Raw genomic sequence first — 144179 nt, forward strand, 5'->3', positions numbered from 1 at the left:
TAATTAAATAAATCTTTATAACTAATGATTGATTAAGTTAAAATGTTATTTGTCATTTTATCATATGACATTAATATGACATGCTAATATATTATAATTGAAGAGGATATGAAATGCTAACAAATTATAATTGATTACGACGTGACATTTTTACACAATGATATCACATTGATATGATGTTAAAATATAATCATGTGCATTTTACCTATATATCGATGCTATGTTAGTCACATGTAGATAATAAATAATAAATGATATTTTGATTAATAATAATTAGTTAATCATTAGTAATAAAGATTTATTTGACTCAAAATAAAAATATAGATCATTGATTAAACATAATAAGAAAATAAGAGTTTATTTAATTTTTTTTAATATTTTATGAGCTTTTTGAACATTATGCCAATATTATTTTATTGTTTAGATTAAATTATCCATATTTTAATAAAATCTAATATATATGGAAAATCATGTATAGGAAATTTTGCAAAATTCAAATAAAAAATATATTTACTTTTAGTGGCATCGTACCAACCTCTAGTAAGTAGTACGTAAAAATTACTTTTTTTTACTTAATAACAAGCTTGGAAATGCTAGTGTTTTTCCGTAGTTTCTAGAACCTATAAAATTTGCACCCGACAGGAAATGTTTCTCCTGTTCAATCCTCGCTCGTCGGTCTTCACTTAAAACCCTCCAACAAAAACCCTCTTCGCCATTCCAAATAAACCATGGCGGCCCAACCCAGGCGAGGCGGAGTTTCCCTACCCGAGAGGCGATCCGCCCCCAAGTCCGACTCCAACATCCTCGCGAGGATCACGTCCTCCCCCATCGTTTCCCGTGGCAAGCAAGCCGCGTGCGACGCCGCTTTCGTCTCCAAGAAACTCCTCCGCAGCACGGGCAAAGCCGCCTGGATCGCCGGAACAACCTTCTTGATCTTAGTTGTCCCTTTGATCATCGAGATGGACCGCGAGCAGCAGTTCAATGAGCTCGAGCTCCAGCAAGCTAGTCTCCTTGGTGCCCCGCCTACTGGCCCGGCCCTTAAGTGATCGGGCTAGGTAATCTCAGGTTAGACCTTGCCGGTTATCAAATTCGTAGCCTTTTTTAGGCCATTGTCATCTGGTTGTTGTAATACAACCTTTTTGAAGTAGTTTTAGGATCTTTTTTCCATAAAAATTTTAAATAAGATTTTACATTTTGGTTTTATTAGTTTTAATTGCGTGTGAGAATGTTGTTACTGGACTTGCTGTTATCTATTTTATGCGTATGGATTTTAAGTGAAATTGGACAGTGTTTAATATTGTTGTGATGAAGTAATTGTTAGTTTGAGAGTGTTCATTTGAGGTACTTGTAAATGAAATTGAATGGTTTTGAAATGATTTTTTAATGTTTGATTGCATATAATGTTCTGGGTAGTCATTGGGGTAGCACGATGAAGATGTACCAAAGATGTACTCAAGTGCATTTACTTGGTTGATTTGCCATAAATCGGTATTTGTGGATTGCAGTGCAGCATTTGAGTGTACTTGGTCTACAGAGATGTGTGAAGAGTTCTTGCTTCTCTCTAGGAAGTCTTATGTTTCAGTATTGTTCCTCTTTGTGATGAAGTTCATTCTCATGTTTAGCACTATCATTGGTGATAAATAGTTGGGAGTAGGGCTAGGGTTGAGAATTATTGTAAGTTGCACTTCCTTGATTTGGTAGTTCCCCTGAAGGTTCTAATATACTTCCACTAGAACCTAGAATGTCAAGGACCTTGAACTACTGGGATATGGGAGTTAGGTCCACCAAAGTAGTTGCAAATTGGGATTTTAATTTTGGTATGGCTATGTCCGATGTGTGATAGCATGAAAACTAAAAGACGTCAGTTCTTTTACTTTCAATTTTGAGGGTGAAGCTTCATGATATATCATATAGCAAACGGGGAGATAATAATATTTTGAGGGATTTTAGTTGTTTGATTCATGGTTGAGCTAATTATCTTAGGAGGCTTTGAGGCTGTTTCTTTTCCAGTTGCTTTGGTTGTTAAATCTATTAGATATTTAGATGAGAAAGCTAGGTGCTGTGGCAAGGATGAGAAGAATGTCGTCTGACAGAAAGCTAGGCACTGTAGGCAATGATGAGAAAAATGTATTCGGTATTGAATTTAAGCTCTCTGATACCTTTTTCCTTAAAACTTTTTGTTTAAAAGGTTGAGGTGTGGGAAAGAGGGTAGTATAAGATTTTTGAGAGGATACTCTTGCACTAAAACCACACTGTTCAACCTTTGCTCCCTAGAGATCCAGAACAAGAGATAGATTTTTCTAGGGCCACAGAAAATATTTTGTTGTTTAATAAGCTAAAATTTATTTGCCAGGGATGCTGGTATTGTAGCACTGCTTTATGTTTTCATATTTTTAACTTTGGCATCTATATACTCAATGGAGGGAAATATTTGGTGATGAATGAACTACATATAGCTTTCAACGTTCTTTTGTATTTCACTTTTCACAATTTGGAAACGCAATTTTGGGATCAAATGGTCAAGGAAAGAGGTGAAAATGTTGAAAAGTACTTTTTCTCCCTGGTGAGGGATGTTAGTCTTCTAGAAGTGTTTTTTTTTTAGGATAAAATACTCTGACCTTCTTAAATTTTAATCGAAATTACACAGAGGTCTATTAGTTTTTAAAATGAACACTCTGTCTCAAAAAATATTTTTTACTGGACATGTAGGTCTAGTCATTAGTCAATTGTTAATATTTGTGTTAACTTGCTGATGTGGCAAAGGTAAAAAGATAATTTTACCTTTGATTAATTTTTATAATAATAATTATTTTTTTATTAATTTTAAACAAAAGAGCTCCCCATTAGGGAGCACCAAAGCTCCCCTGGAGACCCTGATCGGGGCTCTTAGGGGAGCACCTGGTGCTCTCGAAATGAAGAGCCCGATGCTCCCTCAAGGCTCCCTAAGGGGAGCATCGATTGGTGCTCTTTTTTTTTTTAAAATAATAATTAGTTTTATAAATTAATAAGGAAAGAAAAGGCATTTTAGTCTTTTCATAATTTTTGGTAACTGTGTTTGTGCTTTTGGGATAGAATGTTTATTTCGAAAACTAATGAACTTCTATGTAATTTCGATCAAAATTTAAAAAAGTCAAGGTATTTTATCCTTTTTTTTAACAGCATAACAAAATTGATTATTTATATCATTAGTTGACAACAGCTTTATAGTGGAAGCCTTACACTAACCTTCCTAGTCGAAGCTTATACCATATTCATCACCGCAAAGAGGCTGGGAAAAAAAACTTTTAAAGGTCTTGATGCTCGGCTACTTATCTTGCCAAGGCATCTGCAACTTGATTAGCTATCTTGTAACAAGATGTAAGGTGCATGAAGTGAAGTTAGGCAATAGACAGCAGTTGGAGGAGCTGCTGAAGTTGGGGATGGTAATGGGTACTAAGCAACATGTGATGAGGCTGGATGGTCCAAATCTTGCAAATTACAAGGGGTAAAGAAAACAAGGAAAGAATCAATTGGACCTGGATTTTAGGAACTAGTATTTTCTTTGTATACGTGGCCATAACGTAGAAATGAGGTAATATGATCTCATAGGTGACCCGCCAACTTATGTTAATCATCCTGGTTGATAGAGATTTAGAGAGGTCGGGCCCTAAAGAAGACTAGTGAAGTTGATTTCTCTGCTTTTAAGATTGGTGGGGAGAAAGTGTTGGATATTGTCGAACTTGAAGGCATTGATGGGACCAGGGAGGAAAAAACACTTGGCAGTTACCACCCGGGTGCAGTAGATGACGCTTTCAATGATTGGTGGAATAGGTGTAGCCTTTGAGAGCAGAAAATCAGAAAAGAATGGGTACTGGTGCTGATATTTCTCTGGGAATTTGATTAACACAGTTATTTTATGAAAAACAAAGATACAACAGCTAATTGGCACTGGGCATGTCAATCAGCGAAAGAGCTGTTGCCTTAGCAACGAAGATAGAGTCAACATTTGTTTGGGGTACGTGTCCCTGTGCCTGTGTATGCCATGTTTTTTCTATGATTGCGACTCAAATGGAGCTAGAATTTCAGCCACGTAATTCAGTTGATTAACTTGTTAAAACCCTCTAAAGAAAAAGTCTATAAGTACTTACGCAATGGACTGTAGCAAACGAAAGGCAAATCACAGAAAGAATTGGACGGTGGAGTTTTTGCAAGATGATTTGCAAGATTAGCTTTTTATTAATTAATGGTGAGTACCTAGAAAAGCAGTTGTATATTGGAATGTTTACTTTTTGCAATCATTTTCAGAATGAGATTGTAAAGTGTATTAACCAAGTTGAGCATTTGCTTAAAAGATGTTCAACAGATGCCATTTTCTCTAATGACACCGGAAGATTGAATAAACAAATGAACCTTGATTGCAAAAGGACTTGAAACACCGATACTATTGGACTCTTTTGGTAATTTGTAGCCAACGGAAATCTAAATTTGCTGCAAAGCTTTGGCTGACAAACTTTGTATATGGTTGGGTAAACATTCTTGTCCATCAGCATTATAGAACAAAATTCGTTTAGTCACTATTAGCCTCTATAGTTGGATATACATGTTTGTTTAACACATATAAAACAACCAGGTCAGCATTCGAGTATCTGTGGGGACTCTTCGCATTTCCCATTGAAATTCTCTCCCCCAACTTCGGTTATCTTCTTTTCTCGTCTCAAAAGCTCCGTCTTTTTCTAGCATTTTAGACCCACCCATCATCAGGATGCTCATCCTCTCAGTAGCCTGCACGTAATCATGTTCAATGATACTTTATAGTTTTCAAATGGTGACAATTTGTAAGGCCTGTTTACTAAAATTTTGGAGTTGTATTCGAACCTTCATGTTTACTAGCACTTCGTTTCTTCAACACTGCTTTCAGAAACATCAAACAAACAACTACAAACCCCAAAGCTGCTACTCCTCCAACCGCGATTGCCACTGTCTTCTGTGTGTGTTGCCTTGTCCCTGTCCCTACAACAATCACCAAATTTAAAATTTAATTGCGAGGAGATTGCCTTAGCAGGTAAAGAGAGAGAGAGAGAGAAAAATGGAACCACTAACATAATTAAGGAGAATTAATAGAAAAGTGGCCTCTACACGCCTTCAGCCCCAGGGACTAAAAACTTTTTGACTAGACTCAAAAAACCAAGGGAAAGCCACCTGTCTTCTTCACACAAAGAGAGCAATCTCTCTTTCTCTCTCCACAATCCACATCCTTCATTATTCTAAGTCATTTATTTTATCTTTAGAGAAACAAAACAAAAATCGGGAGGTCCAGGTCCAGGTCCGGGTAGAGACTTTACCTTGCAATGAAATTTGAAAATGATCCACAGGCTTTCTACAAGTGATAGCAAATATAAAAATAATGGACATATTGGAGCAAGAAACCAAATTCGCAATATATTAATGTGAAAGGTGATATCTTTTCCTTTCCTTTCTCTCCATCTCTTACCTGAAGATGAAGATACGGTCGGAACTCCATTGGGGTAGTAGCTATAACTAATGTAGCACTTGTGCAGATAAACCTGTGCTGAAATTGAGTCACCACAATCATCTTTTGCTGTCTCAAAAGCACTCTTCACACAATCCCCACAGTCACTGTTCGCCAAATCACCCTCACACTGACCCAAAACGTAAACAGACTGATAATCTCCAGTGTAAAACAAACGTTTACCACTTTTCACACCATCTTCTGTCATGTTGAAGGCCGTCTCTCTTCTGCCCTCGAAGTCAGTGCCACTTGCCTGAGCTGACCCACAAACCTTGTACAAAAACTCAGTTTCTGGAACCTGTTTGAACCCAACAATCTCGTACCTTAGATAACAGCCACTCAGCTGAACCCTAGCGGCTACAGCTTTGCCACAAAGTTTATCACTAATTTCTGGGAGCTTGCTTACACAGCTGTAACACTGGCTTGTTGTTAGGTCTCCTCTGCATTGGTAAAGGCCCATGATTGCATTAGGGTCCTGACCAGAGGTGGTAGTGGAGAAAGTTTTCTGTGATGATTGTGAAACCAAAGTTGACATGAGGTTTTTGAGGTTTTGTAAATAAACTCCAGATGGGTCTTGAAATTTCTGGTCTGCACAGCCCTTAAAGACCACGGTAGTATAATCTGCACCTGTTGCAACAAAAGAAAAGGACCCCAAAAAAATTGTGACTGAAAACCAAGAAACAGATAGAATACAGAGGGATTTTCTGGGCAAACCCATTTGAGAACTGGATGGTTTGCTTTCAGTAGTTCTTGTTTGTCACAACATAAAAGGATGTTTTGAGGAGGGTTTCTATGGGAGCTACTGGATATGGGTTTGAGCTTGAAACAAGAGGCTTGTTGCTATATATGGCCTGAAGTCTGAACTGTCCTTAAAGGGCCTTGAACCTTTATTCTATGGGGTTGCTTTTCTGGGTGTAATTTTCTTTGCTTTCTCTTTTTGCTTCTTCAAATTCAAGTGCTTAGCTTTAAAGTTAGAAGACGATTAATAATTGTTTGACAGAGACAGATGAAATTGGTTTTTGCTGATCTTACTCTTCATAAACACAGCAATGAATATCCAATCAAAATCAGCAGATTAAATATTTTTCTGGGGATGGCCTGATGCAGTGAAAGCGAATATAATCAGATTTTATTCTGTTGTAGAGTTTAGAGTTGGAGTATTTGTCCAACATCTCTTTGTTATGGTTTGACTACAATGAAACAAGAAATATGCTTTCACATGAAATTTGTGTGTCTGTGCACTGTGTATTGTTCAGAGAGACATATAGCATTCAAGCTTGTTTGGAAAGCACATGGGCTTTAGAGAACATAGGGCAATTCAAAAAAAAAATTGCATGTATAGCCTTGGATTGGGTACAGCTTGTAAGAAAATGAACTTTTGCAAGCACTTGTTCTGGCGAAAAAAGCAAGTCGGGGCTTTAGCATATAGTGGAGCAAAGCAAACGATCATTTCTCCAACGTGCATTTTTGTTTTCTGCTTTGTTATATTACAAAATTTGTGCTGAAACAACTAAACAAAGTAGTAATAATAAAAAAGTAAAGTATACAATTTTTTTTTTGCTTTTTGCTTTTTTTTTTCTTTTTTTACAAAGTGCATAATTTCCTTGGTTGGTTAGGTTTCACTTAGCTTAATTTCTTAATAAGGATCCCGAAAGGATTATTCGCTTATGTCAACAATATGCAAAGTGTGATAAGCTGCTTTACGCAGCTTTTCCGACCATACTTAAAGATGGGTTAACTATTTTGTAATCGGATAGTCTACAATGTCCGATCTGATTAAGTAGGATTAAAGTATTTTATAATTGAGTTCGGATAATAGTTTTAAGATAATTATTATTCAAACTCGATTATATATAATGATTTTTAGTATTAAATTTCAGTTTTATATTTATTATTAATAATTTTTTTATAATTAATTTAGTACTTACAAAAATTCATTAATTTGTTTTAATTATGATTTTAAATTTTATTGTTTTATTAACTAATTTTCATTTATAATTTAATTTTTATTAATTATATACATAAAAATATATTTTAATAGGATATTTAATGGATATGGGTATTTAACGGGGTAGTGTATACAACATTCAGGTATGAGTTCGAGTAACAATTAAAAAAATTAATCGAATATTCATAGAGTTTGTATACCCTATCAAATAAAAGAGTTTGGGTTTGGATAATTCAAAAACAACAAATATCCAACCAATGATATCCCTAACAGTACTAAATCTTGTGCAACAATTTCAAATTAACATTTTTATTCTTACTTTTATCCCAAAACCACTTTATATATATATATATATATATAAAGGTGAAAGGTAAGAAAATATCATTGATTAAAAATGAAAGGACATGGAAATAAAATGTAACACTAACTCTAATGTATTTCGTCTATATAAAAGTTTTATTTATTTCTATAGAAGACCTTTTCCTATCTAAATGTGCTGTATATTATCCTACCCAGAGACAAATTGGTCATTGCCTAATTAGACCTGCAAGATATAAACTGCGGCAGCAGAAGGAAAGTTCTTGACCGAGCACAGTCACTCTTTCACTGCATATTACTTTTATTAACTTTTTTCATTTTGTTTCTTTGCATTTCAACGCCACTATGTACATTGATTTCTTTTCAAATTTATTTTTACACTTGAGCATTTGACTAAATGATTGATGCATAATTTTTTTTAAAAAATATGGTTTGAATCTTCTTTTTTCAAATATATATATATATATATATAAACAAACTCATCCTTAATCTAATGATAATTAATTTACATATTCAGTTATGTTGTTGATATTCTTAATTAGCTTCCCTTCTCTTTGATTATGATGTGAACTTGGCATTTAAATGTATTATCAAAAGCAACTAGTACAAGTTGAAGAGGCCACTCAGTTTCATCATATACTCATTTCATATCTTTTATGTGGGCGACATTTTGGTTTTTTATTTGTTAAGATAATTATACAAATTATTTAGTTAAAGTTATAATATAATATTATTAACTAGTTAGACTACAATATATAGTTAGATATATATTACAGTACTCTTAGCTAGTTAAACTTTGACTATAGTAACTCAAGGTGGCCTTGTAAATGTCAACTTGAGTCTAGAAACTAACTCTTGAAATCGACTAAGAAGATGAGTCTTGGTAAAGATATAGGCAACTTGATTTAAAAAGGTCACAAAAATGAGAAAAAGAGTCCCTTAAGTCACATAATGATGAACAAAATGAAAATTAATCTCAATATGCTTTGTATACTCATGAAATACATCATTGTGAGCAATTTGGATAACATTGCAATTATGACAATTAAAGACAATGGCAAAGATTGGACAATGTCCATATCCTTTAATAATAAATGAAGTCCAAGTAACTCTAAAGTAGCATATGCAAAAACATGATATTTAGACTTAGTGCTAGAACAAACAATTACAATTTGTTTTTTGCTTCACCAAGAAATTAGAGAATTACTAAAAGGAAAAAAATGATAACCAATGATTAATGACAATTTGAGAGATCGTTTGTATAGTCAACATCAAAATACCCAAATAATATCAAAGAAGAGTGTGCAGAGAAATGAAGTTCATGAAAGAGTTTGCCTTTAATATAATGTAAAATACAAAATAGTTGAAAAATAAGATAAATTGGAGTAGCCACAAATTGGTTGACTAAATCAATATTATAAGCAATATCAAGTTGAGTCACTATGAGATAGATCAATCTCCCAATCAGTTAGCGATATAAAGTAGGATCAGTAAGAGGAATACTAAATAAGTTTAACATTATGTTACAAAGGAATGGAGGCAGTTTTGCTATTAGTAATAACAGTGTGAGAAAGTATATTAGATGCATACTTAGCTTGAGAGAGAAAATAATTGTAAAAAGAGGAGGAGACTTCAAACCTCAAGAAATAACTAAGAGGTTTTAAGATCCTTCATTTTAAAATGCTAACTAAGATGTTGTAATACAAGTTTTATTATCACCAATTGTAATCATATGATATACATAGAGAAGAAGAAGAACCATGTCATGGTCAATGTGTCAAATAAATAATACAAAACTAGAAGTATAACCAAGCTAAGCAGTAGTGAAATTGAATTTTGCAAACCAAGCTCTTAGTGCTTGTTTCAAACCATATTTTGCAAACTTTATGTGAAATCTTACCTTCAACTAAAGGATAGGAGTGTAACTTAACTTGGTAAGCTAAGAATTTAAAGTTTTTGTGAATGATTTATAAACACTTTTGGCTTAAAAAAATCTTCCAAATGATTTTAAATGAGTTTTGGGAAAGTTGAGATTCAAATGGGGCCAAAAGACTTGATTTTTCACTTTGAAATAATACTATTGTCACGACCCAATTCTCGAGCCATGACTGACGCATGGGCCCAATAGACATAGCCCACTAAGCCCAAGCAAGCCTATCTATGTGACTCAATTCATCGATTTCATGATTTGTTCTTACCATTGTATTTCGAAGTTCTTACTAAAAAATATGTCAAAACTTTTCTATCGAAACCATATATTCATATTTATATGATCCAAAATAATATCATTCGTGCCATTACATAGTGGCACCATTAAACAATATAAACATCTATTGCTTAAGACATATACACATCTTAACAATTTACATCAGAGCACGTGTATTCAACAAAAAGGCTCTAGACTTCTAGTAGAGCAACCATAGCGAAAATGCAGCTACTGAATGCCATTGATACCTACCAAAAGATAAATACAAGTCTACGAGGACACCTCGTCCTAGTTACTGACTACCTCTTGATCTGAAAATATGAAGTTGAAAACAGTGAGTATAAACTCAGTGAGTGAACATAAGAAGGGAACAAGCAAACGAGAAGGAAGAATTTGGAAATGATGATGCATTTGTTTCAAAAACAATGCAATTGATTCAGTTTCTTACTAAAAACCACTCATTTCAAACTTTGATTAATAAGCTCATAGTGTTGCAAAAACCCAAGAATAATCCATAAAGTTAAATGGGTGAAAAATATGTCAAAATCAAGCAAGGTAGCAAGCATGACAGCAAGTTTCTCACTAAAGCGAAGTTCATTCTCGCTGCAGCAAGATTCAGGAGGCCAAAACAGAAAATTTCTATCATATCTCTGGCTACAGAGTCCAATTGATCTTATTTTTTAACCATTATAAAGATAAGAGACAAGGTTACAACTTTGATGTTTACCACTTTTCCCAGTTCGGACGGGAAGGTGGTCAAAATCCTCATCGAAGTGAAAGAACTGCATCAAAACCTGAGAGTTTCTCGCTGTAGCGAGTTGTTGGCTACCAAAACAGAATGTTTCTCGCTGCAGCAAGAAGCAGGGCACCTAAGTGTAAAAAGGACCTCCTTTACACTAAAAATCCATTTGATGTTGCAATAAAAATCAATTTACAAGAAAATGGGAAATTCTCAAGATTCATCATGCCAAATTTAACATGCATTACAACCATAAACCATATTCATGAGCTTTCTATAACACACACAATTACATATACATATATCGTCATCATGTGTGCATTCCTTACTCGCACACTCCATCATCATCATTGTGCACTCCTTATTCGCACACTTCAACATCACCACCCAACATCATTCATCAATACACAACACATATTCATAAGATATATACACACCTACCAACATAATGTAAAGCATACAGATTCATCTTTATACACATATCACATTTCACAATATCAAAAACATTTAATCAAGGCTTGTTCCCTAGCACACATTTGCAAAGAAAAGTTGGATAAAATCATTCAAATATCTTGTGCAAACACATTCGCATTCCCAAAACAAGTTTGAAATGCAAGTCCACTCACCGATATTTCATTGAACCTTTAGTTGATTCTAACTTCCCTAATGGTCCAAATGAGACGGTGGGGCTTCGTTGGAACCTGTCATCACATTAATATCACAATTAACTCAATTCTCATAATTACAAGTTCTACAAGCTATCACTTACTAGTTTCCAAGTGCCATTAAATGGCTATCCATTTTCACTATCCTAATCACTCCAAAGTGAATTTCTAACCTCAACTACCAAAACACCCACAAGTTTAAACACTAATAATTTTCAACACTAAAAATCAATTCTAGTTCACTACTCAACTTAGTAGCTTTATGCTTGAAATTCTTTCCAAAAAACTTTCAAGCTATTAATAAAGCTTCCTCTTTCTCTCTCTAAAACACCTAACTAGTGAGAGAGAGTATGAAAATAAGATTTTTCAAGGGTTTTAAAGAGAGAGAGTGGAAGAGCACAAGGATTTATGAAAGGGTGCACCAAAAGCATGAAAAATAAAGCTATTTTGAAGGAGGTTATGGAGGTTCATATCAAGCTTCCATGGAGGTTGGAAGCAACGTGAAAGAGAAGAAGGAAGAAGACGAAGAAGTTGCTGAAAAATGAGAGAAGAAGCTGCTGGAAGAAAGAGATATTTATAGCAGAAGCTTATCCACTCCATTTGAATTTCCAAAATGCCTTCACAAGTCAATTTGTTCTCCTCCAATCCTTTATGCAATCTTTTACTCCTTTGACATTGGGAAATGGTCCATAATGGTCTAGAAATGTTCAGGTTCATGAAAACTTAAAAATTTTGACCCGAGGTAAAAAATGACCATTTTGCCCCTACCGTGGAAATCATCATCATTTTTATTTTCTTCATCATTTTACCCTTATTTAATCATCCATTTATGCCTTAGGCCTACTTAGGCCATAGTATTGTTTAAAATCTTACTTTTACAGCACGTTTTGTATGGGGAATAGCTATGTTATTCCCCTTGTATTCCCGATCATTTCCTACACTTTCATTTGGTAACAAATTGGGACACGAAATTGTTATTCCACAGGAATAAAAATTCCATAAAGCTGGCTTTTAGCCAGCTTTATCTATTCCCTCTCCCCCCCTCATAATATCTATTCCATGAGACATGGAATAGCTGTCAAATATGTAATGACTAAAATGCCCTTACCAAATTTACAAAATTATAATTTGATCCATATAAAAGAATTTTTTTTCTCTTTCTTCCTCCTTTCTCTTTTTCTCTCAGCCGCTCTTCCCCTCTTTCTCTCCGTCGCTCTTCCACTGTTTTGGTTCTAGCAATAGCACCGCTTTTCTCCTCCAACTTTTGAGTTACGTTAGTCTCTTCCATAGTCCAAGTATTTGCTTATTGTGCTTTTGTTTTCTGTTGATTGGTTGTGATTTGGTTTTGCTGTGAAACTATTTTGGGTTTACGTGTTTTCCTGTAAGTGTTTGGGGTTAAAATCCTTGTTGCTGTTGGGTCTGGCTTTCTGGGTGGATGCTGGGTTAGGGGTGTGAGTCAACAAGACAATGTTCTACTGGTTTGCTGCGAATTGAATTACAGGGATTTGGGTGTGAGTAGCTGTTTGGTGGTGTTGACACCTGAGGTTTCACTCTAGAATTATAATAGATGTTAAATTCATTCCATAATTCTTACAAGAAATATTGTTCCCTGAATAAAAATAACAGAGCAAGAATATACTTTAAATCACTTGAAAGCAACAAATAACAACTTGAATAATAATAATAATAATAATAATAATAAGAATAATAATATAAGACATTGTATACATTTTTTTAAATGACCTGTAATAGTTATTATTTTTATCCGTTAATAACCTGTAATAGTTTAGTAAAAATGCTTCTACTTGTTGATCATCTGGGTGTTTTTCATTTTTTTTTCTTTTGTGTTAAAAGCTTTCTGTATCTGCATGCTGATCATATGAGTATTTTTTATTTTGGTTTGTGAAATTCTTTCTCTTTGCCTTAAGTTTATTTGGTTTTTCCTCCTGTGTTGGTTGTGAATAATACATGTTTCTCCTTGTCTTGGGCAATGACGGCTTCATGTTTGTTGTTTTGTCATTATTTTTGGGGTTCAATTTGGAAGTCATGACGGTCAACTTTGAGATTGGTACTGGAAATTTTTAACAAATTTCGTTTGCATTGCAACTTTATAAAATTTTGATCAGTTGGGTTCAGTCTTGAGTTATTAACATCTTTGAAGCAGTTCTTCTGTATTTGAATGTTGAATAGACCTTTACACATTTAAGAAACTTAATTTCGAAATAAAGAATTATTGCGTGCAAAAATGGACTAGTTTTGTCAGTTAAAATGCAAATTTGTAATTATTCCTTATCCTTTATCTTAAATTCTGTTTTCTTATATCAACTTCAAAAATTTCGTAAGTCTTTTATCATTTTCCTGACTCAGTTCTAGATACTGGGACATGAAGCAGCAAATAATTGGTATAGTGCTTTAGCAGAATGTTAGCCTCAAAAATCTAAAGAACCTATCAATGAACTACACTGTCGGTTCATTGTTCACACTAAGATGATTAATGACAAACCAAATGTTTTCCTTAGCTCATACTTAGTGTGTATGCATATGTATGCATGTGAAAACATTGAATCTTTGATAGGAAAAATTAGTTGGAAGCCTTCTTTTTTTTTCCAACATCACATGGAATGGTACTATTGCATTTGCATATCTTTTTGTGAGAAAAACTTTCTGTTTAAGCTGGCCTTGTTGATGAGTTGGGTTTGGGGACTTTGGGTGAGACTTGCTTTTTAAGCTTTTACCTTATTTCTTATAGCTGTGGGGAGGAAGATTTTGCTTTGGCTTTTTATGGAAACATGTTATTAAGACTTTGCTTTATGCAGTTTACTCTTTTCGGATCTATCTATGGGTTAAGAATCTCACTTTCCCTATTTTATTTATCTATTTTTTTCTTACCAACACCACTTATTGTTTTTTGGAAAGATAAACACCTACTTATTATTAAGATGAACAATTTCATCAATTAATCAATATGTTGTTGATTAAATGTTGAATTTTGATCTTCCAATAATTTCTTTAGAATGTATAAATTAATAAAATGGGTGTACGAATTGAATATGAAAGATACATATATACATTTCTATTCCTTTTAAATAAATTTTGTTCCTTTATACTTATTTGCTGCTTGAAAAGGCATTCTAAGTCAATATTTTCCATTTAAAAGCTTCACAATGAAGGGCTTTCAGAATATGACAGGCTGATAGCATGTATCCATATATACACATCATATGAAATTTTAATAAGTTAAAATAATTAAAATACATTATTTTATTTGAAAAAAAAAATTTATTTTAATAAAATAAATCCCCATTCACATTTAATTCCCATTCACATTTCACAACTAAATTTGAATAAAATAATTTTATTTTATTTGAAAAATAAAATAAACTTAATTTCAAATAAAATAATTTCTTAGTGCTATTCTTTAGAAGACTTAATTGCAAACTTTTTCAAACAAAGGAAAAAATATGTCTACACAATTATAATTTTATTAGGCTTTTGAGGGGTGTAAGTGTTTTAATGCCCGCATAAAAATTATTTTATTAGGCTTATTTTATGTGGTATGTACATTGTTAATGGTAAATGAGATGTGTAGGAAGCTTAAAACTCAATTATAAGTTCAAGTCCATGTTTGACGAAATTAACTAGATTTTTCAACCCATATATTGTATACAATCTAAAGTTAAATTCATTCCGTAATACAGCTATAAAAACAAAGCAAGCAAGGTTCAACACCCATATTTTTAATTTTCCTTCTAATAAAAGTTCAATATATAGATAGCATTAAATCATTGAATTTTACCTTCTTCTTCTTTACTCACCCATATAAAAGACAAAATCAAAAGTCAAAATAAGGGTGTGTTTGGTGTTAATTTTGTTTTAAATTTTTGTTTTTGTTTTCACTTTTCTTAGAACTAATTTCTTTACCGTTACAGGGTGGTGAATAGTACTTTCACACTTCATCAGTGTCAATCTTTTAATTTTACACGTTTTTATTGCCATATGGCTTTAATATTTTTTGTACATAATAAAATAGATTAGAATATTTATTTTTTGCAGTTATGGTTCATTTGTGTTTGATAAGAGATGCTGAACGACGAAAAAGGCTACTAGCTATGTTTAAATTTTATATGGCGATTTTTGTGCTGTTAGTTCATTCTTGACTTTATTGTCGGCAGCGTCGACTTTATGTACTTATAGGCCAAGAGTAAGATCTTATGCATTAGATTTTGCTGCAAATCTAGAGTATGTGAGGCGACTTGTGTATGATAATGATATTTCATGTATTTCACAAATTAAGATGAATAGGGAAACCTTTTTTCAATTATGTGAAATGTTAGAAAGTATTAGAGGGTTGAAGTCAACAAATAACATGCTTGTAGATGAGCAAGTAGCAATATTCTTACATATTATTGCTCATCATATTAAGAATCGAGTAACTGGTTTAAATTTTAGAAAGTCGGGTGAGTCAATTAGTCAACACTTTCATAATGTTTTAAATGCAGTCCTGAAATTGCAATAATATTTGTTTAGAAAACCTGAGCCCATTCCAACAAACTCAATAGACAATCGATGGAAGTGGTTTAAGGTAGATTATTGATCTTATAACTTTTTGTAACTATATATATACAAGACATTAATAGGTTTACTTATTAGTAATTCATTGCATCCGATTTGTAGAATTGTTTAGGTGCTCTAGATGGGACATACATCAGAGTTAAAGTGCCAAGTGCAAATAAACCTAGATATCGCACTCGTAAAGGGGATATTGCAACAAATATGTTAGGTGTATGTACACTTGACATGCAATTTGTCTTTGTTCTTTCTGGTTGGGAAAGGTCTGTAGCTGATGGCAGAGTTCTTTGAGATGTACTAAGGAGAAGAAATGGACTTAAAGTACCTCATAGTAAGCTTTCCTATGATAATGGGAAGGTATTTCAAATTATGTACTATATGATTATTCAACTTAAATAAGTAAATAACTTATTTAGTTTGTTTTATATAGGTTGTTACTATCTAGTTGATGCGGGCTATACAAATTGTGAGGGTTTTCTTACACCTTTTAGGGGTCAACGATACCATTTGAATGAATGGTATCAAGGCCATGAACCAAGCGGTCCTGAAGAATTTTTTAATATGAAACATGCTGCTGCTCGCAATGTTATAGAAAGATATTTTGGGTTATTGAAAATGAAGTGGGGTATCCTTAGGAGTCCATCATTTTATCCGATTAGGATACATAATCGGATTATTATAGCTTGTTGTTTGCTTCATAATTTTATTAGGAGGGAGATGAGTTTTGACCCTATTGAAGTGGATTTAAGGGAATATGTTGAAACCAACACAGTAGTTGATGAGGATTTTATAAGTACTATTGATCCTACTGATGTTTGGGGTAATTTCAGAATGGAATTAGCAAATTAGATGTTCAAGGAATGGCAAGCATCTAGGCAAAATGATGATTGACATTTGTTAGCCATATTGATATTGAAGGACTGTTGCTAGGTTTCTTTCCTCAATTAAATTCAAGTTGTACTTTTTTTTAATTTGTTCTTAATGTCTTATTGTTTTGTCAATTGTTGTTGTTAATTGTGTTGTTTATATTGTACTTTTTATTATGTGAATAAATTTTGACCAGTTTTAATATATTATTGGATATATGTCTTTATCATTAATTTTTTTGCATTCTAATAATATTTTTAATAATTAAATATTTGTTGTATGGTAGAAAACAATGTCTACATCTTCAGCACTAGCTTCTGAAAGCGCAAAGGGAACCGAAAGAAAATGGAATTTTCATGAAGATGTTGCATTTGTTACAGCTTTGATTGATTTGCACAATATAGAAAAATACAATGCAGACACTGGGTTTAGAGGGGGTTATTTAATAGAAATTGAAAATATGCTTGCAACAAAATTACCAGATGCAAACTTGAAGGCAAAGCCCCATATAGAGTCTAGAATAAAGACTTTGAAAAAAGAATGGGCTATTATATATGATATGGTGCAAGGGACACATACTAGTGGATTTGGGCGGGATGATCAAAGGAATATGGTTGTTGCTGATGATCCTATATGAGAATCTTACATATAGGTACGTTTTTAGGTTTGGGTTATTTAATTATTTTCATATTAGTTTCTTACTAATAATATAGCTAATAATCTTTTTTTTTTTGTTATTAGAGTCACAAGGAGGCTGCCCTTTTTAGAAGAAAGAGTTTTCCCTTTTTCAATGAGCTGAGTATTATTTATGGAAGAGATCGTGCAACAGGGAAAGATGCACAAACTGTAGCAGATATCCTTAAAGAAATGCAGGACTATAATGATACAATCAATGAGGAAATTGAAGGTGAAAACCTAGCTGGATATAATTTTGAGGATGAGGATTTCTCTAATATTCAACCTCAAACATCAGTTCTTAGAAGTGACACAACTTCAACAAGGAAGATGAAAAGGCTAAATGAGACGGGTGATCCCATCACATCTGAATCAATTATTGCTGCTGCAACGATATTGGGTGAAAACATAAAAGAGGTTGGAATTGAGTTTAGCAAAAGTGTTGGGGCAAAGGTGAACATCCAACAAAAGGGTCAAGAGTTGGATGGGATTTTAAGTCAAATAGAGGGATTGACAACGAGGGAAAGGGTTCTAGCTTCAATTAAACTTTCGAAATCTCCAACTCTTATGTTTGTGTTTTTTAGTATTGATCCTGACCGAAGACTTGAATGGCTGAGGGCATTTCTTGTTGACCGTTGAGCTTGGATAGATCTAAAACTTTTTGTAAAGATAAGTTCCTAATATTGTAACTTTTGGGCACTTGTGCTTGATGTTGATACTAATTATGAGGTTCATTAACAAGTCTAAACCCTTTTGAGTTAACAGTTATGTTGGTGGTTCTACAAGGGTGATGTTATTGTAACGACTTTATTCGTTTTATGCATGTTGTAAATTAGTGTAATATGATGAATATTCATCCATTACTTTCAAGGTCAGTGTATTTTTGTAAACTAGACGTGATTTATAGATTATATGTACTAATATTTTCATCGAAAATGCATTTAGTATTACAAGGCCCTTTTAATATTTATAGCATCTCCATGCTAATATTCTTTAGTTATGCTTGTAAATTGTCATTTTCTTCTCAGATATGGAATGATTGTCTAAATTGAAAGACACGTTATTTCTCTCTTTGCCATTTATGTTTCCTCAGCACCAAATGTTGGGTTCAAATAAATGATTTTCTTCTTTTTTTAAAAGGTAATATGAATTTGAATTTAATCTATCAAAAGACATAATTTACATTTTTTTTGGAAAAAAATTGAAGGCCATCATTTAATTTTAACTAGATATGATTTTATATTTCATATATCAAAAGACATAATTTTTTTTTTTAGAAAAAAATAGAAGACTATCTTTTTAATTTCAAAGATATGATTTTCTATTTAATATATCAAAAAACATGATTTTCTATTTCTACTAGTATTTTCATTTTTTGCCCAAATATTTCTTCTCCAATTTTTTTTCTAAATAATATTTTGAAAATGATTCATAATATATGAAGAATTGGCTAAAAAAAAAAACATCTATACACAAATTTAATTGATTATAATGGATAAAATATAATATAATTAAATTATATTTTTAAATAATTATCTATTTATAAAAATATGTGACTAAATTATAATTATTTTTAGTAATTGGGAGAAAATATAATTATGATGGATAATTGTCTTTTGGGATAAATGTGTATTTAAATGATAATATGGATAATTTTATTTTTTTATGAAAATAAATGTTAATATGGTTAAGGGTATTTTTGTCTTTTTATCACCTATTCCTTTCTTATTTCAATCTTATTTCTACCAACCAAACACTGCAATAAGTCATAATAGCAATTCCTGCTCTATTCCATTCATAATACCAAACAAAGTAATAACTATTCTATTCTATTCTATTCCCACTTTATTCAATTCTCACATAATAACAATTATATTCCATTCTTATCTATTTCGCTAACCAAACGTGCAATTAGGGGCTTACTAATGAAATGACGAAATTACCCCTGATAAGGGATATCACATCTACTTCTATCTATGAGTCTATAAAGGTCAAAATCTCACAATTATGAAGTGAAGGTATCGAGACATGGCTTGGAGGTATCGATACATGCTTGCAAAGAATGAAGTCTTGAAACTTCACTCATAGGTCTTGAGATTTGCTACCTAGAGCATAGGTATTGAGGCTTCCACAAGAAGTCTTAAGACTTTCAAGCTAAAACCCAAAAATAAAACCATTATGCTTTGACGGTATTGAGATCTAGGTCCAAGGTTGTTGTTGGATTTATCACATAAGTCACATATCGTTAACAAGTATTATAATGGTAAATATAGTGTCGAATCCCATAGAGAATTACACCAACTTTTGCTAAATATTAAAATTATCACAACATAATCTTATTCAAAGTACTGAAATAAAGTGATTATCTAAAAGCAAAACTAAAACTAAACAATAGCTAAACTTAACTAGAAAAATTAATCAATAAACAAGCCTAAGATTATAATATTCCTCAATTCTTCATCTGAATTTTGTCTCCCTTTTTTGACTTACTAAATGAATTGACTTACTAACCTACAGTTCTCAAATTATTTATAAGTCTCTTTCGATATACTTATAAAAATATTTATCTTAACCAATTCACTATATTCTTATGAGAATTTAATTAAAGAAAAACTCATTGAGCTCAGGCTTTAATCTTGGCTCCATAAGACATATAGGTATATTCTTATCTTATAAGCAAATCAAATTACCCAATCAACTAACTGAATTTAAACTTATGTTATTCCATCCATGGTCTACACTAAACTCTCTTTTCTAAGTTGCATTTAGGTTTTAAGATCAATCTAATTGGTGATCAGGAAATTAGAAGCATTAAACATAAGATTGGAATAAACAACTCGCATTCCATTATTCATAAGGAAGAGAAAAAATTAAAAATCCAAACTGCATGTTGAGTTCAATTGCAATCTTAGATAAAAAAAATTAGTTCATGATTAATAATAAAAACATAATCCAAAGAAATTTAACTATAAATAACAATTCAATAAAATCAAAGAAGAAACAGAGAAGAAAAGAAAATTAAAGATTGTCAAGTCTTCAATCTTCAATCTTCCAAGTTTTTCTTCGCTTTCTTGAGTGCTTGATGGTTTTTTTTCTTTAGAGAAATCCTAATTTAATTATGCCTTTCAATTGCCTCAAAACTGCTTTTAAATAGCCTCCAAAAAATCTAATTTTTATAAAGTTCGAAAAAGCTTTTCCTGAGATATCATCATGGTGCGTCGACCTTAACTTTTTGGTGCCGAACACCACACCTGTTGTCTCCACTATGCAATTTGCTATACTCAATGTACTTGTGATGCGAGTTTCTACTTGATCTGGGATGAATTGGACAAACTGGTAAACATGAAAGTTGTAGTCCTGTCTCTTAGCTTTCTAATGACTCAAGAATCATGTCAATTGAACATTTAGAATGAGAATTATACTCAAAATACTGAAACATGTATGAGAGAAGCACTAGCCATTCATGTACTTTTTTCACCAATTGAAGCCTTTTCATTTGTACACCTACAAACGCATAAAACTAAATCAATACTAAACTAAAATAAAGCAATTTAACATAAAACTAAAATAAAACAACTTAAATTAAAATAACTCAACATGATTTAAACTAAATTAAGAAAAAAATCTAAAAACACCTAATCCTGAACCTAAATCTCAAGAACTTAGCTAATTTAATATTCAAAATGTAACAAAATAATTCTATGAAATAAAGTTATCAAAGGTCTCAATACCTCAGCGTAAAATTTTAGAAAATAAAGAGTAAATTTATCTTTTCACCTCTTAAACTATAAATAAGGTTTAAATTTCGAGACCTAGCAATCTTCTCATTTTTCCAACCACCAGACACCTCTGTTTTCGATTTCTCAACTTTCTCAACTCACCTTTAAGCTTCAAATCCATTTTCCTTCAAGAGCAACTTGATTTTCAGCCATTAGACTTGGTTTTCAACATTTTTAGAGGTAAGGAAATGATTTTCGAACATCAAAGGTTATGGATTTTCTTCTTAAGGTTTTGTCCATTTCTAAAGTTTCAATTTTTACCTTAAATGATAGGTTTCAAGTGTTTTCCAGCATAATGGCTCACCAAGGTAATGTTACCATGAACTAAAACAAGTTTTGAGAATAAGTTATGCATAGAAATATAGTTGTGGTTAGAAATATAGACCATCAAATTAAAGAAAGATTAAACTAAGTTTGGTTGAAGATTTGCGCACAAGAAATGGTTAAAATACGATTTACAATGCTAAAAACCTTATTAATATTTGTTTAAATGTTGCTAGGCACAATAGAAAAAGTTAGTATTTTTAGGGACGTTGAGTACTCGTCGTAAGCCAAGGAAATGTTTGAAACATTCCAAAAGTGAGTAAATGCACTGCTTTCAAACTATTGTAACATGTAAAGCAAAAAAACAAGACTTGTTGAGTTACTTGAATGATATGATTTTTATTGCTATTTTATAAAAGAAAAACGTGTTTGTGATTGATCCCAAGTTTTGAAAGAGTTTATGAACTTATATATTAGCTTTCAACAAGGGGAGACAAGTCCTTTCAATGGTTTTAAACCAAATCACCACTTCAATGAGATATATATGGATTGTTTGTATGCTATTTGATGTTAAGGTGGAGAAAGATATTCCCACCCATGAGCTTAAGAGATGATAGTGAATTACACGATATGAAAATGAGCACATGATGTATGTTGATTTGTGATTTTGTATGTGATGATGTGTCAAGCCCAGCTCCATAATATACCTGCCATGTCATTCATGTACTTGATAGCATGTCTGCATACTTGGATGCTTCGAAAAATCATTAAAAGCCGATATTGTACTTAGTGGTACAATTAAGTTGATTAAAATCTCGAACTAATTTAAATAGAGATTTTAGGATGTATTTGAGAGTTATTGAACCTTAGAATGTTTTAATATGATGAATCTTGTTATATCTCATGTTATTTAGCTCATATTTGATGAATTGTGGTGCCGGATATTAGAAACGGTTATGGAAACGTATAGTTCCTTTAGTAAACAATTTGAACAACAATGAGAAAATCAAGTTCATTGAGGTACTTACGTGTATTTAAAATTTTGGAAGTGAAATGAATTTATTTCAAGTTGAATTGGATGTTTTGATTAATTCAACAATATATAGTTCGAGTTAGGTCGAATACAAATTTAGTTCGATCATAATTGAACCCACGTAGAACACCATCTTTAAATGATTATTCGGACAATTCTCATTCAATTTCATGCATTCATATAGAGCCTGAAATAGTTTTATAATAGTTTGGCACAAATATATTGAATTACGTGTTGTGTATTAAGTATAGATGGTGAGCCCTCTGATAAGGGTAAATATATTGTACCCGAGGACCAATAATATGAGTACTCCAAACTCTCGCTATTGTGAGTAACAGACTTTCATCTTAACTATCTAAAGTTGATTCTACTCATTTTTATGTTTTAAAGAATAATGAGCTTAAATGGTAAATTATTATGTTTTAAAATTGAAGTATTGGTTAAATGAAATGAGTTTTATAACTTGTTTTGAAATTGAATACTGGTTTTGAAAATTGAGTAAGTGGAGACTATATACTCGTGTTTTGATATATGGTTTGAATTGGTGGCTTATGACAATATGATGGCAAGAATAGCTAGATTTGTGATTTGCGTGGAATATATAAACTGTTTTGTTTTGCCGTGACACAGGTTGGGTAATATCATATTAGCCATGTCATATTGCTGAAATTTTTATTGATTTGGTGGGATAATTGATTAGCTTACTGTAGTGGACGGGTTTTTATGGACCAACCTATTAGAGGGGCATGGTAAACGCCGTTATATTTTATTTTAGTATGAGAGGCGTAGAGGGTATCTCCTAAGGGATATTTAGAATTCACTCACGCCGAACCACTACGTGAGGGTGAAACTCAGCCAACGCCAAGGAACGGCTATGTTTTTAAACGTAAAAACATGTTTTATGTGTATATATCGTTTTAACAGCCTTGGCGGACTCGGTTGGATGCCCGGGTCAAGGTGTCTTCGAGTACAAGTTTTGGCACGAGCTAAGTTTTAAGAGAGTCATAAGCCTTACTGATTGCTCTTGATGAAATGTAATTGTTCTATATGAATTGAAATGAGTTTTGAATGTTATGAATTATATTATGATGGGATGATTTAACTGTCTCAATTTACTCGGCTTTAGATGTTATAGATGAATTTTGCTTACTCACTAGGTTTATAAAAACTCACCCCTTTTTTTCACCCATTTCAAGCTCAGAACAGTCTATAGACAGCCAATTTTGTCGAGGATTGCTTTTGGATCTGCATCCTTAGAAATCGAAGGTCTACAATCTTGCCTATTTTCGATTATATCGGGGCCCACATGTCATTGTAGAATATTTTGTATACCTGGCTGGGTGTGCCACTGCATTTATGAATTTATTTTGCTTTTACGCTATAAAAATTATTTACGCAGAGTTCTATAAATATTATTTTATAAGAAAATAGAATATTTTATTTAATATTTTTATTTAGTTTGATTAGCCATAATTTCATTTTAAATGGATGATTTAGATTACTAAAATTATTTTTAGATCAAAAATGTATATTTTCGGTCATATACTGTATTTTTACCAGGTTTTAAATTTTTTGGGTAAAAATGACCAAAATACCCCTGTGTGATAGAAATTATTATTTTTTTAATTTAAAAATAGTTATATTCCTTTAAAACATGATATTTAGTAACTATTGCTCACAAGGGAGATGTAAAACTGATGCAAGAGCCTTGCGAGATTTCGGTTGACATTCCGAGTAATGAATGTCTATCGAGACATCGCGGCGGATGTCACGAACTTGAAGGGAGTACCGGGTCATGACATTTTGATTGGTATCAAAGCTTTTGGTTTTAAAGTTATTTTAAAAACTACAGTGTCAATGAGGCCCCAAGTTAGATTAGATTAAGTTGAATGCGTACAATTGCATATAGAACCTAAAGTTGTCTAAATTCGTTTAGTCTCTTCTTGTAGATCATTATGCCTCCTCGACGTGGACGCCCACCTCTCTCTAGATCAGTCGGGAGGGGAAGAGGCCATTCTCAACATCGTTAGCCAGATCTTGTAGAGGGGGAATCGACTGCGTCTACTTTTTGGGCAACACCTACTGCCAAACAGACTGAGACTCCTTCACATCCTCCACCTCCTCCACTACCTACTGGTATTTCTGCCATGTCTCCTAAGGCAGTTCAGACATTGATAGCTTTCCTCACTGCTATTACTGGCCAGGCTTAGGCAGGTCAAGCTCCTCCTGCTGTTCCTCCGGTCGGTCCTTCAGTGCCACCACCACCACCTCTTGTTCCACCACACGTACCTGATGTATCCATTTCTAAGAAACTTAAGGAGGCTAGGCAACTCTGTTGCATTTCTTTTACGAGTGATCTGGACGCAACTGCAGCTAAGGATTGGATCATTCAGGTATCGGAGAAACTTAATAATATGAGACTAGAGGATGATATAAAATTGATGGTGGCCATTAGATTGCTTGAGAAGAGGGCCCGTACTTGGTGGAACTCAATTAAGTCTCGTTTTACTATTCTCCGACCTGGTCAGATTTTCTGCGAGAGTTCAATGATCAGTATTATACTCATTTTCATCAAAAGGAAACAAAAGAGAGAATTCTTGAGTCTGAAACAAGGGAGTTTCATAATAGAGAAGTATGAGGCTCGTTTTAACGAGCTAATGTCTTATGTGCCCGATCTGGTGAAGACTGAGCAGGATCAGGTTAATTACTTTGAGGAAGGGCTCCAAAATGAAATCAAAGATCATATGACAATAACGGGTAAGGAACCGTATAAAAAGGTTGTGCAGATGGCTTTACGGGCTGAGAAGCTCGCGATTGAGAATATGAAGATTCGAGCTGAGTTTGCTAAAAGGAGAAACCCGAATATATCTTCCAATCAGCCCCCAAAAAAGGGTAAAAATTTATCTGCTTCAGGGAGTGCTACCACTACTTCAGTAGCATCTACCCGACCCCCATCTCAACAGTCACAGCAGAAGTCTTCTAGACTCAGTGGATCAGTGACGAGTGCTTCTGGGAAGAGTTTTGAGAGTTTTGACGGATGCCAAAATTATGGAAGATTTCATATCGAGCAGTGTAGGGAGCCCATACGGTATTTTCTGTGTGATCAGCAAGGTCACATGAGGAGTGCTTGTCCGCAGTTAGGACGAGCTACTGCAGCTGTTTCATCTCCCCAGGCTCGCATAGATATTCAGAGGAGAGATTCTTCTGGGTCACGACCGAGACAGGGTGTAAAGATATGGTCCGATGTGGGGAGTAATACCCCGACGTGTCCACCCTCTAGACCACAGTCTCATACTCCGATAAGAGTTTTTGCTATGACAGAGAAAGAGGCATGGGTTCAACCCAGTGCAGTGACAGGTACCATATTTTTATTTGATAGAGATGTTTATGTCTTAATTGATTCTAGTTCGGATAGATCTTATGTGAGCACGACATTTGCATCCTTTTCTGATAGGAACCTATTACCTTTCGAGGAGAAAATTGTAGTTCATACCCCTCTAGGAGAGCAGTTGGTTAGAAACACTTGTTATAGAGATTGTGGAATAAGGGTTGGTGAGGAAGAATTCAGGGCTGATTTAATTCCCTTAGAAATCCGAGATTTTGGTTTGATATTGGGTATAGATTAATTGACTACACATTGGGCGAAAGTGGATTATTTTAGGAAGGAAGTTGTACCTCAAAATTCTGAGGGAGTAGAGGTTGTATTTATAGGGGAACATCGAGTATTACCATCCTGTGTAATCTCAGCTATCAAAGCTTTAAAACTAGTGCAAAAAGGGTATCCAACTTATCTAGCAGATGTGATTAATACCTCAAAGGGGGAACCTAAATTAGAGCCTGTCCCAATAGTAGATGAGTTCTCTGATTTATTTTTGGATGAATTACTGGGACTACCTCCTGATCTAGAGCTGGAATTCTCTATTGATTTAATTTCGAGTATGGCACCTATTTCCATTCCTCCATATCAGATGGCTCCGGTTGAGTTAAAGGAGTTGAAAGTCCAACTGCAAGAATTAGTAGATAAGGGTTTTATTCGCCTTAGTACTTCTCCCTATGGTGCTAAATGAAATTGAATACTGTTTTTGGAAATTGAGTAAGTGGAGACTATATACTCATGTTTTGATATATGGTTTGAATTGGTGGCTTATGATAATGTGATGGCATGAATGGCTAGATTTGTGATTTGTGTGGAATATATAAACTGTTTTATTTTTCCGTGACACAGGCTGCGTAATATCATATTAGCCATGTCATATTGTCGAAATTTTTATTGATTTGGTGGGATAATTGATTAGCTTGCTGCAGTGGGCGGATTTCTGTGGACCAACCTATTAGAGGGGCACGGTAAACGCCGTTATATTTTACCTTAGTATGAGAGGCACGGAGGGTATCTCCTAAGGTATATTTAGAGTTCACTTCACGCCGAACCACCATGTGAAGGTGAAACTCAGCCAACGCCAAGGAACGACTACGTTTTTAAACGTAAAAACATGTTTTATGTATATATCATTTTAACAGCCTTGACGAACTCGGTTGGATGCCCGGGCCAAGGTGTCTCCGAGTACTAGTTTTGGCAGGAGCCAAGTTTTAAGAAAGTCATAAGCCTTACTGATTGTTCTTGATGAAATGTAATTGTTTTATATGAATTGAAATGAGTTTTGAATGTTATGAATTATATTATGATGGGATGATTTTACTGTCTCCATTTACTCGGCTTTGGATGTTATAGATGAATTTTGCTTACTCACTGGGTTTATAAAAACTCACCCATTCTTTTCACCTATTTCAGGCTTAGGATAGTCTGTAAATAGTCGATTTTGTCGAGGATTACTTTTGGATCTGCATTCTTAGAAATCGAAGGTCTATAATCTTGCATATTTTCGATTATATCGGGGCTCACATGTCATTGTAGAATATTTTGTATACTTGGCTGTGTGTGCCACTGTATGTATGAATTTATTTTACTTTTACGCTACAAAAATTATTTGCGCAGAGTTCTATAAATATTATTTTATAAGAAAATAGAATATTTTATTTAATATTTTTATTTAGTTTGATTATCCATAATTTCATTTTAAATGGATGATTTAGATTACTAAAATTATTTTTAGATAAGAAATGTATATTTTTTATCGTATACTGTATTTTTACCAAGTTTCAAATTTTTCGGGTAAAAATGATCAAAATACCCCTGTGTGACAGAAATTATTTTTTTATTTATTTTGATTTAAAAATAGTTATATTCCCTTAAAACATGATATTTAGTAACTATGGCTCACAGGGGAGACGTAAAACTAAGGTGAGAGCCTTGCGAGGTTTCGGTTGACATTCCGGGTAATGAATGTCTATCGAGACATCGCAGCGGATGTCACGGGCTTGAAGAGAGTACCGAGTCGTCACATGATGTTTCCACATGCGACATGAGATAAGTATGAGTACATGTTTATGATGTTATATACATGATAATGTTGAATGGTTATGAAGAATTGAAAATGAACATGACTATGAATTGTTAGACATATAGAATTTTGCTAAATGTGACCTAAGGTAATGGGGGCTATACCATTACCAATAGTTTATGTAAATAGGAGAGCGGTGGTGATTCCATTCCTACATGCACCGAAGTTGACCTAAGGTAATGGTGTAAATATATGCCCTAGAGCCATTTGGTTAAGTAAGGGATACATATCAAAAAATGCATAAAACCTCAATAGGTTTCACTTCATCAAATAAGTTTTATGGATAATAAGTTATCATAAAACTAATTTTGATGAAGCCCTTGGATATTTGGCGCTTTTCATAAAAATTGTAAAGAATTACAATTATAAGATTCTAATGCATTAAAGCTCGCATTCTAAATGTTCCTAGCTAATGTATTACTGAGACAGGGCATCAATAAAGTTTAAAGGCCAACTTATGTTATGTTCTTTATTATGAGTGGGCAATTGATCTCATATGATTGATAAGATAGGGAGACTTAAAACAAACAAGCGAGTGCTTATTCAAGTAAGAACAAGTTCACTAAACTCGACCCGTCATGAGAATTTTATTTGGTATTTCACTCATGTGTCTATGGATTAAATTCTTTTGTGTTAGTTGTGTAAGTAATCCTTAGACTTGAGACATCAACGTTGTCTTATATAAAGAGTGTTATGCTTTGATTCCATTTGTATGAATCCTAACCATGGATGCCAAAAAAGGATGTCGTTGGATATAACATGAATCATATGGAGGTATATGAATTCTTAAGAAAGAAATTATCACTCCAAGTGAAGACTGTTAAAGGGAAAGTATCTTACTTATTGGTTAAGCTTGTATGGACTTGATAAAGTCTTTAGCCCAAGCAGGATGAAAGGAAAAGAGTTTCCTTAAGGTATCATCCAAAGTCGACATCAAGGCTTAATAGCAAATATAAAAGGCATTAAGAGTAGACACTATATCATGCTCTTTACCTATTCCGGATACATGATGATGGGGATCGAATTACTCTAGTAAGACTAGACACAAAAGTTTAAGTCAAACCATATGACTCTTCTTTCATTTGGGCGGCCATGATACTTTGTTAGAAGTCAATCTTAGTCTATAAGTATGATTGGCCAATTAGGGAATTAGTGATGAGGTCAAATTTGATTTGATTAATCTAGTTCCTTATGAGGTTTGAAATTCCAATTCATGCTTATTGCCAATATGATTAGAAGCCTAATAGGTCACACACATAAGGTGATTATCAAGAATTAATTTGGAAATCAATCAAATAGGATTTAATTGATGAAGTTGAAAGACTTCATAGAGAGAAAATTAAAAAGGTCAATTAATGAGTTCTTGAGGCTATTGTAAGAAGTTCAAATAAAGGATTTTATTTGAATGTAATTAATAAACTAAGTCTTAGAGCATTACATGGTGATGTAATAACTGGCTTAAGCTCACACAAAAGATGCCATAAAGCTTGGATAAGATTCAAGCTATCCTGGGATATGCACATATGATGTGCGATTTCTCTAAGAGGACTTAAGAGATGTTGACTTGTTTAGGACACTTGGAAAGCTTGTCAAAATCATTAGGAAAGTCATTGGGCTTGTCAAATTTCATTATGAATGCTCAATTGGATCATACTTGCAATACTACTTAAATTGGACTTTGCTACAAGTTGCATGGTATTCTCCAACATGTCTGTCGATTTTTTAAGGGTAAATAGACCTTGCTTTATTTAATTAAGTTAAATAATTAATGGACTAATCAGCTACTAATGGCCCAAGAAGACTTACAGTCCAATGTAATCCAATGGATTAGGAAAATTCTAATTTGATTAGGAGTTAATCTAAGAGTTAGATTACAAGTTTTCTACCTCTTTATTTAAAAGATCATTAGCCGCCCTTTGTGCAAAGTTTTAAGAGGGAACTTTTTGAAATCCTTAAAAGAGATTTCTAGTTTCTTATATGTTGAGATTAGGATGTTAAACACTTAGGAAAAACAAGTAGAGAGTCTATTAATGGGGATTCAGTTTTTTATCTTTCTTATCTCAGAGAAGATATTCTATTAGTTGCTATGTGGATCACTATTAGAGGTAGGACATTTGTGCTATTTAAGGTTTGACACAACTATTTGTTGCTAAAGCAAGAAGGATCGAAAAGTAAGGATACCTAGCAATTTTGACTTTAAGCTTTTGAGGTAAATTGAAAATTCCTTGTTACTATGCTTAGATTGTTTATAATTAAAGAGATCTATGGTATAGGGTTATAGAAAAATTTTTAATTCCACTATATACTCTGATCAAGAATATCTTAAGAACCTTAACAAATTGGGAGTTATACTCTTAACAATCGTATGACCCAAGGTAATAGGGGCTATACCATTGCTAACCTTATATCCCAAGGTAATGGGGGTTATACTATTATCAATAATGTGTACAAGTAGGAAAAGGATTATACCAGTGTCACTAGTTAGGCTTTAATTTATTGTTGAATTGATTGATGCGTGAGTTTTTAAGATTAAACATATGTGTATTATGTTAGAGCAGCTTAAAAATGAGGCTTTTTAGCCATATATGAAGGTAAGGTAAGTCTTAAGATAAATGTTAAGTTTAGAAGATGAAATGAGAATGAAATGAGCTGCAAATAGCTTAATTTCTAGGTTTTTATCAATGAAGTATCGAGACTTGATGAGGAAGTCTCGATACCTATGAAATAGAATGCTAAGACAACATTCTATATAAGAAGTTTAGATACTCTTAGAGGAAGTATCAAGACATCACCCAGAAGTCTTTTTATGTCCCTTAAAAGTGTCGAGACCTTAAATGCAAAATAAGAATTTTAGCCTTTTTGATGTGTTCTACATGGTTTACACTTAACTTGTTTCCAAAGGTTTATATGATTCCAAATGGCATTGAAAAGTTTTGTAAGGTTCGTTTTAACATTATGTACAATGAATTAAAGATTTAGTATTGAACTCAGAGGTTTTAAAGTGCATTAAAAGGTTTGACTTACTTCCATTCACAAGATTTGATGAATGAGTATTTGAAGTTCATACATGCATGATTATTTAAAGATTATATTTATACAAAAGCTTTAACTCCTTGACTTGTCTCCTTCCTGTATCCACTCACAGAGCTAAATATGTTGTGGATTTGTAGCATTTCATGCCACTATGTACATTTTAATGGCATATGTTTTTATATGGCCAAAGGCCAAGTTGGTGACCAAGGTGCAACCTCACGTTTAAATAGATGATTTCTAAACTATGTTTTCCAATGTTATGATATATGCATGTAAGAGTTTCCACTTGTTATGAGGCTGCATTCCATAATGATGTGATGGCGCATCAGATAGTTTATATGGTCTATGAAATGAATGTTTGTTGCTTTGCACGATTGTACGGTTTATGTGTGAATGTAAAAAGCTTGCTTAGGTTTAGCGGGCTATACCCGTCTAGGTCCTTATGTCGATCGTAAACCTTAGAAATGGATCATGACACTTTATGAGGAGAATGAGAGTAATAAAGTGAAGGTAATATGTACACTTTTTCTTATAAAATATCATTGAGAAATGCATTATTAACATTCATTTGAAGAAATGTTGAACGTTTGAAAACAACAAGGGCTAAACAACTGCGTACATAGGTTATATGGGCAGCAGAAGCAAAGGTTTGTTCATAATCTATTCCAAACTCTTGGGTATAACCTTTGACCACTGAGCAAGCTTTATAATGTTCAACAAAGCCATCTGAGCTGGTTTTGATTTTATAAACCATCTATAACCAATAGATCTTACTTTGAGTGAGATTGACTTAATCCCAAATATGGTTTTTCTCTAAAGCTTCCAGTTGGTCTTCCATAACTTGTAGCTAATGACGGTTAGTACTAGCCTTATGATAAGATAAAGGCACATGCAAGGCTACAATAACAGAAAAATAATAATAGTCACTAAGATGATAATGAGTTTTTCTTACCGAAGTAAAATGATGATGGTTAGGAGTAGATACAGAATCAATAGTAGGAGTAGATTCTATAAGAGTAAGAACAAAGGTAGGAATATAAGGAAACCTATTAAAAGTCTTTGGAATGGAAAAATAACTCAAGATGGGTCCGTATAAACTGATAAAAACTACAAAAGGAAGATTGAAATTTTGATAAAGAATAAAATACTTAGTCTTCCCAAAATGTGACATATTTAAAGATACATAACTTATTTGAAATAGGATCCCAACAATGATGACTTTTGTGTTCGATCCTATAACCAAAGAACAACAAAGTTAGGCATGTGGTTGCAATTTAATATGTTCGTGTGGTTAGAGCATAACAAAAAATAGACACATAAAAAAGGTTTAAGAATAGAATAATCAAGAATCTTAACAAATAGATATCCAAAAGGACAAAGGTTATTAAAGGTTAAAGTAGGAGTATGATTTATTATATATATGCCAATTAATGTAACTTCACCTTAAAACATTTTGAGACATGAGGAATAAAGGAGTAGGGCACAAACCGTATCAAGAACATGACAATATTTATATTCAACTCTACCATTTTGCTGAGATGTACTAGGATAAGAACGATGAAAGATAATGCCCTATTGATCAAAGAATTGAAAAAGTGAAAAATCTTGGTATTACATTACATTATCAATTTGAAGGATTTTAAATGTGTGAGAAAATTAAGTTTTGATCATCGTGGCATACTTAATATAAATTTAAGATTACTCAGATCTTTGTTTAAAAAAATAAATTCAAGTAAAATGAGAATAATTATCAATAAAAATAAAAAAAATATTGATAATGATTCATAAAAGAAACAAGAAAAATGCCTTAAAGTCAGAGTGAACAAGCCTAAAAAGGGAATTAGACATGGAAGTACTATTATTAGACAACAAAGCTAGTTGTTTAGCAAGTTGACAGTGCTTTGAAACCCCGCTTTTCACTTAAGGTTGAAATGTATCATAACCTGGTGAGTTGGTAATTTAACACTTTTGAACATGATTTATGAGCCCTAATAACTTAGAAAATGTCTGCTTTGATGGCCAAATAAGATACTTGAAAGTTTGGACCATTAGAGGGTCAAAAGAATTGGTTTTAATCTTAAAAGCTGCATTTTGGAGCAAAGGTATCGATACTTGTTTATGAAGTATAGATACTTGAAACCCAAAAATGCCTCTTGATGAACATGTATTGATACTTGTTTCTAGAATATCGATGTCATTAACCAGAAACCAAAAGAATTAATACTTATCCAAAAGTATCAATACCTACGTTGCAGATTTGAAAAAAATAAAGGTATACTTTTCCCCATTTGGCTAAAAACATTTATTCTTCAAAACCAAACTACCTTTTCCTCTTTTTTCTCTTTAAACACACTTTCATCCTTGCAAATCATTTCAAAGCTTCAAGTTTTAGATTTGAAGTCAAATTTTAATTCTAAGTTCATCTAGAGGCAACATTTAACCATTTCCAAATAACTAATCTTGGTTTATGATTTCTAAAAATTTTGGTTTATTAAAAAAAAATTTTTCCTTAAAAATCTAGGTTTTGGATTTGTTTTGGTACATTAAAGCTCACCAAGGTAAAGTTATTCTAAACCTTTTTAATTTGAAGTTTAATATCCTAGTTAGGGTTAGATTTTGGTGTTAATTTTGGATTGAAGATTAGGTTAAGAAGTTTATGAAAGGATAATTGGTTATTGTTAAGGATAGAGTTAGGGAACAAGTTATTAACAATGGAAATTGGATGTTAGGTGTTGATGAAGAAGTTGGCATTTTTGGAGAAGTCGAGCTTTCGATGAAAGATGCTAAGAGGAAAGGCATGCTTCAACGAGGTGGGTAAATACGATGTTTTTAAAGTATTTTGACATAATTAAGCATGTCTATTCTACAATCTCACATAAAAATGTATTTTTGACAAAACATGAGTTCTATAAAGGTTGTGTTATGGACTATGGTTTTCTATGTATGTTTTGATGAAAGCTATATATACTATTTGCCTATTATGTATTTATTTTTGTGCATGGGGAACAAACACCTTTAATGTTTTGATACCTTAAAGCCTTGATTATTTGTCTATGGATTGATTGGTTGTGTTACTTCAATATTCAAAATGAAAAATAAAATTTCTTTGAATGGACCATAGCATTGGGTCATTTTGTCTTTGAGATATTTGGTTATGAAAAATAGAATATTCTTGTCACGACTTCTTTGGTTTTGTTAGTGAATGAATTCACTCTTTTGTTTTCCAATGAACTTTGGTTAATCTTTAAACTTAGAAAACATTTTAGTGGAGCCTATTAAATTAAGGACTTATAGTTAGTGATAGTAGATGTTCGCCATTGTGCTTAAGGCTTTGTATCCTTTGCGATCGGTGACAATAGGTACCAAACCACCCTAGTGCTATGCCACAACTTTGTCTTGGTAGTTGATGCAATCTTACCCACTTTGTTATTAGTCGATGGTTATATGCTCGGGACTCACTTTATTATTAGTTCTTCTTATTAGTGCTCCAAAACTTAATTTAATTTGATTTTGATATGTGAATTTTGATGGCTTTGAATAGAAATGATTATTGGTCTTATTTGAGAACTTAGAACTATGTTTTATGTGGGAAATTTTGATTATGTGAAGAAAGTATTGAGACTTCAAGGTGACGTATCAATACTTTCTCCTTGAAAATTCTCAAAATTGCATTATGTTTGAAAAATATCGATAATTTGTAAATTTAAGAGTTATTTGGGCATAATTTTGATATTATTTTAGCTTAATTCTTGCAGTAATACATAGAAATTAGTAAGTTTTAGTTAAATTATTTTAAATTAATTAATTTAGGTGAGTCAATCTAATCTTATTTAATTTTATACTTCATTTGGTGTTAATGTGATTAAGATAAGTTGTTTTTTATTTATTCATGCTTTTGTAGGTGTTTAATGAAGGAAGAATTTTAATGGAAGAAGGGAAGCAGTTTCAAGGTGTAGACCTCCATTACATATGTTTTTGTATTTCAACCATAACTCTCTCTAGAGATCTCCAAATGAGATTATTCTTAGACCATTAGAAATTTAAGAGCAAAATCAACAACTTTCATGTTTAGCACTTCACTTAGTTCACTCGGGAAGTTGGTCAAAAATCTTGTCGAAGATGAAACACTATAGTAGTCCTAGAGCATTTACAATTTTTGCTAATTAATAAGTTAAGGCGATGGCTCACGTAGTCTAATGAGAAAATTCTGATTGAAATTGAATTCTTTCTTCACCCAACTTGTCCTAACTTCAAAACCCTATAAAAACAACCTTTTAAATGACTTTTAATGGAAGAAAAAGAAAAACACCAAATTGACAACTGAGAATTAAGCCACAAAGTCATTGAAGCTAAGAAGACTTTGTAGTATTGAAGAAGAAGATTTTGAAGATCAAGATTATCATTCTTGAGTTTTATCTTTTTATTGTTCTTTTATTTTTCTTAGTTTGATGTTATTGTTTAAACTTTATTTGATAATGATGTGTGACTTGATAGAGAACTAAATTATTAATCTAAGATTATGATTGAACTCAATATGTAGTCTAATTTATTTATCTCTCTTTTGCTTATGTTTGATGGATTTAAGTTGCTTATATCATTGCAACAAGAAGAGTTTAGGAGCCAAGATGAATTATCTGAAGTAATAGAAAAAGTACTGTGAAAAAAAGAACTGAAAAATACAACCTGTTTTAGTAAGATCTCTATTTCACTTATAATGAGAGTGGTATTTCCTTTTATGTACCTGCAACATGGTTAAAGATCCAAAATTTAAGAAACATTTGTTAGATTTAGAGGTTCTACTTTTAGATCTTGGTGTATGCATAAGACATTGTCTAATAGATTTCCCAACCTTATGACAATACTTGCATTCAATCGTGGCACAATCAAAAAATATTGTGACCTTGTTGTTAACAATTCATATAGAAATTGACTCTAACTTGCTAGGTGGATGGCTTAGTATTTGTAGTAGAAAGATCAATATCAGTTTGTGGAGATTTATTTACACCAAGACATGTCTCTTTAAAATAATTTCTTGAATAGTAGTATCTAATGTTGAAAGTGAACTTCGATGTAGTAATGAAGCTTTGACAATTTCATATTCTAATTAAAGAGTCAAAAGAACTTGAATAAGATGAAGATGATCTTCACTAATTCTAACTTGAGTTAGCTGGTTCCAAATAGGTTGAGCTTGGGTCAAAAATCATTCACAAATATCTAGATTCCTATTTTAGATTGCGAAGAGTGTCCACAATTAATAACAGTGAGCAATCCTAGAAATTTTATACCTGGTGGTAAGAAAATCCTAGATCTTTTGTGTTGTCTCAATATCAACAATCTTCAAGTTGTTCTACAAACTAGTCATTAATCTCATCAACCCTATGAGTAAGTTGAACAATGTCTCGAGTGATAATACACTAAAGTTCATGAAATTAGAAAACCTTTCAAAAAAAAGTTTTAATTAAGTTAAAAACTTCAGATTACTCCATCTGAAAGTTAAAATTAGTATATATTGATGTCATAATTGAAACTAGAAGATCAAAACTAAAAAGAAAAAAAAATAATCCCCTTACAAAAATGATGACATGGTAGATAGATGATGTGGCATATGACATGGCAAGACATATGAAAAAATAGATTATATAATGGACAACGTGGTAGATGACATGGAAGAATACACAATGATTAGATGACATGGTGGAACAAATGACAAATGACAAGACAGGACACACCATATATAGATGACTAGTAGAACAAGTGACAGATGATGTGGCATTATACTTGGATTACTTGTGTACCTACTTAATTTCTTAACAACAAATGTTATATCTGGTCTTGTGCACACCATTGTAGGCATTATGCAATCAATTACTTTTTCATATTACAATTAATCAGCCACTCTACCAACATTAGGCATTAATTTAATTTGAAAATCTATTGGTGTAGATGCTAGTGTAGAATCATTAAGATTAAAGTTTTTGAACACTTTTTCAATGTAGTGTAATTGTGACAAAATTAAGCCATTTTCTCATTCATTGTAAAATTATTTGACAAATATTTCTTTGTCTTTTCAACTTGTTCCAAATCTATGCCAATTATCAGCATGTCATCCACATATAAGCAAATTAACTTCTTTACCATTTTAGAGTTGGCTATATATACACTTATCAAACACATTTATTTTATAGCTATTGGCTAAAAGAATTTCAACAAATTTTTTATGCCATTGTGTTGGTGCTTGTTTAAGTTCATATAGTGATTTGACAAGCTTACAAATGTTATTCTTTTTCTTGAAATAATGAACCGTTCTGGTTGTTCCATGTAGACTTTCTCTTTTAATTCATCATTTAAAAATGTTGTCTTGACATTTATTTGGTGAATTATTAACTTATAAATTGATGTAAGTGAAATTTGAAGTGTAATTGTAGCAATTTTAGCTATTGGAGCATAAGTGTCAAAGTAGTCAATTCTTTGCTTTTATGTAAAGCCTTTGGCTATTAACTTTGTTTTAAACCAATCTATGGTTCCATACACCTTCATTTTCATTTTGAAAATCCATTTACAACCTATTAATTTGGAACTTGGTGGAAGATCAACCAACATCGAAGTGATATTTCCTATTATTGAGCTCATTTTATCATTAATTGCTTCCTTTCAAACCTTTTAAAATGTAAAGTCTTGAAACTTTATTGTCTTGAAACTTCATTTTGTTATATTTAACAAACTCTAATTCCAAATTAAAATAATAAAGAATTTTATCGTTTATATTTTCTCACATCTTTATCATAAGGAATATGTAGAGATCTAGTCCAAAGTTTGTTGCCTTTCTAACCCATTTGTTTTTCCTTATTTCCAGTCAAGATTCATCATTATTTTTTATTTGTTCTAATGGAATATGATTTAATTGAATTGATTGTGGGGCTGTAGTTGTCTTGAAATAGATTTTCATCAAAAATTGCATTTCTTAATTCAAAAATAGTGTTAATTGAAATTGAATCATTTGGCTTAATTATATACTTCATTATGTTGTGCATATCTTATGAATGTACATTCTATGCCTCATTCACCCAATTTCTTTCTTTATAGTTCTAAAACTTTAACTACAACTTTGCATCTCAAACCTTCAAATAATTAAGATTTGGTCTTTTTTCCTTCCTCATATGAGGTAATCTTAGTTTCTTTTTTAATAACTCTATTTGATATGTGACAAGCTGTTAATAAAATTTCATCCCAAAAACCTTGTCAAAGATTGGAATTTGATCATATTGCATTATCATTTTAGTCAAGATCCTATTTTTCTTTTCTACCTCCATTATGTTGTGGTATGTAAGGTGCTGAAATTTGATGGATTATCTTGGTGGAGTCAACATAACTTGGTTTATAATGTTCACCACCCTTATCGAGTTTAAGCACCTGGTAAAATATTCACAATGTAATTCAACTTTTGACTTACAAATTTTAAATCTATCAAGTATTTCATCTTTAGAATTTAATGAATATACCAAATAGAATCTTAAGTAATCATTAATAAATATATTTTTTTGGAAAGATCGTAATCATTAATAAATATATCATAATATATCTTTCCTCATATTACAGGTAAGCTTTGTAAATCACATTCAATATTATGCACCAATTAAAGTATTTAGAACAATTTCGATATTAAAAATGAATTTATAATGATCTCAATAAGCAAGCAAGTTTTATGATATTATATAATTTTATCAATATTTGGAATCAATTCCATATTAGACATAGCAAGCATTTTTTTTTATTAACGTCTCATAAACTAAGATGTTAGCTTTATTCTTATTTTTAACATAACAAAATTGATAGAACTTAATGAGTTTTGAAAGTGAAAAATATTTTTAAGTATGAAGAAAATCCTCAAAGGATTGTTAAAGTTGAATTTAAATGAAAAACTTATTGAAAAGCTTTGATTGTTTGAACATAATTTTAATATGGATGATCATGCTCTTAATTTTTTCAATAGTTTGTGGTTTTCAAAATTAAATTTGCCAACCTACGAATCAAGTTTTCAAAAGAAATGACTTGATTCTTAAATGAAAAGGAAGCAAAATATATTTCTTTGGTTATATGAAGAATCAATTCTGGGGAAGAAGAAGTTAGTTCTCAAACAAAAATCAACAGGGAAGAATCGATTTTGAGAAAAAAAAATATCGGTTCTTAAAAGATAGAAGAATCAAAATTTATAAGGAATCGACACCTTAAAGACAAAGAATTGATTATGGAGAGACAAAATGCAGAAGGAGAAAAACAAGGAAGAAAGAATCGATTCTACATAGAAAAAAAGTTAGTTTTTAAAGCACTAAAGGTACAACTCAAAAACTTGGTGACCAAGAAAGGCATAGCACAATTGGACAAAAGTGGAGTGGCAAAGATTAAGTTTAAATTCAAAATTTGGTGCCAGACCACAGTGAAGAACCGACACCTTGAGGTAAAATGATCGATTCCTCAAGATTATAAAGGTGTCACATTCAAGCCCAGTTGTAGAAAAACTGATACCTCAGAATAGAAGAATCGATTTTTCAAAAACAAAAAGTTACAGACTTTGCGAAGAACTAACAACTCAACTACAAAAAGTCGATTCTACAGAAGCGATAGATTTTGCAAGCTAATTGGAACGTACAGAAATAATTCAAAACTTCAAAACTCACTCCAACGGGCAAAAAATCTCAAAGGCTATAAATATCCATATTGAGAACGTTAAAGCAAGAAGAGAAGAAGATTTGAACATTTTGAATCATCTTTGAAGAAGAAAAGAGCAAAAAACCAAGAAAAATAGCCGTGACCAAAAGTTCCCATCTTTAAACAAGCAAAGAGCCTAATGTTCACATTTTTAATCTTTAGCTAATCCTTCTTGAGCTTAGACTTGAAGGGAATTCAAACCATGCTAAGACAAATCATACGTAGTGGAATATTAAAATTTTAATCCCCTAAGCCATGAGTCACTTTAATTGAAATTAATCTAGAAAAACCACAAGAGAAAGATTTTGACATACTTAAAAATTTGATGTGTGCTTTCTTTGGTGGAGTCCTCCTTGGGTTTCATTTTTTTTTTTTTGAGTTTAGTACATTAACTAAGACTTATCAAATCATAATAGCACAATTGTCCTGCCTCTAATAATGATCCATATAGTGATTTGCCGAAATCTCTTCACTAAGAGTGTGTTAATCCTTAAGCCAAAGTTTGTACTAGTAAACTCTCAACTTTGAGCTCCCTTGTGTTTCTCTCATTTTGGCTGCCATCCTATCTCAATACATGAGAAAATAAAAATAGAACTCTTTTGTACATTCACTAGGCGATTAAAGGATTCTTTTATAGAGTGAATTGACCTACTTCATATCCAACAAGGATTAGAAAATGTCTTGCGCTACTTGGGCTTTTGTTTAATACTCCATCAAATCATATTTGATTTAACCCAATATTTAATCAGATTAAGACTCTATAAAATCAATTAGATCACATCCAATTGAACTCAAATTAATTTCAATAATTCACTTTATGTATATGACCTATTAGGTGCCCAACATATTGACAATAAATATAAATTAATTTAATTAAAATTTTATATTTATATTTATATATCATGAGCAGCATCTAACAATACATGTAGCTTGACTCAGTGTCTACTTTTTAACTTATCTATGTTAGTCCTGTAGCTTCCATATGTTGGTCCCAAAGAGCTTGCTAGAAAGTGGGTGAATAACACTTTTTAAATAACACAAAAATTCTTTCCAAGTAAAGAGCTGATTGAGGAAATTTGATAATGGAAGTTTAAGGCTTGTTGGAGGAGTGATTTAAGAGTTAAGAATAAATGAAAAATAAAAAAAAGTAAATAAAGCGCAATGATTTATAGTAGTTCGGTTCCTTTGACTTACATCTACTACCCTGATCTCTCAATTAAGGATTTATAAACCAATTCAATAAAATCAGTGAAATTCCCAAGCATTTACAATAGCTTTTCACAAGCTCAACCACAACTTTTAACTATGGTTTTTCTCGAGATCAACTAAAACCCAAACTAACTTTTCTAAAACTAAGTTAAAACCTACAACAACAACCAAGCTAACCCAAGCTTGATCAACCTCATAGAGTGTCTCGCACACTCTAAGTAATCAAGAAATGAAGAAAAGATGGAGTACAATTGATCATCTACCTGATCTAAGATGTACAAAGTTAAGCTCAACACTTTTACAAATGATGGGAGTGAAATACAAGTGTAAAGAGAACGTTTTTGGTCTTTTAAGCTCAAAATCACTTTGGATAGCTTCTCTCTATAATTTTTTACTGTAGAAGAGGCTTTAAATACTTAAAAAATCACTTCTGACCGTTGGAGACAGAAATTAGCCATTTTTGGCCATTATTTGTCTTTCTGTGCTTAAATTCAAATGCGTAGACATCGCTTCATTAATAGGTTAAAGGCAAGCTTTAACCGATTAAGTATTCTCTGACTTGCACACAGCTTTTCTGCATTAACTAATTAACGACAACTTTAACTGATTAATAACTTTATGTTTCAAGCACCTTCAAACATTATTTTTGACTAACTTCTTTTCAACAGATTAATACTCCCTTTAACTCATTGAAGCTTCTCTCTATTCATCCTTAATTGATTAAAAATGGGTTCCAACCAATTAAGAATTCTTCAACTTTAAGTATCTTGTTTTGGTGCTTTAAACGGTCATCAATATTTTGAATTTGAATTTTGGCACTTTAACTTTGACCTTTAACCAATTAACTCATTTCCTTTAATCGATTAAAAAGCTTCTGTTTTGCATCCAACAGCCACTTAACTGATTAAACCTCGTGTAATCAATTAAGACCTTTCTGTCTATCCTTAGTGTAGCATCCATAATTGCTTTAATTGATTAAGAATTTATGTTAATCAGTTAAGACTAATTTATCTTCTTTAAAGCTCTTTCTTCTTTGCTTGTTTAACCAATTAACCCATCTTGTAACTGAACAAGTATCTTGACTTGCTTTCAAATACCAAATATATAAATGAATTTAAGCTTTTGCCTACACACTAAATAATATAATTAGACACTGATGAATGAGAATGTTTTGTTATCATAAAAAATGGACGAAATCAACATTTTCTCTCTCTTATTTTTTTATGATGATAAAACACTCTTAGATTAAGAGTGCAATGTCTATGTTCACTATAAATGCTTCAAATCTTTATGCATAATGAGTTGTTCCTCCTTAGTTAATGCATCTAGTTTTCTTTAAAATTTTGAAATAAAATATTTATAATATCCATAATATCTAAACAAGATATACAATATCCATAATAAGAAAGCAAGATAAATTGAATATCCATAATAACTAGCACATAATATTCAACAAAACCATAACTAAGCATCACACACATAAATTAAACATGAAGACCTATCAAACTCTATTTAACTTAGTCTTTTTTCTCTTTTTTTTTTGTCATCATTAAAAAAGATATTCAAAACTCCCCCTAAATGAATGCATCTAGATTTTTCTTTAATCTTTAAATCAGAATTTAATTCATGTGAATTGTAAGCACCCATACACCTAAGTCATACAAGCTCATAGATACAGTTCAAATGTATGGGAGTTAAATCATTTTAAGAACTTGTCAAGGATCACTCAAATAATGTTCAAACAAATTTGATCATTTTGTCATAATCAAAACTATAATAATTTTAAAACCAACACCATATTGACCTATCAAGATTGCCTTAGCCAAGGACTATTAGTCAATATAAGCCAAGAGCAAATGAGATATGTCCCCTTTAAATCACTTGAGGTGAAGAATCAACTCTGGTCTACTCATTCATCTTTGCATGCTTCATGCCACACCCAAAAGCATCCTGTTTAGACATCTAGTCACCTTCAGACCCGTAGAAGTGAAATCAAAACATGACAATTCACATACAAGATGATCTAGTATCGCAAGTCTAAGGATTACTTACACTACTGACGCGTGAGAGTATTTTCATAGACACTTGAGTGAAATACCAAATGGAACTCTCATAGTTGGTCATGTTTAGTGAACTTGTTTTTTAACAAGCACTCACATACTATCCCCAAGTATCTCACATACTTCAACGTATGAGATTGGTTATTTACTTCCAAAGTAAGGAGGTTTAACATGTACTAGTCTTTGAGCAATGTCAATGTCCTTATTCTTAACAATACAAGGACCAAGAACATATTTAAGAATAAGGCTTTGATGCATAAGAATCTCATACTTATAACCTTTATAATTTCTTTGCAAGGTTATTATGTTCCAAGGACTTTATCTACATAAGTCTCTTATAACTCTTTATAAATAAACTCATGGATAAAGGAATACCTCATACATTATATAAAATATCCACAATATATTTAACATGAAATATGGCTAATTAACGTAGTGTTTTACAAGCATAAAATCCATTAGCTTGCAGGGCTTACACTAATAAGACATGCCTTGATTATCCTAATCTTGGTGAAAGCTCTCACCTTTCTAAACCTAAACTTCTTTATCAACCTTGTTAGAGGTTTTTAGTTGGTGGTTCACTTGAATCAACTATTGTATTGGTTATACCTTTAAGCAAAAGTTAGAAGGGTTTTGTTTGATCCTTTAAAAGGCTTCATCTTATGTTAAAGTTGTGCTTTAACCTAAAAAAGGTAGTGGCTTGGCATTGGTTATGTCGAATCTATAAAAGGTAAGATGTACAAGTTACGCCTGATTTTGCAAAAAAGATATTATAAATGTTACGCCTGATCTTGTTGAAAAGGAAACTAATAGTGAATTCAAACTCCTTATGATATCAAGGGAAAGGACATAGGTATTGGAAACCCGAACCTCTATAAAAATCCTATTTAGTCCTTTTTACTTTTCTGCTCTTTACACATTAAGTTCATACTTTGTTTTATTGTTTCATTATTTCATATTTGAACTGATTATCGAAAAAGGGGAAATTTTTACTTAACATTCAATTCAGCCCCCTCTTAATAGTTTTACTTTAAATTTATCTTTCTAACATATGATGCCATAAATCAAGAAAATTATATAATAAAAAACAATCTTCTATTCTTTTAATTACTAATAAAATGATCATGAAGATACTTTTATTCATATAACCCTCTTTTGAAAATATCCATTTCTTCTTGAAAATGTAACAATCTTTCTTCAAGACACCTTATTTTTCATAATGGAAACATGCATCATTTTCTTTCTTAAATTTTTAGGCATTAACAGAAAGTTCTTTCTTCTTTTGTGAATTTGTAGGACTATCCTTTCTCCATTTCATAAACATTTGACACATGAGTCTTTCTCATGTTCTTTGCACTACTGCTTTTCAATTTGAAGATGACTCATAAATTCTTCAAGAGACAAATCTTCTTTTGATGTATTAAGGTGTTCTCTTGAAGTCTTTCCATGATGATGACAATTTACCAAAGTTTAATAACATAACAATAGATTCATGCATATTCATTTTATAAAGTTTGAAGTTGTTAAGAATCTTTTAAATTTTAGTAAATTTATAAATTATAGGTTTATTATCAACTATCTTACACTTAATAGATACATGATTGAAACCACGTAACTTTATTAAACTATGTAATAATCAAGAATTTAAACAATTCATGCAAATCAATTTAATTAAGAAAAAAAAACTGATATGGTAATCTAGTGAAAAATCATTTTACCATTTTTTTTCTATCAACATCAAATTGGTCTAATTTCACCAAGTCAAAAATCAATTATCTTAATGTTCCACTTGTAGCAACCATTATTAAACCAAATAAAAACTTAAGATTGTTAGAACCAAGGATTAGAAAATCGAAAATATAAGGGAATAACTTCAAGGCATGTACCTATGTAATTTTCCATAAAATTTTATTCGGCCCAACCTATTATTTATTAAAGTGCATAAAAGGATTACGAGCTATAAACTTTAAAAATACAATAAAATTTAGTGATTGACTTCGTTTTGTATTGATAAAATCAATCCATTGAGTACTCACTTACGTCTAACAACATTATCAAATTCTTATTAAATTTTTTTAAAGCAAAACATGGAGAAGCAATTTGAGAAGAATTTGGAAAAGGTGGAGAGAATTACTGCAAATTATTTTTGTTGGTCAATTTTCAAAAAATCAAAGAGTATAAATGAAGTTATGTCTCTTCATGGAAATATAACCTTTTGAACAAATAAAACTGTTTGAACAAACTTAATTATAAATATAATTTTTTGAACAAACATAATTATTCAAAAGATTTTTTTTTCTTTACTTTCATTCTTTTACTATTATTGGTGAAAATGTCCAACAAACACTTACTCCTACTCCTCCAAATTCAATAGATATTATTTTTAAAAAAAAACTTCATTTTCAATAAGCACGAAGCGTATGATTAATAACTGAAATGCAAAAACCTACTTCATTGCTTTAACAAGATGCGAGTCTTACAGATTAAAATTGTTGATTGAAAAGAAATATATTAAAATGGACTTTATTGAAAGAATATGAAAAAAAATTGACAAATTAAAGGCGAACACGTGTCTATTTATACAGCCGCCTTAACCTATTGGAAAGTATCGGCGGGATCGTAACAGAAACCTGAAACGAATCCGTGTCTCCCTATAAAGCCCTCTTCTCTCCTCTCCTCTCCTCTCCTCTCTCTCGCTCTCTCCATTGAAGAAAGATAGAGTTTTTCAAGGTGTTTTCTCACTTCGCATCTATCTGTCTCTTTTCCTCAGTTCTCTGTATCTCCATTAAATCCATCTTTTCTTTTCTTACCCAGTTTTCTTTGCCTTTTTCATCGAAGAAAGATAGAGTAGTTTTGTTTTGTGAAGCATCCATCAGAGACCATATTCTTGAAGGTATTTTCTAAGTTCTTAACTATCTTTGAAAAGCTTCTTCATTATCCTCGGCAACTCTGCTAACCCTTTTTTCTATCCGCTTCATATACGTTAGCATTTCTAGATAGAAGTTCTGTATTACATTAGTATTCTTTTCTTTTTTTTGATAAGCTAGAAAGAATTTTATTCATTCTTGAAAGAGAACATCAAGATATCAAGGAATGGCATTCTGCCATTTCCACATCATGCTAAACATCCAGCATAAGCAACCATGCTCCAGACCGTAGAGAGCAGTGCATGCTCCGCTCCCTTTTACATTGCACCTATCCTATTTAATGCAGACTCCCGATAAATAAGTATTCTTATAGGTTAAGTCCTGCTTTTCTTGTCTCTATTCATTATTCTTGGTCCATTCTGTAAACCTTTCGTAGCTCTCATCTGGTTTCAATTAGTGTATTTTATCTTTGGACGGCTAATCTTATTCAGTTTCCTTTTTCATTGAGTTTGACAAGCATATTTCACATTGGAGAGCAAATAAGAAACTTTGGAAACTGTGTTTTTGTAAAGTTTAACTTTCGTTCTGATATATTGTGTCCTACTACAGGCTTGGAGCCAAGGTGTTCAAAATCTCATATGGACTGTAGAGCGGTATGGTAGTCTTTCCACTTCTCTTTCTGAAACAATTCAAAGATAACTTTTGTCTTTGATTGTGATAAGAGAATTTACGGTGATAGTTCAATTTTTTATTGCCAAAAGTTTACAGCTTAACAAATTTATCTACTTTGGGGTTGTGCTGCAGTTTCCTGGACCCTCCAGTATTAAAATAGAAGATCTCGGTAAAGACATTCCACTTGAAGCTTCTCCGCATCAAGAAGAAAATAAACCTTCTGCAGATAAAGGCAAAGCCATAGCAGCCTCTTCAGTTAGGTTGAAAACGTATCAACGACGCGTCAGTGAGTACCAAAAATTACAATGTGCAAACAATTACTTTAAGGCAGCTTACCAGGAGGTTATGAGAATGGCAGAGGAAGCAGGCACTTGGGTTCGCATGAAGCCTGGGTTGGGTAGTCTGGATGATATTGTAAACGAGTTTCAAACTCCTGCTCTTCCTGGAAAGAAGTTAGAATCCTCCGTTGCAACTGCAGTTATTCCAAATGTCCGTGCATCTGAAATGGTCACTATGATGATGAATGTGGTGAGCATTTTATATATTTCGTAGACTCCTTTTTTGTTGAGAGTTGGAATGGATATGTGATATGCAAGTGTGGGGTATCAACGCCAAATCAGTAGTTCGTAATTGAATGGATTCACTGAGCAGTTCAGACATTTAGGAATGCCACTTTTTTATACGCTATATATGGAGATGTTGTCAGTGCTTGCTTTCTTATATTACTTCAAAATCTTTAATTTTTAACTACTTTCTTATTGGCAACTTTGATTAGCCATGAATAGTTGAACTTGCTTTTAAGTATATATAATATGCAGGCATAAGATATAACTTTTTGCTGATGTGCTGTCTCCTTATATTTTGTTTTCTCCATCTCCTGACTTACTGAACTTCTTGTTGTACTCTAGTCGTCCTTCTTATGCTCTTGTTGTATATATGTTCCCAGAACAAAAAATGGTCTAAATCACTGTTTCCTATCGTCAACTATGGAGAGGAATACACTCCCAGGCGCATTCTTCAGCATTTGAGAAATACTGATACTGCCATCAAGGGTGTAGTACAGGTAAACTGATCGTTAGGCACTTCCCACATGGAGATCACTTGCCATTTGTCATCCATCAACCCATAAATGTTTGTCAATTGAAACAGCAAGCAAGATTATTTTATTAACGGATATTTCGTCCTCTTTTCCTATACCGCACTTTGATGTGCCATATAATGTTTGTTTATATATGTCACAGGTGTATGCGGAGCTTCAGCTACCAACAACATCTGTACCAACACGATATTTTGATTTTTTCCGCTATGTCAAAGAGATAATGAAGTCAATTTATATAGTTGTTGATATCTCAAGCCATTATTTGGGTGATGGTTCTGCAAACTGCAATAGTCGGAAGAGACCATCAGGGGTAATAATCAGGGAACGTGGACCTCTGGATTGTGAGGTTTGTATTCTTTTATAAACTGCTTTTATAGTACAGTGCCATTCAATCATTGAATACAAAAACTTTTCCAGTTTAGTATTTTTACTGCAGAAAAAATCATAGAAGATCAGCAATCCCTACACTTACTTTTAAGTCCTATGCGTGTGTTTCTCTTAATTTGTATAGATTATATGTGTTGAGAATGTGGAGGTGGATGAACCCAGAGAAAACATGTACTCTTCAAAAACCAGTTCAAACTTTGCATTCTGTGTAAATCATTGGATAAGCACACTGTTGTGGAAGCTGAGGCGTGACAGGAGTACATTTATTGATGTCAAAATCGATTTGCATCATAGCGGTAGTAATTTATTCTCGTTAATTTCAGGTTTTTATTCTTGGACATTAAACCCTTGATGCTATCATTTTGTTCATATTTTGGTGCAGCTGGTGATTATCTCTTGGCTTTAACCCGATCCATGAAGCATTTCTTTATGGAATGTTTTTCTGAACATCCTAACGAGGATCTGCTTTCTGTCTTAACTAATGCTGAAGATCCAATCAGGCTTCTGCATAACAAAACACTTGAAGAATTTATTGGTTATGTCGGCCTAAACAGTTTCCATATTCAAGCTAAGCCACTCTCAGTTTTTCAATTTTTAATGAAAAAGGATTTACAGTTGCAGGTATGAAGTTATCCACGCAACTGTTAGTCTGTTACGGGTTATTGTGTATTTCTGATCTGATGAACTACAACATATATATATATATGCATTGCAGTTTCGCTCGACTTCAAATTCTGATACTGAGGAGGAGCCTGAAGAATTGTTCAAGTTTATTACTGATGATAAAAGTAATACCATTTCTCTGCATAGGAAGAAGGTGGAAGAGGTTGAAGTTTTCTCACTAATAATATGCCAATTTCCCCCAACAGGTTTCATTATCTCTCTACAAGTGTTTGCTTATATTCTTGAATTTCCACATTCAATGTGATAGGAAGCCAGATACTGCTTACAAGAAGCCACGAGGGATGAATATTGTTCCTTTATCCTATCCAAACTAATTAACGAAGATCATGTCAATTTTAACATTGTTTCGGGAGTCCAAAGCATTTATCAGAAAGGTGATGATAGAGTGTTGGACACTGTGACTTCTGGTTTTGCTATAATGCCTGATGGCCCAGGAGGCCTCCAATGCGATGGTTCTCTCGTAACCTTTCTAGTGCAATTGCACTATGATCGTACAGAAGGCCCTGTTACGCTTGATACCGTTAGAGAAGATTTTCTCAGTGATCTGATTGAAATCATCAGGGAGTTGAAAGAAGAGCGTAAGTTTCTTATATATCCTGCACTCATATAGCAGTGGTTTTCTCATAGTCACAATTTTTAAGAGAGATCGTCTCACAGATTTCTTACCTTTATCCTGCAGTTGTTGGCGAAAAAGAAGATATGGTTGTCTCATAATTTCAGCAAGGCTTCATTTTGAACCTGGAAATACCATGGATGGAAAAAGAAGATATTGTTTTCTTGTCGAAAGCTAGCTTGTTCTCCTTTTCTCTATTTTATCCCTCATTGCTGATATAGATACAAACAGACCTATTGCACTGTAGGAACTGATCAGCCAAGGTGTCCCCTTGGGGACTTTGAGAATGTATATTCATAATATTCCGCATTAGAATTACAATGTTTTAAAATCTTTTGCGTATTATTATGCTTAACATCAATCAATTTGTAGCACTGATCCATAAATGGATAATCTGTCATGAGTACTAGGATCAATCCTGCTTCCTGTTGGTCTAAAAATGATAATAAAAAGGGTGGAGCTTTTCAACTCCACAATTAGTTTTATCCGATTGGATGAGATCTTGTGTCTTGTTTTTCAAGGTTTGCAATGCATTATATATGTGAATGATGGCAAGTTTTCAACCCTTCAGCTTTTCCTCGTTTGGTTCAGAATTGATGTCAAAATTCGAAAATAAATGTTACAGTATTCCATTAGTTAATTGCGCATTGCAGAGTGAGTTATGCATATAAATGTCCCTTGCTGGCATGATTGCTTGGAGTTTGTTCAACCAGAACAAATGAAGAATATAGCCCATCATCAAATTCCATAAGCTTAAGCATTCAAGTAGCAGAGGCCCGTCATTTCAGAGTTGCAGCTCTGCAACTCTAATTTTATTTGGGTGGGGAATGTATTTATTGCAAAAATCAGGGTCTCCAGCCTTCATACAAGTAGGATATGTCTATTTGAATGCATAAGGAAATTGGATAACCAGTTTATGACTGCCCGGATAGATTCATGACAAAGGGGTATAAGAATAAATTCAATCTAAATTTGACCTATACCAAGCACTTTCAAAAGGGAAGCAAGTAAGGTACGTGGTTGATGCTGATGATAGCTGTCGGATTGGGTGAGAAGGACAATGTCGTGCTAAATATTTTAAAAGAAGTATACAATGTGTTTCTTACGAGATCTTTAAAAATTTATAAACGTAAATGTTGCATATCTTATCTAGACATACATACACTTTGTTGATGACATTTTTATTATGATCCTACAAAATTAACAATCAAATTCTCTTTATGTATAACTCAATCATTAAAAAGAATTTATTGATTGCGAGACAAAAAATTTAGAATGATCTAAATTTTTTTCTTTTTTCCAATGAATTCTGAGTCAAATGGCAACAACATAAGATTAATAGGACTACTATGTAAGATGATACACTACGGGGGGCAATTCAGTTATTTTACATGTTTCACATTTCACTTAATTCTTGGTTGGCGGGAATCTTAACAGAAAACAGAAAGTAATTCTATCCCTCTTATAGCCCAAACGGAAGAAAGAAACATAGACGACTTCTTGGAGAAAGTTCAGAGAAATACAATCAGCGACTAATAATCTTGTGAAGGTTACAATTCTATTCTTTCAATTCTTAACTTCTGCTTTGCTTTGTACTTCCATTAATAACTTTTTTCTTGAGAAGCAAACTCGTTCTTTCTTAATGATTTTGCCTATGGAAGTCATTTCATTGTTAACCCAAATCCATGGCGTGGAGTTTGAATCCAAATTTATAGATTAGTAAAACAAAAACCCATGTTGAGAAATCTTTAGTTTCATAACCCCATTTGTTTTCTAGATTTTGTGTGGGTAGTTTTCTCATCTTATCATGCACTCAAAAATCTCTACTTCTGAGTTTGCTTATCTATTCTTGGCAATCTTGTTCTTTTAGTTAGACAAAGACCAGAGCGAGTCTTATTTCTAGTTTTCTACAGATCGTTATTTCTGGGGTTCTTGCCTATTAATCTGCAATTACAGTTATGCCTTATATTATTTTCTCATTCAAGATTTTGATGCTTCATACAGTTCTTTTTACTGCTTTGGTTCTTTAGTACTCTTTGATTGCAAGAGTTTCTGAGTTTATGTGAAGCACTGGAATCAAGGTTGAGACTCAGACTAGTGTTTAACTTTGTTGAAAGAGTTCACTTCACTGAACTCGCCATTCTGAATTTGATGAAAGAACCAAGGCAGAAGCTTCATGTTAGAAATAGTTTATTGCAACCTGAAAAAAGGTTTCTCATTTGAGTTTAACTACTGCAAGGAATGTGCCGCCAGGACCTTCAACAAGCTAATGTGTTTGTGTTGCTGTTCCCAAGGATTTTCTGGTGCGGAAAATATGTACCCTCATCAACCCCTTCCTCATGGGAATGATCAAAAGCAAATTCAAGAATCCAGGGATCAAGATGAGGAAAATGAATCTTCTGAAGATCAAGAGAGAACAAGTGAAGTTTTTTCAGATCAACACAGAGATGTAGAAGCGTACTCAGATCGATCCATTACTGATGCAGTATCCTTAGATAAGTCAGAAGATAGTATTGAGTACCTAGAATTAAGTGCAGAAATTGCAAAGAATGTCTGTAAGGCAGCTTATCATGAATTCATGAGAATCGCTATGAGAGAGAGGAGTTGGTTGCCTGGCAACCCTGCAGAAGGTTTTCTTCCTGGGGATACTGATATTAGCGAGTTCCGAACACGTACACCAGCTGGAAGAAAGACTGAAGTCTCTACTGCAAGTGCAATTATTCCAATTCCTGCATCTGAAATGGCCTCCATGATGATGGATGTGGTCAGTTGTTTTGGTTTTGCTTATCTCGTTGAGATAAGATATGGATGTAATATGCAAGTTCTCCACTAATAATACATACATACATACCTATATATATATATATATATATATATATATATATATATTTGGCATCTGTCATCAGCTATTAAAGGGGTCAACTCGCCTTATAAGTAAACAAGAATTATGTTTTGATAATGTCTCCTTAGATCTGGTTACCTCCTTATTGTGAATTTACGAAATGCTTGAACTTCTTGTGGAGTTGTGGTACTATTTTATTTGCCCCTCGTTCATTCTCTTGTTGTATACATGTTCTCAGAATCAATGGGCTAATTTATTTGTCCAAATTGTCTACTGGGGAGCTGGCTATGACTGCACTCATGTTCTTCAACGTATGAGAGAAGATGATAATTCAATCCAGCGCTTAGTGGAGGTAACTCACTAGCACTTCACAAGGAGATTATTTTCATCTATCAACATATGGATGGCTTGATTTTGATTTGAATTGTAGCAATATACACATACTTTTACAATCTATATCTAATTTTTTTTTATATATATATCGTAGGTGCGTGCAATTTATCAATTACCAACGCATTTTGTGCCAAGTCGAGAATTTTTTTTCTTACGATACAAAAAACAGATTACGCCAAGTTCTTATGCCATTATTGATGTTTCAATCTATTATATTGATCCAACTTCGAGAACCGATAGTTTGAGGAAACCATCTGGGGTAGTAATCAGGGAGCATGACCAAGATAGTTGTGAGGTGTGTAATGGATATGAAAGATTTTACAACTTATGGTTGCAGTTGGTAACATTCATAGAAGGATCAATTACGTTACTGTAATAAAATTATATATATATATATATATATATATTTCTTATTTGGATGTGCTGCTGACTGAAGTAGTCTCTTCTTTGTTAATATATAGATTGTTTGGGTTGAAAATGTGGAGGTGGATGAAGTGAGTGAAAACATCTACTCTTCAGTAATAAACTCAAATTTGGCATTCTGTGCACAGCGTTGGATTAGTACATTGCTACGGATTTTGCAGAGTGAAAATGGCGTACTTGTTCATGATAGCGATTTGGTTGTGCATGATTCAGGTATTCTCACTTCATTTTTGTCTTGTTTGGATGAACTTTAACTTGAGAAATTCTCATATATAGGTAGATGCCATAACTTGGTAATATATTTGTGCAGGTCATGATTCTGTGTTGGCTTTAACACAATCCATGAAGCGCTTCTTTATGAGATGTGTTGCTGACAGGCTTGATCCAGCTGTTTTAACTGATATTAGTAAAAAGAAGAAACTGAAGATCTTAGTTAACGAAGAATCTCAAGGTAGATATGCTTACATTGGCACAACTAGTTTCCACGTCAAAGCAAAACCACTCTCAGTTTTTCAATTTCTAAAGGGGAGGAATTTACAGTTACAGGTATGCAGTTTTGTGCCTACTTCTTGTGACTGCTCTCTCTTTGAGTGGACGTGGACCAACTAAGAATAATTTATATTTGTATATATATACATATATATGCGTTAATTGCAGTTGCTTCGATTCCCAAATTCTTGGGAGCTTCAGCGGGTGTACCACTTTGTGACAATAGATCGCAGTAATAGCATTACTCTACACAGGACGACCGGAGAGGTTGAAAATAACTAACCCCTTTTCCCATCTCCGCAACAAATTTCAGCATGTTTGCTAATTATATTCTTTTGATGCCCACAGCCTCATTATTACTGCTTGCAAGAAGCCACAGTGGACGAATACTGCAGCTTTATCATATCCAGACCAATGAGCCAACAAAAAGTACAGCGTCATATTAGTTCAGGAGTTGATAGTGGTTTTGAAGCAGGGACGAAACTAGATGTCGACGCTTCAGGTTTTGCCATTATGCCTGACGGTCCAGGGGGCCTTGAATCCAATGGTTCTCTTATAACCTTTGTCATGCAACTGCTATATGATCCTGAAAGACCTCGTTTACCCAGTCGATTTGAAATTGAAAACGATGCGTTCCATGAATGGGTTGGCATCATCAATGACATCAGGGAAAACAGTAAGTTGCTTTGCAATCCTACTCCTACTGCACATACCAATGTTTTGCACCCCAATAGACTTTTGTTTTCACAAGTTGCTCACCTTTTTAATTTTGCAGTTGTTAATAGAAATGCCTGAAGAAATTAACGAGAGAAGCTCCCTGCCTGTCATACCTTCTTCATTTCTTGTTCTGTTTTCTTTTTCTTTTTCACTTTACTTTCTCTCCTTATGGTCATATACATAGTGAATATACGACTGTGATGATGTGATGCGATGTGAGGTTCCGAATATGTCAAAGGGTTTTGGGATTCTCAACCATAATGCATGGTTCGAATTTATAAACATGGTTTGTATTTAAAGGATTTCTGGTGGATTCAAGGAATTAAATTAACTTATTTATTAATACCATAACATAAAGGTAAAAATACAATACTGTCATTTTATTTGAATTGTTCTGACCACAAGTTGTACAATTAATTCTGGATTATTATTATCATAAATTCTATGACTATGATAAAACTAAACTAATGTGTTTATTGGGCTGTAGTTACATGGATGCCTGTCCTGCATCCGGGAACTTACCTGACCCGACCCGCCCAATTCTCCACGTAAAACAAAAGTAAAAAACGCCCACGTCATCAGCGCAGCTGACTCCTCACGCCGTTCCCCCTACTCCCGCCACTCCACAACATCCTTGCCTTACCTGCACTCGCCACCGCAGCGCTCCAGTGGGCCCAACACCTCATGGTACTCTCCTCAGCCTACTCAGTGTGCACACGCGCTACTCCTAATAAATAGCCGAGTAATTGCTTAAAACTAAACTCTCTCTCAATTTAAAAGGAAAAAAATCATTTCTTTTTCGCGTGTGTATTGAGAAATCGAACATTTGAACGCTGTCTAATACTTGCCCTATGTTTGTCATGTGGGCTTTTTACTCTCACAGAAGAATTGTGGTATGTTGTTGTCTCTGATTCTGGCTTTTTCTTTCTCGTTTCAAAATCACCTGACTTTCACTGCGCTTTTGTTTTTCTCTTTTAGCGAATGGCTCTCCGTTTTCTTTATGAAACGTCTTTGAGTTTGAATCCGAAACGCTTCGTTTTCTCTGTCTCCGATTACTGCATTTGTTTTTCTTTCGGCATTGCACTTGGTTTTGATAATTTCTCGGCTTAAGTTCTGTTTGTCTGCTGAGAAAATGTCCGCTAGAGAATTTTTTTTCGCCTTCATAAGCAAAGTATTGAACTTTACGGAATTTGGTAATTCAGTAAGCTCGGTGAAATAGAGTTGTTTGGTCTCCGAAAGAGTCTGTAAAAAGAAGAAGAAATTACAAAGTCAAGGTTTTTTAGCCTTTAAAGAATAAACCTATCTTTCCCCCTCCCCCCTCTTTTGTTTTCGTTTTGTTGGTATAATTATATATATATATATATATAGAAGATAACAGATTCAAATGGTAGTATTAGGCTTGCTTAATGTGCTTGTTTGTTTACCGAGGTTGTAGACTTTTTTTTTTTTTTGAAGAAAAAAAAAGTAAAATTTTAAATAAAAAAATGTCGGAACAAAAAAGCAACTTTTTTTTTTTTGGTGTCAAACTAATTCCTGCTATATGTTCTGTTTCTAGGTTTTAAAAAATTGACTTTTTCTTCAAGGGTTTGGGCTCGTAAGGTAAAATGTTAACTGGCTTGTCCTTTTGCATGTAATCATGGAGGCTTTAGATTTTAGGTTTATTTCTTGAACTTGAATTATCTCAAGTATATAAGTGTATTAATTCAAGAATGCGTTGACATATATGCTGATCTTCATCTTTGGATCATCATATAATTATCTTAATGTTGTTGTAGACTTCAGAAGTTAAAAGAATGTTTGTTGTTTCCCACTTTGATTAAGTTAATTGTTTATTTAGTTAGTAATATTTGCCAATCTTTCATCTTTGGATTATCATTTAATTTTCTCAATTTAGCTGTAGACTTTAGAGTTAGAAAAGAGTGTTTAATTCCTACTCTGATTGAGGTAAGTTAATTATTTGTTTAGTTAGTTCTGTATGCCAATCTTTCATCTTTGGATTTTTTGCTTTTAATACTTTAAAAAAATACAGTATTTGTAATTTCCTGCTGCTACTTATCTACTTTTGTTTCTGGACTGACTGTTGTTGCTTACCTTCTCTCAACAAAATGGGAAAATGTGTGTATAAATAGTTGGTGTTTGCAGGCCTGCAAAACTGATAGCTGAGAAAGCATCATGGCACCAAACCCCAGAGTTGTGCAGGCCTTCCGCTCGATGAAGGAAATAGGAATTACTGAAGAAAAAGTGAAACCAGTGTTAAAGAAACTTCTAAAGGTGTATGATAAAAATTGGGAGCTAATTGCAGCAGAAAATTACAGAGTTCTTGCTGATGCTATCTTTGAAGAGGAGGACAATAAGGTAAATTTCTTTTTATTTTATCTGTTTTGGTTTAGTTTTAAGTCTTATCACTTGATGTGTCTATGATACTGATCTTGCTTTTCAGGTGTCAGAACCTAAAAAAGGCCAGAAATGCGACGTATGTGATTCATCTCTCTAACTTATGCTGGTACTGCATAATTATTTTTTCCTGTTCTCATCTATCATCTTTGTCAACTGATAGTGTTTGATTGTCTTAACTAGGAGGAGGAAGATACTATGGAAGAAGGTGCAGTGCCTGATGAGCTTGTACGCCCTTTGAAAAGAATACGTTTGAAAAACCAAGAAGGTCTGGCATCATCTTCTCATAACAATGGCAGCACTGATGTGGCTGGGCCCTTTTTAAAAAAGCCTAAAGTTGAGGAGGATGAACTACCTCCTGCTTCTTTGCGGCAGCAGTCACTTCAGTGCAATGTTGGAAATATGACAGAATGCCTGCCTGCTTCACCTGGTTGTGTTTCACTGCAGCCTACTGCTCCTGGTCCTGTTTCACCCCATCAGGGTGGTAGGAATAAAGGCAAGCAACCTGTAGCTCCTATGCCTTTGGCAGTCCTGGAAGGATATGATCAAAATTTGCATTCAACTCAAATGCATGTTAGCTACAAAGGAAAGGAACCTATGTCACCTCATGTCACTTACAATGAGAAAGGCCCTGAGAGAGTATCTCTTGCCTTGTGCATTAAAGATCCAGCACCTTGTCCTGGTATTATTACTAAGAAAAGGATGCCTGATACTCATGCACTGATCATACCCAAGGAAGAGCCATTTACTGATGACATGCCACAGGACGAGGTTCCTATTGCAGTTATTCATCCAGGTAAGTTATTGTAATTCCCATGTGAACGACATTTTTTTTTCCTCTTTCCATGTCAAATCAATATTTGATTAGCCCTGTGGCAATTCTCTAGCTTCTAATTTCATTTAGCCATGTTGCATGTTATGAACAATATTGGAATCTGTATTATCAAGTGGATAGGCTTGTAGTGGATTGTTTATGTGCATCTCGAGTTAAAATTGGGGGCACCATATTTATGGTTTGTCAGCAAGCTTTTCTAATTTACTCAAAAAATTGGCATGAAAGGGCCATAAATTTTTGGCGTAGTATTTAAACCTCTATACTTGTCAACCTGTTAATTGGGCCGAGCATAATCTTTGGGTCTTCCACATTCATGATTTCAGCTGGTATATCCATGTATTAATTGAAACAAATGTGGAATCTGTGACATCTGTCTTTATAAGAGGAAAGAGAAGTACAGAACCAATGCATATGTATATACATTTTCAGTAGACGAATGAATTTTCAGTCCGTACGTGTCACTGCTTCTTTTTACTTTTTGGTTTTGGTTTGTATCATTGGCAGAAAAGGAATTCAAAATACTTACAATATTTTGAGTTGTATGATTTAATTGTTTGCATTTAGAAATGCCTGTATGTGTTGTTTTCACGATTACGTGTTTGAACTTCAGAAAATTATGAGCCAGTACTCTGAAGTGAAGATCTATTATTTTTTGTTTAATTTATTTTTACATTGCTTCACTTGGCCTTCTGATCTTTAAGCATAGAGTCTTTCTGCTAGTGATTTCTTCTCAAAAATGCAGCTTGCCACCTTAATATGTAAATTTTGCTAGTCTATATTAAGGAAATATAATACTGTAATGAGGATTTTTTGTCAACCGAAATGTATAACGCTGTGGTTGTTGGTACTTATTCTGTGATTGTTGTAATTTGTTTTGTATAAATCCATCTTTGGGATAGAGAGTATGCTAATTTACATTGTTAGATATTGAAATTGTAAGTGATGCTTTTCTTAAGTTTGTTTCTGTTCTATTTTCTACCATTTTTAATCCTGTGTTCATTTTTTTATTTTACCATAATACTTTTTTAATAGATTCATTAAGCAGAAGAGATTCGCCAATTGGGCATGTTTCAACTGGAAAATCAAATTGGCAGGAACATCCAGAATCTCTGTTTGCAGATGAAAATGTAGGTGCTGGTGCTTCAGCTTCAATGAGTGAGAGGCACATCAGCTGCGAGCTTGCTACTGTTCCTGATGAAATTCCTTCTAGCCTGGAAATTGCCTCATCACCGTTGGGAGAGGTGAAGATTTCTCTAAGCTACAATTCTGCTCTTGGAAGATCGAATTTCCAATTGCCTAGTATAGATGAACTAAGAGAACTGATGGAGCAGAGATGTCTCCGATCATATAAACTCATTGACCCAACTTTTGATGTCATCAAAATTCTGAATGATATGTGTGAGTGCATCTCGGAATTGGCAACTAATTCCTCTAATCAATCGCAGGAAGGTAATGTGATGCCAGCTCTTGATCTTTTGAAGAAATCTCCTGCAAGGGATGCTCTTGATGCTGAGAGCAATAAGGAAAATGGTTGCTTACCAGCCAAGATGTTAAATGGAGCACTCGATGTTCAGTGCTCTTCAAATGGATGTGTTGACAATGTGGAGGGAAAGGAATTGGTGGTTGTTCAGCAGCATCAACTTACATCTAATGAATTAAGGTGGCTTCATGATGCAAGTGACATAACCAAGGGAGAAGAAAAAGTTGAAATTTCATGGGTAAATGAAATTAATAAAGATTTTCCACCACCGTTTCACTATATATCAGAGAATCTGGTGTTTCAAAATGCCTATGTTAAATTCTCTCTTTCTCGGATTGGAGATGAAAGTTGTTGTCCAACATGTTTTGGGGATTGTCTCTTGTCCGAGCAGCCTTGTGCATGTGCTTGTCAAGCTGGGGGAAAATTTGTGTATACTTCGGCAGGTGTTGTCAGGGAGGACTTCTTAGAAGAGTGTATCTCTATGACTCGTGATCCTCAACGACAATGTTTCCTTAATTGTACAGAGTGCCCCCTTGAGAGATCAAAGAAAGATGACTTTCCAGAACCTTGTAAGGGTCACTTAAAGAGAAAAGTTATTAAAGAATGTTGGAGCAAATGTGGCTGCAATAAGCAGTGTGGCAATCGGGTGGTGCATAGAGGTGTAAATTACAAATTGCAGGTTTGGCTTCATCCTAGTCTCGTACATACCCTTGTCCTCGTTATGGTTACAAGTTCTTACAATTACATTGCTTTTCAAATTAAGGCATTAACCTTTGAATTTGAGTTTGTAAACCCCTATGTCTTCCATGACTAATTTACTCTCGATGTTAGGTGTTCTTGACACCTGATGGAAAAGGTTGGGGCCTCAGAACTCTAGAGAAGCTTCCCAAAGGAGCTTTCATTTGTGAGTTTGTTGGCGAAATACTCACCATCTCTGAGTTGTATGCAAGGAACACAGAGAAACATACATGTCCAATCCTGCTGGATGCTTATTGGGGGTTGAAGGGAGTTTCCAAGGATGAGGAAGCCCTCTGTTTGGATGCCACAGGTTATGGAAATGTTGCTAGGTTCATCAATCATAGGTAATTGTATATATATTGTTGTGTATTAGACTTTCTGTGCCCTTAACTTTTTCCAACTGTGTTCTTCAAATTTTATGATTGCTTGTGCATCTCGATATATGTTGTGTGTGTTTTTTTTTATCTTTTTTGTGACATTAGTAGTACATTTTGATGGCTTTAATCAAGGTTCCATATGTTTTGTAAGTTGGGACATCATTTGAGATATTAGCATTAGGAGATATGTAGAGGTTACCTGAAACATTGATTTAATTTCCATTATTGAGGTTTTGTTTTAATTTCTTTTATAAGTTAAGTTATATGACTTGAGATGCAATCCATTGTTTTTACATCTTTAAGCCAAATGTTAGAAGTTAGCATTCTCAATGGAATATGCAAATGCATGATGGCAAAGTCATTTTAAGAAGTATCTTGAGTGCCTTGAATGAATTGAGATTTAGAATTTCTAGCTTTTTTTCTTTTGTTGCTAGATGCTTAGATGCGAACTTAATTGAAATTCCTGTTGAAGTGGAGACTCCAGATCTTCATTACTATCATGTAAGAAATTCTGATTTCATCCACCTTCCTAGTCCTATTTGTGTTGCTGGCTTCAATTCTTTTTAATAGCAAGTCTAATAGAGCGTTTACCGTGTGCAGCTAGCCTTCTTCACAACAAGAGAAATTGATGCACTTGAAGAGCTGACTTGGGTGAGTGAGTGATTATTTATAGTTATTTAATTCTGAAGCATGTATCAGGTTAAAAAAGAAAAGAAAAAAGACAATGATAAGATTGTTGACTTTGCATGAGAAGGGATGTTCTTGTACTGTTTTTTATCTTATCAGATTCAATCAGTTACTCTAACCTAACCTTGCCTGTTCCATATCCATTTGTGATATCAAGCCTCCTTATTCACAAGGGAGTGAGCTTGGGGATTTGACCCTAGAATGTTTCTATAAGAACTTTGACTCAGAGTGATTACTGAACCTCTGTTGACTTTTAGTGTTTTTTTTCCCCTTTCCTCTCTTTGACATGGGTTTGTACTTTTGGATGAGTAAATTGGGGTCACACTATTATATATTGGCATTTGGATGTCAAAATGAGTTGTGGCTGGATTAAAATTCCTTTTAGGTCCCTTAAGTTATAATGAGTTGCAAAATTCTGCACCATTGACAGGTTTTTTTTTCTGTGAACAACAGTACCTTTGTTTGTTTGTCAGGCACACCATAGATATAGTATAAAAGAATGTCTCATTTTATTTTAAGGCCTTTAATAAACACATCCACTTAACCATGTTCAAGTATGACTTCTCATTTAGCCTTAATTGGCAATCTTATCTAGTAATTGTTTTATGATGTGAAATTTTGCAATACTTTATTGCAATATTGGAGGAATAAGTAAAAGCATTGAGTTTGGAAGGTTAGTTTCCTTTCCTACTGGGACTACTTTCAGCTATTCTTGAACCGTGCATGATGAAATTAATAGTCTATATTTGTTGTATTTTGTAAATGAATGCATGATATATAGGAAGTGATGCATATTTATACTTATTGAGGGCAAATTTATCTAATAATATTTGTTTATATTATTTTATTTAAAAACTATTATGACATAAAACCGATTTTCATTTAAAAAATATGTAAGATACTTATATAAATATCAAACATAATAAAAGTTATATTTAAAAAATTAAATAAAGTATAAAAAGTCATTTTTAATAAAAACCAACACTCTCTACAGGAGGGGTTGTTTTTTTTTTCATAATTGAAGAATTTCTTTTGATCCAAGGTTCAAAGGAATATTATTGTCCAAGTGTTGTAATTAAATAAATTAACTCTAGAACAGTAAGAAAATGTATCACATAACTTTCAAGAATAAAAAACATTTCACATAACTTCACCATTAAAATTAATCTAAATCTAAGAACTTAAACAAAAAAAAAAAGGATCAAATTATCAAATAAAGCTTACTTGATCAAGTTAAGATGGAAAAAATGTCAACAGGTGTATATTTAGTTTTTCTTGGCTGAATCTTATGTCGGTATTTACACTGAATGAATAGCATTTCCTTTTCTACTGTTTTGTTTTTCCCTTTTTCTTTTTCCTAGTTGTTTGGTTCTTGTCAGCTAGTTCTCTTACTTTTTATTTTTACAATTTTCTTTCTCTTTGGTGCCTTTTAACTTTTTGAATTTGTTTTTACGAATTAATGTCAAAAGACATTACTATTAGCTTCCAATAATAATTTTACTCACATTTTGAACCATTGAGTAAATTACCCTTTTTTTATTTTTTTATTACATCCATATACATTATAAAAGACCCATTACTTCAAAGTATCTCACAGTTTAGTTGGGAAAAAAAACAAAAATTTAGAAATTTTATGTCTGCTACTAATAGTCTCACTTGTTTTCATAAACTTCAGTGGGGGCAACAAACAAGAATTGCTAAAATTTTGGGTCTATTTCTAATAAAAACATTTGTTTTCAGGATTCCAGTTGGGGCAGCTGCCCCCACCCTAAATCTGTCCCTGTATATATGAGAGCAGTTTGTTGTTCTTCGTATGTGGCTTGAGAGGAGAACTTGGTACTCATATTATTTTGTTTGTCCCTATTAAGAGGCTATGTATTCTGCATGCAGGATTATGGTATTGACTTTGATGACCTTGATCATCCTGTTAAGGCATTCCGGTGCAGATGTGGCAGTAAGTTTTGCAGGAACATGAAACGTTCAACTAGTAAGTGATTGTCATGTAGAATTTGTAGACAACATTTTCATTTCTTCTCATGGTGAATGACAATGTGCCTTTGTTAGATTGCACTGGTGTTCTTTTGAGTTTATTAGTATGTAAGATGTGAAGTCTTCTTATACTCTGTTAAATTATCTAGGTTGAAATATGATAATCTCCTAGCGGTTAGAGTGGAATTTTCATTAGCGGGGAAGTCATTGTTACAGAAGTGAAGTTATGTGACAGCCACAATTTGCTTTTTTTTTTTGTAAGAGCCAAATATATATTGATGTGAGCCCAATTGGCCTCATAAAAGTCTAATTATTTGAAAGTAAACTTTTTGACAAGTTAAACATTTTATCAACCCTTTGAAATTGTAACAACAATATCTATACACTAAAATTTGAAATTTATCTTCCATTTGCTAGCCTCTATCCCTGGAATATTATTCCGTGAAAGCTTTGATGCTAAAAGTCTTCATCCTTTTAATTTGTCTAAGAACTGGGGATGCCATTTACAGGCTAATGCTTTTGTAGAGGTAATTATAATTGTCTGTGCAATAGGAAGTGAGTAGCTGGAATGTTAATAAAGACATTAGCTAGCAATGAAACAGCCTGCATGAGCCTCTTTCAAGAACATTATATTGTTTCTGATTTTTTTTTTTTGGGGGGGGGGGGGGGGGGGGGGGGGGGGGGGGGGTGGTCGGGGTGGTTATTTCTATCATGGGTTTAGCTGTTCAGCGTCATTTATATTAAATTTCATTGTTATAGTCTGATCAAAAGTTGGTGATCTTGTGTTCTTGGTTGTTTTTTCTATAACCACTGGTGCTAAGGATCTCCTTTTACGGTGCAGGGTATAAATCTGCAATAATCACCAGATGAAGTGATTCTTGGTCATGGAAATATTTTTGCTATTTTTAATTTACTTGGCCAAACATAGGTTTTATGGGTAGTTCAAGGCAGTATTTTGGGATGCTTTTGCATGGCTTAGATTGACTGAGGTCTGTGGGCACTTTGGCAGTTGCACTTGCTGCAAAAATGAAAGCTAGTTGCCTTTGATTAAATCTCTCGGTCAACCCTTCAGCATGTTCACTAACAAGCTCATGGGCTTACCTGGGTTTCTCCGCTGTTTGCGAATGTGAATTGTGAACATAGCTTCTTAGCTTCTGTTGTCTGATGATACTTGGCATAGTTAGGGCTGTCCAACAACAGCAGGGGTTGAATACCGGGACCAAAATGTCTGAACAATGAAATCTAGTGGCAATACATACATTGCTCTTTTGGTATCACCTTCTTTTGAATTGCCTTCGGCGACTAATTCTGTCTATATGTTTAAATTGACTTCCCTTCTGCCTAAAGATCTTGATTGTGAGCACTAAATTTCAAATGATTCCATCCTGATGTTTCGTGTTAGGCCTGGAACCAGAACCACAGCAGGCAGCCGTGACTGATTGACCCTTTTTTCTATTATTCATTCAATCATTAATTATTTCCCTCCCATTCTTGTAATGTCGACTAATAAGCATTTAAGCGACTAGAGTATTTCTTTGCTCGTTTTGCAACTTAGTTGCTGGGGTGCTGCTAATTACAATGACTAATCATCTGGCATTCTGAACTAACGTAATTAGATTTTTCTTGTCTATCTTATGGCAATGTTACTTCTGAAATGCTCTCAAAAGTAAATGCTGGTATCGGTACAGCTTCATATGCTACAAAGTACCATAAGGAAAACAATACTATTGAATTGACAATTCCTATGCATTTTTCTTTAACAAGTATGGTGATGATTATTATTTACTTGTCATATGCAACCTGGTAATGAAAGAAACAGACGGACATTGGGAGCATATTGTAGATTTCACATAATTTCTTAATTGATGAAAAGATTTTTAGGGTTAACATTTTATACAAACGTAGCTTATACAACCGTACGTGTGTTGGGGGGCAACTCATAAAACATACTGCACACTTTTACCTACTGAAGGCATCGATTCCCTATTGTGAGGTCTTGAGAGGAATTCGTGCTCACATCCTATGGGCATAACAGGTCGAATGCTGCCAGGATTTAATGGAAAAAGTATCTGGTAATAACCATCCATGATCACCGGAAAATTGCAAGTGGCAGCAACCTTTGGAATCTGATAAGAAGTAAAACATTTAGAATTCAGCATGCTGCACATTTGAAGTCACAACAGCTTAACAAAGACAAGAACCATAATCATTGCTATTCTTCGCTCCTAAAAACAGAGTAGCTTGAGTAAAGGGGAATATACGACGTTTGCAGTCTAAAGGTGATACACGATGCTGTATACATTAATTCATTCCCCAAATGTGCAGAACAGCAAGCAACAAAGTTTAGCAAGGCCTTAGGGCCAACTTGAGCTCATGCAGTAGCAGAAATGAGGTGATCCATCATAACTCAGGACTCTTTAAACTGACAGACTACATAAAAAATCAACTAATTCTTTTATATCAACAGCAAACAGCCACTTAGGCTTAGTTTGAGTGACTAAGGTGTAGTGAGATTTGGTTGTAGATACTAGAATCGAGCCTTAATGCTCTCTCTTGCACCAAAAAACTGCAATGGACACAGATATCAATCAAGTTAAAACTTCCCCCAATTGCCTCTCAAAAATCTAGCCAGCACTTGTATTTGAGACATAGGCTTATGTTTTCCTGAATACCAATTTACAGCAATTATCTGAACAAATGATAACAGTCAGTCAGTTAACGGATTGGTACCTGATAAATATCACGCATGTAAGCATGAAGATTGGTAAACTCAAGCAGCTTCTTCTTGGTGCATTTGAACAAAACATTATAGACAAGATCAAACCTAATCAATGTAGTAAACAAGCAAATATCCGCAAGAGTCAATCTGTCTCCACACAAGTACCGCGAACCACCCAAGTGATCATCAATCCTATCCAATGTACTAAACAAACCATTCACTGCAACATCATATGCCTCTTGACTTTGAGCAAATCCACATCTACAATGTATTAACACCATTCAAAAATGCTATCAACAACAAGTTCAAGTTTTAACTTTTAAGTAATTTTTCACAATCAAGTTTTTACTTTTTACCTGTAAACCCCATTATTCACATTGGGGTAAATTGCCCGATTCCACTCTTCAATCTTCCCCTTCAGCTCCACCGGCGAGAGATCCAAACCAGGGTTCTGGGCCAGCCCGTTTAGACCCGAATTGAAAAACTCAATAATATCGTAGCTCTCATTGCAGACCACCTCTTTCTTGTCCACATCCCACAGCAATGGCACCGTGGCCCGCCCATTATAGCCGCCTTTTCTCAGCCTATAAACCTCCTTCAAATTCTGGCACCCGTTAACTTTATCCCTACTTGGAACAAGGATATCCTTGTCCCTATTTTTATCCTTGTCGGGGATATCTTTAAACTCCCATGAGCCGTCGAGGCCCGGGGCTGCGACGGAGACGGGAACGGCTTCTTCGAGGCCCTTGAGGGCCCGGACGATTAGGGTCCGGTGGGCCCATGGGCAGGGGAGGCCCACGTAGAGATGGAGTTTGGTGGTTGAGGCGGTTGGGTTTTGGTGGGAGAGGCGGAACTTTGAGGGAGGCCTAGTGTAACCGCCGGAGGGATCGGAGGGAGCCAGTTGGGACATCATGATCTGCCACGTGGAGGTCCATGCCGTACGGACGGTGGAGATTAGGAGGCCTGGAGGGAGGGATGGACCCCAGAGGAGCTTGGAGATGTTGTTAATTATATTGAAACCGTTGCTTCTGCTGTTATTGTTGTTGTCGAGGGACATTCTAGGGACAACGTGGCATGTCAATTTAAAGGTAGTTTTGGGTGGAGAGGGCAACGGGTGGTGAGAGCTGGGGAGCGAAATGCAGTGCATCGCTTTGTTCTTTTTTATGTTCTGTTATAGTGTTACTAAGCGTTATCCCTTTCTTTCTTTCTTTCTTTCTTTCTTTCTTTTTTTCATTTTTGTAATATATCTCTTTAGAGGAAGAAGGTAGGGATAATTTGGTAAAATGGCACCTTTGGTTACATTTAAATAAAACGCTGCGTTTCGTGTTGAGAAAAGTTAAAACCCGAATAGGCAGCGGGTGGCAGCGTAGCCAAACAGTCCAAAACTCTCCAACAAAACCCTAGTAGGAAAGAAAGGGCAGGGCAGCACATACATATATGTAGAAGCAATCCTCGCTGAAGGTAACGAGGCATAGACAAACGGAGGAGCAGGGCGGAGCCGATCCAGAATGTCGAAGCGAGGTAAAATTTTCGTTCATTTTCCAACCCACTTTCCTTCACTTTCCGACTCAGCAAACAAAAGCCACGGTGATCTCAGCCTTTTTGTTTCTTTTAATTTGCAATAGGAAGGGGAGGTAGTGCGGGGAACAAGTTCAGGATGTCGCTCGGTTTACCAGTGGCGGCAACGGTGAACTGTGCGGACAACACGGGAGCCAAGAACCTGTACATCATTTCAGTGAAAGGAATCAAAGGGCGTCTCAACAGGCTACCATCGGCTTGCGTCGGCGACATGGTCATGGCCACCGTCAAGAAAGGAAAGCCCGATTTGAGGAAGAAGGTGTTGCCGGCTGTCATCGTCCGACAACGCAAACCTTGGCGTAGAAAGGACGGCGTCTACATGTACTTCGAAGGTCCAAAGCATTCTTCTTCCTTTCTTTCTTTTTCTTTTGCAATCTTTTTATCTGTGATTTGTTTTTGTTGCTTCTTTTTGATAATGGGGTAACTGATTTTTGTTGTTGGTTACTCTTAATGGGAAGCATAGAGTAATAGGAATTGGCCAGTTTTAAACAGCATGATGCTGTTGTTTATCTATTGCATTGTGTTACCTGTCTGCTGGTATATTTGATTTAGTTAGTTAGTACTGGAATTTATTTGTTTTTGTTTGAAACTTAGTTTGGGTTTATTTATCTGTTTGCAGATAATGCTGGTGTCATTGTCAACCCCAAGGGAGAAATGAAAGGTAGACCTCTTCATTCTATTTTGATATTTTCAATTACATAATAGTGCTTGTTTTGAATTATGAAGTCCAATGCAAAAATTCTGCTCTGCTGCTTATGTTGTTTTGGGTGGGTTTTAGATGAAGTTCATTTAATGGTTCGATTCTCTTGCTCTTGTAATGTCAAATGTGAAATTGATATGTTGTTCAGATATCTTGTAATGGCCTTTATTATCGATTTGCGGTTCACTAGCATAAATTGATATGTTGTTGGATTTGATATTTGAAACTTATTTGGGTTCATTGATTTGGTATTCTCAGGATCTGCTATCACTGGTCCCATTGGAAAGGAGTGTGCCGATCTGTGGCCTAGAATTGCAAGTGCTGCCAATGCTATTGTCTGAAAGAGTTAATGGTTTTGTTTGTGATTGTAGTTTTAATGTTATCTTTCTATTATTTTCCTTATAACATGTTTTGAGAGACTTTGATCAAACAATAGTAAGATTTGCAACCTATTTTCGTATATCTAGTAGTCTAAAACTTATTTTAAAAAATTTACATCGGTTTTAACATGCTTTCATGGTCTTTTCCGTGTGTAGAAGCAACAAATCCCTCTCAATGTGATGCCTTGCAACACGTCAAAGTTTCACCTTGAAGTTCCTTGCCATGCCAATTCGCATATTAACAACGATTTTCTCATCTAACTGGCCTAAGAATTTGGGACCTTAGTAGTTGATTTATGCCGTCATCCGTGATATGACTCCTAGTGATCTTGTTGCATTCTTGAGAAGCATCTGGTATGGAGTGATGAGCTCACTCAAGCATTTGGTTTCTCATTTGGTATGGAGTGATGAGCTCACCCCAGCTTTTGGTATGGAGTGATGGTGCTTGCTCTAGATCATTGCATGATTGAGCTCTTTGATCGAGGATTAGATGGGTGAGAACAAAATAAGTTTATTATTAGCTAGCTAATGCCAATTCCAAAAAGCAGCTAGAGGCAGACTCTGCCAATTTATAGGCGATTATCATCTGGAAAGATAATATCCATTACGCAATGGTCTCAAATCTCTATTTTTCCTTGCATATAATTCTATCTTAGGTCCTCCTTATTTAAAATGAAAATTGAGTATATAGGGGATTTATAAATCCAATGAGTTTCATCTTGTAGAAAGAATACAGAAGTGTTGTTTTATTACACTTTACCAAAATCAAATTAAACTCTGTTGACATTGAAAAATTGACCTTTCTGTTGGTAAATTAATAGTTGAAAAAGGGGAAAAGGTACTAACTATAGCCAGATCCGTCTCAGTTCGTTCGTATCAAAAGAAACATCCTCTCAGAATCCTCAACGTCTTTAGCGGAAGTTAGAAAATTATTTTCATACTCATGAGATAAAAAAAACAATATTGAAACGTGTCTTTTGGAATTAGATTACACGATTTAACCTATTTAGGTTTCTTTTTAATTTTCTTTAGTCATAAAAAATTGAAGTTCATTTTGCTTAGTTTTTTTAGATTTATACATTAATTAATCGATTAATCATTCATTAAACATCCAAAAACTCAATAAATTCAAGCCCAAATCGATTACCTTGACACAAAAATAATATTTTTGAAACTCTAAACACTTTTTTGAAATTGGAACTAATTACAAAAGAAAATCAAGGAAAAGAGACAATGTTTTCATATTAGATGTTGGTGTGCATCAATTTACCTAAGAAAGTTTCATCAATTTCATAATCCATGGTAAGTGAAACTTTAACCCTAACCTTAACCTTAAGTTGGGGTTTTCAACCCCTAGTATGAAAGTTTTGGTATTTTCAATTAAAAGTAGATTATTGTCAAGAGTTTTTAGGGTTAGCGTTAGGGTTGTAGCCCTAAACTATAACTTTAATCCAATACAATTTGGGGTTTTGAAACCCTAGTTGCAAATTTTTTCTATTTGCAATGCAAAATTAGTTTGTTGTACATTTTTGAAACTCCAACCAATTATTTTGTTGTAACAACTGTTGATGGCTAGTGACATTTCATATGATATGGTGGTTTACTGCAACAGTGATCTGTTCAATGTAGGGATGGTGACCATGATAGATACTTTTTTATAAAATTGACAAATAACATCTTCAAAGGTATTGTAGATGATTCCATTATTGGCAAAAGAATGAGTATAGCCATTAATGCATGATATCCAAAGTCCAAGAAATATTTAAGTTGCGAAGTGATGAGCATGTGCTGAAGTTGTTCAAAATGAATCAAGGTTCCAAGAAAATCCACCTATACTTAGTGTTCATACCTGCAATTGCTCTGCAAATAATGAACCATGTATAGAGTAACTCTTTTATCAATGTTAATAATGTTAATATGCTTGATATTGATATTGATGTTGTTGGAAATGGTAACAGTAAAAGGAAAGGTAATGTAGTTATTGGTAGTTCAACTACTAGTTTAGGGAGAAAGAATCTTGGTTTAGCTAGTGATAGAGGCAAAAAGCATGTTGGCGTAGCTACTGGTTGTAGTAAAGATAGAGGAATAGTTAATGGAGCTAGTGGCAGAGGTAAAGGGATTGTTGGTGTTAATATAGGGAGAGACAATGTTGGTGTTGGTGCATGTAGCTTATCTACTAGTAAAGGTAGAGATATTGTTGGTGTCAATGCCAATAATGTAGTTAGTGATAGAGGTAACGGTAAATAGAATGTTGATTTTAGTGCTAATAGTTCACTTAGTGGTAATTGTAAAGACAATATAGAGGCAAGTAATTCTTATGTAAATATGAGTGAAAGTGATTTTAGTAGTGTTTAAATGGACACTAATAAGGAAGAAGGAATTGATACGTCTAGTGAGATTGTTGATTAGATGCTTGAGACTGAGAGTGATGATTAACAAAGTCAGTCAAAAGGCAATGGTGCTAAGAATTTAGATAATGAGGATAAGGCATTTAATAATGATTGTCACGACCCAATCCAAAGCCATGGCCGACACAAGAGCCCAATAGGTAAAGCCCACTGAGCCCGAGCAAGCCTTATAGTGTTGACACATCTCGTATAGCAATATTCCATCATATTCATATAAAATTCATATCCAAACACCTAACATATTTTGAGTGTGCCTTAACTCAATATTAAAATATTAAGTGTTGACATTATCTTCATATATTCTCTATCATAAGTATTTGACACAATGGCTACATCAAAACTACTAGACTTCTATCAAGTACAAAATTAAGCATGATAAGACAGTGGAGTGATATGGGTTGGTGGAGCCTAATGAATGTTAGAGGAACATATGCCACTCTTACGGATAAGGGTAGAACTACTTCATTACGATTCAACTAACTTTTGTTTAGAAAATCGAAAACATGAATTTTAAAATATAAGTATAAAACCTCAACGAAAGACATAAGAAGGGAACAAGAATATTAGTGGAGGAATATTTTATAAATCTATGCCATTTTTCTTTAAGACCATACAATTTGTTTTTGGAACCAAAACTACGAATGCAATTCTCAATTCCTAAATCATTTTGAAACACTTAGCCATTTTCCCCCAAGACATATTCAATCTACATATAAGAACTTACACTTTAAACACTTTTCATATATCATGAGGTAATATAAACTAGCTTGGAAACACATTTTAAAACTCAATTCGTTAATTGCACATAAACATTACATCTGAAAATATATCATTCGGTGGAGTTAGCTTAAGTAGCATTAGTGTAGTGATAGTGGTATTTCGTCGTCCCATTATAAAGGCCACTTGTGATAATGGTATTTTGTTGCCCCACTATGAAGGCCATCCACAAGGTAGCTAACCTTTACATGTGCATATGTAACAATAGTCCACTACTTATAGTTAGTGACCTCATAACATTGCTTGTGTCATTCTCGACCACAAGGCTAGCATCATTTCGTCCATTCATGTTTGTATATCTTTAAGTCCTCAACACTCAAAGTTTCACATAAAACCAATCAATTTTTTTTTTTCAAAACATGAAATCCATAACTCATAAAACTAACATTCCTTATTTAAAATCTAGCACATTCTTTTAAAACCAACATTTATAAAACTAACATTATTATCACATTAAAAGTCTAGCACATTTATTTAAAATCCGTAACTCGTAAAACTAACAATACCATCACATTGACAATTTATATATTTCAAAAGCTTATTCCTGTAACACCTCCAAACTTTGATATGGATTATGTGTGATGTTGGCTAAGTTATTTGATGAGTTAATTTGAACCTTAATGTGTATGCTTGTATACTTATGATTATGCTTATGTCTATAGAGAATGACTTTGAATTTTGGTATGTTGAGGTTATTAATGGATGTTGTGTATGAGGTAAGTTTATGGAAGTATGAGTTATGATACTCAGGCAAAATGTTGAAATATGTTTGATGAACATATGAGATTTTAAGCTTAATTAGAACTTTGGAGTTGTTGCTTGAATGTAAGCATTAAACCTATGAGTTATATGGTTGCTTTCAAGTGTAGATTAAAGTAGGGAATGGTTTTGGACTTTTGGATTTGGACTAAGTTAGAGGTGTTGAAAATTTGCATTCTGGAGGAAATGTATCAATACATTCACTAATGTATTGATACATTTTTGGCAAAAAGAACAGGGGAGGCATTTTGCAGGATTTCTATCGATACATTCAATAATGTATCGATAGATTTGAACTAGGGGACATTTTGCATAATTTTTATCGATACATCGTCCAAGTATATCAATAGATTTGTGAAGGGGGACTTTCTGTGAAAAATGTATTAATAGATTCTCTAATTTATTGATAAATTTTAGGTAAAGAGCATTCTGTTTGATTTCTATTGATACATTGCCTAATGTATCGATAGATATGAATGAAATTGGAATGAATGTATTGATACATTTAATAATGTATCAATACATGCATGTGGAAAGGCAAAAAAATATTAAGCATTAAGCAATCTGCCCATATGAAACCAAAAAAGAAATAAAAGCTCTTTCCTTTGTTGGCACTCATTTGAGGCATTTTAGAGCTTAGAAAACCATTATAGAGGTAAAATTAAGCCTCCTAACCTTTTGAGTTGTGTTTTTATCGAGATATAACTTTAAATTTTATTTTTATTTAGTGGAGATTCCCTCCCTTTAATTTGGCCGATTGGTGAGCTTGAGAGTGGTTTGAATGGACGTTTGAGGTGACTATTTAAGCATTTTAAAACTCAGAATGCAAAGTGGATGGAAGTTAGGCTAAGTTCAGTGCTGGAAGAATATTTGAATGCCAAGAAATAATTAATTATATTTTGTGAGAAGGGGAAACTAGAGTTTAAGCATTGTTGTTGGACATAGAAAGATCATTGCTAAATTTGGAAGCTTGTTGATGAGCAGAGAAATTCAAATTTGGTTGTTGGAAATAATTATTGAGTTTAGAACTTGTTGGTGAGCAAGAAAAATCCCAAGTTGCTGTAGGATTGCTTAAATTGTCACAGTGAGTGGGGATTTAATTTTAAAACTAAGAGCTATATCACACACACACACATATATATATATATACAAATGCATGAATGCTCATCTAAAAGGTAAAATTGTTGTGTTTGCCTAAAAGAATTGTGCCTATGCTAGTGTTGACCATGAATTATAAAATTTGCCTTTGATTGGATATTGTTTCGATTTTCTGAAATGCCTTATAAAAGTCATATGAATACGATTTGGAAATGGGAAACAAGCCTCTCTGAACTGTCTACCCTTAAATGAATTGTGTATGTGCTGTTTGTTTTGTTATGAGCTACAAAATGGCGAATATATTCTGTTGCTCTTTGAATTCCCAACATTGAGAATTGTTGTCTCCGACTTTGTGAATGATGAGTTGCTTATCTAAGCACCATTACAGACTATTGAGTTGCCATATATTCATTCACATGAGGTTGTATTCGATACATGGGTGCAATTGTAGATGATAAATGAATTAGCAAAGATTCATCATATGTTGATACATTTGATGAATAGAGGTATATGGAATAAATGTTTAGGTTAGCTATGCATGTGAGAAAATGATTTAATGTTTTGGAGGTAATGTTTATGTGTTCCTTCCAATGGTTATAAATTTCGGATGTTGATTTAATTGTGGTTGAGTGACACTCTTTCCCTATGACATCTGATTCTTTGTCGGTTGCTTCAACACTGTGCATGATTTGATTTTTCGTTAGTTGCTTCGACATCGTGTGTAATTTGATTGTCCATCGATTGCTTCAGTACCGTGTGTGATTTGACTTCCTGCTAGTTATTTCGGTACTATGTGTGATTTGATTTCGTTGGCTAGCTATCCTATGTTGACTTTGATTACATCCAAAAAGTACCATTCAATGATTATGCTTTGAATATAATGAAACGATTTTCATAATAGCATGTTATACCTCTTGAGTAATGATTTTTGGTCTGTGTATGAGGTGCGACTAAGCATTTGTTTAGGGATCTTTGAGGTAAGTTCAAATTAGACTTGTATTAAGTTTGATCATGAAATGAACTAGTTAAGGTTGGTAGAAGTACTGTTTGAATGAAAATTTCAATAAATCTTAGTAAGTACCCTACAAGGATGATTTCTGCGTACCTCACTTTTTGGAGATGTTATGTAGATAGCTCTGTTTGCATCGTGAATGCATTTTTTTTAAAAGTGTTATTTTTATTAAACTAGTTACCAACCTGTTACTTCAAATCTTAAGTCCTCGTTGACTAAAACTCTTGATGGCCATAATAGTTGCCTTAGCTGTATGAAGATTGTACAATAACAACTTGTGAGAGTTGCCCATAAAAAACTAGCTGCATAACTCGAACACAAAGAAAACACTTAAGCAAAATATCATCTTAGATCTTATGACTCTTTAAAACAAAAAGCCTTGGGCCAAAACAAGAGCATCACAAAACAGCAAAGCAGAAATAGGCAACTCAATGTTAACATACTAATTATCGATGAAGCAAAACCAATGAGTCGGAAGGTGAACAAGAAAGCTAAATCCGCCCACAGTACTGGTCAATTGATACTTGCTAGAGCAATAAACTTTAGCCTAGTCTATGACATGGATGAGATGTCTTATATACAGTTCATATGTCATGAAGGCTTCAGTGGATCATTTATAGCACATTTAATTGATCCAAAATCTAAAAATTGCTCATCGTTGTTTCCTAGATTTGGTTATAATGCACGTAACTATCTATCAATGTAGCTTACCATGACAAGTGGCTAACCACAAACCATAAGTATTTTCCATGAAAAAGTCACCAATGTAGATCCTCGATCTGTGTACAATGCTACCATTAAGGCTCCCCAAAGAGTGGAATTCACAGTTAGGCCTACGAGTCTCTTATTCACTTGTCCTTTACAGAAACGAAGTTTCAAGGTTGTTGTGAAGGCAAAACTCGTGGCACGGTGTTATTATCTTCATTTGGATGGAAAAGTATTCATCAAGGTTGTTGTGAATGCATTTTAATACATGTCTCTGCACAATCTATATTAGATTTCTTTTTGCTTCCACTCACCGAGTTATAGATGACTCACCCCAATCATTTGTTACATTATGTAGATAAATAAACTACAAGATTCAGGTGGTTAGTATCGTCTTTTAGACAAATACTTTTGGCATCTATTAGGCATTTACCATTTGAAGAATCCATTCTACTGAATTTGAGTTTGTGTCAGTTTTCGTTTTCGATTTTGATTTTTTTTTTCATCTATGTTATACTTCGGATTATGTAGGCACTGTGTTGCTATTTATTTGGTTTAGTTGTTGTATGGGACGAACCCATTATGCTAGCCCATGTATGGCTTGCGAATATTGTGAAACACTATTATGTCCATTGTGCGAAGGAGCAATGTTTATAAACTTTGAAATTATGTTATTAAATGAACATTTGTTAGCTACGTAAACCTATGGATATATGCATTGTGCTTGAATTGATTTGTTATCTCGCAAACTTCGTTTGCTAAAGTCGTGCGCCGTTCATGACCCTTTAGTTTGAGTTGTGATAGTTCCGTGCAAGTTTGTATAATAAAATGTGCATATATTTTATATAGTCTTACATATATATATATATAAACATATGTACCTATGAACATATTAATAAAACAATCCCGAAACATTTATAGGCACAATATTTCAAAAAGTTTCATGCATTTTCTAACAAAACAGTTTGCATGCAAGTCCATTCACATTTTAATACCATCTTACAAAACCAACACCACTAACACCTCGATCCAAGTTGAGTTTTGAAATACCAATAGAACCTATAATTACTAATAAATAATAATTATCCCAAATATATCATAAAAATTCAAAATTAATAATTTTAATAAATATACACTAGCTGTAGACACTAAATTATAAACAAGAAAAAATTAAAAATATATATAAAAAAAATGAAAATGATGAAAAAAGAAAGGAGAGAGGTACGACTGGCAGGGTGCGGACGCACCTTGCCAGGCACCTCTCTCACCTGCCAGACGCGAAAAATTCGCGTCTGGCAGGATAGTGGAACTTGCCCCCGGGTGCCCAGGGACAAGGCAATGGAGCGTGCCCCCTCAAGAACCCGGGAATCGGGTATAAAGGAGAGGGGGCACTGTAGCATCGAGAGGGAGAGAACCTGCAACAAAAAAATCCCAGCAGCCACACAAAAAAAAAAAATCCACAAAAGAAATCGAAAAGAGGCCAAAAAAATAGACAACAAAAAAAACCTTAGAGCCTAGCAGCAGAGAAAGAACCAAAAAAATATATCAATGAATACCAAAAACAATACAAAAGAGGGTGTGTGCAGGGAGAGTTAAAGTTGGGGTGTTTGCCGCCAGTTAGGAGGAGTAAAAATTTGGGTGTTTGCCGCCGGTTAGGAGGAGTAAAAATTTGGGTATTTACCGCCGGTTAGGAGGAGTAATAGCTTGGGGGTTTGCCGCCGGAGAGAGTGGGTAATAGCTGGGGTGTTTGCCGCCGGTTGAAAATGGGTAAGCTTGGTTTATTTGCTGTCGTGTAGGAGGGATAAAGCTGGGGTCGCTGCCGGTGGGGGATGATTTGAGAAGAGAAGAGAAAGGCGGCATTTTTAGAGAAAAAGGGAAAGTACCGCCGACATAGAAAGAAGAAAGAAATGTGAAAAGTGAGGAGAGAAAAATAAGAAAAGGAAGTCCATCTCCCCTAAGCCGTACGGCGTCGTTTGGTGCTCCAAAGGGTGTTGTGCAGAGCCAAATGGTGCGTTTAGTGCCAGTTGTGGTTAGCCTAAATGTCTTGAACTAATTTAGCGTGATCAGGTAAGGAAAACTTCACTCCTTTGCCTAATTGATTCATAATGATTTAATTGCTTAAGTTATTATGGTTTGATTTGTTTGGATTTAATCTATAATATTTAATTTAAGCCTCATAAGATTAATCCGAAAATATTTAATACAATGCCCTAGAAATTTCTGGAGAATGTTTTTTTAGGATTAGGATTGGTTTACTTTAGCATAAGGTTCTAAAATTTTTTAGATATTATTTTTAGGTCAAAGAAGATAATACACATAGAGAGATATAAATCTATATATAAAAATACAATATAAAAATAAAAATAAATACATATAGCTAATAAAAAATTTAAATGTAGGAGAATGTTTAATAAGGGTGAGGGAAGTAAATATGCAAAACAAAAAATAGATTGCTAAATGAAATATATATAAATGAATGAAATAAATAGTAAGCTAAAGAGTTACATATAGAATAAGTAAGTGAAATTGGAAATTATTAGGCTATTAGTGAGGTATTCTTAAATAAAATATAGAAAAGAGCATGGGAAATATTTATGTACATTAAAATATATATTTAGTGAATAGAGATAAAAAAATAAATATAAATAAATATAAACAAATATATTATGTTAAGTATCAAAATAATTATAATAAAATAGATATGGGAATCAATCTTAAAAAAAATTAATTAACTCTTCAAAAAAATACAATAAATAATAAAATAAATACAAAATACTATAATATTAACTATAAGTATAATATGCCGATGATGGGATAATCGATCGAGATACGAGAAGTCGCAATCCCGAGTTTATGTTCCCTAGGCTCGGAATCCGAATCAAGGCTCCACCAGTACGATGGGAGGGCCTCGATTTCAAGATTCCGAAATCCTTAATAGATAAAGAGCTTGATTATACAAAAAAAATTACTTGATAAAATTACTTGATAAAAAATAAATAATAAGTAATAAAATAATGATAATGTAATAACAATTCAAACATATAATAAATAATTAATTTGTGAAAATACAATATACATGACATTAAATAAATAAATAAATAAATAAATAACAATAAGAAATAACTAATTTAAAATTAAGCATTGAGTATTAAGTGGCATAAACTATAAAAAAATGTGAAGATAAAGATAAAAAAAATAATAAAAATAATAATAATATATATATGGAGTGAGATCTTAGGCATCAGGTAGGAATAAAAGAGTGCTTATGAAAAATATATGATTATAAAAAATATAAATATATATATAGAATAAAAAAATAGTATAATAAAAATATATAATTTTTGTTCACTAAAATAATATAGAATTATAAGCAATTTGTCTAAGTATAAAAGGAAAACATAAGGACTTAGAACAAAAAAATGTAAAGATAAAGATAAAAAAATAATAATGATAAGAAATAAGAATAGGAAACATGATAATAAAATATATAATAAAAATAATTAATAATAACAAAAAAATATAAATAATTGCATTAGTATAGCACATATGTATTGCATCATATATATCATTGCATATAAATATTTCTGTTTTCGAGTTTAAGCCCCGATGATGGGATCTTTCGGGGATCCTGCGAAGGCGGGTATCTCTCGAAAAGTTCCTTAGGTGAAAAAGATGTCCTCGGATCCCCACCAGTATGATGGGAGGGCTCAAGAACCATATTTAATAAAAGGCTTTTACCCGAATTAGGTTCATTATGCACAAAAATATTATTTTAAAAAAAGAAAGCGTACGATGACCCCGATGACGGGAATTATTCGTCGAATTTGCGAAGGCGAGTTTCTTGGATAATTCCCTAGGTGAGAGAATATCCCGAATCCCACCAGTATGATGGGCGGATTCGGAAAATATCCTCGATAAAAGGTTATTTGTCCGTCATTTTTATCTCACGCCATGCATTTCACCTCGTCACCCATTTGCATTACATTTTAGGTTAAATAAGAGATAAAATAAAAGGTAATAATTAAGGATATCTAGTGAAATTAAAAATTAAAGCCCAATAGGATAATCTAAAAATGGTACCGTTCATGGAACGGGCGTATGAGGGGTGCTAATCCTTCCCCGGACATAACCGTACTCTCGAACCTAGATCCAGGAAATTGTAGACCAGTTTAAGGTTCTTTTCGGTGGGCTTAAAATTAATTTAAGTTTTCATCAATTAGAATCGAGTCAATAGGTGGCCAATCGCACCTAGTAAAAAAGATTGGTGGCGACTCCTAGTTTAATTTTTAGTGAGTTTTCACACCCACGTCTAGCGGTCGGGTTCCCGGACCCGCACGTTACGACACTAGCTAAATTACTCCTAACCTAAAATTTAAATTAGAATTCTAGTATAATTTACAAACCCATTAAGCTAGCTACTCAAATTTAAGGTTTCCTTACCTTTGTGAGCTCAGAGATGTAAAATTCAACAAAACCTAATATTTTTAAGAAAAAAATTATGAAAAATTAGAAATCAATTTTTTTGAAAAATAAAACCATAAAATTTGGAGTTTTTGTGGGCTGAAATCTCACATTTACTTACTTAAAATTGATTAAAGTTTACAACCTTGGTATATTTGAAAGTGGTAGTGTAGAGAAAAACTAGGATGAAGAGAAATTTTTCTTTCTCTCTTTTATGTTCAGCTATCAAGGGAATAAATGGTGTTAGAAGCTACTGATTTAGTGAGCAAGAAGGAAGAATGAAGGTTTAAAGTAGAAGAATGAAAGGACAAAGAAAAAGAAAGAAAATCATGGCTTTCTTGTTGGAGGAAATGTGGTCTTGAGTTGAAAAAAATAAACAAGGGAGAAAACGCTTTTGGAGAATGATGGGCGGCTATAAAGAAAGACGTAAAGCTTCCTAAAGAAGCTTGGCCACAATTTCTTTGAAAAGTCAAACATGTTTTTGTGTTATTTAAGAGTAACTAACTTCTTTATGTTATTTCGAGGTAAATAAACAAATTACTTTCTTTTTATTATTTATGGGTAATCAATCGGAATGTCTTACTTCTATTATTTAGGAGTAATTAATCGGATTGCCTTTCTTTTATTATTTAGGGTAATAAATTGAAATGTCATCTTTTCATTATTTAAGGGTAATTAAACATAATGCCTTCTTTTCATTATTTAGAGATAATTAATCAAAATGCCCTCTTTCTATTACTTAGGGGTAATTAACGATAATCCCTTCTTTCTATTATTTACTCTTCAAACCTTTTTCATAAAATTTAAAATACATCTCCAAAAGCATAAACCTTAAATATTTTGGTTACCAAAATATTTAATAACACTTACTAAGGAAAGGACGAAATTCCTCCTAGTCCACATCATCGTTCCTACACCTAGTTACGCATTTATAAAAGTTAGGGTTTCACAGTAATGTTAATGGTTTATCTAATCTTAGAAGTTATGTTGAATAGTGAAATAATGGAAGTTTTAATTCTAATAAAAGGACAAATTAATTGATAGGCCTATAACAAGTACTATTTATGCACATGATGAGTTTAGAAAGGTAAAGCTTGTCAAGAATATGTTATTTAACAGTATTGATCACTTTAAGGAATTCATGAATGATTATGTAATTCAAGAAGAATTAGAGATATATAAGACTCAAAATGACAAAAAGTATACAACATATTATAAGGGGAATGTTTGTAATTGGAGGATTCATGTAACATTTATTCTAGATAGGAAGGCATTCAAGATAAAAATACTAGAGGGTGAACACACTTGTAAAGGAGTCAACAATAACCATGTTGCCGCAACAAGTGTTAGATAGTAGAAAAGCTTGGCTTTCAATTATATTCTAAACCAAACATGTCTTACAACTTAGTGTAGCATGAACTGATTAAGAAGTATGGTGTGATAGTGAATCTAAAGAAGCTATATAAGGCTAAGATAATAGCAAGAGAGGAACCTAAAAGACTCATACTAAGTCATACAAATTGCTGCATTTATATGCTCGATGGTGAAAAATACTAAACTTGGTAGTATTACCATGCAATTAAAAAGGCCATAAATTAGTGTGAACCCTACTTTTAAAAGTTTTTTTTTCCTATTTTTTGAAGTTATGAAAAAAAGGTTTAGTAATGGATGAAGGTTTTTTGTTGGTGTTGATGGATGCCACTTAAATAGCCTTATGAAGTAGCTTTGTTATCAGTTATGGTCATCAATAGGAATTATGGATTGTTTCCTATTGTTGTTGATATTGTGGAACTTGAAAATGAAGATGCATGAGCATGGTTTTTGCAACTATTGAGTATATTCATTAATGACTTTAATAGATTATTAACATTGATGAGTGATGACCAAAAGATAAACTGATTTCATTATTGATTTCATTTATTGATTTCATTTATTGATTTGATTAATTAATTTATTCAATTTTGTTATGTGGTAAGGGTTAAATGAAATCATCACAAAAGTCATGCCACATGCAACTCAAAGAAAGTGTGTTAGATACTTATTTAATAATTTCATATAAACGTTTGTGGGTTTAGATTTCAAAGTCAACTTATGAAAAGTTGTGAAAGCATGTAATCAATGGGAATAAAATTAAGCAATGATGAAGATCAAGATAGAATATAGTGATGCATACTAATGGTTGATGGAAAAACCATTAATCTTATGCACAAAGCTAACCTTTGTTCCTAATGTGAAGAGTGATCATGTCATAAACAACATGGTTGAGAGCTTCGATAAATGGATTAGTAGTGTTTGAAGCAAGCTATTCTTAACTATATTAAAGGATTTAGAGTGAAGTTGATGAAACAGTCACATGATAGATATGAGAAGGCATGTACATGGTGTCATGACACGAGATTTCAACCAAAGCATTCATTGGGTCGGCAACGAATGGGGTTGCTATTGCAAAGGACACCTATAGAGTTAGGTCGCACACACAAGGTGCAAAGAGATGGGCCATGTGGAACGGTGCAAAGAGATGGGCCATGTGGAGCAGTGCAAAGCGACGGGTTAGGCATGCGAGGCCTGCACATAAGAAAGGTGCATGCATATGAAGGTTGTTTATAAAGGTTAGAATTCTTGTGTAATGTTGCTAGGGAATGGCAACTAGGGTTCAATTAGTTGTGTTCTATTAAGAATATGACACTTTTTTTATTTTTGTTATCCTTATTTACTTTGCTTGCAACTCAAATAAGATTAAGATTTCACTTAGGGTTAAGAGGGGTTATCATATAAATAAACCCCTTAGGGTCTTTTTATAAGGCACCAAGTTGCCAACTAAGCAATTAGCATAAGTCATAGGTATTTTGTTTGCCTATAAGGAATAATACAATTACTGTTTCTTTAAATTCTCTTCTTCATTATTTTTGCTTCCACATTATGTTAAGAGTTAGGCTTATTTAGCCTTCACTTACGAGGTTAAAGCCTCACAGTTCTAAGCTAAAGTTCCAAGTCTGTGACGCATGGGATATGGTAATTACTCTAACAATTAAGAAAAAACTTGATGGAGTTAAGCACAGTGGTTAGTTTTGAAAAATGGTGCCTATTAGTGAGAGTGAGTTTAATGTCTTTAAAAGTGGAAGGAGTTTTGTGGTGAACTTGCAAATAGGAGTTTGGAGTTTTCCATTTAAGGTTTGGCAAATTTCAAGCTTGCCTTGTAAGCATGCAACAACATGTGATATTGATAATATAAGTAGAGGAGGCTTTAAACATGATTATTTGATGATGAAGAAGATTTAGGATAAAAAAAGAAAAACATCCTGAGGGCGTCACAACTTTGATACCATAAAAAAAACAGGTGAGGCAAAAAATTTGAGAGAGAAGACATAAATGCCATTTTTTTTTTTTGTGATATTTGATCTTACATCAGATTTGAATGTGACTGTTGAAAGCCAATATAAGTGTATACGTCAATCATTACTAGCAACTTGAGCTTAAGCTTTTAAAGATCGTGTGATTTAGACTCAAAAAATTGTTGGACCAATGGTACTTGGACCCAAGATGTTGCAATTGGTATTTAAACATGTATTAGCCCAATGTGGACATTCACATTGCACTAGTGAGATCTCTATTCTATGCAATGGGCCTTTATTATGGTTGTGATATGTGACCTTAATGAAGATATAAAGGAATTGAGTGGATAAGATGTGATGCCTCAACTCATATCATATGAGAATATGATTATTAAAGATTTATATAAAGGTATAAGTCAATAATTATTAGCAACTTTAGCTTAAACTTTTGAAAGCAATGTGATTTAGATACAAAATGTTATTGAATCAATAGTGCTTAGACCTAAATCGTTACACTTTTCATAATCTATTTATAATATACAAGTTGCTAAGAGTTTACAAAATAAACTACAACTAAGATTACAAGATAAATGTAATAAGTTCAAATATTGCATTAACTTACTTTGATATTTTTATCGTGGGCTTGTCTTTTTGTTAGTTTGTTATGTTGGTTGTACCCTTGTACTAACAATCCAAAAGTTGGGCTCATGTCTTGTATAGTTGCAAGGAACTCTCAATTCCAATTTTATTTATGAATAATTTAATTTTTCAAAAAAGAAATATTACATTGACCAAGATGGATGTTTACTATGAACTTTATTTGAAAAAAAAATTAAAATCTTGTTTCTTTTCAAAATCTATTACTCAAACATGTAGTTTATAATGACCACACACATATTTAGATTAGGGTCTGAGTCACATGTTTTGTCATGAAAAAATTACTAAAGTCAATAACATTTTTTTTAAAAAAAAATAAGCGATTAGATAAAGAGATGTGCCCATTTTGCTTTTCATTTAAGATAATTTTGATAATAGGATAAAAATCAATAAAGAAGGAAAAAAGTGTTAATGCACAACTTAAGTCACTAACTAAAAAATATAGTTAAATCTAACCATTATACAATAAAAAAAATTATCCATTGTTTTTCCAAAATAAAACCTAAAACTAATATACTTGTTTCATGAGAAAAAGAAAGAGAGTACACTATTTTCTTTGTTTTTAATTCCTTAACATTTTTTATTGAAAAAAAAATGCTTAATAGAGGTCACATTCAGTAAGGTTGAAATATTTTTTTAATAAAATTTTGGTTAAATTATGTAATTTGTTTTTATACCTTTAAAAAATATAAATTTAGTTTTTATACAATAATTTGTATAAACTAAGTCTTTGTACTTTGTCAATTTATTAATTTCAATTTTTAAATCTAATACAGTTAAATTTAGCCGATAAATATACTAATACTATATCTTAATCAAGTTGATGTGACACTTTTATTGATGTGACATTGATTATGTGTTGATGCAATATGAACACGACACTTTCTTGATGGATGCTCTAATGGCTGCTATTCCATCCTCTTAGCCTTTTTAGCAATCCTCAAATGCAACATTTTGAGTATCAAGGTGTAAAAGGAACAACATCAAACCCTCAATCATTGGAATCTATAACAATTCTTTTGATTCGGCATCTAGCCAGTGTTATTCCACATTACATGCTTTCGTGGCTTTTCTCTCACCATGACGTGTCCTCTGTTCATCCTTGCTCTAGTGGAAAGTAATAAAGTTGAAACATATGGTGGTTCCTTATTAATTCCATTCAATTTACTATTAGCTCTCTAAAGTCTTGTAGGTCTTCTCTTTTATCATACACATCAAATTATCCTTCTTTTGTTATGTAGGTTAATAAGCATTTGTAGATTTAAAAAATGAAGCATTCACTACCCAAGCGCAGCATCAATTAAATGGGTAAATTTCTAGCTTATGCCTATTCATTATTCTCTCTTGTTAGGTACATGGTTTGATCGAATATATGATATATTTTTCTTACTAGTATTAGATAGTAATCCTATATTATTTGTTGTACTTGAATATTTGGTTCATTGGTTAGTGCATGATTTTCTATTTTAAAAGTAAGATTCAAATCCTTCTCCTATAATTCTAAAAAAAAAAAATTATATTATTTTTTAGGTTTAGTGTTTTAAAATTAAATATGTTTTAATTCATTAATGTTGATACAATGTCAGAGTAGAAATAGTTATCTAACTATCTAATTATGGCTAAAGACCTAAATAAAGGTTTAAGATTCGATTGATACCTATTAGTGAACAAATACCTACAAGAAGTCTAAATAATACCACATCAGTAAATAGTCAATGCCACATCAATAAGAAGTATCATGTCAATTTGATCAAAATGTTATGTTGACATAATTAACAATTAAATTTAACAGTGTTAAAGTTAGAGGTTGAAATTAACAAATTAACAAAATATAATGATCTAATTTATACAAATTATTGTATATGGACTATTTACATTTTTTTAGAGTACAAGGACTAATTGCATAATTTAATTAAAATTTTTTAATCTCTTTCCTCCATTTAAAAGGAGAAAAAAAATTTACAAATATAAAATGTTTTGCAGATAACGTAAAACTTACATTGACTTACAAAAAATATCTTATACTTGCGAATAGTGTAAGACATTTTCTATCTATCTTCCCTCCTCTCTAAGATTGATATAATAAATCTTAAGATCAATCTCACTTGTAAAATATTACCCTTCCCTCCTTGTATGATTGATCTCACAAAACAATAAAGCATCATTATATTTTTTTCTTCTGTTTAGTTATTAATTTTTTTTCAACAAAACATGATTAATTATTTCTATTCAATCATTTCATAATGATCATATCACTATAATTAGTTTTTCTAAGATACTAAAATTTTTAGTATAATACAAAATAATTAAGATCAATTAAATTTTTTTTATTAAATATTAAACAAAATTTTCACACAAGAAAATCTCTAATTTTTTTAATTTCTAATTTATGATTGATTTACTTAACAAACCAACATAAAAATATGATGAAAAATATATAAATAAATAAATAAATAAATAAAAAGATTTAAATATTATTTATATATAATATTCTTAATATTAAAAAAATGTTTTGGATGTATTGCATAATTAATAAATGTTTATATTTTATAGTATGATGGCAGAAAGTTATTGAAGATGGAAAATTTTATAATTCAAAAAAATATTTATGATAATTTATATAACAATAAAAAAATATTAAATTTTTTAATAAAATGTATTTTATACAAATAAAATTTTCCATTACCAAACTGAGAAGAAAAATATTCAAATTTCATTTTCTTTTTTCATTTTTAGGCTTTAGCCTTTTGAGAGTCGATCAGTTGGGGCGGGAAAACTGAAAATCCCCAACTCAGAGCGTTGGCGGTCTTCTCTCCAGAGTGTCGGAGTCTCGACCTTCTTTCTTCTGTTCTATTTTTCTCTCTTTCACTTCCGTGAAAAGTCCATTGCCCGTCTTTAAACACTTAACCAGGTGCGACCCAAACCGAGCTTGGCTTCAAACCTCTTCCCAATTTGGTATCTCGTTTCGGAATCGGCATAGTTGAGAGCAGAAATTAAGAGAACCAAAGAAAAAGAAAAAACAGAATGGGATGGAATTACCCAGACATATCGTTGGAAGAAATGATGAAACTGATAAAAGGGTTTGTAGATATACTCATTTTAGCATCTGGGTATCAATCATCTGGTCTTCTTGCCCACTGGGACTCCGACAACATCAAGCGAGCCTTTCATTGGGCTCTCTTCTTTGAAAACGTCGGTACCCTCTCTTTCTTCTCTAAAACCTATTGATTGGCTTATTCCATTCGATTTAACAAATTTAAGATCCTTTAATAAAAAATTAAAAGAAATTCCTTTTCATATCTTTGTTGGGGAAATGCAAATTATATTAATTGAAATTTCTTTTATTATATTGCTTAGGTCTTTAGGCGTTTGAGAAGCTTGGATGTTTACCGAGAGTCTTTAGAGGAACTTGATGCAGCGCTATTCGAAATGGCATCCCGTCCTTCCTTCCCTCAGGTGGTGGTCTTTATACATCTTGTTTTGTGATATGCTAATTGAAATTCTATGTGATTGAATTGTTATTAGTATCAATCTTTTTTAATGGTGGCAGGGTCTTGCACATTTATCATCTGCTACTCTTAGAAGGGCAAGAGGTTATATGTTGGAACACTTACTCCATAATTTACCATTGAGGGATTCACATCTTAAAGCAATCTTGACATCAACCATCGAGATGGACCTTAGTGCACTTTCAGAGACAGAACATGACTGTCTCAATGCGTATTTGAATAAGTTGACACTGCAAAATAGACTTTGTATGGGGAATTTGTTTACTTCATCTCTAGATGTAACTCCAACCATGGAAACTGAAGACTCTGGCAGTGATAATTTTACTAAACTTGCTGTTCAAGAACTCTTCAGGAGGCAATCTGCAGTGTCATGCATATCAACTATTGAGGAAGGAGTGAATATTCTTTCTAATGCTGTAAGACAGAGCAGCTGGACTGAATCTGACTGTAGCTTATTTAGAGAAAAAATGAAGCATGAAAGTCTTCCAGCTTTACTGCAGTATGTACTGATTTTTCTTGCTAGTAATTCCATGTTGAAAACATGATAGCTTAGAAATTTAATACATTAGTGAAAGCTTAGTTCTAGAAAGGTAGTGAAATCTGTTTGTTGTCTTAACATAACCATCTGACTCTTTCTAGAAGACTACCTTTCATTCTCTTTGAAATCATGGATATCCCTTGTTAGTATGTCAACTCACAATTTTCTGGTGCGTTAATTACAATCTGTGAGTTACATTTGATAGATCAATTACTTCTAGTCTGCATCACTTTTCTTGAATGTCTAAGCCAAAATATTTATCTTTGTACTTAGAAGTGCAGATGCATCAGTTGCTGTGTTCACATGGAACCAGTGGAAGTCAAGGGCTTTGTCATATTTTCTTGATAAGAGAACTATTAGATTGGTTTCTGGTGCCAGTTTAATATTTTCAGGCACTAAGGTACAATGGGGGAAAGTGTTTGGACAGCTGAACTTTTCTGAAAAAGATAGCAACTGTGATATACATGAGGCAATTGTAAGTTTGTTCTACTTGATATAATTGATAGTGATGTAAGGTTGTGTGAACTTTTTATTAAAGCGTGCTTGACCATGGTTGATGTGTATCCTAGCTATGAGTGTCACTTGCTTGCTCATGTCTATACTTGTCTAGTTCTTGCTCTTATGCTTGTGCTATGTTTTTGGCTGTCATGTCATTATGTCCATCTACATGTTGCAAGTGGCAGCTATGCTAGTTTGGGAGGCTGGGGAAGTAAGAAATTTTGGCAGAAAGACACCAATTTTATGTTACCAGTAAATATGCTATCCTCAGCAATTGTTTGCCATTTGTTTATTTGGACTTTGAATGAGTGATTGACGTTCCAAGATGTTTTTATTTATGATCATGAGTAAAAGAAAAGCATATGTGTTTCTCTTTTTTACTGTTTGTTGTTGCATGATGTTTATGATAGATGACTTATCACTGCAGTTCTATGAAAGTAAAGGGACTTGAAAGCTTGTTTTAACTCTTGGGAAAAGGACAGTGGTTTTTACTTGCAATCAGTTCGGGACACTTTTAGCCACAGTAAACATTAAACTCTGTCTTTTATCTGCAACTTGACTGCGGCAGAATTTCATTTTGTTTCTTGTTTACAAGAGAATAGTTTCAGTTTTCATCATTGATAACAACTGGTTGTGATCAATTAATTGCACCTAAATCTTAGTGTGAACACTAATATCTTTGCTTAGCCAAGATTGGTTTTGGTCATATATAGATGTGGGGTCTATTCAAGTTTTTAATGTGGGGATTTATCTTATGTGAGTCTTTTTCCAGAGGGTATTTATTTTCATTTTAAGCTCTAATTCATCTTTTTCCCCCTTCTTGTCTCTTGGAACAGGAGCTTTTATTACTTGGATGCATTGCAAGCAGATGGAATTACATAATTGAACACTTAACTTCAGTATCTTATGATTCTGTTACCATCTCAAAGCAATATCACATGCTTGCTAACTCAGACTTTGGAAAGTCTCAAACTTTTAATCAAAAAGAGGATATAATGAAATCAAAGGTATCTTTTACGGGTGAATTGTAGAGATCAAAGAATGTTCCATATGCCTGTTTTGTTGGAGTACAACCATCTTTAGTGTACTTGTGTTTATGTTTGTGCATATGTATGTATACATGTAAATGTCTGTGTGCATGTATGTGTCTATGCATGTAGGCATGTTTGTATGTAAGTATGTATTTATCTATGTAGGCATGTATTGGAGGAGCTTAATTGTGTTTGATCTTATCTAAGCATTAATTATTGTTTTTGTTAAGTTCATTATTTCAACTTTCTTTGTTATTCTAGGGTTTTTTGTTAATAAGAGTAAAGGTGGTTTTACTCTTTTATTATTGTATTATAAGGAGGTTGATAATTTACAGTCCATGGTTCAATGATTGAGCCCCAGATGCTGCGGAAGTCATTGGTTCTTGTGCCTGCAGCCATGCTGATCTCAGAATCTCAAGAGATTTTCCATATGCTCCGAGTTCTTAAAACCCTTGATTTTCATTGGAATGGTCCTGACTTTTAAATTATCGTGTAGAATATAGATCCTAAGCTCCATGATATAGTTTAACTGCATTTCTGACTCCCTGTTTTCTTATTCAAAGTCACTCAACTATCCTGTCACACTTATGGTAATCCTGCCATTTTTACCACTTCTTTAGCCAAGAACCTATCATCACTGGACAGATGCACAAAAAACATTTGGAAATTTTTGGCTTGATTGGTGCTGAAAAGCAGAGAGGAACCTATTAGCCTTATTCTTGTAGTTAGCTTTTATCTTTTTTCCTTATCTACTGCATAAAAATTATTGCTTTGTGAAGTCCAAATCGTTGTAGTTCTATTTCTGTCACATTGGATATCTTCAGTGACTCTTTTTGAGTAGGCTATGCAACTTTTGCAATAGACAAAAAATATCGAAAATGAGTTGAAAGACGGTATTTTGCCCCTGAGTCCAAGTAGTGTGCTTTACATCTTTAATTGTAGTGCAAATTTGTTCTGTGAGTTGTTCTGTATTTTGTCTGTTTTTGAAGCATGGGAATGTTGTTATATTGGACTCTAGCTCCAAACCAGTTTTGTTCTTGCTTTTAATCTTCTAGTTTGGCTCACTATTTATAGTTTATTTTGGTTGTCTAAATTAGGAAGCTGGCATTCTCGATTTTCTGATGGGACTCTTGGGTGGTCAAGTTCATCTGTTGTGGAAATCATCCCCTGCCCTTACAGCAATTTCACTTCCATCCTGGTATTATTGATCTCTGTGTGTGGCTTTGGATAATTTGAGTCAGCTCACTTTGTTGGAATAGATAATTAGGAAATTACAGACATGTTAGACTGTGAACAATAAAACTTCGTCTTTTATGCTTGTTTAAAATTTACTAGATAACACAATTTTAATATGAATTTTAATATAAGGCCTATTGCATATACCTACCAAGGCAGAAATTAGTTAATACGAATTAGGAACTCATATTTAAATAAATTGATGATGATTGAATATCTCTATATTACCATGGAATGGTTCAATTTCCATTTGATTTTAATTTTAATACTGACCTGTGGACATATCTAAGAGTGCTTGCAGTTTGCCTGCTCCATGATTTAAGATGACTGTAAATGGTATTGCAGGTCACCCTTATTTAGACTTTACCTGAGTGAAATAGATACTCAATTCAAAGGAAATCCTTCCACCATGAGGTTTGGCATCTGTAAATCAAATTTTAATTCTTCATTATAATATGACTCATTGTTTCGATCCTTCCATGACAGCATTTTCATCTTCAATTCCTATATTTTGTCTTGTAGATGCTGCAGTTGTATTCAAGATTGGAATGAGCATAAAGACTGTGAGTATATTCAGCTCTCCATCTTCATATTCTTTTCATGCATGCTTTTATACAGCATCACGATGTGCAATGTAAATTTTACGTGCCTTGCTGAAACTATATACCAAATGCCATAAGGTTTAACTAGCTATTAGGCTGGTGGCCTTATGATCTTGTTCCAAGCAGACCTTGAGAAATTAATTTGTTGAAGTACAAGCCTAAAACTTAGAGAGTTACTTTTCTGCATATGCATGGTACACATGCAATTTCGTCATTTTTGTCAGTCAACTCTCAGTGTCAACAATTATGATCTCCGAATCTGTTTATAATTGCTTTACTTGTTCCCTGCAGGTGAAAATTAAGAAATAAGTAATCAAGGTTTTTGTTTAATATTTAGGTAGCTTTCACAGAAGCAGTTATTGACTGTATTTATGACTAAAGCAAGGCTAGTGTTTTCTACTCGAATGCACATTGCCTAGCTGTTGGCATAAGATGGCCTGTGCTTATGGAGATCTCTTTAATAGATTATAGTGCCAATGGCATACCAGAACTTGAATCATGTTTATGTGATGAAAGCCACAAGTATAACTTCAGCAAATGACATAGGTCTGTTAGCTACATGAAGAGTGAAATCCTGGATGCAAACAAACCTTACATCCAGTGTATGGGTAATCAACATAGGGACAACAGGAACTTATTATTATTTCCAGCTATCTGTTTCTTCTTTATTGAGGATTCTATGCTTTATGCCAACAGAAATAGATCACTCTAATTTTTGTTTGGATATTGGACATCAAATACATGATGTCTTCCCAGGTGAACTTGCTGAGAGAATTTGGTGTCTCTACATCTTTCATGTTTGTGGTGCTCAAATGATACATGGCACATGTGGTGCTTGATAGCTGAAAATTGTCAGGCTGGTCTTCAATAAGGTTCCCTCTTTCTACATCTATTGCTGAAAATGGCATTTCATTTGCATATACTTGTAGCGGGAGGTATTTTTTTTTTATCTAAATTTTTGTTGTTACATATCACATTTGGTGTTAACTGTATGTAAAACATAGGCCAGGTTTTTTAAATAGACATTTGAGTTGAATCTTAGTATTTCAAAGATTCACAATGCCTAAATGTGATTGTCCCACTTTGTTATAATCAAGCAGAAAGAGAAAGGTTGATTTGGGTATGGTAAGAAGGTATGGAACTTGATTAGGAATTGATATGATCACGTATTTATCACTGTCCCCCTCCCCTCTTCTTTTCTAGGGAAGTGGTAAGAAATGGGAAGATTGTAAGGCTTTAAGACAGGTTCATTGTAATCTATGAAACAAAGGATAAATTCATATTTGGTAAGCAAAATCCACTTGTCCAGAGAGAAATTTCAACCAATAAAATATAGGGAGAAATACAAAATTATAGATGTAAAATACTAGATTGGCTATTGAAACGGTTTTCTGTAAGTAAGAAGTTAGCCTAGGCCAGTAGCTGAAATCATGGCAAATCTTTTGGGTTCAATTCCTAATTATTTGTGGAAGAAAAATGTTGTAAATGGTAAATTCTCTCTTTCCTCACACGTTCCTGCTTTTGAGATGCAATCATTTTGCATGTAAAAGACTACAAGGAGTTAAGTCTGAGTGGAACATTTTCCTTGAAATGCTTCTAGGTGTTATCTTTATCATTCATATCAAACTGAACTATGTAGGTGGGTGCGTCAACTTTATCTCTTTCTTTTGTACAATGAAAGGGTGATGAAACTTATTGTTGCATACAGTGATTGGTGGTGCCTGTTTTTGTTACAAGTTGCTTTTACTAAGCATCTGTTTGTCAGCCCCACAAAACTATTTTCACATCTTTGTGGGCCTTCCTCCAGATCAAGTGACACCGAACCTTTTGATAATTAGGTCACTCTTTTTCTCTCTTTTCCCCTCCTCCTTTCGGCACTAGAAGAGTCAGATTTAGGCATGGACGGCATAACTTTTAGTCACAGCAAACCTAATCTTGGCCTCTCTATCTCCTGTAGATGCTTGCCAGAAAGTTCGCTGTGAGTAAACCAGAAGCAAAACCACAAATGATAAACACTAGCAACTTTTTTCAAGGCTAGACAATTTAAAAAGGTGCTCATTACAGACATCACATCACTGGCAACTAATCTTTAGACAAGGATGACCTAGGAATGATGGCAAAGCAAAGTGGAAAGAACTATGGGTGATAATGATTCCGATTTCAGACAAATGGCAAAGTGCCATCTAACATCTTAGACAGTGATGTCTTCTGGTGGGAATTAGATGCATGAAAGGCTCAATTCATGCCTTCTTTGAAACTCTATATCTTATTGTTCTTGTTGCTTTTAGCCTTGCAATCTTCTCCTTTAAGTGGTTACATACTGAGAAGTTAGTTAGGAGTCAGCACTGAAAATTCTGAAAATGCAAGGCTTGAAGAGAATCCAGTTCTTGAAGTGGGAAAAGAAAATAGCAAACGATGGATATGCAGTCAAACTTATCAGTGTTCAGAGTAGGCCAACTTTGTGTTGTCGCTTAAAATCGTTTGTGTTGAAGCAGTTTGTGTGGAAGCTCAAGTCACAGTGGAGGCAAGCCTTGAGGTTGCAAAGAAGCAGCATGCAGTTCAGTTATGACCTGCACAGCTATTCTCTGAACTTTGATGATGGGTTTACCCATGAACATATCATACTGAATTCAATACGCTGAATTCTTGGCTCTTTTCTTCCAATAAGTCATGCTGATTGTTTTCAGTCGTTTTTGGGGGGCAATTTGATACATAAATAAAGAAGGTTTTGCCATTTTATGTGTTTATTCGATTTTCTGTTGGCTTGACTGTTGTCAGCTGTCTCCCTACTTGATTTTTTATGATAACAGCTGTAATTAGTATCATACAAGAGGAGAGAGACCATGTATTTCTTTTCTGTAAACATGAATTTTCAGGCATTGTGCAATATTCCTGATCCATTCACAGTTTTCTCCTTACCTTGGTTGCCAAAAGGCGTTATCTGGGTTTGAACGTTTGGGATGGTTGCAGGCTTTCTTTTCCCTGATTCTTTTCTCCATTTGTTTCTTTCTATCAGCAACTAAACCAAAGAAATGATATCATGAAATGTGATTTCCATGGGATAATTTACAACTTTATTAAACCCTCTTCTTCCCCCAAGAAAGAGTAGTAGTTACGAGATGATGGTCCAGATTTAAAATCTCCTGCATTGTTACTCCATTTTTTGGAGCAAATTTAAGAATTCTCTGAGCTTAAGCGACGGTGTTGGCTACATGTGTAATCGTCAAGGAGTTATGAAGCCGGAATCCATAACTTCAATAATTCCAGGCATAAGCATATTTAATTGCGTTTGCATCCAAGCTCTTTTTTGGAAGGAAAAAGAAAAAAGAAAACTGGCCCATTCACCAACCATGGATTCTACTTCAACTCCCCCACTTCAGCTCTCAAAAAGATAAAATAGACAGGTCCTTGAGCGACGCGTTTAATAGTTTCCTTGGGGCCCCTCCACCGGCCACTATCCACTGCTTTTTCTCTTTTTGTCAGCACCGAAAACAAGACATAAATCATCTAATCTAGTATTCCACTATTGCTTGTCATCAATTGAAATGCTCAAAACTAAAAAACTAGACATTTGTGTCTTTGTCTCAACTACAAACATGGAATATCAATGTTTCTTCCTTTCAAATTAATCATCTTTGCTCTTGGCATCCAATTAGTATTTTCTAAATTTCAACAACGTAGCAAACTCATGAAGCACCAAACACAGTTCTAATTCTACCCAAAACACAAAAGGCTAAAAGCAAGGCAAATCCGTTCTACTCCGTGTTATATGGCAAGACTTACGGCATAATTGGGAAATTTTTTTAATAATAGCTGGCATAGCATCAGACGCAGAGGGATCCAAGGCTGAAAGAAGCTGTGCGGCTGCGCCTTCTAACGGTACATCATGCCAGGTTAATCCAAATGGCATGGGGGGAACAACATGAGCTGGGCAGCATCATTTTACTTAGCCTTTGGTTTGTCCATACATTCAATAACCCTCAATTCATTTACTATCTTCCATTTTAATAAATCATCATTCCATGTGATCTTCCGAAGCCAGAACATGATTGCAGACCCCACCTCCCCCATGTGCCCCCTTTATGTGCCCCATTAACGTTCCTAATCCATCAGTCTTCAGTCAGCATCCCCCCCCCCCCCCCCCCCCCTCTCCCCCTCTCTCTGCGAATGGCAAGAAAAACCCTGCTCATTTTGGCATTGGCAAACCTCTTAATTGGCCTAGCTGCTGCAGACTGGAACATTTTGAACCAAAAATGGAAAAATGCAAGAGGAGATAGCTTGAAAAACTACTGTGAAAGTTGGAGGATCAATGTTGAGCTACACAACATAAGGGAGTTCGAAGTAGTGCCCCAAGAATGCGTACATTGCATCAAGAAGTACATGACTTCATCTCAGTACAAGGCTGACTCTGAGAGGGCAATCGAGGAAGTGACACTATACTTGAGCAGCTGTTGCTCTTTGGGAGGTGACGGTCAAGATGCGTGGATTTTTGATGTTGATGACACGCTCATTTCTACCATTCCCTACTTCAAGAAACATGGTTTTGGGTAAGATCGATCCTGCTTAATGCTGTTTTTGGATATTGTCTAGTATTTGAGATGGTCCACTGTGTTTAAAGAAAGCATATCACATGGTTCATTCGCTTTCTCATTTTTCTTCAGACAATGGGACCTGGTACTGTTCATTAATATTGAAACTCCTAATGGATCTACATAGTAGGTTAGGAATTATTGTACCTGAGTTATGGTACCACAGTCGCATAAAATATTGTCAAGTAATTTGGTTACATACGAATTTGCTGAACAAAATCCGATTGCTGATTGAAATGAAACCAGGGGAGAGAAGCTGAATTCAACTTCTTTGGAGGCATGGATGAAAGAAAGCAAGGCACCAGCTCTAGACCACACACTCAAGCTCTTCCACCAGATCAAAGATAATGGGGTTAAAATCTTTCTAATCTCTTCAAGAAGTGAAACCCTTAGATCTCCTACTGTTGATAACCTCATCAAGGTTGGATACCACGGATGGGCTAGTCTCATCTTAAGGTAAGCAGCCCACCCAACTCCATCATTTCGCTGTGTTGAAGATCAAATTTTACCTCAAAAAGCCTCTGGAAACTGCAGTTGTAACTATAGTGATAGTTCAACTGCCATTTCAGAGAGGACATGGTTAAAAGTACTTCGTCAACCTAGTCGTGTTTCTCCTTTGGCAGTTATGTTTTGATTGACTTTGATTTCTTAACTTCCTGGCGATCTATCTGAGAGATTTGTTAAACTCTGACTGAAGGGGTCTTGACGATGAATACATGCAAGTGCAACAATACAAGTCCCAGGTGAGAAAAAGATTAGTGGATCAAGGGTACCGCATATGGGGCATCATTGGAGATCAATGGAGCAGTTTAAAGGGCCTCCCAGATGCAAAGAGAACATTCAAGCTACCAAATTCCATTTACTACCTGTCTTGAAACTTGACCTGAAATTCTGCTGAATCAATTATAAGCATGCCTAAACTTTTACAATCTACAGCTTTGTACTCGACTTAATCAAAATTAAACATCGGTTATTGTTGTCCTTGAGCTTTGTATTTGCTTGTGGTTGTTCAGTAATAAATATGTTTATATATTTCAATCGCAGAGCAGTCGGTTGCATAACTTGTTACCATAGATGCTATAGCACCTATGAATTCCCAACTCTCAATTTCAATTAACATTCACTATCTACAGCCAGATAGAAATTACAGTGTTTTATGTTCTATACAAAGCGGTTTATTCTGAAGCCCCTTGCTCAGCAAGGTGGTGCGGTGCGGTTGAGTGCCCTTCCAACCGCGCTCACCGCACAGAGGGCACTGCACCCAGGGCTGGCCCTAGGGTGAAGCCACCCAAGCAAGGGCTTTAGGTCTCTAATTTGGAGAGGCAAAATTTATAATTTTATAATAATTATAATATAATTAATTATATTAAAAAATATAAAAATAAAAAATAATTCACCAAATTATTTGTTCTTTTATTTTTTTAATTATATGCTTAATAAATCTCAATTGTCTATTATTTTTTTATTTTTAGAATATTATTAATTCACAACTATATTCTTTTATTTCTAATAAAATAACAGTTATATGTATTTAATCATTTTCAACAGCTATTTTTTTTCTCACTTATTTCTCTTATTTTCAATTAACACGTTTAATGATTTTCAACAGCTATTTTTTTTCTTATATATAAAACTAATTATTGTTTTTAATATATAATATCTACTTTTGAAATCTTTCTTTCTCATTTGCTCTTTCTTCCTTTAACTTCAATTTTTCTCTAAAGAATACACAAGAAGTTTGTTCTTTTATTATCTTCATAAAGTTGTGAGCCTCATTTGCAATTTGCAATAAGCATTCAACAATTAGGTACTATTGTTCTAATATTTATAGATTTTTTTACTTTAATTTAGATTTAGGTTATATTGTTATATTATTTTATTTTATGTGATAGTTGATTTATTTGAATTAAAAATTTTGATTGTTGATTTTATATTAGTCATTTAAAAAATATAAGATAATTATAATAGTTAAATACTTTTAAAATAATGTTAACAATTTCAGTAAGTGTTTCTTCAAGAGAAAGAAGTTTTTCAAAATTAAAATTAATAAAACCTTATTTAAGATCAACAATATTTCAAGAAAGATTAAATGGATTGATTATATTATCAATTGAAAAAGAAATATTAGAAGAACTTGATTATAAAAGTTTAATTAAAAATTTTACATTTCAAAAAGCTAGAAGGATAAAATTTTAATAATTTTTTTTAATTTCAATAAAAAAAAAACCTCATTTGAATATTTCGCTTTAGGTCTTTAAACTTATTGGGCCGTCCCTGACTGCACCCTTTCTCTCTCCGTCCCATTTACCCCATTGACATTTTTTCTTCTCTTTCTTTGCCATTGATTGCATATAAACATATGAAAATGCCCTTGCTTCATGTTCCTTTTATTTACTTATTTATTTATGTTTTGTTGATTTTACATTATAAATTTAGTACTCAAGTCATTTTAATGCATGAAACAAGTGCATAATATTTAATAAATAAATATGTAACCATATTATCAAATAAATTAGAACGTAAATAAATATAAACATATTCATAGTTAATTAACGAAATAAAATCAATTCATGCATTCATAATTAAGTATATAAATAGTAATGTAATATATTAAAAAATTAATTTTTTGCCACATACACATTTTTTTTTGATAAACCAATAGGGCAAAATTCATAAAAGGGGAAAAAAGAGTACTCATCCTAGTATACACCTCTATTGCCCCCATTTACCAAGACATGATATTACAATGAGTCTTGATCCTGACTCACAACACGGCCTATACAATAAGGCAATTGCATGCTTTCTTTCCATAGCAGTATACCTTCCTGTGTAAATTTTGCATGCTGTGCTATTGTATGAGCCACCCTATTTTCCTCCCTTGAGAAATGACGAGCCTGTGTACACCAAGTTTTCTTCAATAACATGATGCAGTCTTCCACTATGTGTCCCAATCCTCCTTGCTACACTTTTCTTTCAACCATTTGACCAGTTACAGACAATCTATCTCCACCTCATCAATTCGTAGCTACTGTTGATCACAAATAGATAATGCCCAACTCAATGCTTTGATCTCCGCCTCTACAATGGACACCTCTTTTTTATATGTATTTAATCTAGCAAGCATAACTTCTCCATGATTATTACGAACAATGAAACCCGCACCTACCTTTACCTCACCATTTAATTTGAAGATAGTAGCATCAACATTAGCTTTGGACCCCAATGGTATTCTCCATTTATTCTCCTCACTTCTCGCACCAGTTTCAGATATACGATGGGAAATAATGGCCATTCTATATTGTCGCACCATGTTTAATCCTAACTCCAAAACCTTTTTAGGGTACGAATGTTCTTGTTTAAATATTAAATTGTTTCTAGCCTTCCATATTGACCATATAATGCATACAATCTCCTCTACATCCATTTGCTCCACCTTATCTAACAACAACTGGAGCCATTCTGTGATAGACGAACACTAACTTTGAATATCCTTGAAGCCCCACCTTGAAGCTAGCCAGATAGCCCATGCAAAGCTACAAGTACATAAGTAATGAAACACAGTTTCCTCCTTAGCACCACATAAAGGACACACCAATTCTACATTAATTTTCCTCTTGCTAAGCTCCACCCTTGTAGGCAAAATACTCGTAATTCCCCTCCAAGCAAACAACAGTATCTGTCTTGGGATGGCCAAGCCCTAAAATTTTTTTCCAAAAAGTGGTATTGCTTTGAGATGTCCCCACGCTGTTAGGACCCATGCTCCCTAAACATAATCTTCTATAACCCGATTTAACAGAATATTCCCCATTAGGACTATCCAACCAAATTAAAAAATCATTCCGTTTTCTAAAACTCAAAGAGATAGATTTAATCTGCTCATATTCATACGGAGGGAACAATCTCTTAATTTTGTAATCATTCCAGGACATTGTTTCCAAAACAATTAATTCTCTAACCAACATGAATTCACTAACTGAGTCATCACATACATTTATGGAATCCAATTATCCTTCTTCACAAATATATCCCTCCCATCTCCAACTTTCCAAAAAGATCCCCTCTTTACTAAATCTTGGCTTTCTCGAATGCTTCTCCATACATAACTTGGATTTGTTCCTAATATTGCATTTACAAAATCCACTCTTGGAAAATAATGAGCCTTGAGAACTTTATAAGCTAATGAAGGCACTTTCTTTTGAAGTCTCCAGCCTTGTTTAGCTAACATAGCTACTTTAAAATTCTGTCTCTAAATCCCATTCCTCTTGAATGTTTTGAATTGCACATAATTTTCCACACCTTGCAATGTAACTTAAATTTCTTGTCACTGCCTCCCCACTAGAATTTTGCTATAGAAGAGTCAATATCATGGCCAATTGAATTTAGCAATTTAAAGCAACTCATTATATAAGTTGGTATGGATTGAACCACAACCTTGATCAAAACTTCCCTGCCAGCTAAAGATAAAAATTTGTTTTTCCAATTTAAAATTCGTCTTTGCACCTTCTCGATGACATATATAAAAATTTGTTGTTTTGAGCCCCCACAGATAATCGGCATACCCAAGTGTTTTCCTCCCCAATTGTCTCTATTAACTCCCAAAATTTGACATACATTGTCAGCCTCCATGGCATCAACATTTCTACTAAACAAAATGGCTAATTTCTCAAAATTGATTTTTCGACTTGACTCATGTTCATACCAATCCAAGATATTTTTAATTGCTCAAATCTCCTGTGTCCCTATTCTCCTAAATATTAAACTATCGTCAGCAAAGAATAAATGGGTAACATTAGGACCCCCTCTACATACCTCCACACTCGAAATACTTTTGTTACCTTTAGCCACTGCCAACATATTGGATAGAGCTTCTGTTACGAGAACAAATAGAAAAAGGGACAAAGGATCTCCTTGACGAAGACCTCTCGATGGAATAATCCTTTCTCCTGGAGTACTATTGAGAAACACTAAATATGTAACTGACGAAATACATCTCATAACCATGCAAAAAAATTTCTCATTAAAACCCAATTTCCTTAATATGCCTTCCACAAAAGCCCACTCCACCCTATCATACGCCTTACTCATGTCCAATTTAAGAGCAAAATTACCCACTTGCCCTTGTCTATTGTTACTAAGATAGTGAGTAATCTCATACCTATGATCACATTATATGAGATTAACTGTCCAGGTACAAACGCGCTTTGATTCTCAGATACAATATGTGGAAGTACTATTATTATTATTATTATTATTATTATTATATCATTGAATTCTATCAAATATTGTAAAATTATAAATACCAATTTTTTTTATAATGCCTTAATGGTCATTTTCTCTTCTCAGTTCTCAACACACTGCTACCATTATTTTTATGGAACACATTTTGTCCTAACATTGGTTTCTATTGGTCCCGATAATATGTGTTAGAGGGGGGGTGAATAGCACAATTTGGCTCTTAACAATATTGGAAACTAATTTTCAGAACTTAAGAAAATAAAAATAGAGTACAAGATGCACAACAATTTAGAGTGGTTCAGTCCAAGACCTACATCCACTACCTTGATTATCCAACCAAGGATTTTTCCGACAAAGCCACTAAGATTCGGTGAAATTCACAAACTTTCACCAAGCTTTACAATGGCTTTTCAAGGATCAGCTAAAACCTTTTACACTAGTTTTTCACGGGCTCAACTAAAATCCAAAGTGATTTTTCAAGGCTCAACCATAACCTACAACAATCAAGCTATCCCAAGCTTGAATAACCCCTTAGAGTGACTTCCTCACTCTAAGAATACAAGAAGAGTAGTAACAAAAAGTACCTATGATCACTAGTTGATCAGATTGGTACAAGATTGAGTGCAAAATACAAATGCAAAGAGTAGGCGTTTAAGTGCAGACAAGTGCAGTGAAGATTTTCTGATTTTTCAACTCTCTATAGCTCAAATCTCATTCAAGGCTTCTAAAAAACTTGTTTCTAATTGTTGGAAGACCTTTTTATACTTGAATATGCAACTTTGATGGCAGTTTGGCAGTTTCATATCCGTTGGAAATAGTTGAGGATGAGTTCTAGTCGTTAATCTATCTTGTAGTACTCTGGTTCAAATTGTAGACAGAGAGCTCTTAGTCGACTGACTTGATCGACAAAGTTGGTTCTGTTTCAGGTTGCAGATTCTGACAGAGAGTAGTTAGTCGACTGACTTAGTCGACTATGTTGGTTCTATTTCTGAAACTTTTCAGCTCGCCATTCCTCCAATTTGAAACTTGGTCAACCAACATTCTTCTTTGTTTCACCAATAAGCTTCCTCCTTATTAGTCAGTTGCATCTTGTTATTTTTATCCCTCTTTTTCTTTTGATATACTCTTTGAAGAGTTGATTAATTAATTTCATATATTTATTTTCTTGCACACTTAAGTAAAGGTATTAGACACAAATAAATGTGAATGTTTTATTATCATCAAAAACTAATGGAGCCAACAATCTCCCATTTTTTTATGATGACAAAACATTCCTTGATTAACATCATAGTGTTTTTTTTTACTCTTTTTAGTTTTTTGTAGAAAATGAGAATTGCTCCCTTTAAGTATATGCTCCCCCTTAGTGTATGCATATTTTGCTTACTTTATTCCAGCAAATTTTATTCTTGTCATATAGAGAGAATAACATTATACACTTAGATTATATATGTGCATATACATGTGCGAAAATCTGGAATGATTTACAGCAATGAATGTTGATAGATTTTCATAAAGAATTCAGCAGGGTTCTGTCAACAGCATATAGTCATCATATTTTATTTATTCCTTTCATGATTCAATTGACATTCTATACATAGCATCTATATCTATTTATAAACAGAAGTTATTCTCAATGCCATATTGAAAATCATTTATCAACGTGTAAATCAATATCAGCATAGCATTAGCAAATTTTGTTCATGACAGTAAAAATACCAAGATAACAAAATATCAGCAGACTTCAATTTGTAGCAGTTAAACAACATAGACATTTTAGCATTCATTTTTCACACACAACCATATAAACAACAGAATTAAACTTAAATGTTCAAGTGCCACCATGGCACAAATAGCAGTTAATCAAAAAGTATTCTGAAATTGCCCTTGGACTATTTTGCTTCCTATCTCTTATTTTTCTAAGTTCCGCTCCTGATGCTGCTTTCTTTTCTTTCCTAGGTTCTTGGTTCCTCCACCCTAATATTTTTTTTAATTTGTTCATTGTTCCTGCATCCCTGGTTCCTACACCCCTAGTTTTGCCATCCTATTCCCTTTTTTTGTCAGCATCAAAGGAAGAGGCTTATATTCATATGATGTGTCAGAGGGTGAGGATTCAGTGCCATAGAAAGGGTTTAGAGGAAAAAGAGAGGGCTCTCGGAGAGGTGATGACTTTTTAGGGGAAGGTTCTGGTGAGGACTTGTCTGAGACAAGGATTGGACTCTGAGGAGAAGAGGCTGAAACTGGTTTGGATCTTTCTGCCAACCTGGAAGACTTTTTTCTCTTGAGAAAAATTGTCTTGGTGGCCATAGTCTTTTTTCCTTTGGTTGGTGGTTTTGCCTCAGTTGGTGTTGTTGCAGTGGCTTTTGCTTTCTCAGATTTTACCTTTACTTTGAGAACTGATGTAGGTTTCTTTCCTTTTCCTACATCTCCACCATCTTTTTGAGTTTTTGTCCTGACAGTGTCTTTTTCAACTTGTCCCTCCTTAACCATTTGGTGGAAGACATTCATAATGGAAACTTCTTCTGAATTTGGAGGAGAGGCCTGATGTTTCTTTGAAGTTTATGAGAGGGTGTCTTGGCTGGCTGATCATCCCCTTGGTGAGAGTCTTCAGTCTAATGAACAAGACTAGCAGATTTGTAGGTGAAACCTTCAGCTTGAATGCCATAACTTCTAACATGAGGAGCAGATTTTTCTGTTGGCTTAGCTGAACCTTCAGCACCTTGCTGTGCTGGTGCAGTGTTAGATGTTGCAAAGTTGTCTGCAGCCACAGGTTTAGATGGTATGTTTTCCTTCTCCTTTAGCTTGTTTTCCAACTTAGTGATTTTCTCTTCAATTTTCTGTAGCTTTTCTCCTTGGTCAGTTAGCTTTTCATAAATCCTCATGAGCAAATTAAAAATTACTTTATTTGAGAATCTGGAAGGGGCTCATTCAGGTTGAGCAGGTAAGCTGTGTTTTTTTCTTGGACCAGTCTTGAAGGTCTTAATGAACCTTTCCCCATTGAGCACATACCCCATTTTAACCAAGCTGCCATAATAAATAGCTTGATCTCTGGTTTTTACCAAGTCCATATCATACCTCTTTGTCCATATTCCCTTCTTCTGTACAAGGGATGTAATGACATTCCCATACGGCAGATTAACCTTATCAAGTTTGTAGGCATTTCTCATTTTTTCAATCATATATCTTCCCAGATTCAGAGATACCCCGTTGAAGGCATGTTCCATCAGCTAAAGGTCCTAGAGGCTGGTAGCTAAGGCTTCCACTTCTACCCTGAATGTTTGCTGCTATGAAATAGTGTAAAATCCTAATATGAGGGCTGATTATCACAACTAAATTGCTCTTTAAAGAATATTTTTTCTTCCTCCCGGTGATGATCTCCCATAATGATGATGGATCATATTTTTCAGGGAGCTCATACTCACCTTCTTTACATTCTATTTTTAGCAGGTTTCCAAAATCTTTAGCAGTCACAACAAATTCTTTTCCATTCAAATATACATTTAAACCATCTTTGACATAATTATCAGAATCTACTAATTCCTTTCCTTTCAAAGCAATGCCAAAATAGAACTCTTTAACCAGACTTGGACTATAAGACCTATTCTTAAAGGTGTTGTAACTTTTTAGTTTCAGTTCATCAAAGTACTCAGATAAACTAGTCTGGATTTCTACATTTTCATCAAAACTCTTCCAATCAATAAATTTACCACAGGAGATTGGTGCATTCTCAATATTTTTGAACCTATATTCATGCAACTTATTCCTGAACTTCGAAAAAGAAAAACTAGTACCTTTGTGGAGTGAGGATTTTGTATCTTTCTTCTTGTCAGTTTTCTGCTTCTTTTCTCTTAGTTTCTGGGATATTTCTTTCACTGAAGCAGGCATGATTTTCTATTTCTTCTTCAAACTTTTCGTTCCTGTTCCTTCATCCATTGGCCTTTTCCCTTTCTTTTTTTCTGAAATCTCTTTACTCTGAGATGTTCTTGCCATTTTGATTTCAGAAATTTTTAATGGTTAGGGTTTGAGTCAGTTTCAGAGGCAAACAGGAAGATTTGGGTTTTTGTTTTTAGAGCAATGGGGTTTTAGGGGAGAGAAAAGGATAGGTTGTCAACAGTTATTTCTTAGAAAAACTGCTCACCTTCCCTTAAGTACTGCCCTACTTTTATTTCTTTATAATTTCAAAATTCCCTCTAAAATTTTGGTTATTTACCTTTGGCAGTTTTTTTTCATTCTTTTTGCACTCGGTAAACACAATTTTTACCTCATTTTACTCATTTTTCTCTAAACTGACTGAGTCTTATTATTTAATACTGTCAGACCACTCTTAGTTGACTAAAATTTCCTTAGTCGACTGAATGCACTCTGTTTTTTATGTGAGTGCCAAAGGTTTTCCTATAATTCCTTCATACTAATCATCTCTAAATTTCTTCTAATCTCACAGAATCTATCTTCATTCACAGGTTTGGTAAAAATGTCTACTAATTGATGTAAAGTGTTCACAAATTCTATCTTAATATCATTTTTCACTACATGGTCTCTAATAAATGGTGTCTAATATCAATGTGCTTTGTCCTAGAGTGCTGCACATGGTTTTTTGATATGTTGATTGCATTTGTGTTATCACAGTATATTTATACGTCATGCATAGTTATTCCATAGTCTTTTAATTGTTGCTTGATCCAAAGAATTTGTGCACAGCAGCTACCTAGTGATACATACTCTGCTTCGGTTGTTGACAAAGCTGCTGAATTTTGCTTCTTGCTGGACAAAGACACAAGCATGCTTCTTAAAAATTGGCGTGTTCCACTAGTGCTTTTCCTATCAGTTCTGCAGCTAGCAAAGTCAGCATCTGAATATCCAACTAAGCTAAGAGTACCATATTCTTAGTCCTTAGTGTCTATGAGGTATCTAAAAATTCTCTTAATAGTTGTTAGGTGTGTTTCTTTAGGCTGTGACTGAAATCTAGTACACAAGCACACACTAAACTGAATATCTGGTCTACTTACTGTTAAGTAGAGAAGAGAGCCGATCACACCTCTTTAAAGCTTTTGATCTACATCCTTACCTTTTTCATCTAAGTTGAGTTTGGTGGATGGACTCATTGGTGTGGAAATCGATTTCAGCTTCAGCATATCGAATTTCTTGAGCATATCTTGAGTGTATTTTCCTTGGTTGATGAAGATTCCTTCCTCACTTTGTTTAATTTGAAGACCAAGAAAGTACCTCAACCCTCCCATCATGCTAATATCAAATTCACCCTGCATTTCCTTAGCAAAGTTCTTGCATAAAGCCTCATTAGTTACACAAAATACAATTTCATCCACATATATTTGCACAACAATTAAATCATTTAGATATCTCTTAATGAATAATGTAGTATCGATGCTGCCTCTATCATACTTTTTTTCAACTAGAAATTTTGAAAGCCTCTCATACGAAGCTCTAGGAGCTTGTTTCAATCCATACAAGGCTTTATGAAGTTTGAAAATGTGATAAGATTTTTCAAAGTCTTCAAAACCAAGTGGTTGTTCTACATATACTTCCTATTGAATTAATCCATTTAAGAATGCACTTTTTACATCCATTTGGAACAGTTTAAAATTCATGAAATATGCAAAAGCTAGCAACAACCTTATGGCTTCAATCCTAGCAACGGGAGCAAAGGTTTCATCATAATCTATTCCTTTCTCTTGGTTGTATCCTTTTGCTACCAACCTAGCTTTATTTCTAACTACATTTCCTTGCTCATCTACCTTATTTCTAAATACCCATTTTATACCAACAATAGGGTGATTTGAAGGTCTAGGTACCTAGACCATACACGATTCTTTGTGAATTGATGAAGTTTTTCTTGCATGGCCATTATCCAACTTGCCTCTTTTTCAGCTTCTTCAAAGTTTTTAGGTTCAATTTGAGATATAAAAGTTGAAAAATCACAAGTTTCTCTAGTTGCTTTCCTAGTTCTAACTCCTTGTGAAATGTCACCTATTATTTGGTCTTGTGGGTGATCTCTTTCAAATCTCCAACTCCTTGGTAGATCGTCATGCTGATTTTTTGCTCTTTTCAGATTTTCTAGAGGTGGAGTTTCATTTTCTCTTCTAGGTGAGCTTTCTTCATTATTTTTGTTGTCCTCTAAGCTCATTTCCTCCATTTGTTTTTCTAGGATTTCTACATCATCATCATCATCATGAACTTTTTTTTGTAAAGCATTTGACTCATCAAAAACTACATGGATTGATTCTTCAACGGTTAAGGTCCTTTTGTTAAAAACTTTATAGGCCTTTAAGTTTAATACATATCCTAAAAATATTCCTTTATCACTCTTTGCATTAAACTTCCCTAGGGGTTGTTTTCCATTGTTCAATACAAAGCACTTACAACAAAAACTCCTAAGGTGAGAAATATTTAGTTTCCTACCCTTGTAAACTTCATATGGAGTCTTTGAAATCAAGGGTCTTATTGAGACTCTATTAAGAATATAAGTTGTTGTATTTACTACCTCAGCCCAAAGATATTTAGGTAGGTTGTTCTCACATGGCATGGTCCTAGCCATTTCTTTTAAGGTTCGATTTTTCCTCTCTACAACTCCATTTTGCTGGGGTGTTCTAAGTGTAGAAAAATTGTGATCCAACCCCTTTTCATTGCAAAATTTTTCAAACTCATCATTTTCAAATTCTCCTCCATGATCACTCTTTATGCTAACTAGGGCTAGTCATTTTTTATTTTCTACTTTCTTACAATGACTTAAAAAGGCTGATAAAACATCATTCTTATGAGCAAGAAAATAAACCCAAGTATATCTAGAATAATCATCAACTATTACAAAGCCATAAAATTTTCCTCCTAAGCTAGTTGTGCTTATTGGACCAAATAGATCAATGTGTAACAATTCAAGAGGTCTAGATGTTGACACTATCTTCTTAGTCTTAAAGGATGTTCTAACTTATTTTCCTAGTTAACAAGTATCACATATCCTATAATTTTCAAATTTTAACTCCAGCAGTCTAGCAATAAGATTTTTCTTAATTAATTTTGACATAATATGCATGCTCACATGTCCTAATCTCCTATGCCATAGCCAACTATTATTTTCAGCATTTGCAACAAGACATACTTCACTATTTACTTCAAGATCTTCAAGAAAAACCACATACATATTTTTCAATCTTTTTCCTATAAATGAGATTTTACTTGTACTCAGATCTATCACTTCACACTTAGTTGAATCAAAATATACTTTAAATCCTTTATCACATAATTGACTAATACTTAGTAAATTATGCTCTAAGTCTTTAACCAACAACACATGACTAATTTGAGTTTGGGAATTCTTACCAACCTACTTATACCATGGATTCTGCCTTTTGAATCATCTTCAAAGGATACCGTTCCTCTCTTTCTCTTATCCAGCTGAGCAAATAGCATTTCATGTATTGTCATGTGCCATGAATAGCCACTGTCCATGTACTAAGGTTGTTTCTTCTTGAGTTGAGCTCTTGAACATGTCTCCTTTAAGTCCAACTCAACCTACAAAATAGAATTTCAGTTTTTCTTTATGGGTACCCATACTTTGATGGGTCATTGAGTGTTAGTTGCAACAAAAGATCCCTTAGGAACCCAAATTTTCTTAATTTTCTGCACTTTTCTTTTCTTAAAACAGTCATGTGATAAATGACCAATTTTACTACAAATGTAACATCTTAGTGATGCATTAGTAGAATTTTTCTTTTTGTACACATCTCTTTTTGGAAATTCATTTTTCAAACTTTTAAGATTTGTGTTTTCATCAAGAGTTATTTGCAAAGCTTCAGACTTGTTTTCTAACTCTTGTTTTAAAACCTCAAAGTCTGTTTTTAAGTGTTCTAACTCAACTTGCAAAATATTTCTTTGCTCAAAAACAGAAGTAAACTCTTGTTTGATTTGTTCCAAATCATTTTCAAGTAATGCAACCTTTTTCTTTAATAATTTGTATTTTGAAAAAAGCTTTTCAAATTCATCGTAAAGGCATTCATACTCATCTTGTAAGTCATCAAAAGAATTATTGCAAGGGGATGAGGATACCTTTATTTCATCATCTTGTGCCATCAAACAAATATTGGCTCTTTCCTCAGATTTTTCATCTTCAGCTTCAGAGCTTGAAGTTGTAGACTCCTATTTTAAAAAACATAAAAAAATAATAATAATGAAATATAATAAAAAAACCAAAAAATAAAAAATAATAAGAAATAAATAAAAAAATGAACAAGAAAGGACTGAGCGCGTGCTCAGCCCCTTCTCTAGTCCATCATTATAGGGCATTAATGCCCTTTAAGGTAGCCGGATTTGGGGAGAAGTGGTCACCTCCGGCTACCAACTCCCCTTTGTGCTAGAGACATATGAAATCATGCTTAGAAGAGCATGATTTCACCTCTGAATTGTCCAAATTTTTGGACAATCCAGTTCTTAAAAGGGGGGCTTCGAACAGATTTGAAGGAAAGGAAGAAACCAAAAACCCAACCTTAAAAAAAAATCAGATCCAAAAAAAAAATCTCATCTCTTTCAAAAAAAAAAAACACAGCAACCTGCAAATCAAAAAAGAAAATAAAAAATTCCTAACTTTCTAACAATCGTTCTACCCTAGCCACAATAGAACCAAGCTTCAAAAAAAATAAAAAAAATAAAAAATGGGAGTTTGAGTCACCGGTTTGGGTGAGTAAAGAGAGGAAAGGTAGCAGTTTTTTGGGGGTTTAGAGAGAGAAGTAAGAAACCACCGGTTAGGGAGAAGGAAGAGAGAGAGAAGAGAAAAAAAAAAAGGTTGTTGCTGGAGCAAAGGAGAGAGGGAGGTCGACGAAGGGAGGGTGAGAGGGGGAGATCGGCGAAAGGAAAGTGAGAGAAGGTAGCGTCGGCAGCAAAGGGAAGCAATGAGAGAAAGAAAGAAAGAGAGAGAAGGAAGAAAGAAAAAGGAAAGAAAAAAAGGAGGGAAGAGGAGAGAAAGAAGAGATCGGTGACAAGGGAGAAAGAAGGGTAAAAAGAAAGAGAAAAGAAAGAAGAAAGAGAAAGATAAGAAAAAAAAAAGAGAAAGAGAAAGAAAGGTTCAAACGGTGTCGTGCCCTTTGAAGAAAGAGAGACTTTTCCTTTTGGGCCTCCAATAACCCAATTGATTGAAGGATCTGGTGGGCTACATCATTGTCAAATTAGTTGGGTTACTACTCATGCCCAAGTGAGGTAAAAATTATACACTTTATGGATTTACTATGATGTATGTTGTTTGGATCTAAACTTCTTCATTGGGTTAAATATGTTGTTTAATAATGTATGATGAAACTAAATAATTTTAACATAATGGTTAAATTTTTTTTAGATGAATGTAGATAGTGAAAATAATATAAAATGCTCTAAATAGTTTGTTAGTCATAAAAAATTTTAGGATTAAGAACAAAAATTAAAAAGATGGAATCATTATTTTGAGTGATTTGATGATGGATTTCAACCTAAAAAGGGGCAAAGAGTTGCTTCTTTTGGGTGGATTTCTTAGGTGCAGAGTTTGGAAGGATTTTCACCGAAACGTCGAGATGAATCTGGCTTTTATACTCCAATACTCATTAACTCAAATAATCGTTGCTGAAAAATAATATATATTAAGAAAAATGAATCTACATAATATTAAATTTAAATCTAGATTAGTGTAGTGAGTTAATTAGCTTAAATAAATATCATTAAATAAAGTTAAGTCAACCATTAATTTAATTAATTGTGTATTTGATTAAAAAAGGAAAATAATACATAGTTAAAAAAAACGAAATATTAATCCATCATGTTAGTTAAAGAATATAGATTTAAATAGAAAACTCTAAAAAATAATAAATAATTAATGAAGAATAATAATAAACATATAAACGAGGTGATAAATTACCTTAAACTATTAAACACATAATTGAATGAATTACGAACTACCTGAATCAATAAACACATGCATGTAGGTATCATCATTTTATCCTGTCTTAGCATGCCACATATATCGTGTAAATAAGGCGGGAATTCCGAGGATGGGATTTCCTCGAAGAGCTTGTAGAGACGAGTTCTTTTCGAGATATCTCTAGGTGAGAAAAACTTCGAGACTTCACCAAAGCGTTGGGATGGTCTACGAATGATTTTTCAATAAACGATTGTCGACCTCATTATTTAAAATTAAATAAATCATAACATCATTTTACGATTGCATCACGTGCATCCGTAAAACCAAATAAAAGATTCAATCAGATAGCATAATAAAGGATTAATTAATAAAAAGGTTTAAGGAAACATAGGAATAAAATCAAGATAGGCCACAATAAGATAACTTAAGATTAAATGGTACCATTCGTGAAACGGGCGTCACAAAAGTGCTAACCCTTCTTTGTGAGTAACCGCACTCCCAAATCCATATTTAAAAACGTAGACCAATCTTTATTCTTTCGACGGACCTAAAATTAATTTAGGACATCGTCGATTAGAATAGAGTTAATAGGTGGCCAATCGCACCTAGATAAAAGACGATTGGTGGTGACTCCCAAAATCACTCCACGTCTAGCGGTCGGGTTCCGAGAATCGTACGTTACGACAAAAGTGTCACTGTCTGACCATGCAACAGCCACCATTACTTTCTTGGATTTCTTATTTTTCTCGTGAGTTTCATCTTTCAGCAATGGGCAATCAAACTTGAAGTGACCAGATTTCTTGCACTCGTAGCAAAGGAGCTCCTCATTTTTGTTGGAGTCAATTTTGTTTTTATTTTTCCATGAGGCACCTTGGTTTTTTCTGAAACCTCTTCTAGCTAGCCTTCAGTTTCTTTTGCTCATTAGCTTTCTGAATTTTCTTGCAACCAGAGCTAATTCTTCATAATTATCACAAGAAAGCTCTTCCAACTCTTCTTCAAGAATGCTGGCTTTAAGTGCAATACTCTTTTTCTTTTTCTTTGCTTCCCTTCGGTCTTCTTCTTTTTCTTCCTTAAGCTCCAGCTCATGAGTAAGAAGAGAACCACAAATCTCATCGAGTGTGATGATGTTCAGATCTTTAGCCTCTCTAATGGTAGTCACTTTTGGCTTCCAAGATTTTGGTTGGCTTCTAAGCAGTCTCTTTACTAATTCATGTTCAGGGATAAGCTTGCCCAGCTGACTCAATTTATTTGTGATGTTTGTAAACCTATCAAACATGCTGGTGATGTTTTCACCAGACTCCATTTTGAACATTTCATAACTATTTGTTAAGAGAGCAATTTTGGACTCTTTTACTTGAGAAGTCCCTTCATGGATTATTTTAAGTTTTTCTCACACTTGTTTAGCTGTTGTACAGCTTGAGACTTTGTTAAACTCAGTGGGGGTTAATGCACAATGCAATGTGTTGATGGCTTTAAAGTTTATTTGAACTTTCTTAGTTTCAGCCTCGGTCCATTCAGACCTTGGCTTGGGCATCAACTCATTTGTCACCACATTCACAGTTGAGGGCATAAAAGATCCATCAGTTATGATGTCCCACATTTCATAGTCTATAGCTCTAATGTAAATTGACATTATAGTGCTCCAATAAGGATAATTAGAGCCATCAAATAAAAGTGGTCTGTTTGTTGATTGTCCCTCAGCCACTACTGATTTTTGGAGAGCCATTTGGATCCTCCCTAAGGATGTTAAGCCTTAATAACAAGGAATTAGCTCTGATACTACTTGTTGGTTCCGATAATATGTGCTAGAGGGGGGTGAATAACACAATTGGGCTCTTAACAATATTGGAAACTAATTTTCAGAACTTGAGAAAATAAAAACAGATTACAAGATGCACAACAATTTAGAGTGGTTCAGTCCAAGACCTACATCCACTACCTTGATTATCCAACCAAGGATTTTCCCAACAAATCCACTAAGATTCGGTGAAATTCACAAGCTTTCACCAAGCTTTACAATGGCTTTTCAAGGCTCAGCCAAAACCTTTTACACTAGTTTTTCACGGGCTCAACTAAAACCCAAAGTGGTTTTCCAAGGCTCAACCACAACCTACAACAATCAAGCTATCCCAAGCTTCAATAACCCCTTAGAGTGACTTTCTCACTCTAAGAATACAAGAAGAGTAGTAACAGAAAGTACCTATGATCACTGGTTAATCAGATTGGTACAGGATTGAGTGCAAAATACAAATACAAAGAGTATGCGTTTAAGTGTAGACAAATGCAGTGAAGATTTTCTGGTTTTTCAACTCTCTATAGCTCAAATCTCATTCAAGGCTTCTAAAAAACTTGTTTCAATTGTTAGAAGACCCTTTTATACTTGGAGATGCAACTCTGATGGCAGTTTGGCAGTTTTATGTTCGTTGAAAACAATTGAGGATGAGTTCTAGCCATTAATCTGTCTTGTAGTGCTCTGGTTCAAATTACAGATAGAGAGCTCTTAGTCGACTAACTTGGTCGACTAAGTTGGTTCTGTTTCAGGTTGCAGATTCTGGCAGAGAGTAGTTAGTTGACTGACTTGGTCAACTAAGTTGGTTCTGTTTCTCAAACTCTGCAACCCGTCATTCCTCCAATTTAAAACTTAGTCAACCAACATTCTTCTTTGTTTCACCAATAAGCTTCCTCCTTGTTAGTCAGTTGCATCTTATTATTTTTATCCCTCTTTTTCTTTTGATATACTCTTTGAAGAGTTGATTAATTAATTTCATATATTTATTTTCCTGCACACTTAAGTAAAGGTATTAGACACAAATAAATGAGAATGTTTTATTATCATCAAAAACTAATAGAACCAACAGTTTCAATATCCAAGCTACAACTCCTAGTCTCACCATTACCTTATCAACCTCACCGTCGCCATTATTTTTGATCTCATCGTTGTGCTAAATTATTATAGAGATTTCTAGTTCCAACTGAGTTGAGGAGGTAGAGAAGACTTTATTTAATCTATCCTTGAAATTACTCTGGAATTTTCATTGATCTAGTGACAAACTAAGAATCCTACTCATTTTGAGATTTTAAGTCAATCAAAATCCTCATAAGCTTCATCCAGAGGTTTGGCTAAGAAGGCAAAATGGTCTCTTTTGCTTTAGCTAGACCATCTTCAACTGGCACCTAAAAAGTGGTGTCTCCGTCAAAGGTTTCTGACTTTGATTTGTTCAGTAGAAGATTAATGTTGGTCAAAAAGGCAGTTTCTGAGGATTCCTCATTCATATTAACCAATTGTGGCACATAAGTCTCCCATGACAAAAAAAGAATATGAATGCTAGAAAAGTTGAATTAGAGAAGCAAAGAAAAATAGGTATATATCATTGGAAATAGGGTCAGAGGTAGAAATATTTTTGCTGGGAAAGTTTGACAAGTAGGTTTTAAGCCTCGTGTAAGAACACTGATAGAATTGGGCCTGACAATGACGTCATTTGAAAATTCTTTAAGGACAAGTCATCTTTATTGGCTTTTTCCTTCACAAGAACTTAAACCTCGAATTCTAATTCTCCTTTTGCTAATTCTCACTTTCTTCCTAAAGTTATTGTAGTTCTAAGAGGCCATGGTGGTGAGAACATGGGAAACCTCTCACCTAAAGGAGTAGATTAGTTAAGTAAACTACTACTTAGTGAGTTAATTTAAACATGTTTTTAACTTTAAATTTCAAGTTTTTAACTATACAGGTTTCTGGGAAGGGAATATAAGCCAAAAGGATATATTTCCAAAATGAAATTTACATCTTCGAAACATAAATATCGATACATGATGAATAAGTATCGATATTTTCTACCCAAAAAGCTTTCAAAAGGATTTAGATGAACATGTATTGATACATTAAACTCATAAATTCAAGTATCGATACTTTCTCCAAATGTATTCAATACATTTGGAGAAAGTATCGATATTGGAGGCTGTTTTTTGCAAAAATAAAATAGATAAATAGTATTTTCTCACTTAAAAATTACCCTAAAAGGTATATTTTCTATATCTAAGCCATTGGTCACCTTTAGTTACATTAATTTCTCTTTCAGCATTCTTAAGCTCTTTTTCCATCCATAAACCTCATTTTCTAATATTGAAGCTTGGTCTGGGTTTTTCCAACTATCTAAGGAAAAGTCTCCAACCTTTAATCTTTCAAAACTTAATTTTCCATTACTAATCCTAGGTATTTCAATAGATTTCATCTATTCTTAAGGGGTTAAAGATTTCTAGAAGTTTTACTCTTTTAAGGCTCACCAAGGTAAAGAATAAATTAAGATTTAAATGTTTTTAACACTAGTGACGAATTGTGGATTTAAGCTAAAAAATTAGTTTTAGATGAACTCAACTACTTTTAAATCAGTGTAGGAGGATTACTATGTGATTTACGGGTTAAATAATGATATCAATGATTGTTGAATGAGTAAGTGCTACTAAAACTCTAAGGAATTTGCTAGAGTAAAGTCTTACTTTGGTAAAAGTTGAGTGTTCGAAGGTGAGTGATACACCTCACTCACCCTTTTAAGTATTTTACTATATAAAGTTAAGCATGATTTATTGAAGTGTTTATTGCATGATTCAAATACCATTTGTAAAACAATAATTTCAAATGTTTAAATCTAAATGATTTCAAGAAAATTTTGAATTTGCTATTTCGGTAGGTCGATCTGTAAGTTTTGGTTCTGATGAGATAATGGGAGAGGAGGAGAAAGATGGAATGTAGTACAATGATTCCATCTCTGCATGTTTTTCTACCAAAACTTACCCATGATTAATGCTTTACTTTGGAATGTTTGTGGAATTGCTAGTGCAATAGTTCAACGTAGGTTGAAAAAAATGATGCATAATATCAAACTACTGATAGTGTTAGAACCTATGGTGAATACCAGTAAAATGAATTATGTTAAATGGAGACTAGGCTTTGACACGATTATTACTAATTGCTCTCATAAAATATGGTTGTTTTGTTCTAACGAAATCTATTGTGAAGTTGTGATGGACTAGGTTCAATGCTTACACATGAAATTGTCCTTTCCATGGCTTTCCCATCCAGTTTGTGCCTCTTTTGTATATGCTAAATGCACCCAGCTTGAGAGATTGGAGCTTTGGAACAATCTGCAAATGTTTTTTGATGACATGCAGGCATCGTGGCTGATGGGAAGGGATTTTAACTCCATAGTAAGTTGTGATGAACGGTTGCATGGTGCTACTCCCCATGATGGATCTATGGAAGATTTTGCTTCCACTTTGCTTGATTGTGGGCTACTGGATGTAGGTTTTGAAGGGAATACTTATACCTAGACCAATAACCGCATGTTTCAAAGGCTTGACTGAGTGGTATATAACCATGAATGGGCAGAATATTTCTCCTCCACAAGGGTTCAACATCTCAACCGAGATGGGTCAGATCATTGCCCTCTCCTAATTTCCTGCTCGAACACAAATCAAAAGGGTCACACTGCATTCTGATTTCTACATGCTTGGACAAAGCACCATGATTTTCTTTCTTTTGTAGAAAAAAGCTGGAACACCCTTATTCAGGCTTCAGGAATGATGGCTTTTTGGATTAAACAACAGCAGCTGAAGAGAGATTTAAAGTGGTGGAATAAGCAAGTTTTTGGGGATATTTTTAAAAACCTTCAATTGGCAGAAGCTGAAGTTGAACAAAGAGAACTGATTTTCCAATAAGATCCCTCAGTAACTAATAGAGATTTGATGCAAAAGGCTTATGCCAAACTTAACTGTCAGTTAAGTATTGAAGAACTCTTATGGCAACAAAAATTTGGTGTTAAATGGTTGGTAGAAGGGGAACGTAACACAAAATTTTTTCATATGAAAATGTGGAAAAAGAAAGTGAAGAATCATATTTTTCGGATTCAAGACCACGAAGGGAACGTATGTGAAGAATTATACCTAATTCAAAATTCTGCCATTGATTTTTTCCAAAATTTGTTAAAGGCAAAACATGGTGACATATCCAGGTTTGATTCCTCTATTATTCCTCAAATTATCTCCACCACTGATAATGAATTTTTGTGTGCAGTCCCATCAATTCAGGAAGTTAAGGAAGCGATTTTTAATATTAATAAAGATAATGTTACTGGCCCAGATGGTTTCTCATCTTTTTTTTTTTCAACATTGTTGGGATATAATCAAGCAAGACCTATTAGACGCAATGCTAGATTTTTTCAAAGGGACCTCCTTCCACATGGTATTACTTCTACAACATTAGTCATGTTGCCTAAAAGTCGAATGCCTACCAATGGAGTATTTTTATCCCATTAGTTTATGTACTGTCTTAAATAAGATAGTAACTAAACTTTTGGCAAACCAACTGTCCAAAATTCTTTCATCTATCATCTCAAAAAATCAAATTAGTTTTGTCAATGGCCAGCTTATAAGTGACAATATCTTACTAGCGTAGGAACTCATCGGCAAACTCAATGCTAAATCAAGAGGAGGTAATGTGGTATTAAAACTGGATATGGAAAAAGCATATGACCGTCTGAATTGGGATTTTCTTTATTTAATGCTGAAGCATTTCGGTTTTAATGCACAATGGATAAATATGATTAAAGCATGCATTTCCAACTGTTGGTTACTTATCAATGGTTCTTTGGTGGGTTATTTCAAATCCGAGAAGGGACTACGACAAGGTGACTCTATTTCTCCTCTTTTATTTATTCTGGCTGCAGAATATTTGTCAAAGGGAATTAATCATTTATTTAATCGCTACAATTCTTTGCATTATCTATCTGGCTTTCTAATGCCCATTAGTCACCTTGCCTTTGGTGATGATATAGTTATTTTCACTAATGGATGCCATTCAGCTTTACAAAAGATTTTGAGTTTTTTACAAGAATATGAACAGGTGTCCGGGCAGTAGGTTAATCATCAGAAAAGCTGTTTTATCACAGTTAATGGTTGTGCACTTTCGAGGAGGCAAATCATATCACATACCACTAGTTTTCATCATAAAAGACTCCCTATCACCTATCTTGGAGCTCTTCTATATAAAGGACCTAAGAAGGTATTCCTTTTTGACTCTTTACTTACTAAGATTCAAGATCGTATTTCAGGTTGAGAGAATAAGATCTTATCACCTGGGGGCCAAATCACGTTATTGAGAAGTGTTTTATCATCACTTTCAATGTACTTGCTGCAAGTTCTCAAACCTCTGGTGACAGTGATTGAGAAAATAGAGAGGCTTTTCAATAGTTTCCTTTAGGGTGATTCAAATGAATGTAAGAAGATGCATTGGGCAGCTTGGAATAAAATCACTTTCCCATGCTCGGAAGGGGGACTTGATATCAAGAATTTGAGAGATGTTTTTGAGGCATTTACGTTGAAATTATGGTGGCGATTTCAAATATGCAGTAGTTTATGGACACAGTTTTTGAGAACAAAATACTGCCTTGGCCGAATACCCCACTATATGCATCCAAAACTACATGACTCCCAAGTGTGGAAACGGATGGTAGGTGGTCGAAATGCTGCAATCCAAAAAACTTGATGTAAGATAGGAAAAATGGAGCTATTTTTCTTGCATGATTGTTGGATGGGGGACCAACCTTTGGTAATTTCGTTCCTTTCATTTAAGGATGATATGTCTTTTGTTAATAAATTCTATAATGGTGATACCTGGGATGTGGATAAATTGAAATTATATTTGCTTATGAGACTAGTTGATGAGATTTTACAGATTCCTATCGATAGATCACAGAAAGATGTAGCTTATTAGGCCTTAACTTCCAATGGGGAGTTCTCTACTTGGAATGCTTGGGAGGCAGTCAGGCAACGATAACCCCCAAATGCTATGGGGTCAATTATTTGGCATAGAAGCATTCCATTATCTATTTCCTTTTTGTTATGGAGAGTATTAAAAAATTAGATTTCGATTAAACTTCGGATGACGGAAAAAGGTGTTCACCTGGCCTCTAAATGTGTATGCTGCAACTTTGAGGAATCCTTAATGCATGTCCTCCAGGAAAATCCAGTTGCGAAAGAGGTTTGAAATTTCTTTGCAAAATTCTTTCAAATATAGTTTCAAATCCTCAACATGTTTCTCAAATTATATGGGCATGGTATTATTCTGGTGATTATACTAAAAAGGGGCATATCCGTATTTTACTTTCAATATTCATATGCTGGTTTTTATGGTTGAAAAGAAATGATGCAAAGCACATGCACCTGGGTATGTATCCTGATAGTGTGGTATGGCGAATTATGAAACTTTTAAGACAGTTACATGTAGGTTCTCTCTTAAAACAATGGCAATGGAAAAGTGATAGAGACAAGCTACTATGTGAGGTTTCAAGTTCCCCCCCAAACATTGGGCATCCCTTTAAATTATTTATTGGATAAAGCTATTTATAGGTGAATATAAATTGAATGTAGATAGTAGCTCAAAGAATAATCAAAATGTAGCAAGTGGAGGGGTCCTTTGTGATCATATAGGTAAGCTCGTTTTTGGTTTCTCGAAAAATATTGGCCCTTATAATTCTTTGTAGGTGGAACTACGTGCATTACTTAGAGGACTACTCCTATGTAAAGAATAAAATATTGATAATTTGTGGATAGAAATGGATGCGCTGGTGGTGATTCAGATGATTCAGCAATCTCAGAAAGGGTCCCATGATATATGGTACTTATTAGAGTCTATAAGGAAATGTCTGCGTAGTATCTCTTATAGAATTTCACATATATATAGTGAAGGTAACCAAGTAGCGGATTTCTTATCAAATCAAGGCTACACACATCAGGATCTTTGTGTATTTACTGAAGTACAAGGTGAATTATATGTTATGCTTAAGTTAGATAGATTTAATTTACCTTATGTTCAATTTAAATAATTGTAAAGGAGTAATACTCTTTATTTATAATTTTTATTATTTTAAATTCTTATCTCATTGTAATAGTGGGGGATCTCTGCTTTACTGTAGCATCAAAAGCTTTGCACATAAATTGGAATTCCCTGCTCTAGGTGCTTTTTCGATTCTGTCACATGCTATGTAATTTTGGAGGTTCGGTTTAGGTCCCCCTCCTCTTTGTACCTTTTATTTTAATTAATAAAATTTTAATAGGGTAGCTAGGCCCTGCGGGAATTTTCAGCATTAAAAAAAAGTATTCTTTTATGTATTAGTTTTCGATAATAGGAGATAAGCCCTTTCAATGGTTTCCTTTAAAATGAGTTCAAGTTGATATGTCGAATATGAAATGCATGTATGCTAGATGAGATATTTAGGTGGATGTAGACAGCCCACCCAAAAGCCTATGAAATGATTATGTGATATATATATAAGCATGTGATGGATGCTATTTGAGATTTGTATGTGAAGTAGTTCCACATATCCTATGAGTTAAGTATGTGTATGAGTATGAGCAATAGTAAAGTATGATTATGTGTTGATAATATTATAAGTTATGGATATGTTAAATCCTTTACACATATGAGGACTAGATGTGGGGCATTGTAACATGCATATATAAGAGCCAAATATGAGGTGTTGTACCACACATATATAAAAGCCAAATGTAGGGCATGTACCACACATATAGAGAAATCCAAGTTAGTGAGGAATAAGCCGTTATGCTCAGTATGAGTGAGGCAGAATGCCACTTGATGTACACATAGTAATCAAAGATAGTGGGGATTAAACCCTATCCACTTAAGTTAGGGTAGACTATCACTCATAAATATTTAGTTTCTAGTTGATTCTTAGAAAGAGTTTAAAGGATAGACTCTAGGAAGATTATGTACAAGTTATGAGTGAGAATATGATATGAAGTAGTAAAGCGATTGATGAAATATGATTTAATTCAAGTGAATCTTAAACTACACGATTGTCGCTAAATGTAGAAGAAATATTAGAGTTAGAAAGTGTAAAAAAGTTTCACAAATCTAAGTTTTATGACTGAAGTATCAATACTTGAAAAACAAGTATTGATACATAAAAGACAAAATGCCTCAAAAACCATTCTATATGAAAAGTATTGATATTTTTTAGAAAAAAAATTGATACATTGAGTCTAAAGAGCATGTTAGAGTGAAAGAATTGATATTTTACAAGGAAGTATCAATATTTCAGTTATAAAATAGTGTTTTCACTCTTTTTTTTACAAGGTTTTCAAATGTTTTCAACTCCTATTTCATTCTAAATGTTTAAGCAACTTAGGCTTCAGTTAAACCTTCATGAAATGGTTTTAAATAACATTTTTTAAAGGAGCATGAAGAAAACTAATGAGATTTATGTTTGCCATGATTATGTAACTTATGATTTATGCAAAAACTCTTCCCTTTTGGTTGTCACCTTTCCTTATTCACTCACGAAATCTTTGTGACTCAAACATTAGTTTTTCATTTTTTTTATAGATCAGCGAATAGCTTACTAGTAGTCCACTTGATACCTAGAAGGTCGGGTCAAGTTCCATTGACGAGTTGGTCTTTATCTTATTGTTATATGTTGATGGATGTTTCCTTTATGAGTACGTAACAACGAGTGGCACCATGATTTACATGTTACTAAAGGATTTGGCAGTTAAATACTTATGATGAGATATTTGCATGAGTTATGAAAACTAATTTTTGATTTAAGAGTTTATTAGTGTTTCCACAAGTCGTGAGGTAGTATTCCACCATGTTGTGAGGTAACATTCCACCCATTGTGATGGCACCTAGTATGATGCTCATCAGCATTTTCACATGTTGTGATGTAAAATTCCACCATATTATGATAATGCACTAGATTGCACATTGATATATTAAATGATAATGTGTATGTTTGATATATATGGATAGTTTATGAATGACGAGTAAGAAACTTGTTAAGCCTAGTGGGTTATTCCCACTTAGGTCCCTACGCTGATCATTTTCCCAGAGATGGGATGTGATAAAACCATTCGAGCTACACAAATCGAATTAAGAGTGAAACATATATTAATTTTTTATGCAAAAAATACATATGGTAGAAGTAATACCTATTTGCTTTTTCTTAGTGGTTAGCTTTTCAACGACAAATTTTTTATTGGTAGATTTTTAAAGAGTACTTTTGTCTGTGGAAGGTAGGGAATAGCTAGCTTGGATTAACTGACTAGAAAAAATTTTTGAGTATTACTAGCATAATCATTTTCATGTTGGTTTGATGGTGGTGTGACCACTAGTTTTTGAAGATGTCCATTGCAACAAGTTGCTAAGATCGAGAAGTTAAGTAAAATGTGAATGCATTTCTTGAGAAATTCTTTCCAGAGGTTTTCTATCTGATTTGTACATGTAAACTTCACTAAATGGTGAGGTAGTTGTACTAGGTAAACAAATGAGAGACAAGGATAGATTAGACGTATCCTAGTTAGTTTGCATCCTAGTTCAAGGTATACAGTTCAAAACGCATCATCGGGTTAAGTGAAAGCTTTGCTTGCCACATAGAAATAGACTTGACAAAGATAAGCTAGGATGAATGGACTTAAGGCCATATTTGGCCAAAAAAATGAATTCATTGGTCACATTCTTCCTAGCTAGGCTGATTAAATAGTGGTAAATGAAATACATCTAGAAATAGATATGTTCCTGAATTGAAGAAGGGATATTTGTTCTTATTTTAACCAACATGAAATTATGACAAGGTTTAGAGACATTGTAGTCAAACTTAAATAGTAACCTAAAAGCATAAAGTATGCAAGCACTAAATTTTACACTTTAATAACTTAAGGTTGGAAATGGTTTTGGATGCTAATGAAATTATTATAAAAGCTTAAAATAATTTCTTAAACCTTTCAAAACTTTTATTATTTGGAACATAAGCAAAAATTGGGAATATTAGCAATTTTTTTTTGAAAGATGGTTTATTTATTGAACCAAGAGCTAGAATGCCATAACAAGTCGTGAACTAGTGGTAGGAGACTTCTATTGGCACAAGAAGACTAGCTTTGGTGAGAAAGTAACCCAATACACTTACAAAAGAAAGATAAATGACTACTCACAAAAGTTTTTGGCAACTCTAATTCAAGAAAATCAAGCCCTTAAACAACTTTTGAGCTAAAGCATTCAGTACAATAAAAAAATAAAATACATCATTCCTATGCTAACTACCTCTAAGCCTTATGATAGCATTTTTCTTAAGTCAAAAGACCTTGATTAAAAGAAACTCATTGCTTGCAAGAAATCATTATAAAATAGCCAAGCCAACAATCATCTTGATCAAGGTTAGAAGCTTCATCCTAATTGTTACCTCCATTAAGTCCAGCCTTACTCACTCCCAACCATTGTGTTTTCCTCATCCTTGAACCTTTTAGCTTAGGCTCAAAGCTCTATAGTTGTGACCTAAACTTCCCACCCTTTATCTATTGCCTCTAACTCAGTGATTTTTAAACCACTTTTTTTTTCTCTTATTTGAAGGTCAAACCCAATTTTCCACATAATTCCCATATTTCCTTTGTATCCCTTATAATTATCGCATTCCTCTTTCTTATGTCAACATCAAACACCGATTCATGCCCTTAAACTACCCGCTCACTTATTTTGACCCCTAATTCATCTTCAATTTGCTCCTTTATGCTTTTCCTTTTTTTACTTTTTGACCTAATTCTTGGAATCCCACTAATGTAACTCCTTTGACTTTTCCTTGAACTATTTTTATTTTTTGCTTTCTTTTTGCTAGTTTGTCTTTTTTGGCTATCAAGAAAAAATCTCTTAATTTGACATTTGCCTCTATTGCTCCTCCTTAGCTTAACCGAGCCATCATTATCTTTACTATTTATTTCAAAATCTCTCTCTTGACTAAAACCATCAATTGTCTTTTTTTATTTCACACTATTCCTTACCTATTTGGATTTCTCCTCTTTAAATTCCACTATAGCTCGTTCTTGTTCATACCTCTGCAACTCTTTTTCTTTTTCGATCCTTCATCACCATTCCATAATCTATACTCCTCATCTTCTCATATATCATTGTGTTTCACCTTTTCTTCCTCGTTCATTTCACTGTTCTGATTTTCTATTTCATCATGTACCACATTCAAACCTTTTGTTCTTTATTTCACTTTTTCTTTAATTACGTGATCCATCAAAGCAATAATACTTACTTTCCCTGGCCCAGGTTCTGTTTTCCCTGGGCTTTGGCTTGAGGAGCACATTTTAGCATTACTCGTAAGCTTGTCAATTTCTTTCTTACCTTCAAGTAGCCTTTTTTGAATTCCCTTAGCCCATTCACCACTTGGGCTTAATTCCTTTATATCTATTTTACTATTTTCTTCTCTTATCTGTTTTTTCAACCATGCCCTATTAGTTTTTCCAAAAGGGTTCTTTTTCTATCTATCTGCTATTTGAACTCTAACTCCTTTTTTATACCTCTTAATTTTTTGCCCTTGCCTTTTCTTTCTCCATCCTCGAGTCTACCGTACCGATCTCTCTTCCCAATTTTTTTCTTGATAAATTTTTTTCTTGGTAAAACCACTGTTCTTTCACTTGCTTTACACTTTCAGTGGTTCCCTTCTCATTTTTCTCTCCGAGATCTTCCTTGGTGTCTATAACACGTAACTTGTCACTTTTCCCATCTACTATCTTCTAATTGAGCTTTCTTTCCTTGGTACCTTTTCTACCCTCACTTGTCAAGTCGCCTTTTAATTTGAAATCTTCTACACAAACTGACATCACCGTACCTCTCTTCCTATTCACTAGAAAGGTTCCATCACCGTGAACCAATGGTGTTACTATCCTACTATCATTGCTACATCCACTACTAGTTTCTTTTGTAATTTTTCCATCCCTTTCCAATAAGCCTCAAGCTTGCATTGTGATTCACTTCTAACTATACTAATACAAATTCTATGAAGCTTACCTTCCACTTTGATGGTGACATAATTTGGGATCACCGATTGGCTTTTAACTTTAACAAAAATGAAAGCCTTATCCAATTTCTCCCTTTGAATGTGCTCTTGTCAACTACTATAAACTCTCCCCAACATTCTCCTATGGCCTTAAACATGTTAATATGCCCTATTGGAAAGCTAAGAGGTAGAGATACAATTTTCATGTTTATCATTTTGTCCACAATTTTCATGTTTATCATTTTGCCCAATTCAGCCTCAAAGTGGAAGTTGGCGCTATGGCGCCCACTTTTCATGGCCATGGCACACCGACAAGGCAACGTCATTTCAAGGGTCTAGAAGCTTCATGGTTGTGGCCACCAAAGCCATGGTTGCAGCCACCCTTTTTTGGTGGAATTTTATTGTTTTAAAGACTCCGAATGGCCATAGACTTCAACCCTATTTAAACCGCCCTTCCATAGCTTGGAAAAACATGAATCAATTAACAAATTTTTGAAGAAAAAGAGGCATTCAAGATAGCAAAGAGGCAAGGAATTCAAAAGAAAATTACGGATCAAAGATTTGACAAATTTTGGAGTTCTTTTCTTCTTTAGTTTTGTTTATACTTTCTTGTTTAGTTTTAATGTTAATACTATTTTTGATGATTTTTAAATACATTATGTCAAATTAAGTTTTTAATCTAGAATTGCAATTAAACCCAATGTGTAGTCAGAGTTTTTAATATTCTTTCTTGCTTATGACTGATGCTGTTTGAGTTGTTTATTTAAATCCTATTCTTAATGCCTCTGATTGATTGGCCACCAATTAGATTGATTTGGAAACCTAAATAGAATTGAGAGAGGGAGTTTAGGGTAAGCCATGGGCGAAATAGCATATGATCAATATCAATTGAATAAGATGATTATTTTGATTTGCATGTAAGGTAGGAATACACTTACAAACCATATGTAACCAAGATTAGAGTTGATAGTTAATGAGATTTTCTTAATTTCAATTTGTATAGAAATATAGTAAATTGGTTAAGTTAGATATTTTTATAAGAGCATTGAAAGAGGCTTATAAAAGATTTAGAACTTTTGGTTAACAATTCAAACTTATCTAGTCAGTGAAGGAAGAATAAAAGAAATTTAGAAGAAACATTGAGGGGATATTGTGATTCTAGGCTCTTGATTTATTGATTTTAATTAGTTTATTTGCTAGTTTTATTTTAGCTTAGTTTAATTTTAGTTCTTTAATTTTCTACATTCTTAAATTCGTTTGAATAAAATTAAGGTGTGACAAGTTTAGTATTTAACAATTAAGAATTAAAACAAATTCTCTGGGAGAATAAACTTTACTTTCATTATATTACTTGTTTGTGGTGCGTGCACTTGTGTGGATAATCCAACAACACCAGTCATGTTTAATTCTGTTATCATTCCAATATTCATTATAAAAATCATGGCAACAAATTCCTTGATAGCCTTTCTATTACATTTGCATTTTTAGGATTTTCAAAACCAAAATTCTTTCCTACCTTCCCTGACTTATACTCACAAATCATATGGCTTTTCTTTCCACAATGAAAATAATTTATATTGTTATTATCTTTTTCTCAAAGGTCTGTTTTGAAACTTTCAAAGTAGATGACTTAAATTTCACAGAATTGTAAAAGTTCTGATTCCTTCTATAATTATTGGAATTTTAACTCACATGATTCACATCAGAATTAAAGGTTTGAAACAGTGCATCACATGCATGTGTTTCACATTCAATTTGCATTTGAATCATTAATCGTTTTAAAGATAGAGAATGAATAGAATGTAGAACCTTATTTTTGTAATTATTCTAAGATTGAGGCAATTTAGAAAGGATTGCACCTATTTGTAGTGCAACAGGAATCTTAACCTCAAGATCTTTTAGTTTTGAAACTAAAACTTGTAGTTCTTGCACTTGATCCATGATAGGCAGGTTGTCACTTATCTTAAACACAAAATATTTTAAAGACAAAAATTTATCAGTACCTCATTTTTCGTTCTTGTATGTAGTCTCCAAGGCTACCCAAATTTCCTTTAGAGTCTTCAAATTGAAGTAAAGTTCATATAGACGATTTGTCAAAGTGTTTAGGATATGACCATAACACATCAATTCATCTTCTTCACATTTTTTTTCTTTCTGCCTTTTGTATATTAGAATCTTCATCAATTGATTTTGGAAGTACAATAAGACTTGGATCCAGAACATAATAAATCTTCAAGGTTGTAAGAAAAAACACCATTTTCTCTCTCCAACAGGTGAAAATGGTTCCATTAAATTGATCAAGTTTGATGAATTCTTGATTCATGATTTGAAACCTTGAATTTGGATTAGACTTCATTGAGAACAACTCTTTAAAATTGTAAAAAAAGTAGCATAAGAAAATAAGTAAGAGTGCATGAGGTTTGTTGTAACATATTGTCGCTAAAGAGTTGTTGCCTATAATTTGGCAATCTGCAAACAAGGACTCTTCAGAACACAAGCCTATTGTAGAATTTTCTTCTAGTTTTTTTTTTAGAAGTGTTTTTCTTTTATAGACATTGAAACAGTGTGTTTCAATAGTTATGTCTATTAAAAAATTCTATAAGAGCATTTGTTTATTTTAAGAGTTTATCTTAAGTTGAATAGTCATATATGAATAATTAATTAACTTCTGATGTGGGGCTCCAATAAACTCATATATTACTAACTATCTAATATCACTTACTCGAAAATCCAACAAAGTTCAAATTCAGTATTTCGCATTGCAAAGATGATCCCTTTTGTCTGTGGTTGATGGCCATGGTTAATGAAATTGGAAAAAGAAAGGAAAAAAGAACAAAGAAAAATAAAATTTGAAAAAAAAAAGAGAAAAAGTAATAAGAAAAAAATGTAGTTGTCATTTTCTAGTTTGGCCATGTAAGCATTGATATGACTTAGAACACCTTATTTAGGAAAAAAAAATTAGAAGTAGCCTTATTTTGAAACTAAACTTACAATTTAGGCCAAATACCCAAATAAACCTCTAAACCATACCAAAAAAGTTAATTAAGTCCTTATCTTTTTATTGTGTTTAATTATGCGCCAAAACTTTTATTTTGGGTCAAAGAAGCCTATTTTGTTAACTGTTAACTGATGACAATGTACAATTGACAATTTTATGCCATATCATTTGCCACATAGCATGTTGATGTGTTATTTTGATGGATTTAATGCTATGTCATCTACCACATGGTATTAAATGTTGTTGAATAAGATTTGTGTGGTTATTTTTTTTGCTAAACCATATGTTCAAAAATGATTAACTTAGCCGTTAGGCTTCTCAGCAAGTTTTTAAAAATTTTACGTTTCATACTTGCTGTGTATGATTATAATCTCTTCTCAAAGATGTTTATGTATTCCTAAAACACTTAATCTTAAAGATATATAAATACGTACTCATCCATTCAATCTCTAACTTATCTTCATAGGTTTCTAGGGTGCCACACAATTAGCCTCATGTTGTTACTAACCCTTGTCATTTTACTGTATCAAAACAGATATTACAAATTCTCATAATGATATTCTATATAAACTGATTTTTTTATACCAGTCTCGTAATTCTTCCTTCACACTTTCATTACTTGATATCTCATCTCAATATAGTCATCTCAAGAATCTTTCAATTTTTTTTTTTTAATTATATGCCTCTATACAAGGCAATAAAGAAGTTTTTCAATTCATTTGGGTAAACATTCTCCAGAATATTTAAGACTCCCAGATAACAAAACACAATGACCAACAACCAAAATTCAATTTGTAAGCTCATTATCATGTCACTCCCATCTTACTCATGCATCATAAGCGTGAAGTATTCGGAGCATTACAACATTGAACAGTCAATATTGAAGTACTGTAGCTATTAGAAATTTTCTCATCAAAGCTATTTGTTTGCATTCAAAGTCACCACATCAATCATTCTCAACCAGTGGTTTCCCTTTTAGATATATATCATGAGTTCCATAAATATAGGTACCTTCTATTTTCTTGTCATACACACTAAGCTAGATTAATACTTTCATCTCATGTCATCTTTTGACTTTTATCAACATTCATAAAATTCCACCTCAAAACATCCTTTCCATACAGTGTAATAAATTCATGATAAATATACCACTCCACACATAAGTTGCTTACTATCTACAACTTTCCTCAAATTTATTGTCATCCCTATCCAATTATCTTCTTTGTCTTATACTCCAATAATCTTCTTGACTTTCGGTATAATTAACTACGAAAATAGCCCGGCTTCCTCCTCACTTTATTCTCACAATCCTTACTGAATCAAAATTTTATATTCCCCATATTCCATAATTTAACTTCATTGGGTTATATTTGTGCCCAACTATTACCTCATAGTGTCATAACATCACTGAATAATCCCCTTCATGCTTAAATTACAATCATTAACTTAATCACATTATCCATTCCGAATGTCATTTATAACCTTATTGCTTCCTTCTATAACCTTCCTCAATAATTATATTATTAATTTATCTCTGTTATACTAAAAGATTCCCATACATATCCAATTATTTAAACTGCTATTTTACATTCCGTTCGAGTCATACAAAATAAAAGCCACTCCTAACTCCTTTACACAGGTAACTACTACATCTTCCCTTAAACGACACTTGCCTAGATTTATGACAATACAACTTCAACTAAAGTATTAAACATCTTTAGGTTCCTCATTGTCCTGATCCGGGCACATCAATGGATCCTCTTCCTCCTGAGATTTTCTCCTTTGTTCTTCAATCCAAGCTTGTTGTATTCTCTTATATTCTTCATCACTCACCGGTGCAGCATTTCTTCCATAACCGGGAGGAAAATTTCGTACACCTGACACTTTTCTAAGGGGTTTACTCGCCACTGTTACTTTCTCCTTATCCTTTTCTGATTGTCTCCTTACATTTCTCCCACAGCCTGGTGGAAAGTGTCGGACTACTGTCACGCTTTTCCTAGAACGAATACCTTCTTCAGCTATCCTTAATTTCCCCCTTTCTTTAACATGTTCCTTAGATTTTCTCAAAAGGGAACCTCTTATGCTTACATTAATATTATTACTATCTGTACTTTTTGGACTACTCGGTTCAGGTTGCCATCGGCTCTTAGCAGTAGAATCTAGCGATCCCTCGCTAATACTATGAGAGGCGTCGGGACTACCGTCTCTCCTAGACATGGTGTATGTATCACCAGCGCACCTCAAAACCTATATGCAATCAAATAGTAATTGTTTAATTATTTATGCATCTCAAAAATAGGTAGATTTCTATATGTAGATGCATACATTCTATTCAATCTAACCTAACTTAACTTTACTTAACTTAACTTATCTTAACTTAACTGGACTTGGGGCCACGCAGTGTCAGTGTAGATTTCTTAAAACAACCTTAAAATAAAAAACTTTAAAATCCAAAGCTTTAAAATCAAAATATCTGATCTTTAAACCATGCTCTGATACCAATCTAAATTGTCACGACCCGGAACTCCCCATCGAGCCCGTGACAACCGCCGCGAAGCCTCGACAAACATTCTTCACCCCGAATGTCGATCGAAACCTCGCAAGGCTCTTGTATCAGCTTTCGCACTTCCCCGGTGAGCAATAGTTATCAAATAATCAAAATACGAAGGATTACAAATCATTTCCAAATTATAACATAACATATTGTTTTTTTTTTTTTCTCACAGGGGCATTTTTGTCATTTTTATCGAAAACCTCGAAACTTGCTAAAAATGTAGTAGGTAAGCCGAAAATATATATTTAATGATTAAAAAAATTAAGTATCTAAAACGTTCATTTGAAGTGAAAATTTGACCATTTGAATATGATAAAAATATTCAATAAAATAAACTATTTTCTTGTAAAATAATTTTCATAAAACTATCGGTACATAATTCTTATAGCGTAAAAGATAATTATATTCATATATACTATAAAGCAAATAACCAAAGCATAAAATTTCTTTTACAGTGACACGTGGGCCCATATCTATCCAAAATGCATCGGAAGCTGGAAACCTACAGCTTTTACCGATTCGAGTCCAAATGAAGGTCCTTGTTCAAGTCAGCTAACTACGAAATTCCCTGAGCCTGAAATGCGAGGAAATGAGGGTGGTGAGATTATAAAATCCCAGCGAGTAAACAGATACCATCTAAACTATCTAAAGTCGAGTAAATGGAGACAATTAAAATAAATCATCATACTGTAATTTCATTACCATTCAACTCATTTCAACCAAATAAAATCAATCCATAAAAATCGAGTAATCAACTTGGCTTATGAATTTCTTAAAACTTTGGCTCGTGCCAAAACTCATACTCGGTGATACCTTGCGCAGGGCATCTAACCGAGTCCGCCAAGGCTGTTAAAATTTTGTGTACACTTAAAATATATTTTTGTTTGAAAAAAATACAGCCGTTCCTTGGCGTTGGCTGAGTTCCCCTTCACGTGGTGGTTTGGCGTGAAGTGAACCCTAAGCTATACCCCAGGAGATACCCTACGCGCCTCTCCGTTCGAGGTAATAATATAATGGAGTTTTTCGTGCCCCTCTAATAGGCTGGTCCACGGAACCCCCTCTGCAGTAAATAATTAATATATAATCCACCAATCAATAAAATTCATTCTAGCATGTCATGGCAATTTATCACAACCTAGCCTCTTAAGGCTGAATACACAGTATAAATAATTATAACACCAAAATCAGTTTAGCCATTCATGCTCATTTATTGTCATAAGCCATTCAATTTAGAACCATAAATTTGCAACACAAACTAGCAGTCTCCAATTACTCTATTTTCAAAACCAATATTCGATTTTTCAGAAAATTTATAAAATCATTTTATAAAATCACAATTTCCCTTAAAACATAACAATTTACCATTTAAACCCATTTTTCATAAAATCACATAGTTGTACAAAACTACTCTGGATAATTAAGACGATAATAAGTTTACTCACAATGTCTAGAATGCAGACTTTCGAAGCACTCTGTCTACTGGTCCTCGGATGTAATTTTCTTGCCTTTATTGGAGGACTCACCACCTTGACACAGTACAAAATCGAGAATTCACTAAGTTGGTACTAAATCAAAATTAAACTAATTTGGACTACCAATGCATGATATGGAATGCAAAAATGCACTGGTAACTATCTAAATCCGGTATTAGCCTAATTCGTCTTATCACCCGATTAAATTCCTAACGGGTTCGTTTAAACTCCAATTTAATTCTTTTCAGTTTCTATACCTCAATTGCACCCAAATTAACTTAATGTCCGTCAGTGTGATGCAAATTATCAGTCCCAATAGTAAATTACAAAAATACCCCTAGTGGGTAAAAATTCGTATTTTTGCTCCGAAAATTCCCATTATTTTTCTAGGCTCATAATTCATTATTCCTTAACCAATTCTCCTAGAATAAAATCAAACTCATCCTCACTCACTACATGGTAAATTCAGCCATTAATGGTTGGAGGAGAAAATAAATTATTTTCTTGTTGTTTTGTTTCTAAATATGCTAAACTAACTAAAAACACTAACATAAATTAAAATCAAATAAACCCAACAACTTTCTCTCTCCTAACCCATTTTTTCAGAATTGAATTCATCATGAAAACATGTAATTTAATCATGGAAAATAAAGAGAAATGCTTGGGAATAAGAAAACTCAAGCTTAATAGAAAAAATCTCACCTTTTTCACTTAATTTCCTTGAAAATTCACACTTTTTCTTTGATTTTCTCTCTCTAGGGTTTTGTTTTCTCCTTTCTCTCTCTTGTTTCTTGCTTGGCCGAATGTTGAAGAAGAAGAATGGGTGGGCTGATTTTTTTTATGCATTTTTATTGTTTAATGAAATAATATTATTTTATTCATATTTTAAATATTTTATTAATTCATTTCTTTTTTCTAGCCATCCACTTGTCCTATTTTCTTTCACCATGCATTCCCTTTGACTTATCCAAGACTTAAGTGATATTTCCAGATTGTTCCAAAGTTTTGGTGGAGCAAATTTTTCAAAATTACACTTTTGCCCCTGAACTTTTCAAAAATTACATTTTTACCCCAAAAATTGAAAATTTTCCATAATGCATAATTTTCACTCCTCATACTCATTTCACACTCCAAATAATTAAATTTGATCAAAATCCTTTCAAAAAATTAAATTTTCGATTCCGAATGGTAAAATTACCATTTTACCCTTTTACTCCAAATTATACCGAAATTAAAATTTTTCACTTCTAAACCTCAAATCTTACTCCAATAAGTCAAATGGGGCCAAAAATCTTTTCTAAAAATTTCCATTTTGTCCCCAGGTGGCAAATGACCATTTTGCCCCTAGATAGCGAAAATTCCAATTTGACTCTAAATTGATCCTCGAACTCCGAATCACCATATTAACCCATTCTGGGACTTTAAAATTCTTAATTTCATTGTAAATTCTCTATTTGATCTAGTTCGAGGCTTAAATCAACTTTATTGTACCTCTAGGTACAATACTGACTTTTGTAAATTTTTCGAAACTCTCCTAGCATGCAAACATACTATCCATCACATGTATGTCATGATAAATATTTTTATAGAGTCGAGCTTGTCATCTTCTCCCCCACTTGGATCAACCATATGATCCTCCTTCTTGATTAACTTCGACATCCGGCTAAATATTAATATTTTAATATTATTTTATTAATAAAATATTATTTTATTCTAAAAATTTTATCTTGTCTCCTTGGTACCAAAAATACCTTATTATGCCTCACTTGACTTCCAAATCGCCTTTTATCTCACAAATTCTCCTCCGATAAAATTATTATTATTTTATTATTATTTTCTCACTTGCGAAACATTTTATCCTAAACTACTCCTTTCATCTTTTATCACTTCTAAACATTTTAATTGACCTCAATATGCATTCGATCAATTTTATTTATCACCATATCAAAGTATGGGGTATTTCAATCTCCCCCACTTAAATAGAATTCGTCCTCGAATTCCTGTCGATGTTGCATTATCAATCTCCTTCTATGATCCTACTCCTTGTTCCTTTTATAGGGACATTCAATTTATTTCCCTCGTTCACCTTCAGTTCAATTAAATGCTTTATTTAAAGCAATTATCATCCTTTGGAACCGGATCAGTAATACTTTTCACAACCATGATCTCTTATATCTAGACACTAAGCATGCATTTATCTCCATTATTACATTTGAACCATAACTTCATCTCAATTATACCGATTTCGATCACATATCATACTTACTTATGTATACCTATTCATCGTTTTATTAATTTGCTCCATACCAATTTTCTCAACCTTGATTCATCCATCTTATACTGGTCTAAACCCTTCCTTTAATGGAGTTCCATTAAAAACTTAAACAATTTAAGGTTTACTTTCAAAGTCATTCATAACTTTAATCGTTCATTACATGTCTGTTAACACTTTAGCTCACTAACCTCTCTGGACACTATTTCAAAATCTCCCAATTACCGAGAACCATTCTTCACTTCAGTTAGTAAAATTATCAATTTCATATATACATATATACATGCATTTTCAAATGTCAACCTCTCTCTTTATATATAGGAATCCATGTGTTCACATGCCTTGGACTACATTCCCCCATTATTCATTTGTATCCCAATCCTAGTTTCAATATAATAATTCTTATAGTGCATGTCAACCTTCTTATTATACTTGTGTATAACTTCATATCATTCATATCATTTCCAACCATATGTTTGAGTTTCCTTATACTATATATCATTCATCACAATGTCATCTCCATTGAATTATAATCTATTATACGTGTATGCTTTATAATCCTATTGATGCCTCAAAGATTTATCTCAACTTGATCATTGCATCTCATGCAATACCACAATTCCTAAGAGTCATCCTTTTTGTCCTTAATCATTTTTCATGCCTCTATATTACCTTGTATCTTTCTTGCATTACGATATTGATTTGTCACTTAAGACTCAAACCCATTTGAATCATGTATGCCTTAAGCATTTTCGAATTCCAATTTCCATAATATATTAGGAAAGTTTCATTATCTGACTTCATTTTCAAGGTCAACTTCTATCATCCTTTGTTCCACTCCTTCATATGAACATAACACCATTCTTCCTTAACTAATTTATAAATTGTACTTGAAATTGTAAAACTTAAAACTAGATTCCCCTCAAGTATTTTTCAATACTAATACTAATATCACTCTCAGCTTACAGCTTCCTTTTTATAATCACATAACTTAGTGCTTGCTTTAACGAGATCCAGAGCAAAACTTCTCTTGAGTATTTCCTTGGGAATATCTATCTTAAACTTATGTCTCACAGCATGTGATCCCTTAACTTGTGATTTAGCCGTTAGGCTTCTCAGCAAGTTTTTAAAAATTTTACGTTTCATACTTGCTGTGTATGATTATAATCTCTTCTCAAAGATGTTTATGTATTCCTAAAACACTTAATCTTAAAGATATATAAATACGTACTCATCCATTCAATCTCTAACTTATCTTCATAGGTTTCTAGGGTGCCACACAATTAGCCTCATGTTGTTACTAACCCTTGTCATTTTACTGTATCAAAACAGATATTACAAATTCTCATAATGATATTCTATATAAACTGATTTTTTTATACCAGTCTCGTAATTCTTCCTTCACACTTTCATTACTTGATATCTCATCTCAATATAGTCATCTCAAGAATCTTTCAATTTTTTTTTTTTAATTATATGCCTCTATACAAGGCAATAAAGAAGTTTTTCAATTCATTTGGGTAAACATTCTCCAGAATATTTAAGACTCCCAGATAACAAAACACAATGACCAACAACCAAAATTCAATTTGTAAGCTCATTATCATGTCACTCCCATCTTACTCATGCATCATAAGCGTGAAGTATTCGGAGCATTACAACATTGAACAGTCAATATTGAAGTACTGTAGCTATTAGAAATTTTCTCATCAAAGCTATTTGTTTGCATTCAAAGTCACCACATCAATCATTCTCAACCAGTGGTTTCCCTTTTAGATATATATCATGAGTTCCATAAATATAGGTACCTTCTATTTTCTTGTCATACACACTAAGCTAGATTAATACTTTCATCTCATGTCATCTTTTGACTTTTATCAACATTCATAAAATTCCACCTCAAAACATCCTTTCCATACAGTGTAATAAATTCATGATAAATATACCACTCCACACATAAGTTGCTTACTATCTACAACTTTCCTCAAATTTATTGTCATCCCTATCCAATTATCTTCTTTGTCTTATACTCCAATAATCTTCTTGACTTTCGGTATAATTAACTACGAAAATAGCCCGGCTTCCTCCTCACTTTATTCTCACAATCCTTACTGAATCAAAATTTTATATTCCCCATATTCCATAATTTAACTTCATTGGGTTATATTTGTGCCCAACTATTACCTCATAGTGTCATAACATCACTGAATAATCCCCTTCATGCTTAAATTACAATCATTAACTTAATCACATTATCCATTCCGAATGTCATTTATAACCTTATTGCTTCCTTCTATAACCTTCCTCAATAATTATATTATTAATTTATCTCTGTTATACTAAAAGATTCCCATACATATCCAATTATTTAAACTGCTATTTTACATTCCGTTCGAGTCATACAAAATAAAAGCCACTCCTAACTCCTTTACACAGGTAACTACTACATCTTCCCTTAAACGACACTTGCCTAGATTTATGACAATACAACTTCAACTAAAGTATTAAACATCTTTAGGTTCCTCATTGTCCTGATCCGGGCACATCAATGGATCCTCTTCCTCCTGAGATTTTCTCCTTTGTTCTTCAATCCAAGCTTGTTGTATTCTCTTATATTCTTCATCACTCACCGGTGCAGCATTTCTTCCATAACCGGGAGGAAAATTTCGTACACCTGACACTTTTCTAAGGGGTTTACTCGCCACTGTTACTTTCTCCTTATCCTTTTCTGATTGTCTCCTTACATTTCTCCCACAGCCTGGTGGAAAGTGTCGGACTACTGTCACGCTTTTCCTAGAACGAATACCTTCTTCAGCTATCCTTAATTTCCCCCTTTCTTTAACATGTTCCTTAGATTTTCTCAAAAGGGAACCTCTTATGCTTACATTAATATTATTACTATCTGTACTTTTTGGACTACTCGGTTCAGGTTGCCATCGGCTCTTAGCAGTAGAATCTAGCGATCCCTCGCTAATACTATGAGAGGCGTCGGGACTACCGTCTCTCCTAGACATGGTGTATGTATCACCAGCGCACCTCAAAACCTATATGCAATCAAATAGTAATTGTTTAATTATTTATGCATCTCAAAAATAGGTAGATTTCTATATGTAGATGCATACATTCTATTCAATCTAACCTAACTTAACTTTACTTAACTTAACTTATCTTAACTTAACTGGACTTGGGGCCACGCAGTGTCAGTGTAGATTTCTTAAAACAACCTTAAAATAAAAAACTTTAAAATCCAAAGCTTTAAAATCAAAATATCTGATCTTTAAACCATGCTCTGATACCAATCTAAATTGTCACGACCCGGAACTCCCCATCGAGCCCGTGACAACCGCCGCGAAGCCTCGACAAACATTCTTCACCCCGAATGTCGATCGAAACCTCGCAAGGCTCTTGTATCAGCTTTCGCACTTCCCCGGTGAGCAATAGTTATCAAATAATCAAAATACGAAGGATTACAAATCATTTCCAAATTATAACATAACATATTGTTTTTTTTTTTTTCTCACAGGGGCATTTTTGTCATTTTTATCGAAAACCTCGAAACTTGCTAAAAATGTAGTAGGTAAGCCGAAAATATATATTTAATGATTAAAAAAATTAAGTATCTAAAACGTTCATTTGAAGTGAAAATTTGACCATTTGAATATGATAAAAATATTCAATAAAATAAACTATTTTCTTGTAAAATAATTTTCATAAAACTATCGGTACATAATTCTTATAGCGTAAAAGATAATTATATTCATATATACTATAAAGCAAATAACCAAAGCATAAAATTTCTTTTACAGTGACACGTGGGCCCATATCTATCCAAAATGCATCGGAAGCTGGAAACCTACAGCTTTTACCGATTCGAGTCCAAATGAAGGTCCTTGTTCAAGTCAGCTAACTACGAAATTCCCTGAGCCTGAAATGCGAGGAAATGAGGGTGGTGAGATTATAAAATCTCAGCGAGTAAACAGATACCATCTAAACTATCTAAAGTCGAGTAAATGGAGACAATTAAAATAAATCATCATACTGTAATTTCATTACCATTCAACTCATTTCAACCAAATAAAATCAATCCATAAAAATCGAGTAATCAACTTGGCTTATGAATTTCTTAAAACTTTGGCTCGTGCCAAAACTCATACTCGGTGATACCTTGCGCAGGGCATCTAACCGAGTCCGCCAAGGCTGTTAAAATTTTGTGTACACTTAAAATATATTTTTGTTTGAAAAAAATACAGCCGTTCCTTGGCGTTGGCTGAGTTCCCCTTCACGTGGTGGTTTGGCGTGAAGTGAACCCTAAGCTATACCCCAGGAGATACCCTACGCGCCTCTCCGTTCGAGGTAATAATATAATGGAGTTTTTCGTGCCCCTCTAATAGGCTGGTCCACGGAACCCCCTCTGCAGTAAATAATTAATATATAATCCACCAATCAATAAAATTCATTCTAGCATGTCATGGCAATTTATCACAACCTAGCCTCTTAAGGCTGAATACACAGTATAAATAATTATAACACCAAAATCAGTTTAGCCATTCATGCTCATTTATTGTCATAAGCCATTCAATTTAGAACCATAAATTTGCAACACAAACTAGCAGTCTCCAATTACTCTATTTTCAAAACCAATATTCGATTTTTCAGAAAATTTATAAAATCATTTTATAAAATCACAATTTCCCTTAAAACATAACAATTTACCATTTAAACCCATTTTTCATAAAATCACATAGTTGTACAAAACTACTCTGGATAATTAAGACGATAATAAGTTTACTCACAATGTCTAGAATGCAGACTTTCGAAGCACTCTGTCTACTGGTCCTCGGATGTAATTTTCTTGCCTTTATTGGAGGACTCACCACCTTGACACAGTACAAAATCGAGAATTCACTAAGTTGGTACTAAATCAAAATTAAACTAATTTGGACTACCAATGCATGATATGGAATGCAAAAATGCACTGGTAACTATCTAAATCCGGTATTAGCCTAATTCGTCTTATCACCCGATTAAATTCCTAACGGGTTCGTTTAAACTCCAATTTAATTCTTTTCAGTTTCTATACCTCAATTGCACCCAAATTAACTTAATGTCCGTCAGTGTGATGCAAATTATCAGTCCCAATAGTAAATTACAAAAATACCCCTAGTGGGTAAAAATTCGTATTTTTGCTCCGAAAATTCCCATTATTTTTCTAGGCTCATAATTCATTATTCCTTAACCAATTCTCCTAGAATAAAATCAAACTCATCCTCACTCACTACATGGTAAATTCAGCCATTAATGGTTGGAGGAGAAAATAAATTATTTTCTTGTTGTTTTGTTTCTAAATATGCTAAACTAACTAAAAACACTAACATAAATTAAAATCAAATAAACCCAACAACTTTCTCTCTCCTAACCCATTTTTTCAGAATTGAATTCATCATGAAAACATGTAATTTAATCATGGAAAATAAAGAGAAATGCTTGGGAATAAGAAAACTCAAGCTTAATAAAAAAAATCTCACCTTTTTCACTTAATTTCCTTGAAAATTCACACTTTTTCTTTGATTTTCTCTCTCTAGGGTTTTGTTTTCTCCTTTCTCTCTCTTGTTTCTTGCTTGGCCGAATGTTGAAGAAGAAGAATGGGTGGGCTGATTTTTTTTATGCATTTTTATTGTTTAATGAAATAATATTATTTTATTCATATTTTAAATATTTTATTAATTCATTTCTTTTTTCTAGCCATCCACTTGTCCTATTTTCTTTCACCATGCATTCCCTTTGACTTATCCAAGACTTAAGTGATATTTCCAGATTGTTCCAAAGTTTTGGTGGAGCAAATTTTTCAAAATTACACTTTTGCCCCTGAACTTTTCAAAAATTACATTTTTACCCCAAAAATTGAAAATTTTCCATAATGCATAATTTTCACTCCTCATACTCATTTCACACTCCAAATAATTAAATTTGATCAAAATCCTTTCAAAAAATTAAATTTTCGATTCCGAATGGTAAAATTACCATTTTACCCTTTTACTCCAAATTATACCGAAATTAAAATTTTTCACTTCTAAACCTCAAATCTTACTCCAATAAGTCAAATGGGGCCAAAAATCTTTTCTAAAAATTTCCATTTTGTCCCCAGGTGGCAAATGACCATTTTGCCCCTAGATAGCGAAAATTCCAATTTGACTCTAAATTGATCCTCGAACTCCGAATCACCATATTAACCCATTCTGGGACTTTAAAATTCTTAATTTCATTGTAAATTCTCTATTTGATCTAGTTCGAGGCTTAAATCAACTTTATTGTACCTCTAGGTACAATACTGACTTTTGTAAATTTTTCGAAACTCTCCTAGCATGCAAACATACTATCCATCACATGTATGTCATGATAAATATTTTTATAGAGTCGAGCTTGTCATCTTCTCCCCCACTTGGATCAACCATATGATCCTCCTTCTTGATTAACTTCGACATCCGGCTAAATATTAATATTTTAATATTATTTTATTAATAAAATATTATTTTATTCTAAAAATTTTATCTTGTCTCCTTGGTACCAAAAATACCTTATTATGCCTCACTTGACTTCCAAATCGCCTTTTATCTCACAAATTCTCCTCCGATAAAATTATTATTATTTTATTATTATTTTCTCACTTGCGAAACATTTTATCCTAAACTACTCCTTTCGTCTTTTATCACTTCTAAACATTTTAATTGACCTCAATATGCATTCGATCAATTTTATTTATCACCATATCAAAGTATGGGGTATTTCAGTAGCTGTCAATTAGTTTTGGCTTTAACCTTCTTTTTTTCTTGTTCAGTTACTTAATAGCGTTCAATGGGGAAAAAATTGATGCATGCTTGCACCTAAAAGTATTCCAAAGAAACATTGAAAGGAGATATAGTATAACTTCTATAAATTAATATCCTTGGGATCATGAAAACTTATTAATTAATCAAAATATTATTTAATCGATAAATTAATAATTTATTAATTTATATAATAATTAATAAAAAATTAATTCATCGAGGTATTCTTTATTTTTTTTCAAAACATTGAACTTAATACATGTATTGTGTATTGTGATTATACAAATATTACCTAATTACCAAATTACAAATTATCATTATTTTATGTATTTGTTTAACCAAAACAAGTTCATGAATGTAATTAGTCTTATTAAATAGAAGTCATGAATCTATCCTTTTTTGCAACAAACTAAAATTACGTTCTATATATACTTAATTAATTTAGATTATGAAGATTAAGTCAAGCAAAAAAATTTATAAAAAGAATATACAACATCACAAATAGTAAAACTAAACACAATGACTTTTTAAGATGTAAATAAATCAATAATAATAGATGAAAAGCGTAAAGTATTATGTGAGTACAATATAAAAAAAATCTAAATTGTACTCAAAAGCAATTGTAGTAGTGAGTGTCAGAAAAGTTTAACTTGCAAATGAGCCAAACAACAATATAAAATACGATCAAGATGCCCGTAAAGTAACAATTACATTGTATAATTTTCTCTTGCAAAATGAGAACATTATACTGGAGCTTCTTAATGCACTAAGAAAAGTTAGAGATGAAGTCGAATGAGACATCAATTTCAAGAAAAAACAAGTAATATTGGAGTCATATTTTATAAAGGCCTCTTAATTGAGTTATATATATATATATATATATATATATATATATATATAATTTTGATGTATAAGGAGATTATTAATTGATATATCTTGTGAGACTTATGTGTGCTTTTTTAAAATGTATTATCTTATAAACTTAGCGAATTATTAATTTACCATGTTAGTCCCAAGTTGAGACTAGTCAAAATATTATTTAATTGAAATTATTAATTTATTGAGTAATAATTTATTGAGATTTTACTGTACTAATTTTATTAGGTACCATTGCTATTAATTTTATATGTTATGAGTCTTTTGTTTTGGGAAATGATTATGTTAACTTTGCTCGTGATCTAGCTTAATCTGGTTTCCAATCGTGTTTAGAGATCTTAAATGCTTCTACATCACCATTACCAATTCATAAACTTTTCTATAATTAAATTTTGTTAACATAATAAAATTCTCATAATGCACCTACTATGAGGCGACAATTATGAATGCAATCGTATGAAGCTTCTTCTGAAACAACAGCAAAGGGTAATGGTGTTTTTTATTTTATCTCATTATTTGTTCCCTTTCACTTAGATAAGTGCATATATGTGTGCTTGTGAATATGCTCATATATGTAGATATGTAATAATGAATAAACAATGGATTCATGGAAAAATTTATTTGATGTTTAGTCTCTAAGATGATTTAGTAAATTTTGGTTTTAAATCCTAAATTAAATGATTTAGTTTGTTTAAGCACAAAACATTTGTTATATTATATTAGGAAAGAAAGTAGTTAGTTTTTTTTTTTGTTTTAAATCTTTAAGTCAATTATTTTTGGACATGTGATTGTACAAAACGGTAAACACACAAATTCTATTCAACATCATTTAATGTCATATGACAGATGACATGATATTGACATCATTAAAATGACACGTCAATATGTCATGTGGTAAATAACATGGCATAAAATTGCCAATTATACTGTTGACTAACTTTTGTTAATCAACAGTTAATAAAATAAGGTTATTTGATTCAAAATAAAAATTTAAGGGCTTAATTGAACACAATAAAATGATAAAGACTTAATTAACTATTTTGGTATAATTTAAAGACTTGTTTGAATATTTAACCTATAATTTATCTTGATACGAGAGAAAAAACAAAATTCTTCTATCCTTTCCTCATTTTGTGTCTTGCTTGGTGCCTAGTTCATTATTTTTACCACATGTCTAATAAAAGTTAACTTCTTATGTTATGAAGTTTCAACCAAAAACTATAGTTAAGTTAAAAATATGCGCAGTTACAAACAAACACCGAAACAACTCCAACTTATTTCATAAGATAATTTCCTTATCATAACATGTTAAATGCAGAAATAATACAACAACGTAATGTAATTAATGTGAAATAGGATAATTTCTGAAAGAATAAGAGGGAAGAAAGTAAGGAGATTGCACTTGAATCAAGGAGAATTTGTTTGCACAAAGTGTTTTTAGATGAAGGAAAATTGAGGATTTTGAAGAAAAAGGTTTTTTTTTTTTTTGAAAAAGAGTCCAACCTTGGGATTTTGAAAAAATGGTTAAATTAAGAGTAAAATCCTCTCATCACCTTAACTTTTAATCATATTTTCAGGCAGATCCATTAATTTTCATAATGGACAATGAGAGCCAAAAGTGTAAACACCATTAATAGAAAATAGGAAAAACTTAAAATGCATTTTCTTCTTTCTCCCTATTTTTTTCTCAAACAATGTAATTGGTTAGCGATACTCTTATTCATTAGCCTATCATTTCACTACAGGTGCTCCCTAAAGGAAGGGAGTACCAGAAGGGAGCATTGATTTGGTGCTCCCAAGGGAGAGGGAGCATCGATCCAAGCAAAAGGAAGCACTGATTAGCATCGATTAGTTCTCCCCTCTCTTAGGGAGCAAGGAGTTTTTCTCTTTTTTTTTTTTTACAAAATAGAAAAAAATTTAAAAATAAAAATTATAATTCGTATAGGGTTAATTTTTAAACTTAATAAAGAGTAAAATTATCTTTTTAATATTACCACATCATCGACTTAATGGAAACATTAACGATTGACTAACGGTTTTATCTTATGTGTCTAGTGGAAGATATTCTTTTGAGGCGAATTGTTTATTTCAAAAACTAATAAATCTGCGTGAAATTATGATTAAAAGTTAAGGAGGTGACAATATTTTACTCTTAAATTAAATTTCTCCCTTCCTCATATTAATATATGGTTCCAATTACTCTTAATTTGTATTTCTTTTCTTTGTTGTAAATTGACAACAATTATGGAATCTAACATAAAGTAAGGCTCAACTTTAAGTAGATTGATAACTTAATAGACATTGTGATAAAAAAAAAAAAAGAATAAACAAAGCACTAAACGAGGCACAAAATAAAGTAAAAGAATCTGTTTCAGTAAACAAACCTCTAACATAGTGGAAGGAGGGAAAGAGTAGGTATCTTTTATTAAGGTTGAAAGGGTCTAAGTTTTTGGTTTCCCGATACATAATTAAACATTCATATGGCTTTTGTAGATCCATAAATAGTTGCTGAAACTAGACCTGTCAATATGGGTCGACTGGGCCAAGCCCAGCGCAAGACCTTGTGGGCTAAAAAAATATGGACTGGGCCGAGCTAGCCCATATTTTATATGGGTTGCCAAATCTTCAACCCAGCCCACCCCTTACTAGCCCATGGGTTGGGCTGGGCCAGCCCATATTTTTCAAAAAAAATTTTTACTCTTTCTCCCCTTAATTATTCTATAATTATTGAAATAAATCTTCCTTTAATTTTTTTAAATTAAAAATATATACATGCATTTTTTTTATTATTGAATCAAATATTCATGTAACAGACCAATATTGCTTTCTATTACATCCATTTTTGCATTTTATTATGCTCTTGTCCAATTGATTGTACATGATTTACCTTAAGCAATT

General features: G+C 33.3%; 10 protein-coding genes, 1 long non-coding RNA gene and 1 other non-coding gene across 23 annotated transcripts; 9 read left to right on the top strand and 3 right to left on the bottom strand.

Annotated features, from left to right (window-relative positions):
- Window positions 1-641: 641 nt before the first annotated feature.
- On the top strand, window positions 642-1280 carry TOM22-V (translocase of outer membrane 22-V). Its single transcript, XM_007050112.3, has one exon. The coding sequence runs from the start codon at window positions 729-731 to the stop codon at window positions 1044-1046; it is 318 nt and encodes a 105-aa protein (XP_007050174.1). The 5' UTR covers window positions 642-728; the 3' UTR covers window positions 1047-1280.
- A 3052-nt stretch (window positions 1281-4332) lies between these two features.
- Window positions 4333-6513, bottom strand: PDLP1 (plasmodesmata-located protein 1). 2 transcript variants are annotated; one of them, XR_016024613.1, is made up of 4 exons: window positions 5471-6513; window positions 5322-5356; window positions 4855-4989; window positions 4333-4761 (listed from the first exon to the last, which is right to left on the bottom strand). XR_016024613.1 is itself a non-coding variant. In XM_007050114.3 (3 exons), the coding sequence occupies exons 1-3, from the start codon at window positions 6225-6227 to the stop codon at window positions 4754-4756; spliced, it is 900 nt and encodes a 299-aa protein (XP_007050176.1). In that variant the 5' UTR covers window positions 6228-6513; the 3' UTR covers window positions 4333-4753. The 2 variants fall into 2 exon arrangements, 1 of the variants encoding a protein (XP_007050176.1); XM_007050114.3 differs by lacking the exon at window positions 5322-5356.
- A 40379-nt stretch (window positions 6514-46892) lies between these two features.
- On the top strand, window positions 46893-48416 carry LOC148764733 (homeobox-leucine zipper protein MERISTEM L1-like). The gene is made up of 3 exons (XM_088809379.1): window positions 46893-47106; window positions 47820-48023; window positions 48189-48416. The coding sequence occupies exons 1-3, from the start codon at window positions 46924-46926 to the stop codon at window positions 48414-48416; spliced, it is 615 nt and encodes a 204-aa protein (XP_088665505.1). The 5' UTR covers window positions 46893-46923.
- Window positions 48417-48580: 164 nt separating this feature from the next.
- LOC18613073 (uncharacterized) lies at window positions 48581-49759 on the top strand. Its single transcript, XM_088803035.1, has 4 exons — window positions 48581-48685; window positions 48780-48890; window positions 48996-49326; window positions 49428-49759. The coding sequence occupies exons 1-4, from the start codon at window positions 48662-48664 to the stop codon at window positions 49460-49462; spliced, it is 501 nt and encodes a 166-aa protein (XP_088659161.1). The 5' UTR covers window positions 48581-48661; the 3' UTR covers window positions 49463-49759.
- Window positions 49760-51675: 1916 nt separating this feature from the next.
- On the top strand, window positions 51676-54303 carry LOC18613074 (homeobox-leucine zipper protein MERISTEM L1-like). The gene is made up of 7 exons (XM_088809416.1): window positions 51676-52125; window positions 52442-52555; window positions 52766-52891; window positions 53058-53232; window positions 53330-53565; window positions 53677-53775; window positions 53857-54303. The coding sequence occupies exons 1-7, from the start codon at window positions 51676-51678 to the stop codon at window positions 54301-54303; spliced, it is 1647 nt and encodes a 548-aa protein (XP_088665542.1).
- Window positions 54304-54976: 673 nt separating this feature from the next.
- LOC18613075 (putative inactive histone-lysine N-methyltransferase SUVR2) lies at window positions 54977-64002 on the top strand. 6 transcript variants are annotated; one of them, XM_018125758.2, is made up of 11 exons: window positions 54978-55118; window positions 56368-56580; window positions 56666-56698; window positions 56803-57415; window positions 58487-58695; window positions 58900-59613; window positions 59766-60016; window positions 60484-60550; window positions 60650-60700; window positions 62627-62723; window positions 63567-64002. In XM_018125758.2, the coding sequence occupies exons 2-11, from the start codon at window positions 56398-56400 to the stop codon at window positions 63593-63595; spliced, it is 2247 nt and encodes a 748-aa protein (XP_017981247.2). In that variant the 5' UTR covers window positions 54978-55118; window positions 56368-56397; the 3' UTR covers window positions 63596-64002. The 6 variants fall into 6 exon arrangements, with proteins under 6 accessions (XP_017981241.2, XP_017981244.2, XP_017981247.2 ...); XM_088809597.1 differs by adding an exon at window positions 55781-55824 and having other exon boundaries at window positions 55002-55118; window positions 58487-59613; XM_018125752.2 differs by lacking the exon at window positions 63567-64002 and adding an exon at window positions 62875-63345 and having other exon boundaries at window positions 54977-55118; window positions 58487-59613.
- Window positions 64003-64562: 560 nt separating this feature from the next.
- On the bottom strand, window positions 64563-66664 carry LOC18613076 (Glutathione S-transferase family protein). Its single transcript, XM_007050121.3, has 3 exons — window positions 65801-66664; window positions 65456-65705; window positions 64563-64851 (listed from the first exon to the last, which is right to left on the bottom strand). The coding sequence occupies exons 1-3, from the start codon at window positions 66589-66591 to the stop codon at window positions 64663-64665; spliced, it is 1230 nt and encodes a 409-aa protein (XP_007050183.3). The 5' UTR covers window positions 66592-66664; the 3' UTR covers window positions 64563-64662.
- Window positions 66665-66806: 142 nt separating this feature from the next.
- Window positions 66807-68182, top strand: LOC18613077 (large ribosomal subunit protein uL14x/uL14z/uL14y). The gene is made up of 4 exons (XM_007050122.3): window positions 66807-66965; window positions 67070-67354; window positions 67642-67683; window positions 67981-68182. Exons 1-4 carry the CDS (start codon window positions 66953-66955, stop codon window positions 68061-68063), a joined length of 423 nt encoding a protein of 140 aa, XP_007050184.1. The 5' UTR covers window positions 66807-66952; the 3' UTR covers window positions 68064-68182.
- Window positions 67421-67567, top strand: LOC148764734 (small nucleolar RNA snoR137). Its single transcript, XR_016024337.1, has one exon. It is a non-coding gene; the product is annotated as a small nucleolar RNA snoR137 (small nucleolar RNA).
- Window positions 68183-86014: 17832 nt separating the features above from the next.
- On the top strand, window positions 86015-93131 carry LOC18613078 (fanconi anemia group F protein (FANCF)). Of its 5 annotated transcripts, XR_016026972.1 has the most exons (11): window positions 86015-86503; window positions 86669-86767; window positions 86862-87319; window positions 87632-87833; window positions 88693-88863; window positions 89985-90085; window positions 90469-90537; window positions 90646-90686; window positions 91482-91597; window positions 92434-92563; window positions 92683-93131. XR_016026972.1 is itself a non-coding variant. In XM_018129992.2 (10 exons), exons 1-9 carry the CDS (start codon window positions 86336-86338, stop codon window positions 91562-91564), a joined length of 1392 nt encoding a protein of 463 aa, XP_017985481.2. In that variant the 5' UTR covers window positions 86015-86335; the 3' UTR covers window positions 91565-91597; window positions 92434-93131. The 5 variants fall into 5 exon arrangements, 4 of the variants coding, with proteins under 4 accessions (XP_017985481.2, XP_088663222.1, XP_007050186.3 ...); XM_018129992.2 differs by having other exon boundaries at window positions 92434-93131; XM_088807096.1 differs by lacking the exon at window positions 92434-92563 and having other exon boundaries at window positions 92564-93131.
- Window positions 93132-94852: 1721 nt separating this feature from the next.
- LOC18613080 (acid phosphatase 1) lies at window positions 94853-96357 on the top strand. Its single transcript, XM_007050126.3, has 3 exons — window positions 94853-95272; window positions 95561-95770; window positions 96012-96357. The coding sequence occupies exons 1-3, from the start codon at window positions 94893-94895 to the stop codon at window positions 96187-96189; spliced, it is 768 nt and encodes a 255-aa protein (XP_007050188.3). The 5' UTR covers window positions 94853-94892; the 3' UTR covers window positions 96190-96357.
- A 33782-nt stretch (window positions 96358-130139) lies between these two features.
- On the bottom strand, window positions 130140-139387 carry LOC148764735 (uncharacterized). Of its 2 annotated transcripts, XR_016028622.1 has the most exons (5): window positions 139107-139387; window positions 138375-138458; window positions 137439-137506; window positions 131280-131363; window positions 130140-130411 (listed from the first exon to the last, which is right to left on the bottom strand). It is a non-coding gene; the product is annotated as an uncharacterized LOC148764735 (long non-coding RNA). The 2 variants fall into 2 exon arrangements; XR_016028620.1 differs by lacking the exons at window positions 130140-130411; window positions 131280-131363 and having other exon boundaries at window positions 137236-137506; window positions 139107-139378.
- Between the last annotated feature and the right edge of the window lie 4792 nt (window positions 139388-144179).

The sequence above is a fragment of the Theobroma cacao genome, chromosome 1 (genome assembly GCF_053813885.1).
Source record: "Theobroma cacao isolate CCN51 chromosome 1, ASM5381388v1, whole genome shotgun sequence".
In the NCBI taxonomy this organism is placed as follows: Eukaryota; Viridiplantae; Streptophyta; class Magnoliopsida; order Malvales; family Malvaceae; genus Theobroma; species Theobroma cacao.

Excerpts from the sequence above, each read along its gene's own strand:
- TOM22-V (XM_007050112.3), top strand. The coding sequence starts at position 729 with ATGGCGGCCCAACCCAGGCGAGGCGGAGTTTCCCTACCCGAGAGGCGA.
- PDLP1 (XM_007050114.3), bottom strand. The coding sequence starts at position 6,227 with ATGGGTTTGCCCAGAAAATCCCTCTGTATTCTATCTGTTTCTTGGTTT. Across the intron at positions 4,990-5,470 it reads GACCGTATCTTCATCTTCAG|GGACAGGGACAAGGCAACAC; the intron begins GTAAGAGATGGA and ends TGATTGTTGTAG.
- LOC148764733 (XM_088809379.1), top strand. The coding sequence starts at position 46,924 with ATGAGAATGGCAGAGGAAGCAGGCACTTGGGTTCGCATGAAGCCTGGG. Across the intron at positions 47,107-47,819 it reads TCACTATGATGATGAATGTG|GTGTATGCGGAGCTTCAGCT; the intron begins GTGAGCATTTTA and ends TATATGTCACAG. Across the intron at positions 48,024-48,188 it reads GTGGACCTCTGGATTGTGAG|ATTATATGTGTTGAGAATGT; the intron begins GTTTGTATTCTT and ends TAATTTGTATAG.
- LOC18613073 (XM_088803035.1), top strand. The coding sequence starts at position 48,662 with ATGAAAAAGGATTTACAGTTGCAG. Across the intron at positions 48,686-48,779 it reads AAAAGGATTTACAGTTGCAG|TTTCGCTCGACTTCAAATTC; the intron begins GTATGAAGTTAT and ends TATGCATTGCAG. Across the intron at positions 49,327-49,427 it reads CAGGGAGTTGAAAGAAGAGC|TTGTTGGCGAAAAAGAAGAT; the intron begins GTAAGTTTCTTA and ends TTTATCCTGCAG.
- LOC18613074 (XM_088809416.1), top strand. The coding sequence starts at position 51,676 with ATGTACCCTCATCAACCCCTTCCTCATGGGAATGATCAAAAGCAAATT. Across the intron at positions 52,556-52,765 it reads CAATCCAGCGCTTAGTGGAG|ATTACGCCAAGTTCTTATGC; the intron begins GTAACTCACTAG and ends TACAAAAAACAG. Across the intron at positions 53,776-53,856 it reads TACACAGGACGACCGGAGAG|CCTCATTATTACTGCTTGCA; the intron begins GTTGAAAATAAC and ends TGATGCCCACAG.
- LOC18613075 (XM_018125742.2), top strand. The coding sequence starts at position 56,398 with ATGGCACCAAACCCCAGAGTTGTGCAGGCCTTCCGCTCGATGAAGGAA. Across the intron at positions 59,614-59,765 it reads GTGTAAATTACAAATTGCAG|GTGTTCTTGACACCTGATGG; the intron begins GTTTGGCTTCAT and ends TCTCGATGTTAG. Across the intron at positions 62,724-63,566 it reads GAACATGAAACGTTCAACTA|GGTATAAATCTGCAATAATC; the intron begins GTAAGTGATTGT and ends TTTACGGTGCAG.
- LOC18613076 (XM_007050121.3), bottom strand. The coding sequence starts at position 66,591 with ATGCACTGCATTTCGCTCCCCAGCTCTCACCACCCGTTGCCCTCTCCA. Across the intron at positions 65,706-65,800 it reads GTGAATAATGGGGTTTACAG|ATGTGGATTTGCTCAAAGTC; the intron begins GTAAAAAGTAAA and ends AATACATTGTAG. Across the intron at positions 64,852-65,455 it reads ACATGCGTGATATTTATCAG|ATTCCAAAGGTTGCTGCCAC; the intron begins GTACCAATCCGT and ends ACTTCTTATCAG.
- LOC18613077 (XM_007050122.3), top strand. Across the intron at positions 67,355-67,641 it reads CGTCTACATGTACTTCGAAG|ATAATGCTGGTGTCATTGTC; the intron begins GTCCAAAGCATT and ends ATCTGTTTGCAG. Across the intron at positions 67,684-67,980 it reads CCCCAAGGGAGAAATGAAAG|GATCTGCTATCACTGGTCCC; the intron begins GTAGACCTCTTC and ends TGGTATTCTCAG.
- LOC18613078 (XM_018129992.2), top strand. The coding sequence starts at position 86,336 with ATGGGATGGAATTACCCAGACATATCGTTGGAAGAAATGATGAAACTG. Across the intron at positions 86,768-86,861 it reads CCCGTCCTTCCTTCCCTCAG|GGTCTTGCACATTTATCATC; the intron begins GTGGTGGTCTTT and ends TAATGGTGGCAG. Across the intron at positions 90,538-90,645 it reads GGAAATCCTTCCACCATGAG|ATGCTGCAGTTGTATTCAAG; the intron begins GTTTGGCATCTG and ends TTTGTCTTGTAG.
- LOC18613080 (XM_007050126.3), top strand. The coding sequence starts at position 94,893 with ATGGCAAGAAAAACCCTGCTCATTTTGGCATTGGCAAACCTCTTAATT. Across the intron at positions 95,273-95,560 it reads TTCAAGAAACATGGTTTTGG|GGGAGAGAAGCTGAATTCAA; the intron begins GTAAGATCGATC and ends AAATGAAACCAG. Across the intron at positions 95,771-96,011 it reads TGGGCTAGTCTCATCTTAAG|GGGTCTTGACGATGAATACA; the intron begins GTAAGCAGCCCA and ends CTCTGACTGAAG.